General features: G+C 37.4%; 4 protein-coding genes across 12 annotated transcripts; 2 read left to right on the top strand and 2 right to left on the bottom strand.

Moving 5' to 3' along the window:
- Positions 1 to 10590: 10590 nt before the first annotated feature.
- cyp19a1a (cytochrome P450, family 19, subfamily A, polypeptide 1a) lies at positions 10591 to 17714 on the bottom strand. The gene is made up of 9 exons (XM_084409630.1): positions 17474 to 17714; positions 16409 to 16559; positions 15449 to 15603; positions 15091 to 15267; positions 13886 to 14000; positions 13579 to 13690; positions 13316 to 13478; positions 12403 to 12644; positions 10591 to 11573 (listed from the first exon to the last, which is right to left on the bottom strand). Exons 1-9 carry the CDS (start codon positions 17676 to 17678, stop codon positions 11340 to 11342), a joined length of 1554 nt encoding a protein of 517 aa, XP_084265756.1. The 5' UTR covers positions 17679 to 17714; the 3' UTR covers positions 10591 to 11339.
- A 6521-nt stretch (positions 17715 to 24235) lies between these two features.
- Positions 24236 to 28032, top strand: LOC311290175 (uncharacterized protein). Its single transcript, XM_084408499.1, has 7 exons — positions 24236 to 24414; positions 25625 to 25642; positions 25756 to 25806; positions 26135 to 26255; positions 26358 to 26510; positions 26608 to 26700; positions 27123 to 28032. The coding sequence occupies exons 2-7, from the start codon at positions 25629 to 25631 to the stop codon at positions 27192 to 27194; spliced, it is 504 nt and encodes a 167-aa protein (XP_084264625.1). The 5' UTR covers positions 24236 to 24414; positions 25625 to 25628; the 3' UTR covers positions 27195 to 28032.
- A 1928-nt stretch (positions 28033 to 29960) lies between these two features.
- On the top strand, positions 29961 to 36201 carry gldn (gliomedin). The gene is made up of 10 exons (XM_084409420.1): positions 29961 to 30628; positions 31245 to 31296; positions 31399 to 31425; positions 32199 to 32297; positions 33045 to 33155; positions 33339 to 33467; positions 34230 to 34295; positions 34389 to 34514; positions 34757 to 34907; positions 35235 to 36201. The coding sequence occupies exons 1-10, from the start codon at positions 30176 to 30178 to the stop codon at positions 35698 to 35700; spliced, it is 1680 nt and encodes a 559-aa protein (XP_084265546.1). The 5' UTR covers positions 29961 to 30175; the 3' UTR covers positions 35701 to 36201.
- Positions 36202 to 37509: 1308 nt separating this feature from the next.
- dmxl2 (Dmx-like 2) lies at positions 37510 to 109025 on the bottom strand. 9 transcript variants are annotated; one of them, XM_084408682.1, is made up of 46 exons: positions 108627 to 109025; positions 95547 to 95672; positions 92026 to 92097; positions 91674 to 91752; positions 91186 to 91333; positions 88936 to 89002; positions 85496 to 85668; positions 84148 to 84325; positions 83030 to 83204; positions 80928 to 81131; positions 80522 to 80784; positions 78829 to 79528; positions 77877 to 77998; positions 77669 to 77758; positions 77441 to 77552; positions 77248 to 77367; positions 76653 to 76883; positions 74431 to 76098; positions 72091 to 72201; positions 70868 to 71037; positions 69402 to 69499; positions 69120 to 69285; positions 67617 to 67881; positions 65857 to 66617; positions 64411 to 64701; positions 64111 to 64302; positions 63132 to 63208; positions 62835 to 62965; positions 61580 to 61828; positions 59498 to 59548; positions 51504 to 51697; positions 51246 to 51379; positions 50880 to 50965; positions 50576 to 50777; positions 50351 to 50468; positions 48208 to 48273; positions 47687 to 47773; positions 46383 to 46504; positions 46161 to 46299; positions 42589 to 42649; positions 42383 to 42510; positions 41620 to 41697; positions 41210 to 41301; positions 41025 to 41077; positions 40193 to 40410; positions 37510 to 39094 (listed from the first exon to the last, which is right to left on the bottom strand). In XM_084408682.1, exons 1-46 carry the CDS (start codon positions 108711 to 108713, stop codon positions 38885 to 38887), a joined length of 9165 nt encoding a protein of 3054 aa, XP_084264808.1. In that variant the 5' UTR covers positions 108714 to 109025; the 3' UTR covers positions 37510 to 38884. The 9 variants fall into 9 exon arrangements, with proteins under 9 accessions (XP_084264808.1, XP_084264809.1, XP_084264812.1 ...); XM_084408683.1 differs by having other exon boundaries at positions 62835 to 62962; XM_084408686.1 differs by lacking the exon at positions 59498 to 59548 and having other exon boundaries at positions 51504 to 51694; positions 62835 to 62962.
- Positions 109026 to 144179: the final 35154 nt, after the last annotated feature.

The following is a 144179-nucleotide window of genomic DNA, read 5'->3' as shown; positions in this document are numbered from 1 at the left end:
GAGGAATATACATTTCGGTAAGTTGTAGGCTACTGTATCTTTCAACAGTGTTCCTGTTTTTTTACTAAGCTAGTAGAGATGATCGGTTCACGTGCGCTAGGGATCTGTCACGTGACAGAAATTCACGTGAGACACACGCAAGTGAATCTCAGAATCTGTCACTTTTATGACGAAATTCAAACAATAAATACCGTTTTGGCGCAACATTTACAAGCGCCAAACCGGTATTTATTGTTTGAATTTCGTCATAAAAGTGACAGAATCTGAGAGCTGAGATTGTTTTATATCATAAAGTAACCTGCTCTGTCTAGTCTGTCGGTCTCCGTGTCCTCTTTGCTTCGCGATTTTTCTGTGCGTGAGAAAATGGATGTGTGGCGTGAGAGCGTGTGAAAAGTGTCAATTGCGTGTGTCTCACGGTGAATGCGTGAGAGTTGGCAGCTAAAGTCTCTCTGCATAGATTGACATGGAAAAGTTTTAAAACCATGTGCATCCATTACAATAGCAGGCCTACAATGTGTACCAGACAGTGTTATAAAAGTGTAGTATGAATGTGTGTTTTTTTTACAAATATTTAATAATTGCTAAACAATAAATTATGCAACATGGAAAACATCACTGCATATTGTTTAAAAAAATAGCAAGTAATATATTCTACAGCATGTATTGTCCAGTAAACATTGTCCATGGTTACTGCCTATGTGACACAGCTAACAACATTCATTAATTACCATTAATCCTGTACAGATAAATACAGTCTATTACACACACACACTTATGCAGCTGCCAGTGAGACAGAAAGAGATGAAACCACACTTTAATGGGAGTTAATTGCTGTCTAATTCACTCTGAGATTAAACCCTGGAGGGAACAGCATGGCTCAAGAAGTTACTGCCAAATACATTCCCTGAAACCCCACCATCAAAAATACAATTCAAAATCTGCAATGCCAGAACAATCCTGAGTTCAGGCGAACCACAAAACTGGCTCTAAAAGCCTCTGATTTTCTGGTAAATGGCGAATGAACGTGCATGTGAGTGTGCAACTCTTATTATATCTGATAGATTTCCCTGTTATAGAATTGCTTTTACAGGCCGTTTGGTTTAGGAAGCTCACGGTTCACTTTATATTCCTGTGTGCTATTTTCACGGCAGGGTTGTTTTCTTCATTGAGGCAAGAGAGCCAGTGCTACCTCAAAAAATTAGATGAGAAAATAATTGAGAGTACAATAACAAACCAATTATGACAAAATATGAGACTCAACTTAGATGCATCTGAGAACAATGTGACTAAAGTTTCTGAAGTGCCGTCAGTAGCTAGCCTATATTCCATCCACCTATTTTTATGCGAATTTTGGGATATTGCGTAAAAAAAATGTAGGTGGATCATTTTTTATCTGATAAGAAGATTTGCGCATAAACTGCGATACCGAATAAATCCCTCGATGGTCAACAAAACTCTCACATGACTTTGCCTCAACAGAGAATGTGATTGGATAACTGGACTAACCAGCGGACCAATTTCATTGCACAGCAACTCAAATGTTGTTTTGGTCATTCTGAAATGAGCCATACTCTGTCATCAAAATGGTTGGGTATAATTATAATCCAGAATTGTCTCACAGGATTGTGCATGAAGTGCTGAAGTGGAGCGACTGTGGTGTAGTTCGTATATAGGTTAGCTTTTTATTTCTGCTGATTGTATTTACTGTAGATCCATTTGTGTAAATTATTTTGATGAACAAAATGTGCAAGTATCATAAACTTTTGTTGATTACAGAGCTTTTTTTGTGTGATTTTTTTGTGAATCTCATTACAGAGTTAACAACTTGCCCACTTGGAAATCACCACTTCTGCTCACGCCTGAATCGGAGTGAACTTGAAATTACGATCTGTGAGCGAACATGGTTTTAGTGATCTTTCAACTTGCTTAAATGAAAGCTACGGCTGCAGTTTTTACTAGTTGATTAATGGTCTGAAAAGAAGATAAATAATAGTCAAACAACAGCAAGTAGTGAAAAATAAAAGCTATCTTAAGATAGAGAGAGAGAGAGAGAGAGAGAGAGAGAGAGAGAGAGAGAGAGAGAGAGAGAGAGAGAGAGAGAGAGAGAGAACAGAATGACAATGGAACAGGAGATTTAATAAACAAAGAGCAAGGACACTTGTACCACAATTTTAACAACACAGAACTGAAGAAATTGGGCTTGAATACGCTGGGGTAGCCTAAACGAGAAAACTAAATGACAAGACAAGGAAACTAGTAGGCTAATGCGTCCCAATTCGCCAACTTATACTAAGCCCTAAAAAGTATGTAAGTTTTTGTGAAGAAAAAATACATACTTTTGAGTGTGTAGCTAAAGAGTAGGCAATTTGGGGACATAATACTTCGTCATATTGCGTCTTAACAGACAGCTCTGTCCTATAGTTAAGTGCAAACTGTCACCGTTTAAACTGCCCTGGAGAAATTATAAACAATTTAGGCTATTATATAGCCACATTTTGACATATTTAAGTATTTTGAGAGTTTGACTAAATTACGTCACTAGCTGTATCATGGGAACTCATCTTGTCACAGTTAAAATCTTCCATATTCAATTTAATTTAATTTCCTACCATATCGGAGAGAAATGTAGGCTGTAGCACGTTGATCTGCCAGTCGTGAGTCTTTCATGCGGAAAACTCTCCTCATGTATTTGCAATTTGCATAATGATGCATTTCAAAGTTACAAACCTATCATTACAAAAGTTCACAATGCTGTTGCAGATTAAACATAATGTTGATAACACTGAATACATATATTTTCGTCATTAATTATAGCCTACCGATAATTAATCACTCGTCTCAAAAACCCCTTTATCTGAACCTCTACTTAACCGTTGGACTCGCACACCCGCCATGTTTGTAGTTTTTTTTAAACACTTTTTATCCGTGTTTGTAGTTCTAATCGAATCCTCCTGTCAAAGTCGCAATGGGTTGTGGGCAATATTAGCAGTGAGATTGTGCATGAATCTGCACACTTCGGATTCTAACCGTCTGTAGTTATTTCAACATCTACAATCTGGGAAACATTAATTCTAATTTCGAATACCATTTAGGACAGTAAGCGAACTGGGACGCAGCATAGGAGGAAACAGAAAAAGAACCGAACCAAACCAAATCACAATGAAACTAAGCTGAATAAAACATATGCTAATCCTAACATTTACTGTAATAAATAGGCCTATATTACAATTATTATTTTTAAGCAATGTAAAATATGTTTTAAAAAGTATAAATCTGATGAGATTTGATGTGTCTTTGTATTTAATAAATTATAATGTAGATCTATAGGCTAGATAAATGCTGTTTCATATGCCTTTAAGCTAGAAACATTAAATGGAACTGAAACATGACTTTATTTGACTAGAGTGCATTTCCTCATTTCATAATACACCACACCAGTGTGGTCCCAGAATATTTATGGATTTAATTTGAAGGCAAATTGCTTCTAAAGGTTTGTAAAGCTACTCTAATAAATAAATAATAATAATATGTAGGATGTTGTTCTGGGTTAGTTTCACACAGAAACAGAGGGCTCAGTATTTATAAGAGGCTTTCTAAAACCACAGAGTGTCTTGAGGATTTGATCTGTCTGACGCCAAAGCCAGATCTGAAGTGAAATGTAACTTTGATGTGATCTCAGAGCTGGAAAAATGCCCACGATGAATGAAAGAGCTAATGGTTTTCTATTTCCTTCTGTCTCTCTGTGCCAGTAATTTTAATAAGAGGAAAAGATTTTGCTTTGATTAAATACAAAGCGAATGTCCTTGTTTGTCTTTGCCACAGAAGACAAATATATCAGACTAACTTTACTTTACTAAATGAAAATACTTTTATGGTGCTTTTACATTCTTTTGGAGCTAAGCATCCTTCGTTGCCCTTGTTGTATGAACAAGAGCAGCCTGGATATTTAATAAATTCTCCTTTTGTGTTCCACAAATGAAAGAACAAAATTAGATTTTTTGGGGGGGTGGGGGGGTGAACTATTCTGCAGTCCAAACTTCTGTTTTACAAGAAACACTTGTAATGCTCAGACAAGTTTCGGTGATACAGGAATCATCCTGCTTTCATTTCTCAGTTTTCATAATGAAACAGAGGACGGAGATATTTCAGAAGACTCAAGGACTTGTGATATTCACCGATGCTGATGATCTCCATGGTAACCATTGCTAACATTTCAGCATCAGCATGCTTTATCATCAGTACAGCACTATATTAATACAAAGAAGAGTCAATGGAGGGCTCTGCAAAAATGCTTACAGTTGTCCAGCATCTAAGTGCAGTGTGTGCTCGAATATATGTGTGTTATAAAATACTGTCTCTCTGTGTAATCCATCTCTTTTACCTATACCCGAGGGCTTTTCTTCACACACTCGGCACGTTACATCGCCTGCCACACATCACATTACATCAATTACTGTCAGTACAACTGAAGATGTTTTCTCTTCCACAACAACTGCAACATTTCATGAAATGTTATTGTGTAAAGCAGTGTTTCCTAACCCTTTTCCTGGAGGCACACAAACATTATTTTAAAAACTGTCCTATTAAACACAGCAGCTAATCAACTCGTTAGTAGAGACTACAAGACCTAAAATGAATGACAAGGGAGTCATAATCAGACATCTAAGAAATGTGCACTGCAGGAACAGGTTTGGGCACCGAGCATCTTTGCCATACACCAACAAACAACAAAAATACAGTCAGGGGCTTTTCAAGCCTTTCATCAGTACTGGCACAGGCCCCCATTAAAAACAAGCCCCCAAATTATTTCTTTTTTGATCCTGTTATGGTTATATGGATAAAAATTGTCTTTATGAGTCATTCACAAGCTACACGCACAAATATCTGCTTAATCACTAACACAAGAAGACATTTCCATGTTTTGTATCCTAAATCAGGCACTATATATTTTTGTTGTCTGAAATGTTCAAATGTTGACTTATATCTTTCGCAATTTTATATAGTTTATACTCTTTATGTACATAAATGAACCGTGATGATATTTAGACAGGGTTCTGAACCATGTTTTGTTTTTAGGCAGCTGAAACTTTTTATTTTATTTTTTATTGGCTGCCTTAAATTTTTAAGTTCAATCAATTTGGATGTTTAAGTTATTTCAACTTAATTAAACTGACTTAAAAAATGAGTTGAAACTTGTGTAAATTATGACTTATTTTGATGAGTTGTAAAAACATATGTTGTCATAACTTATTGATTATATAATGTTTGACAGCGTGCCACTCGTCAACAGGGGCTGTCACAGTTGCTAAGCGACAAGAACAGTCCTGTTTAACAACAAAGCTCAGTCCGATCTTCGCGACTTTCGAAGGCGTGGCCTTTAAAGTCTGAGTCCTTTGAAACATGCAGCCTTATGGGACGCAGCCTATGTATTTTATATTTCTATGGAGCGGAACAATTCTTTCTACGCACACCCCAGATAGCAACATAGTGTTGGCCCAGATCCGGGCCCCATCTGGTACATGTGGATTCAACGCGTGGTACATTAGGATGCAATCTGAGGTCGTTCAACCTCTAATTACTGTCATATTTTGTTGAAGAGTGGATGGCAGCACTGTTTCCTTGTGCTTTGTAAGGCAGAAGTTATTATTTTTTTAGTGTAGTCAGATTTAGTTTTTCTGCTTATCTTATCAGAAAGTTTCTTCCTTTTAAACCAGATAATTCTGTTTTTCTTCTACTTCATTGTGATTGGTGTATGAGTGTGAAACTGATCTGGTCTGGTAGGATATCAGAGATAGCAGGACATTAGATTTTATCTCATTGCGAGATTTACTGCATTTCTCAAAATAACCTAGACTTTTCAAGACATTATCTCTCTTATATTTTTAGTTTATCTTGAATTGGCAAAAGAAAACATCCTTTTGATATTTGACATGCTGGTCAACAAAAGGTTAGAGTGTCCCAGATAATGAAAAGGAAAATCTAGATTTAAATGTAGGAATTCCTAGAAAGGTTCTCTTTGAATTCATGCTAGTTTCATATGGTTTTGAAAAACCTTTACACCATTCTCAAGACAAGTTTAAATTACTCTGAATGTATTAAAGTAATAACTTTATACTTTGACTACATGAGAGAGTACAAATCCTAATAATTATTTTCAAGTAAATACATACACAAAAACATAATGGTTTTGGTGGTTGTAACGTATGAAATTTTACAACCTGAACCAACCTTTTCTTGCATAAAAAGGTCAAATTATCCGACATTTTAAGAAACTCTACTGGCCTTTTACAGACGATCATTAGAGTCCTCTTTAAAATATAATTTTCTCATTCCTGCGTAATAATCAAGAAACTTTGCTGCCGTACCATGAGTGCAGCAGGCGTAATGATATGACGCAGCGCCTGAAAATAGTCCCCAGCTCAGTAACTTCCAACGTGACCGGGACTAAGTTTGTCCAGAGCCCGTCTACGGAGAGCCTGCCCACTCCCTATTAAGTCCTATTTTACCGAATTTTGGTTGTAGTTCCACCAGAGTTCCACTGGGGGCGAATGGGAGTCTATGGGGCTAGACGGCTAAATTTGTCTCTTTCACCCGATTGCCATTGAGAAATCTCAGATTTGATTGTAGGTTTTGCAAGTTCAACATGGGTTATAGGTCGAAAGTTGAATGAACGAGTACTTATGTCCTTTCGATTTCTTACAGGTTGAGTTGTTGTTGCCCATAACACGCTAACATTCTGCTAATGAACGCTGATTGGTCAGTGAAGGACTGATTACGACCAGAGATACCGCTTGATGGCATCGTGGAAAACGAAGCGGGACCAGAAACAAACAAAACAAAAACTCTTCTAGCACGTGTATTTACATGTGTCAGCTGTGTTGTCGATGCCTCGAGAGAAAAGAAAGTGCAGAGCGCGAAAGCACCAAAGTGACTGAAGGATTGCCGTAAAGCAGTATCTCTGGTCGTACGATGTGTATGACGTCATTGACACTTTAAAAGACTTTTTAAAGCAAATAAGTGACTCTAAAAAATCTAACACCCAGCAGTGTGTAATTTCTTTGCATCTCCTTTCGAATACAACATTCAAATTACTAGACAAAAAATTATATCCTGAGAAAAGTGGATTTTGAGCGGTATAGCTCCATAGACCTCCATTCATTCTGCACTCGTCCTGTTAGCGCCCTCATATGGGGCCAGAGTGGAACTGCAACCAGTTCAGAAGCCGGAAGTTTACTGAGAGTGAAACTTCTCGCCTTATTAGACATTCTCTGGTTTGTCTAACCTATTAGACCTATTTTCAGGCGCTGCGTCATATCATTACGCCTGCTGGACTCATGGTACGGCAGCAAAGTTTCTTGATTATTACGCAGGAAGGAGAGTATAGTTCCTAGCCATATCAGCCTAGAAAATCGCAACTTTTCCTTTTCCGTCGGTCTTAGTACACGATGTAACTACAGAAGAGTCAAGTTTTAAATAGGAAAAATATCGAAACTCTTTGGTCATTTTTTTGAGAGAGATGCTAATGGTCCTGTCCGATTCAATGATCTATGCTAAGCTATGCTAAAAGAGGTACCGCCAGACCCGGAGATCGGCTGAATGGATTCGAAAACGGTAAAACTCAACTGTGGGGAAGTATCCCTTTAAGTTTTTCAATATAAACAGTGATTAGTAACTCATTTTAATAATAAAAGATCCTTTAAATAGAACTTATCAGCTAATATAAATGATGTGCACATCAAAACTATGTGCATACCATGACCTGGAAGTGCCATATTTGAATGTACACAAACGCAAATGAGATTTGCAAGCTGGGACAGAGGGGAAAATATGAACACAGCAAATAAGCCATATTTTCTGCTTTTTTGCTGCTTTTATGTGCTATGTTTACCATTTTGTGGAGTACTGCAGCAACCATTCCCACCCAGACAGCAACATAGTGTCGGCCCAAATCCGGGACACATCTATACATGTGGATTCAATGCGCATCAGATGTGCGCCGGATCTGGGCCGACACTTTGTTGCTGTCTGGGCATTCACTTTTATTGTATGGAAAAGAGCAGTGTGAGCATTCTAAGAATACCTGTTAATAATTAGAGAACTGTTATGAAAATGATCAAATTTTACTTAAATGAAATGAGAAGAGGTAAACAGACCTGAGCTCTCTCTTTCTCTTTATTCATGTCTAGCTTTTGTGCAGCTCTGGAGGCATGAATATCTCAATGTGTCTGGTGATAAACATCTTCCTGTTTCCTGGTTAGAGAGCATTGACATGGAGATCTCTGGATCAGACAGGTGTGTGTTTTGTTTGAGTGTAACAATGTGTATTTGTCTACAGTATGGTCTGGTTGCCACGAACACAGCTGTGCAGGTTACCACGGCAATACCGAGACATGCGTCATATTCATTTCCGTGTTCATCTAAGGGTCGGCCAGTGATTCTCACAGAAAACAATAAGCAGTGCAGATCCGGTCTTTCTCTATGAATGCTGTGCCTTAAGCAGCCTGATTATGATAATAATACATCAAAACAACCAATTCACAACCAACTTATGAAATAATTCAATATGCATCCCAAGTACTCCAAGGTAATTTTACATCTGCACATGACATATTAAGCAGTGGTGTGTGTATGTGTGTGTGGTGTTCATGCTCTCTATGTGTTGGCTGACGGCTTTATGGGCCCCATATGGAAGAAATGGCCCCTAAAAGCTAATGGACCCTGAGACCCTTATGCTGCCTGCCAGCTAAACACAGGGGCTGAATGGGGTCTGTTGAACATCTGTTTTGAGTTGAACTAGTTTTGAGTTCATTGAACTCATTTAAAACTCGACAGCTCTGAATTCATCTAATCATCTAAATCAAACAGTTGTGAAGTTCATGGATGATTTATTTACAGTACATGCAGCGCTCACAGTGTCTATGGTGTGACAATGCCCTCTGCTGGTGAAAATTACATTATGACCGCATACACAAAATTCAGAGATAGGCTACTGGAGGTGTTTTAGCACACATGCAGCACAAATTTTATCATTTATCAAGTTATGAAAAATTCCCCCCTACAGGCAACACAAGTGTCTGTTTTGTACAATTTATCTACACACATAAATGTTATTTATATATTTTATTAATTATACAACATGTACTTCTTAAAATACTAATTTAAGTCTTCCTATATTCTGTTTTTAACTAACTATTAATTGGTTTAAAATTTGTATACCCCTGACTTAACTTTTATGGTAATGTACAAAAATACTGAAATATCGGTTTGGCTATCCAGCCAATATATTTATAGGCATGATATATGCATTTTCTATTTTATTTTCTGTCCTACAAAGGCAAAAGACTTTAACTCGCTAGACTGTGGAACTGAGAAAAATGACTAAAGATTTGACGCCAAAGATTTGAAATGACGCCAAATTCATTATAGGTAAGACACTGGTAATCTGGCAATTAGATGTTTTAGTAATGAAAATGATCTACATAAAAAAATCTTGAGCTCAAACTTGACTTTTGACCTCTATTTTAAAGTTACCGTACTCTGCCTTTGTTTTGTCAGCAAAAAGTGAGACGTCATGCCAAGGCAAAAGGCAGTAACTTCCACATTATCAATATTTGGTTGCTGATCACCATTTACAAAAATTATCTGTATAAAATCTAGTGATCATGGCATTTATTTTGTATGATTTACAAATACTTATATATAGCCATCTACTTATTGCTATCCTGTGCTTTGGTTGCATTCTTGATAGCATTATTAATACAGTAGACACGACAAAATACCTCCATAGCGGTGAAGATCGAGTATCTTCAGTTGGTACCGAGTGGCTAACTACCGAGGAAGTTTGTTTTGAAATGCGTTTATCTTGTACAAAATGCCACAAAGCCACACTTGTGGTGTTCCCAGTCAAAAATAACTGGCCTAAAGCATAGAAATCTCTCAGTATGCTATATTATCACCAAAAATGGGATTCAATCTTTTTGTCAACTTGTTTTCTTTCAATTATCTTTTTACTGATTGTAGGCCTCATTTTTGACCGGGAACCACAAGTGTGACTTTGTTCCATTTTGTACAAAATAAAAGCATTTAAAATCAAACTTCCTGGTTAAACATTAAAAGCACACTATTAGTCTGGCTATCACCAGACCAAGCTCAATCAAATCGCCGGCAGATCAGGCTGGGTTTACCCAGTCTACACAGTGCAAATTCTTTCCATATTTTGTTGAATATTGACACAAGTGATGCTTTTTTTCACTCAAAAGCTGAGGTGCATACAGGCTCAGTGGCCCACGATCAATCAGTTCCAGAAAGAAATACAATACAAATACAAAACCTTTAATAATTGAAAGAAAACAAAAAGATGACAAAAAGATTGAGTACAATATTTGGCGATAATATAGCATAAGGAGCGATTTACAAGCTATTTTTAAAAGGCTGGCCATTTTTGACGAGGAGCACAAAATGTGTTACAGGGTTTTCAACGCAGCAGAAGGTTTAAACGTTTTGCACTACCTTTCTTTAAACACGGTAATATTACATAAACTCTTTATAAAACAATTAATTACAATAACACCACTTGATAATACTTTTATTACACTTTATTAACAGTATAAAAAAAACAGTCTGAACCAGTAATTAACAGGATGAGACAATATCATACATTATTACGGAACCCCTAAAGGGACATGGTGAAGGAAAAATGTGTGATAGAAAGAAATATTTGCCTATATGTCGATGCTTTTACGTTCTACCACAAATGTTTCGCATTCCGAGAAACTTTGCGTTCGCTCGCAAAACTTTTGAGTTCATTACGAGAACACAAAGTTTCTCGAGTGAACGCAAAAGCATTTAGCCTCCCACCTTCAGGGGCTCCGTACATTATAACAATAATTACATTTACACTGCATACAAATTTAAACACAAGTATCTAAAAGACTGACAGCTAAAAGCAGTAGATAAATACATGGCACACTCTTTAAAAATAAAGGATCTATTGGCATCTATTGTTCCATGAGGAACTTTTAACATTCATTGAATTTTTCCAATATAAAATAGGTTGTTTATAATTAAAACCCAGACAGCAATATAGTGTTGGCCCAGATCCGGCCCACATCTGGTACGCGTGGAATCCACATGTACCAGATGTGGCCCGGATCTGGGCCAGCACTACGTTGCTGTCTGGGAAGGTTCTTTAGATTTTTTTAAATGTTCTTCAAACTAAGAAAAAAATGGTTCTTTTAAGAACTGTTCACTGAAAGGTTCATTTGGGGAACCAAAAGTGTTACTTCCATGCCATTGCCTATTTTGTAAGAGTGTTTTAGAGCACATATGACGGAGGTGAATCAGAGAGTGTTTCTCAGGATGAGCTGCACGCTGAGGCTTGACGGATCCTCCACCGGCTGCTGAGACAGGTTGTTGGTTTGCGGGATGCTTTCTACAGTACAGTCCTTCACAGGGCACACGGAGAAACGAGACAACAGCGTCACAAGAACGGACTTCATCATCACCATAGCGATGTGCTTTCCCACACACGACCGCGGGCCTGATCCGAACGGCTGGAAGAAACGACTCGGCACCTTTAGAGAGAGACAGAGAAAGGTATTACTTTGTTGGTGTTGACATGGTCACAACACATTATTTCGACTTTTTATGTATCTTAATGAACAAAATATTAAATTAAATTTATTAAGAAAATGTATATAATGCCTACTAATAATATATATATATATATATATATATATATATATATATATATATATATTAGTAGGCACGTTTTATGCAATAAAGTAAAAGCTTAGTGTGTTATAAATTATTGTAAAAAGTCCTTACACCTTTTAGAAAAAAATTTAATAAAAATTGGTAGCATCTATATTAAAGGTTTTTTTTATATTAATTATATTAACCTACAGTATACTTAGGTTACTACTTTTTACAGTATTAGTAATACTAGTCCAAATACTTAATAATTTTCCTTAATTTGTTATAATTTTACAATAGTAACAATAGCTTTTATATTTATGGAATTTTAGTAAAAAAAAAAAAAAGAAATTTGTAGATTTTATACAATTGCTGTATAAAATGATGTTAATGAAACATAATTGCATTAGTTTTTAAAGTAGTGAACATTGATTGTTACTATTTATTATATATTTTATGAATTTTCTATTATAAAATCAAAGTTAAATAGCATTTAAATACAATACTAGTGTTTGAGTCATAAAGAAAAAATATTTTAAAAATAATACAATTAACATGGGATCTCCATTAAACAGTCTCAGAATCATTCTTATTGATTTATTTATTTATTTGAATGATGGCTAATAGTTTAGCATGAAAAATGTTTGTGAGAGCTTTAAAGACCGAAAAATAAGACAAGAAAGAGATTTTATAATAATAAAGACTCACGTTCTTCTGGAAGTTGTCGAGACTGAACTCATTTGGTTTAGGGAAGAAATCGGACCGGTGCATTCGACCCACGTTTAATATGATGTTTGTTCCTTTCTTCACTCTGTAGCCCTCGATGACATCATCGTCCAGCGCCCGGCGCATAGTGAAGTCCACTACCGGGTGGAACCGGAGAGACTCGTTGATAAAACACTCCAGAATGTTTAACCTGGACAGATGTGAGTGCTGCAGGCTCCGACCAGCTACAAAACACAGTCACAACATCATGTTTAAATAAGCAGTTTGAAACAAACATTGACTACACAATCAAACATGAAGAATTCATCCAAAACTGAACATTCTGTCATTAATTTACTTATTTTCATGTCATTCCAAACTCTGATAATCCCTACTTTCATGATACTTTAACGTTGTCTTTAATGAAGTCTGTCACTAAATGGAAAAGAGTTACGAAAAGATTCTTCAACATATTTCTTTTTGTGCCACAGAATATATCTAGAAGGTTTGGAATGACATGGTGATGGTGAGTAAATTATTCCTTTAAAGAACTTAAATTACATTTAAGTTTCACTAGAAACATTACAATATATTTTAGTTTACCATAAATGCTTTTTAGTGTATTTGGCAGTACACAAAGGCAATAGAAGTAATTATGAAATTGCATCTTAATATTTAAGTCCTACCTCAAAAAAAAGTTCAGCTTATTGCATTTAATATAAACTGAAGCTATAACACATTTTCAGTTAATTGTAAATGACATGCAATTAAGTGTGAACACATTACATTCAGTTTGGAATTTTTGAATATTCTTATATATGTACTAATTAGTACTCTTTTTTTAAAAGTATGCTAGAGTATACTTTTCACATGGGATGAAAGACAACATGACTGTCTCTTGTGTGTGCGCTCAGACCTAAAACAGTTTCCATTTCCTGCAGGATCTTCAACTCGACGTCCGGATTCTGTTTGAGTAACAGCAACATGAAGAATAGACTGATAGAGAGAGTATCTGGAGCCGCGATCAACATCTCCAACACACACTGCCTGACGTTCTCAGCGCTCAGCTCTCCGTGGCTCTAAACACACATACGCACACACACAGGTCAGTCATTCTTATGCTTCAGAGGTGTGTGTGTGTGTGTGTGTGTGTGTGTGATACTGGCATGTCACATTCACCTGAGCGAATATCAACTCTGCTGTGAAGTCGAGCTGGTCGAGTTTTTCTGCATGTGTCAGCTGAACTTTCTTCTGCTCGATCAGAGCCGTGATGGCGTCCTGTAACTCCTGACTGAAACACGCACAAACACATAAATTCACTTTACAATTCAGTCCTAAAAGAAGGAACTTCAAAGCTGGATGCAGCATTTACGACACTGTTCCTTACATAAAAAGCACCATCTCATGGCTATCATATTCATATAGCATGGAATTGACATGCATTTACACACTTCTCCAAAACAAAATGGCACTATCATGAACTCACGCTTCTCTCTTGTGCTTCTTGTGCAGCCAGTCCAGTCTGAAGTACACATCAGGTTTGATTAATACTGTCTGCCAGGTGTCAAAATATTTATGAATCTTCTGAAGCAGATCACGCTCTACAACACAGCAGCAAAACTCAAGCAGTTAAATATGTTATTTAGTGAAAAGCAATATTAAAAAGCAATATTATGATCACAAACAATGCTCGTGCTTATACATGATCCCAGACAGCAACATAGTGTCGGCCCAGATCCGTGCCGCATCTGGTACATGTGGATTCAACGCGTACCAGATGTGGGCCGGATCTGGGCCCACACTATGTTTGCTGTCTGGGATTATGCCAATATACGCTGAACGTGATTTCACCACGTACAACATGTTCCTGGATTAACACATTTGTTCATTCAACATTCCAATCAACCAATCAGATTTAAGGGACAAGTTTACAGTTTATGTCAAGTTTAGGCTTACAACCAGGGTTAGGTGCTTCTACATCAGTGTTATTCACCATCATTTTCCTCTGATTTTAGGGATAAGTTGTGGGTAGGGTTAGGTTTAGGACAAAATTTTCAGACAAGAATGTTGCTCCAGGATCAACAAAATATGTCTTTTTTTGGCAAAATCACGGTGCCCGCCAAGATACATAGCATATAAAACCCAGACAGCAACATAGCGTCGGCCCAGATCCAGCCCACATCTGGTACGCATGGAATCCACATGTACCAGATGTGGCCCGGATCTGGCCCGACACTATGTTGCTGTCTGGGAAGCGTTTCACTTTATTTTGATGGTCCACTTTAGACATTCTACTAACTATAAGTAACTTGTCATCTAACTCTCATTAGAGTATTAGTAGACTGTAGTAGAATAAGTTGACATGTAGTTGGAAAGTTACTTATAATTAGTAGAATGCCTATAGTGGATCGTCTAAATAAAGTGTTACCTATAAAAGATTGGAGTAAGATTTCATTGTACGGACAAAAAAACTTTGAGACATTTTTCTAAATATCTTCTTTTGTGTTCTGAAGCAGATTAAATGTCATAGAGGTTTGGAACTACATGAGTGAGTAAATGATGACATGGGTGAACTATATCATTCTAAGTCAGACTTACAAATAAATGGCATGGCACCATATAACAAAAGGTTTAAGTTCCTATACCTTTTTGAGCTGTTGTGTGTTAGTGCAAGTGCTTCTCAGGACTGACCATTGAGAGGGACTCCTAGAAACAGTCTGTTGGAAATGTCCACCACAATGCACCGCAGTAAGTTGAGAATGTCCACTTGTCCCCGAGCATCCGTCAGGTGAGACAGATCATCCAGGTGTGTGGTTGTGGAAGTGGTGCATATCTCTAAAGTTCTCTGAAGCCCTGGACCTGTTAGAGCTGATACACACACATACACATGCTTAGCACAACACTGCTAAAATCCAGTGGAATGAAATTAGATATCTAAATTAATTGCAAAAGAGAAAAGATACAATTATATCTGTAACAAATTTGATCATGCAATTTAAATATTTGTATGCACATTTAATACCTTGCATATTACCAAAAGCATGCCCACCTTTAGCATAAAAGGTGCGGATTTTTTTCCAGAGCACCACATTTGAGTTGAATATGATTCCCTGTTCATGCATCCCAATACACTGCAGACCTAGTTTGCTCCCAAAGCGTGAGGTGTACAGAGATCTCCTCAACACATGACACACAGCAGATGACCTGTGACGCACACAGCATCAGAATAATACATTTATGCCACATTTGGGTTCATTTATACTGGAATATTGTGTGATTGGTGCTGGTATGATCTGTCCTTTGTGAAAGAGACATTTCATTGTTTTGAACGTGCAATTGTGTACTTCAAAACTTAAAAGTATGTTTAAAAAACTGTACCTGCAAATATTATAATATGAATGAAATAAAGTTAAAGAGAGTACACTTTTGTGACTATGTAATAATGTAAATTAAAAGTTTAACTTTAAAGTACATTTCAATCATTATGTTTTAATATTTTTTGTCATACTTTAAAATTGACTTATTATGTGTTGACTAACATGCTAAAGCACATGCAAAGTTCTTGATTATAATTTTAACTGTAGTGAGTTATTCGTTAAAAAGTCATTCATTTAAAGTTAATGTACTAAATTGCAACTTCATTAAAAATGTGTAATGATAAATATATTAAAATACATGACACGAGTTTCAATTGAAATTATATTATAGTATATTTAATGCTTGTCAGATGTACACTTTAACCATATTTCAAAGACAATAGAAGTAATTATGAAATTACATATAAAGAGTCCCACTTAACTAATTTAATTAACATAAATTTAAACTATAATATAATTAGTTTAACTGTAAATAACATCCAATTAAGTGTCTGAAAAGATTACAATCAGTTCACACTTAAGAATATTCTTTAAATGTAATATATATTATTACTGTACCTTTTTTTTTTTTTTAAAGGTATGCTAAAGTGTACTTCTTTTTCACAAGGTGTGATGTGTGTGTCAGGACTTACCTGCTCAAGATGAGAGTTTCCTCACCGTTGATCCAGACCCGCACAATGTCTCCATATTTGCTGTTGTAGTAGTTGCTGGCAGTCCCGATCCCAGACCAGATGAACCGACAGTAAGAGAGAAAAGGACCCAGACCCAGGAAGAAACAAGGACCTGAATAAAACACATTGCAGCAAACAAGTAATTAACATGATAACATGTGACATGATATAATTCATCTAAATCAATTTCATGCAACAGAGTTTTTATGACCCCATTATAACATAACAATATGTGGAAAATACACCATTGTTCAGTAAATAGTTAAATGTATTGCTAATTATTGTTTATAGTGGCATTTAGCAAAACAATGTAGCAATTAGGTGCATTAATATTAAATGTGCTCATAGGTGTCTGTTTATAGTCATTTTACATTTGCTACCCTGGACCACAAAACCAGTCACATGGGTAAATTTTTTTTTAAATTGAGAGTTAGGCCTATACATCATACGGAAGCTGAATAAATAAGCTTTCCATTGATGTATGGTTTGATAGGATTTGACCATATTTGGCCGAGAATTAACTATTTGTAAATCTGGAATCTGAGGGTGCAAAAAAAAAAAAAAGTTTAAAGTTGTCCATTTATCTTCGTGATTGTGCAGCATTCACTCACAAAAATAAATGTTTTATATATTTACCGTAGGAAATGTACAAAATATCTTCGTGGAACATGATCTTTACTTAATATCCTAATGATTTTTGGCATAAAAGAAAAAGCGATAATTTTGACCCATACAATGTATTGTTGGCTATTGCCACAAATATACCTGTGCGACTTGTGACTGGTTTTGTGATCCAGGGTCACATTTATTTATTCAATCAGAATTATACTTTACGTTACTATACTATTTACCCAAAACCTAAATAGCATTGTCACTAACAAATGATAAAAAGGCAAAACACCACATGATAGGAGATGTAACCATTTGAAACGCCTCTTTCCCACAAGCATCAGTTCAGAATGAAAATGAGTTCCAGATCATGCTGCAAAATAATAAAGGACAAAATTTCAAACAAACCCTACCGACCCGGCACATGCGATTCCTCTGGCCGATGGTGTCTGATGGCCAGCAGCAGGCAAAGTAACAGCAGCAGGAGTGTGGCCGTGGCTCCACACACATTGTCTTGAGCCCCTTCAGTGCCATTATGGGCCCCTTCGACCAGAAAGTCAACCGCAGCCTCGCCAAGACGCACCGGCTTCATTCCACAGGGCTGGAGCAGTTCAGCTGCCATAAGAACAGATGGGAAATTACAGCCTCTTCAAGTCTAAAGCGCCACAACTGCAGACATACACTTTTATATCTGAGCGGTTGCATGGGATTGGATCAGGATAATTCAAAAGTCAAAATAAAAACTCAGCGTAACCTTGTGTGATCCTCGTGTCCTTGCGGTTTGAGTTTCCAAAACATTATCATGACACTCGAACCCTCAGCTGTGCCAAACTCATCTCTGAATTTTCATTAAGACTTCAAAGACTTTAAGAGATACGAGACATCTGTGGCATGACCTTCAGTCATTCTACAGGCTACAAAAAGGGGCAAGCATACTTGAGGTTACTGACTCAAACAAACCCAATGCCCCTTTTCTTAGCAACCAAAGAGTATCAATGAATGGGCACTTTTGTTCAGGAAGCAACCACTTATACTGGTCATAACAAAAGATGAACGTTGAATGATCTTAACTTCATTAACTTTTTGTTGTCTTCAGACATAACAAAGTAACATCCATTCAAACAAACAGACATGGAAAAGGTGGAGCAACAGACATAGCATCAATGATTTAACAATCTGAAGGAAAAAAGTTGATATGGTCATTCCTTTATATAATCCAATATGTTGGAAGAAAAACATTGCCATGCATCAATGGTACTAGGTTTAGCTTTGTTAATTTGTGCTGCTGTACATTCACAAGTCACTATTCTAAAAATGTTTGCATACGTTCATTAACTTAATATTAACGCCTATTAACGCCTATTTATTAATTAATTTATTCATTCACCTGGCTCAGGGCTGGCCATGGTATTTAAAAACACAATGTAAAGCCTTACCAACCATTCATATTCGTTTTATCTTCAACAATCTCTTTTTATGGTTTTCATTATTCAATTTAAAACAAAAACAAATTGTTGCAGGGAACACAACAGCTATTTTGTGTCTTCAGTTTGCCCTCTTTGTGTGTCTTTATCAGATTCAGAGACATTGTGAATTCACTGAACGCCCACTTTAATTGCTAAAGAATTTATGGAAATAAGCTGACATCTTAGTCAGAGCAGATGCATGCAGCATTCTGGCATTTTCTTTGTAAAGGGAGGGAAACTTTAATCAATCCCCCACAGTTCATGATTCCTTCATTTACTTCTTAATTTTACACATTCAACTCTTCTTCACACATTGAACTTCTCATCTACAAACCCAAATGCATGTTGATTTAACCCTGCCCCATCTGCTGTATTGACTCTCATTTTCCTGATTCTTAGTTATGATGTAGAAGAATGCATGCAGGTTAATATTTAATGGCAGAAGCTTAATGGTTGAACTCCTGGTTAGTTAACTTGATGTTGCTGGTTAAGGCCCAAAGAGGGGTATTTGTGAACCATTGTAGCCTTGAGCAAAAACGTCAGTTTACTCCAGTGGACTGAAGCTGTAATGTTGGCACTTGGCACTCCTATTTAGAAACCATTGACTAAAAATCAATTAACTTACATTACAAGATTTTTATATTTTCTGAAGAAAATGTGAGTTCATCCATGCAAAACGTAAGAGCTCGCTAGAGTGTTCTGGGTGTAAGATATGCCCACGCTTAAGTTTCTATGGTCTTCTGGTCCCAAGATATAGCACTTTTCAAGTCTATGATTTTTTTTTCACAAAGCAATAGTAATATGCATCTCTTCTCATTGCCTTCATTATATATGACTGATAGTTATTAGTTATATTTGTTTGTGTAGTGTATCGAATTATGTGACTACATGGAGGTGTACAGGGGGAATTTCTGTAGATGTCAGAGTCTCAGGGTGGTCCTGGTAAAAACTCCGACCCTCTCATAAAGGAGGAGTCAACCCTTTTTGAATAGGCAACAACATCATACACTACGTATTTAGGGCTGGAATGTCTTTCTCGGAAAGAAACAAGAATTCTTTAATTCATTGGGGAACAAAGTGTCTGCACATTGAATGCCACGTCACTTAAATATGTTGTCATTTCAATACAGCCTTTGTGGTCCTTGAGTTTCGCAGTTCTTCAAATAAGTTGTTTGTCCTCTGTGGCAAAACTGGGCAGGAAGCCAAAAGGAAAGGAATTGTGGGTACTGTCAACCATACATTTATAGATCATTTATGTTGTTGGCTGGTGCTTTCTTACTAAGACATCCAAGAAACTGCTAATGATTGTGTTTGTGGTGAATATTAGTTACAAAAACTCAGTAAGTAGACCAACAGGTTAATTTTTCATGATTATGTCACACATGTCTGTAATGTCTTTCTTTATTGTCCATTCACTGAATTACTTCGGCAGCCCATCACCACACATGGCATCCTGAGGAGACTGTGTATTGATCTCTGGAAGGTTGTGTGTTCAGCTTAATGAAAGCAATGCTAGCCGCACGACTTATGTGGGAGGATATTTGTTCGGTTTCTCATGAGGAGTGCCAAGTGACAGAGAATAACAGCAATGTTTGAGACACAACGCACAGCGAGGGAAGCCAAACCACTTCCCATTACTGAAGACAGTCCAGTGTCCACTCAACTGACCCCTTTTGAGGTCTGAGGGGCTGTTATATAAAAGTCTTATATTGAAAGTATCTTTTTACAGTTTACATTGTTTAATAATTAATGTGCCGTCATTTTTTATGAAAATATCTAGCTTTTAATAAAAATGTAAATATTTTACATTGAAAGGAAAATATTAGTTAATGCCTACTTGTTTGTGTAAATAAAGAGCATCCTATCGTATGTAAAGTATGGTGTGCAACAAGACTCTGTTTTTGGCTCTTTGTAATTCTCTTTGTGCATGCTCTCTTTATGATATTAGGAATAATGGCATTAGTTTTTATTATTATACAGATGACATGCATCTTTACATCTTCTCCAGCTCCTTACCAAAACAATTACCTGTGTTAAGAACATTAAAAAATCTAAATTCCAATAAAATGAGAATACCGATCTTTGTACCAAATCCTTCAAAAAGTAAGCTGCTTTACTACAATCTGTGCCTAAATGGTCCAACAAACCACATTAGACCACATCAGTAGAGCATGTCAAACAGTTGAACTAGATGTGATCTGGGAATCACATCTAGATGTGCATGTCATGTTGAATTGGACATTTGAAAGCAATTTTGTCTCTAGTACAGCACAATTTAACTATATTGCCCTTAAGGAACATCCTCTCTATTCACGATGCTGTAAAGTCAGAAATAATATGTACCAATTATTTTAAAGACATAACTTGTTAAATATACAATTAGTTACTATAGGAGTCTCAAAATTATGTTTGAAAGATTTAGGGTACGTTTACACGACAGCGATGTACTAAAAACGGAAAGGTTTTTCCTTTGCATTTTTCGCCGGACAGACAACAACGTTGTCAGAACGATCCCCGTTCACACGGATGAGTTAAAAACGCTGTATTATGCATGCCAGGCCAGTTGTTGGCGATGTCACTTTGTAAAGAAACACGTCATGCGCGGCATGTCACTGTTTATACCAGAGAATGTCTAATAAGGCGAGAAGTTTCACTCTCAATACACTTCCGGCTTCTGAACTGGTTGCAGTTCCACTTTGATTCCATATGAGGGCGCTCACAGGACGAGTGCAGAATGAATGGAGGTCTATGGCAGTATACCCATCAAAATCCACTTTTCTCAGGATATAATTTTTTGTCTAGTAATTTGAATGTTGTATTCGAAAGGAGATGCAAAGAAATTACACATTGCTGGGTGTTAGATTTTTTAGAGTCACTTATTTGCTTTAAAAAGTCTTTTAAAGTGTCAATGACGTCATACACATCGTACGACCAGAGATACTGCTTTACGGCAATCCTTCAGTCACTCTGGTGCTTTCGCGCTCTGCACTTTCTTTTCTCTCGAGGCATCGACAACACAGCTGACACAGGTAAATACACGTGCTAGAAGAGTTTTTGTTTTGTTTGTTTCTGGTCCCGCTTCGGATGCCACGATGCCATCAAGTGGTATCTCTGGTCGTAATCAGTCCTTCACTGACCAATCAGCGTTCATTAGCAGAATGCTAGCGTGTTATGGGCAACAACAACTCAACCTGTAAGAAATCGAAAGGACATAAGTACTCGTTCATTCAACTTTCGACCTATAACCCATGTTGAACTTGCAAAACCTACTATCGAATCTGAGATTTCTCAACGGCAATCGGGTGAAAGAGACAAATTTAGCCGTCTAGCCCCATGGACTCCCATTCATTCTGCACTCATGGGCGATCGCCCCCAGTGGAACTCTGGTGGAACTACAACCAAAATTCGGTACAATAGGACTTAATAGGGAGTGGGCAGGCTCTCCGTAGACGGGCTCTGTTTATACGGAGACAATAAAATGGTATAATTTTCAAAAACTTGCACTGTTTCAAAAGTTTGTGTTTTCAGGCTCCAAAAACCAACACAGGCTCATTGGAATAATGTAGGCCTAACTGTGGCAACGTTTTTGCAAAACACAAAAGACATACCAAGACGGGTAAGTATCCCGTAAAAGACGAGTCACGTTAAAAGAGCTAAAAGGTTAAAAAACAAGCTAAAATGCAATGATTATGAATGATTGCGTTTTTATGTCACATTTGCTTTTGTTAACACTATCGGGTAGGTCAGGAGTGCAACTACCCAGTGTCAGAGGGGGTATGCAGCTACAATTTTATTTTTCTCTCATCACACTCTTTTTCTCTTTGTTTTTCTCTTGCCCTGTCTCTTCCCCTCCTAAATCTGAGCTTTGACTGATATAGGCTGATATAGGCTTTTCACGTTTGTCTGTCAGTGAAGAAAGTAAACATAGGGTCAACTGATACTGGTTGATTTATGAATCATTTCCTCAGAAGCATTCATTTACTGAAAGCTACTAGGAAATCTAGGTAACTAAGTTTATTAAATTCATTCACAAATATGTACACATTATTGATCGTATGCCTAATACAGGGCCGTAGACAGGGCTTTAAAATCAAAGAGGTCCTAAATTTGAGGTCGTTAGGGAGTTAGGCTACATTTTTTATTTCTCTGCTGTGTGCATTTCAGATGTTTGAAGGGCAAAAAAAGAAGAATAGCTTTAAAACCATGTTAGCGGGCAGTAGATTATTTGTCAATACCTGCTCTCTCCTAATTTACATCACTCTTTTTTATTTTCTCCCAGTCTCCTCCTCTTGCCCCGTCTCTTCCACTCCAAAAGCTGGAAAAGCTTTAATTTACTGAAGGCTACAAATTGTATTATATATTAATTCTCAATATGTACACATTCATTATAATTCTTGTGCCTAACATGATGAAAACGGCTTTGTCAATTTTTCTTTACCTCACAATGACAGTAATGTTAAACTAATTATTAACTTACATTAACGTTACATGCGTCACGTTATATAGGCCCATTTTCAGTTCAAAAAGGCGAAATTAGACAAAAGTTTATTAGTTTGCCTGATTATTTGTGTCATTCGCTTAATATTTATGACAACAAAAAACTGTCAAATATGAAATGTTTAGTTTAGCTACTTACATCTTATCTCGGACTTCAAAACTGAAGCGTCGAAACGCTCTGCTAAAATTCGCGCTCAGCAGCTTCTGTGAACATAAAGCCCGCCTACTTTGATTTGATTGGTCATCTCAAATATTGTGACATTGACAAGCTGTGACAGGCCAATGAGGCTCAGATGAACACACACACAAACCCTGACCTGTTAGTCCTCTAAAATGTTTTATAACATTGAGGAAAAAACGAAATGATTTAGAAACGCACAACAGCAGCTACATATAGAAAATACCAAAAAAAATAAAAATATATATATATATATATATTATTTTAATTTTTTTTACCATTGCTTTGGCGCCCCCACCATGGTGCTGCGCCCCTATGCGCCGCATATAGCGCATACCCACTTTTTGCGCCACTAGGGTAGATTAAGGGTTTAGTGTAGGTGTACACTATTTTAAAATGGAGCATTAAACTTTTAGCGCCACTCATACAAACTCCACCATAAAAAAACGGCATATTTACATTAATCTGTTCCGGAAAAAGACTAAACACGCTTTTAGCACCTCTTACAGTACATTTCACTTCGAAACTGTCACGAAACATGCACGACGCAACGTATTTCGCATTTTGCAAAAATGTTGCCACAGGTACGTATTTCTAATGAGCCTGTGTTGTCGTGTAAATGAACGGCCAAAACACATAAAAAGTTTTGGTTTCACTTTATTTTGATATTCCCTTTAACACATTCTGTTGACTATAAGTAACATTGCACCTACATCTCTACTAACTCTCATTGGAGTCTTTGAAGAGTGTTAACTGGTATGGTTAGGATAAGTTGACATGTAGCCTACTGTAGTTGCAAAGTTACTTATAGTCAGTAGAATGTCTGTTGGAGGAGCATCACAAGTTAGCAGATATTAAGCAGACAATCTACTAATGCTCTACTTAATCAACAGAATATTCAAAAGGGACAATCAAAATACACTCAAAAAAATGATTCAAGGCCTTCTTAGATATGACACATTTAAATTGTGTTCACTTTATTTAAATATATCTAATTAGGAATAATACGTATATATATTTAATAAGTCTAACGTAAAATGTATAAATAGTGTCATCTATGAGATTTTATTTAATTTGGTTAACTCAAATTAATTTGGCTTCGGAGCGCGCCATTTGCGCATGTGCAAGACAAGCTTAGAGAAGAACATGCTCAGAGTGTGGCCGCCATTTTATCGTCTGCCGCCGCAAGAAGGACTGCAACGTCGTATTCGTTATTGGTAAGTATTATCTTGTTTGAGTATTTGTAACAAAGAATTTACCTCACTGTAAGAGGATGTGTAACTTATATCTTAATTTTGAGTGAAATATGCATGCAACAGCAGTGAAAGTTATGCGAGGTGAATTGTTTTAAGTGTCCCTTCGATAGCTTAACTTACTCACACAACGTGCAAATTCTGTGTTAGACCAGTCTAACGATCCCGAATTTGACTGTAACTGTGCAAAATTGGTTCTTAACTTATTGGCTTGCTAGCTGGATTGATATATCCGTCATAAAATGAATTAGAGGCTTACGATCGCCGCGATTGTTTCGGCGCCGAATCTATTTTTAGCTGCGTCACTCACTCACGCTGAATTGGCCACAGTGCGTTTTTCTTGATCAAATTTGACCTGCCTAACATGAAAAATAAGACATTTCAGCATAAAATCATGAAGTGAGGTGTTCCGTGTTTCACAATCACCATAATGACATTAAGCGCTGTGGGGGGGAAAATACACGAAACCATCGTTTTTGTTCAAAGGCCTGTTTAAATAATTAACTATAAGGTAGAACGTATATCTCAATATTAAGATTACTTTTATCATGTAAACTACCTATTTACAACATCGTAGCTGAGCTGCCCATGGTAAATCAGAGCAAGTGACATACAGGGGTTAACCTAAGTTAACGTTACATCAGAACACCTGAAAAATCGGACAGAATGGACGATATAGTCGTCTGTTTTTGCATTAAACACGCTATTTGATTAACGCTATAAAACGCATATTTGTTGAAATTATCGATCTATGTATTCTGTGAACTCCCATTCATTTCTCAAAAAAAATAATAATAGGCATCTAACATTATCTATCTAACGTTATATATAATACATACGCACTTTGATGGCGTATAATATGCACGTACCCCACACCACTAAACCTACCAAAGGGTTTACAGTGCGTAAATAGGCTATGCATGTAAAAAGTCATTTTTGCGTATCAACTGCGGGATGAAACACAAAGCATGCTATAGATATGCATTTTCATGCGACTGGGTTAAATATTGCTGGTAGACAATTGTACCAAGTAAACATTTTAAATTATTTTAAAATCAATTTAATTACTTGAGAGAATTGTAAAGTGTCATATTAAGGGATTAGTTCACCTCAAAAAGCATATTTTCATATGAGTACTGGTTCCCACTCCTAATCAACATCTTCTCTTTCACAGATTTATGAATATGACCAGGTAAACAGCAACCTCCTAGTTATAGTAAGTCATATTCAAATATTCTGATTTAGGCTACTTGTGTCATTTGTTAAATATGGAATCTTATAATACTTTTTTATTCTTCTTTTTAGGATTGTGAATGTGGCAGTGCAAAGAATGTGTCCATCGAAACTAGCTAGCAGGTATTTGTTGCTGCAGCATTTAATGCAGACTCATCTGTGCTTTAGGGGCAGTTTTTGCTATCCATGTCCATACACAGATTGCCCATGCACGTTTAGTATATGGAGTAAGCTTCTTAATCACACGTACAAAATACATGCTAAACAGGAAACTCCAAAGCCAGAAGAATTAACAACATTCCAGTGTCATGTGTGTTCATGCAAGGAGCTAGCAACAGAAAGATTATTTTCAACACATAAATGGACATCTCAGGCATAATGAAACAGTTCAGTGTATGTTTGTAGGATGTGCATTTGAAAGTAACATTTACAGGACATTTAACACCCACAGATACCGGAAACACAATCCACATTCCACATTCATTAATAGACTTCAAACCCATTGTCGTCAGCCAATCCCCATGATAGAGGTGTTCAAGAATCAATGGCCAGCTCTTTTTCAGCAGAGAGAAGTAAGTAAACATGTTATGTAGTGTTTTATTTTAGTCGTTATTAGGTTCTTTTCGTAGTAAGAAATTGTTTTTGTGTTGTTCTTTTTTTTTTTCATTTTGAAGGTGAACACAGAGTTCATGCAGATCACTATGAAGCCACTGCAATCAATGTTCCTACAGCTGGACCACTTTTCAGATAAACTGATGCAGATCGTCAAGAGCAAAGGAGGAGTGAAGGGGCAAAAGATCAAAAACGCCCTGGCGATCACAGACTCTGTTAGTATAAATGCATGCAATGTCTTCTGTTTTGTCTAGTTATTGTACAGCTTTCTGCATTTGGCTAATTTCAGTCTTGATTTCCCCCCTGCTGTAGTGTGACAACATAAACATCAGGAGAGAGTGCACCCTGAAAGGCCTGATGATCTACCCGATTGAAGATCCAGACTCTTTCTTCAAGGAGTATGTGGTAAGTGATTTTTTTTTTTTATATATAACAACAATTCTGTTAATACTTTCATGTTTTATAAAAGAAGATATGATTGATTATTATTAAATGCTCAATTTTCATTTCACAATAAAATATGTATTAGTGGAATAATAATATTTTGTTTTATTCATTTTAATAAAATAATATTTTTAATAGTAATAATTTTGCAGGGGTAATAACTTTTTTCATTTCATGTGTATGCCTTTCATTGTTCATCTGAACACAATAGAATTTGTAGAAGTTTTCAGATGTGTATGTCTATGTCCATAAAATGGAAGTAAATAGCAGCCAACAATGTAATAGTAAAAGTGAAAAGTAGCAATGCAATTTGCCGATTACTTTTAAAATATAAAGGGTCAAATTCACCTGGGCTTAACCAAAGTGTTTTGTGTTTTGTCCAGGCCACTGAGGATGCAGAAAATAAAATCCCAAACACAGTCAAGGAGATTGTACAGAAGACATCGGAGTTGTGATCGAGGGCATTAAGGTTTTGAGCGACCTAGACTGCGTGATCCTGGCATTCATCATGCTGTTCGATCTCATTTATGCTCTTGATCTTAATTTTCCTGACAACCTCAAGTACACCTTCAAGTTTATCCAGAAAATCCTAATGAACTTGGATGGACATAGGCTGAATGCAAAAATCCAGCAACTTAAAATCAAGCTGTTTGCATAAGATGTGCACTTTTTTTGAGAACACAATGAGAATTATTTGAGAAAACGTTGTATATTGAGTCATTAACATACTTATGCACGCACACACACCACACATTTTTTTTTTTTTTTTAACACTCTTACATGCTTTTTCTTACATGCTTTTTGTGTGTATTTCTACTTAGTCGTTCTTGTCTTTAGGGATAGTTCACCCAAAAATGAAAATTCTGTCATTTACTGATCCTAGGGTTGTTCCAAACCTGTATAAATGTATTTGTTCTGTTGAACACAAAGGAAGATGTGTTAAAGAATATGGGAAACTTAACAGTTCTGGGCCACCATTGACTTTCATAGCTGTTGTTTTTTCTTCCTACTATGGAAGTCAATGGTGGCCCAGAACTGTTCAGTTTCCCATATTCTTTAACATATCTTCCTTTGTGTTCAACAGAACAAAGACATTTGTACATGTTTGGATAAAGGCTTTAATGTGTACTTGCATTTTTCTAAGTACTTTTCACATTAAATAACTATTGCACTATTGAGTTTGAGTTTGTCTCTTGTCTCTATGGGGTACAAAATAAGGATTTCCTAATTGATTTTTCAATGAAATGTTCTAATTTAAGTTTAAGAAGCATAAAACTAATTGTATAAATGTATCCATTTCATCTAAACTATTTGATCAAAATTGAGTTGGACCAACTCTTTTAAGTTGGTCAAAATTGAGTTGGACCAACTCATTTAAATTGGTCAAAATTGAGTTGGACCAACTCATTTAAGTTGGTCAAAATTGAGTTGGACCAACTCATTTAAGTTGGTCAAAATTTAGTTGGACCAACTCATTTAAGTTGCTCATAATTGAGTTTGACCAACTCATTTAAGTTGGTCAAAATTGAGTTGGACCAACTTAATTACATTTCATTGCATGAATGAGTTTTTTATAAGTTGGGGCTACACATATTTATTGGATGGAAATCCTGCCCTCAATTAAATTGAGTTTGTCCAATGAGTTATTTTTTTGAGTGTAAAGTGTTAGCAAAGTGTTCTGTTTTTCGTTGATAACGGTGTTGTGTAAACGGCTCCTTATTTACACAAACCTCACAAACTTTCTTAAATCCAGAGATTAGTTACTCCTCATAAATGCTCAGTGTAGAAGCAACAACTTAATTCTAATTTATATAAAACTATGAACCAAAAAATGTGTAGCAGCCAGCCAAAAAGACTATGTAAAGTATTTTTTTCATTTTAAGTATTAAAACATAATGCATTACCTTCAATTGCTGATAATAACTGCCTCATACTGTATATAAAACCTCTTTAAAGGGTTTGAATTATTTGAATGAGCAGTTGCCAATCAAAGAGTTGTCATAATTTCCAAATCATTGTGACTATTTGATGACCATATTTTAATTGCTATAAGTAAAATATAACACTCTTGTAAAATAACTTGTCTGACCAAGATTAGCTAATAACAGATTTAAGGTTAAAGGCAATTATTCTCACAAGCCAGACTTCTGGCAACTTGCAGAGAAGTTTGTCAGTGAAGTTGTACCCAAGAAACTACTTAAAAGAATGGCAGATAAACCTAACTGAACTGAAATGACCTCCACACTCCCTTCAGCGTAAGCACATGCTCAGCACAGTACAGACTCAACTCAGCACTGATACCTTGTTCCTGGCTTGCGTGATCACATAAAACCAACCAAGGAGCTTGTAGCCCAGCTTGTATGTTTTATTTGGCAATGACCTACAGCTGCAGGGCAGAGGACCACAAAACACAACAGACATCACGGCTTCACACAGCAGTGTACTGTATCAATGTTTATCAGAGGGAACTCTAATCATTTAATGCACAAATCTTCTGGTTGAGCATAACAGGACTTTATATATATATATTATTGTACAACCAATACTGGCAGTGCTTGCCATTTCCAATTGTAGCAAGTGCGGATGTATTCCACATTCGTTATATAACTACAGAAAGTGAAGACCGTCTCAGTGAGAGCGAGGTGCTAACTGATATCAGATCAAAACTAGAACTAAATCTACAGAAGTGGGTCATGCTGCGTGATATGGGCAATATAAGAATTGCACGCCAGACCTTAAACTCCAGAACCAGTCTGAGTTCCCTTAAGGGTCTCGGCTCCTTTAGCTTCTGACATTTACTCACTCTGACATGTTCATGAAATCACCTTGGAGCTGAATCACGTTTTTTTTTTTTTTGTCAGTAGTGTTTTGTCTATATTGTTCCATTGTCTCATATGGACATACTTTGTAGAGTTTGCCAGCTAAAATGTTTAGTACAATGTATATGTTCTGGTGTTAAAAGTTAAGCTGCCTTTGCCAAGAAAGCTTTGAATGGTTAAATAATAAACACTAGACATTTGGAGATATTTGGACACAGTCTTCATGGAATTTGAAATGTTTCAGGAAAGTGTTTACTGAAATCTTTCTGTGGCTCTCAGATTGTGTAGTTTTCTTCCACATCATTGGCTTTTGGTGTCGATTGTGGATTATGCTGGTCAGCCCACGGTCAGGCTAAAGAATGGACTCTACTGCATATAAATCAGGTGACTGCACAAGAGGGGGGTTCTTCTCCAGCGCATCAGGACGGCACAAAGCCCAGCAGCCCTCAGTCGCACATAGACTCGACTCGAAACAAGGACTCCAATTGTCTTATCGCATCCAAAGACTGCCTTTTTTTAGGGGAACATTCTGGACTTTCATAATTCAGCCTTATTTTTGAAAGTGTTTTGAAATTTTGCTTTGCAGTTTTTGAACACTTTTCAAATTTGAAGTCAGAATGCTGGATCCATTGGCAGAGCTGAGAAGAACCGGAGGCTTTAGGCAATGTGGAGGCCGGTTGTCCTGGCAGATACGTTGGGTCTTGTACAGCGTGTGCGTACTGACGGTGATGAACTGTGCCGGCCTGGTGTTTCTCCTGGTTCAGCAGAGAGAGTTGTGGGCTCATCTGACTGAGGTGGAGAGGCAGATGGTGGAGATCTCTCAGAGCTCGGTGGTGGAGTTCATGACACAGGTGAATGAAGATGAAGCAGAGACTCAATACTCCAGAAACAAACGCAGCCGGCAGCATCGAGGGACACGACCCTTCGAGGAGCACGAGGGGAGTGTGGGAGAGGAAGTCTTGGGAGATTTCCAGTATAATTATCAGCAGCAGACGCATGGGCCGGTTTACCAGCGCAAAACAGAAGAGCAGGATGGAATGATGATGATGATGACATACTCCATGGTGCCAGTAAGAAACTCATGCCGACATTATTTGTGTATATTATTTTCAAACATTTATCCCATATTGCTTTCCATTTTTAAAGGGGTTCTTTAGGTTCTTTATTTAACTGTGTCTAGTTTAATTGTATTATGTCTGAACTTCCTGATATATGGAAATGTTTCTTATAACAAATAATAATGACAGTTACTATATATACACAAATATTTAACATTTTATCATCCACTATAACAAAAACATCCGTAGGAAAACAGAAAAGCCTTTCTTTAACACAAAACAGTGCAACGCAATGCAATTCATAATTCAAAATACGGGTAAAACACCCGTGAAAAATCAGTAGCCTACGGAAAATTCTCTCATATTAACACAGTACATTGTGCCCTATTCATACAGACTCTTCGAGTTTAATGAAGAAATAATACATTATTTATCTGTTGTAGATAGCTTTTCATTAATATATATATATACAGCTTTGTCTTGTCTTCTATTCTATTCACAAATGAACTTGAGGTAAATGCTGTTTCGCTCTTTTAAATTGATGTTTTTATATTTGCTTCAGTTGTTACATGTTTCTTCTAGATCATAAAGACTTGACTACAAATATAATATATATTTTTTTAAACAGGTAAAGATTCTCCTGGACATTTGCAACAGTACTAAAGGAGTCTGCCTGACTGGTGAGCATAAGGAATTATATTGCGTCATTTTTATTTTCATGACTTATCTCCTGAATCTTTAGTCTTTAAGTCCACAGTTTGGTTTGTTTTTGGCATCTACAGGGCCACCAGGACCACCAGGAATTCCAGGTAGGAAATGAACTTCTAATGTTATTTATATGCACTGTTAAATCAAAAATTTGATCAAGAACATATGCTTGTCCGTTGCTTTAAATCATCAAAATAAGATAAGCAATTTTCAACTTTTTTCAAAGTTATACAAGATTCAGCAAATTTTTAAGCCAGTTTAATGTAATTTAAGTTGAAATAACTTAAAACGTCCAAGTTGATTGTAGGCCTACTTAAAAATTTAAGGCAGCAACTTTTTTTTCCATTTTTTCCCATTTTTTGTACAGTGGTTATATTCTACCAGAAAAAAAAAAAAAGAAAAAAAAAATACATATTACAACAGATATAACATTTTGCATAAATTAAAGGCAGTACAAAAATATCCCCATGATACATCTTTAAAATGTAATCTTTAAAATACATAGTTTTTTGGTTACGCTTTATTTCGTTAGTCCACTATTCTACTCTAGTAATTTTGACTACATGTCAATTAAATCTCATTAGAGTATTAGTTTCTCATTAGACTGTTAGTTTAGGGTTAGGTGTTAGGGTCCGGGTTAGTAGAATAAGTTGATATCTAGTTGCAAATTTACTTATAGTCAGTAGAATGTCTGTTAGGGGACCATCAAAATAAAGTGTTAGCAGACAGTCTACTAATACTCTACTAATATTCTAATGGGAGTTAGTTAACATGTTTCATGAGATTCATCTGGATACATCATTGAACCTACACATACGCATGTAGTATTCCAAATAATGTGTTCCTCAAATAATGTCATCTTTTGGAATTCTAGGCTTGCCGGGTGTGGATGGAATGTCGGGGTATAATGGAACAGATGGAATTCCAGGGTTGCCAGGAGAGCCTGGAGCACAGGGAAAACGAGGAAAACGAGGTCAGCTGTGCGCAAAAGAACATGGAAATCCATCATGCACATGAATGAATATAGTCAAAAAGGCCTTCTCAAAGAAAATGTACTCCTTTCAAAGCTCTTTTCGAAAATTTGGCAGCTTTTATCATCCTCTCAGGAAGAGGAGAGGGGAAATTTATCCTGCTTCAGTCACACAGCAGGATTCAAAGATACTTAGATATCTCCCACTGAATAAAGCAGAGCTCATGATAACAGCTGACTGACTCCTCTGTTCAAGAGCACAAGAGCCCACCGACTTTCTAGAAGTATCATTCAGCAAATCAATTAAGAAGGAACTGAATGAAATTCTTTGTAACGTGTTGGAGAGAATACTGGAAAATATTTGAATACAGTTTAACGATGATTCCATGTGTTAAGTTTCACTTAGCAAGTAGCAAGTGATTGTTTATTGACAATTCATGCATCAGAATACAGTTCAACACACACAGAGATCAGCACTGCTTACCTGGGCTCCGTTTCCCAAAAGCATCGTAAGCCTAAGTTGATCGTAGAGATCATTGGTGGCAATTATTCTACGATCAACTTAAGCTTATGATGCTTTTGGGAAACCCAGCCCTGGTTAGTTGGATGTTACAAGCTGTTTGGAACCAACAACCACCCAGAACACCCTAGCAACCACCAAGAACACCACCTAGCAACCAACCACCTAACCACTCACTTCAATTCATAAAATGTATATATATTTTTTTGCTTCTTTGTACTTGTATGCAGGTCCTCCTGGTGAGAATGGGGAGCCTGGTGAGAAGGGAGAACAAGGATATCCTGGACCCCCAGGACCCCCTGGAGAACAGGGCGAACCTTCAAATGATGTCATTGTAGAAGGTAAAGGCCAGTTCTATTTCTGTTTTTAAGCAATACGGTACAGTACAGCTAAAGACACGACGACATTTACAAAATGAGCAGCACTTTGAGTGTAATTTTTCTATAAGAACTCCTGCCATCTTTATAGATGTGCCTTTTTTGACAATGTTGGTGTGATAAGTGAGCTTCTGCTTTAATCTGCAGGTCCACCTGGTCCAGTGGGACCCCCTGGCCTCCCCGGGCCGCCCGGTCCTCCAGGTGCCCCCGGGCCTCAAGGGCCACCGAGACACAGGAGCCACAGGGCACATCTTCACACGGGGAAGGAGTCTGTGGGTGAGTGAGTTGGGTCTGAAAATGACTAAACTGGTGAATTGCGCATATTCATATTTCTAAAAGAGGGCATTTCACCTTTCACCATTATTTTATTTTAAATTATTAAAAAGATATATTTAAATTGAAATACATTTGCAAACTACAATTGTAAATAGTATTTGTGCTCCATCATTTTTCTTAAATTCTTGGATTACAGTATTTAAAAAAACTGTAATACATTTAAAAAAAAAGTATGATAACACTCTAGATTAGGGAACACACATTCACTATTAACTAGCAGCTAATTAGCATAGCATATTACAAGCTTATTGGCTGTTTATTAGTACTTATAAAGAACATATTTATGTCTTATTCTGCACGACCACATTCTAGATCCCTTAATCCTACACAACCACTACAACAACAACTACCTTACTTACTATCAATAATTTATTGAGGGAAAACGTACATTTTCAATAATCAGTTTACTCATTTTCTTTATGCGTTATAAGTCTTTTTTCCTTTTTGATTTTGGGGTGAAACCAATAACCAACCAGGACACCCTAGAAACAACCAAGAATGGCACCTAGCAACCAACCACCACTCACATTACTTCGGAAATTGTATCTTGACATTTATGTGATGTCACTTTAATGATACAATATATTTTGCCCTTTTGATTTTTGGGTGAAATTTGACCAAGGCATCCAAAATTGAATGACTCCACCCACCCATAAGATGCATGATAATATGTAATATATGTAATCTCTTTGTTTATTTTAGGTCACCTTAATTCAGTCCCAAATGATGATACTATCAGCCAGAAAATGGCATCATGGAAGATAAACGGTACCAACTACAGCAAATTATTAGATGTCCTACATTTTTACACTACTACGGCCTTTATTAAACTTTAGATCGGATTGTGTTTGTGTTTGGCAGACTGTGTTATAAAGTCGGTGCAGAACCCCAGACATCTGATGAAAATGAGTAGCACGTTTGGAGCGTGGATGATGGACACTGCCACTCACGATGATGAGAAGATTTGGGTAGCAGAACATTTCTCAGGTACTGAAGAAAGGACAAATACATAAACCCTGCATTTAAACTCTTGAAGAGCACGACCCCATTTACTTCCATTTGCAAGTTTTAACTGTAACCAGAAGGTTTTAATCTCTGGAAAAAAAAAAGGACGAGAAAATAATCTGACATTGTGCACTAAATGCTGTCAGAGAGCAGCCTTGTATTGGACCTTGAACATTCCTTTGTTGCTCATTTCAAGTTCACGAATGCAATTTTTTTTTTTACAGGTCGTATCATAAAGCAGTACAACAGCATCGCAGCGTTCCAGAACAGCAGCAGTGAATCCATTGATGTCCGGAAGTTTTTCCAAGGTTGCGGCCACACTGTACATAACGGCTCCATATTCTACCACATCGCTGGAACTTACAATATTGCTAAGTATGTTTGAAGACAGCATGGGCAGATTTCCTTGATAATATCATAGTGAACTTAGAAGTGCTTTAATTGAGCTTTCTTTGGTTGCACTCCTAGTCTATACAAACACAAAATAAGAAATATTGCAGAATGATCTAAGTGCTCTTTTCCATAATGAATATTCCCCATCTGCCATAACTCTCAAATCTCATATGCAATCGCAAGATCCAACAGTCAAAATGATCACTTTGAAGATTCCACCAAACCTCATCTTTTTGTGACGAGACAGAAGTATATCTGTAATTTGCAATCCTCTTATAACTCATCCTGTCAATTCTCCAATAATTTTAGGTTTGACCTCCACACCAAGATCTTACACATGCTGAGCATTGACAACGCTCTCTATCACAATCGGTCCTACCTCCTTCAGAACTCAAAGACGTATTTCAAATTGGTAGCGGATGAGAACGGTATGTGGATCATATTCGCCTCCAGCATTGACGACAACATCATGGTGGCGCGACTGGATGAGAAGACGTTCTCCATCACCACCTACATCAACACCACCTATCCCAGGACCAAGGGCGGTAATGCGTTTATCGCCTGCGGGATCCTCTACGTCACGGATTCTAAAGACACAAAGGTGACGTACGCCTTTGACCTCCTGAAAGAGAAACCTGTTAGTGTCAGTTTGGATCTGAGGGCACCTGGAGGGGTTCTGTCCATGATCTCATACAATCCCAGAGACAAACATCTCTACATATGGGACAGCAGTTACGTCAAGTCATACCAAGTTCAGTTCTTCTCAGATGAGTAATCAAAACTGAGGGTGTGTTCACACTTGGCAGGTTTGGTTCGATTAAAACGAACTCGAATGGTGCGGTTCATTTGAATGAGTGTGAACGCCATCCGAACCCTATTGAGCACCAAACAAGCAGACCAAGACCCCTCAAAATTTTCGGTCCGCTTGCAAAGAACTCGGTGCAGTTTGACTGAAATATGAACGCAACACAGACCAAAGACATCTAGACGAACCGAAAACATGATGTGATGTCACACAATGCATCCCTAAAACAGATGGAATGCTCAAAGATACCATTTTTCTCGTCATAGTCGCAATGTTGCCTATTACGGTTCGGGATAGCCGCCGTCTCCTTGCAGCAGATCTTCGTTTGTGTGTGACGGAGGAATTCCTCGTGTGGTTTTCAATCTTTTGCACATTTCATAAGCTCAGTTGGTAAAAATACCAAGATACTGTATGTACGCACATACAACTAGCGCATTTAGCCCATCATACAGTTTTGGGTGTCCGGTACACAAAATATAAATCATAAAATAACTATGAGAACTGAACTACAAGTGTGAACACACCCGTAATTGCAATACTATTTTTTATTATTTATAAGCAAATAATAATTAATGCTTCAGTTGGTACCCTTATTTTTTTTCTTGAGTGGATAATAGATCAAGAATAAATGACTATTCTAGTGATACCTGTAAGATGTTTATGTAAACTATTTGGACACTTAAGCCATGCTTAAAACTTGGTCTCATTGCATTAGAAATGTCAAACCAGCAAACAAGCTTGTAAAGTGAGCTTGCGTCTCTTTCTTTAAAATAAATCACACTTGGTTTGATAATTGTATCCTAATGTAATGATATTCAGGCATTTTAAAACGTGACTTAAGAATCCAAAATCATTTTGGGGCTACTATATTTATACAATTTTTGGAATAATTTTCACTTTTAAAAGTTGCATTTTCCTTCTTTTTGGCAAATATGCATTTTTAAGTGGCTATTTATTCATTCATGCAACACAAGCAGAACTCATTTTTGTGCAAATTGTTTGCAAAACCATTTGCAAACCATAAATTGAAAGGTTTTACAAAAAGTTTACACAGAAATGAATTCTCCTCGTTTCATGAATGAGACCAAACGAGTGTAAATAATAAATGGAATTTTTATGTGCGTACTATGAATTTAGTAATTTCTCATATATAACCCACTGCTGTGATATTTTATTTCAGAGCCTTACTTTAGGTAAGGATTTTCAAGTTGAAAAAGTCAACATGATACAGTCTGTACTTATTTCTTCCTTAAAATGTCCTAAAAAAAAAAAAAAAAAAAAAAAAACACCACCGGCAGACATTTTTTGAATGGGACATGGTCTGACCCTCCAAACCATCCTCACAAACCAAACGGTAGCGTGCCGTTTAGCATTTACCATTTTTACCATTATTTTGCTATTTTCTAGCGTTGCTTTAGTATTATTTTTATTTGCTTTATAGCCATTCTGACGTCAGTTGGAATGTCATTTCAGTGGTGGAGTAGGTTTGGAGTAAGATTACAAAAGACAAAAATGATATTGCTTTGGACATGCACTTATGGGAACCCTACATAAGATCAGGAACGTGCATTAAGTAAATAAGGTGTATTTGGATTTCATGTTGACTTCAAGTTGTGTTACACTGTTAGTATGTCTGAAACCAAATATATTTGCTAAATATTGTTTAATTTATATTGCATGCATATGTATCTACAAATGATTGGAAATCCTGAAATAAACCCTGAAATATGTTAATCTAAAAACGTGTTGAGTTGAAATAGTAAAAGTGAAATGGCTTAATTCAAATAAAAAGAATTTATTCAACTTACAAAGGTAAAACTTTGACCATGACAGAACTACCCGTTCCTTCGGAAATATCAACCAGTGTTTTTAGGGTTTGCATTTTTCACACACACAGACAGATCAGGCTGTTCAATAAATACACATCAGACCATCGGTTGAACATTTAAAATACGTACAGTTGACATGGTGCCCAGCAAATCAGACAGAAACACAAATGTGATTTTAATAAACACCACATACATCAAACCAAATATACGACTATTCCAGCAGTTAAGATAAAATCAAAAAAAATTATAATAAACTAAAAGCATTATTGTGTTTGTACAAGCTATTGTTGTAGATCAGTTTTATATTTATATATATTTATATATATATATTAATTCATTTAAAACTATTTTCACTTTTTACTACTCGGCCACACACAGCCAGACATTCATTTGTAAATAACAGTTTCCTCTAATAGCGCTTTTACCACTTGTAACGCAAGATTGTTATTGTTTCCCCAGATCTGAGTGCAAATATTTAGAATAGATAAAACATGAAAAAATAAATACGTAAATAAATAAAACACAAGTGTGTTGCACTTTGTCCCAGACATCTAAAACAAACCTTACATTCCTAAAGTTAAATATAAATACAAGCATTTGTAAAAGAACAAACAAAACAAAAAAGAGACATCAAGTAAAACAAGCAAACAAACGAACAAATACGTTGTGCAAAAACGAAACGTTGTCTGTTAAAAGTGAGAATTTCAGGGCTTGAAAGATGAAGAGGTGAAACGCGTCATTTCCAGGAGCAAGCATCGTCGTCGTCGTCTCGCATGTAATGCTTAGCTGTTTGGCTGCTACGGAAACAAGCGTGTCGACAGCAGCATGTGTGCGCGTGGAAGGAGAGGGTGTGTGTGTCTCTGGGGCCGGGCCACCAGGGTACTGTGCCATTTTACACTCCGCAAATACATTAGCAGCCAAGGAGAAAACGTACAGTAAAAACAAAATCCAACAACTGGACTTACACTGATAGCAGAAGCACAGTGCTGGTATTTTAGATGCTAAAATGGCCACAAAATGAAGACACACACATACACACTTAAAAATGGAGCTTTGAGCACTTTTACGGAGCACGATCAATAACCTGGGAATGGAGTGCGATGACTCAAACAGCTCATGCATACGGCTTTCCTACAAACACATCATCCGGATCCGTCTCCGGGAATTACAGTACCTCGTGCGTGTTTTCCAGCGTCTTTCGTGAGGGGCGGGGGTGGTAAAGAGATTCTGCAGCGCGAAGATATTTGTTACCGGTTTACGATTCACAGCTAAGGAAACGAAAGAGGTGCCGATGAAAGCGTTAGTGTTCTGCGGCAGCTCCGGTGTTAGAGGATCTGGAAAATACTGGCCGGAATGTTGTAGCGGTCGGGAAGGACCCTCATCTTCAGGGTCCCGTCGGCTCCGCAGGTGAAGATCCGGTTACCTGGGCAGGTTTCGATCTTCATCACCCCAGCGCCGATGTTTCGGAATATGGACTGCTTAGCGTGCTCGGTGCTGAAGGAGTGCATGAGACCGTGACCCGCCAACTTCCAGACCTGAACCAGAACAGGAAGACAATTATTATTAGTAGTGATGTCACATAACACATTAAAGTTTCCATGAGAATATACACTAAATAATAAAAACAACAGGTTAAGAAAACATATAAAGAATATGTAGAGGTTTAGCAAAATGTCATTTATTTCTTGCCAACTAAAAAGTTTATGGATATTGAATGGTTTTCCTGAGGTAAACGTAACACTACGTCACAGTGTTTACAAGCTGTTTTATTGACGCCTTTCAACGATCACCTGAAACATGATATATTTTGTTATGTTGTATGCATCTTTCAACATATCTTTTGATGTTCATTCATGTTTATTTTGTGCTATAACTAGTAGTAAAAAGTAAGAGATGATCAGTTCAAGTGCGTTCCGTACCGCCGCTTTGCTTGAGGCAGCAATAGCATTCTGTCATGGCACTTTAAATAGAAACAGTTCATTATAAACCTGACAGAATTTAAAGTTTAGACTTTGTTTCATATCAAAAGTAACAAAACACAAAGCTTATTGCGATTATTGGATGGAAGGCGCTATAAATAATGTTTCGTGAAGTTTATTTACGCGTGGACTGAAAACAGCATAGACTAAGAGATCTCGGTTCATCAAAATAAAGATATATTAAACAAATAAATCATATTGTCAACCCAGCCCTAGCATTCACACAGCTGACATGTTTACCTGTTGTAGCTTATCCGCTTTTTATCTGATTAAATGCCACCATTTCGGTCAATGGTTTCAGTCCTCCAAAAAAACTTTTTTTTAAATAAAAATTAGGGACACATTTAGAGAATCTACTGATAGGCAGCCATGAGTACTGCATGATAGTTTGTCATTTGTATAGAGATAAAAGGTAGGCTATTGCTTGCTAGTTTGCGGTTTTCATACACCCTGCTGAAGATGACAGATGCTGAGGAGGAGGAGATCTCAGCACTGACTTGGGGAGAAACGAAACGATCATTCAATTGGTCATTTGGCGATATTTTTTTGTTATCAATATCAAATGTGGCTGCTTTTTACACTTTTAGCCTAAATATCCACATTACGGCAACATGAGATGATTGAGGTAACGCGTGTCATTCTAGGGAAATATACCTTCATGTTCCCTTCGGCTGAGCCGGTGACGAAGAAGTCCTCAGTGGGATCCATGGCCAGTGCTTTGATGGCCGAATCATGTGCCTGGAATGTGTTGAGCAGCTGTCTCTGACGGATGTCAAAGATACAGACGAATCCCTTCCTGCCACCCGTGATGATCAGCTGCTGTTTAGGAGCATATTGAAGAACCGTTGCACCATTCTCATGGCACTGGAACGCTGAAAAAAAAAAAAATTCCCAGAATAAAACCAGGGCATCTGCAGAGTTTTTAAAATCAAATTGAAGACTATTTTTAAATTAGTACTGCATCTCAGATTCATAAGCAAATAGGCTGCGGTACACGGTCAATACAACTGCAAAAGAGGGCAACTGCAAGTTTAAAATACTCTAGACAGGTTTTATTCAACATTTATTGAAATTGGTTTATGTACCAATAAATCAATACATACAAAATAGAGGTCGATCGATATTTGATTTTGCTGATATGGTATTAATGTGCTTAAAGAAAGGCAATAAACAGTTCTTAGTGGGGCCCAGATAGAAACCACAAGAGTATATGTTGAATTAAATGCCAAATACAGTTTAATTGTGTTAGATCTATCTATCTATCTATCTATCTATCTATCTATCTATCTATCTATCTATCTATCTATCTATATATCTATATATATATATATATATATATGTAGAATACAATTAAACAGAATAAAAAAAAACACATTCAAATTTTTTTTTTAAACGTCTTCCCTCAAAAGTCTGTGAACTCTGTGAAAAGTCTGTGAAAGACTCAGACTCACAGACTCTTTCACTCTGTGAAAGTCTGTGAACTCACCATGTATCATAGAGTTACTTGGAGAGATCAGAGTGTCCCATAAACAAACATTCCTGTGGAGAAAGGGAAACATTTCCTTAAAACGTAATATACAGTCTATTTATATATATATATATATATATATATATATTTCTATTATATACAGTCTCTTTCAGTATGACATTAAGATAAATCATTTAACTGACCTGCCATCGTTGGACTGTCCCGCTGTGGCGATCAGACTGGAGGATGTAATGAAGGCAAAATCACAGCAGCTTTTACTGTGGCACTGCCAGCTCTGAGACAGACACACACAGATGATTATTACTTCACACATAAACTATCAAACCAATGACTATTTATTAGTAAAGTTAGTTTCGGGAAAAGTTCAGATGACGCATGCTTTGTTATTATACAGTATCTAATTCAAAGACACTGTTAAGTGTGGTCTTAATGTCACAATATGTGTATGCCTCTGTATAAAATATAGCCATTTATAAAATAAACTGATTCTAGACATTTACAAGGTAATTATTTAACACGTTGAAGGCAGACGTTAGATGTTAGTGACCGTCGGTGATAGAAGGCGTGTGTGATACAATGACAAGGCTCTTACCAAATACGGTTTGGGGTTTGCGGAGGTCTGATTGACTTGCCAGAGGCTCAAAAAGCCCTCACCATCTGCAACGCCACACTACACAGACAGAAAGAATGGAGGCATTTAAGAGTGCAGACAGTATTTTAAGCTGCATATTACATAATGATTCAAATGCAGTACAGAAGGAACAACAGGACGCCTTTTCCTCTCATTACATAACACCGCACAGACAATAATAAACACAGCACTGACATATTCACTCTATTCATTGAAAAAAATGAGCCTGGAAATTATGATACAATACATAAGTAATAGTTACCACCGGTCAATATTTTTGCTGTGCATTTTCAATAAATGTTGTGTAAAATAAGCATTTCAATTTATTACATTTATTATTGGTTATCAATAAATTGTATCATAAGTTTATATATTTAAAATTCTTAACATGCAATTGTTTTAATACATTTTTATTGTGCAATTATTTTTTTTAAAGTACTTATAATTACATATGTAATTTTTTATTAATTTATTATTAAGTAAGTTTTATTAATACGATTATTTAATAAGAAAAAAAAGAAAAAAAAGTAGAAGAATCGTTTTGGAATCGGATCGTGAGGTGCCTTAAGATTCCCACACCTACTATAAAATGTTTTATTGCTTGTTTTTGTTAAATAATACAGAAGAAAATAATCACATATTAAATCGCAATATTGTGCAAAAAAAAAATCGGAATTCGATTATTTTCCAAAATCGTTCAGCCCTATAATGGATGCTTCAATACCTTGTTGCCCTGTGAGTTGAAATAGAGGCGTGTGACCCGAGCGTTTCCGGCCTGTCTGAAACAGATCAGCTGCTGTGGACGATTCCACTCAAACATCCTCACACTGCCGTCCTGAGCTCCCGTCATATCTGCAAACATCACAAAGAAGTCAACTGGAGTTTCATCAAAACCCTACAGTGTTTGTGTGTGAAATAAGAGACACTTACAGTACTGATAGATGGGGTGAGACGTCATTCTCTTCACGTTATTCAGGTTTCTCTTCATGATCTGACAGAAATGACACACACAGTTAAACACACCAGAGATTCTCTCAAACACACACACACAATCCACAATTTATTCATATTTTACAGTACAATTCACAATACTATATAGTCTGATTTAGCAAAAGGATTTGTTTGCATAGTTCATTTCAAATGAACCATAAATGAATGAATAAATGACAGTGTCATTAGCATCTGCTACCATCCCTGTTCCATATCCCACCACAATACTCTTTGTGCAAGGCATTCAAAATGACTGTTTTTGTGTTAGATCTTTGTTAATAGTTTGTATGAATTACACATTCAAAATAACGCATTAAATTCTGATAACTGTTTGACTACTTGAACTGATCAGTAGCATGTAGGGCTTGCTACTACAGTTTGAAAGTAGTTTCCCCATGTTGATTGTGTCATCTTTATCAACTGTGAATGAGAACAGATTGGAGGCTGATGACGCAGGTCTGTACCTTGGGCCGCTCGGACTGTCTGCGGTTTACTCCACCACCTCCAAACGCTCTTATCAGCTCAATACAGACTCATCAAGAGCTCTGTTGAGACCACGACTCACTGTTTGTATGAGTCTGCTGACTCACAGCAGAACTGCTGATAACAGCCAAAAGAAAACACTCAGTAGCCGCTCTTCATCTGTGGTTGGAGATCTGTGGGAACGTGACCGGCATGAACCTGCTTCAGTGTGCGCGTATGTACAGTGGGGCCCAAAACCTGAGACGACTAGTAAAAATACTTGTTTTTCTAATATAATACAAACTTTTACATTACAAATTATATTCTTTGCTTAAAGCGTAACTCTCGCCAAAATGCAACCTAGGGTCTTTTTGTGAATCTACCCGAGGCAAACGTTCGTTTAAAAGCATAATTAGAATGGAAACGCCACTTTTAAGTTTGACCGTATTTTCGTTTTCGGTCAAATTGCCTTTTGAATGGGAGTGCTAGGGGCACGACTATGATAGCATCAAAATCGCTATTTTTAAAACACTAAGAAGGCTCGACACAACATGAAACTTTGCTCGAAGTATCACCAGGGGCTCTACACATGAACTCGAGCATTGAGAACATTGTGTACACAGAGTTTACATGAACTTATTTGAGTATTTGGTTTGCTTCATTTTGGTTTGCAGTACCGAAACCAGAGGATCATGTTCTCCAGCATGAATTAAGAACCTTTTGAAGAGCATCTTATGCTTCAGTACAAGCAAGAAAATTTGACCTTCTGCACAAGAGATGTCCACAGATGTACAAATGTCACAAATTTGCTTATGTGATTAGTAAACTAAAAATAGCTTAGAAATTTAATTTTTTCTTCATTTTCTATAATACAGTACCAGTCAAAAGTTTGGAAACGTTACTATTTTTAATGTTTTTGAAAGAAGTCTCTTATGCTCATCAAGCCTGCAGTTTAAAAAAAAGAAAAAGAAAAACAGTAATATTATGAAATATTATTACAATTTAAAATAATGGTTCTCTTTTTTAATATATTTTAAAATGTTATTTATTATTGTGATGCAAAGCTGAATTTTCATCAGCAAGTACTCCAGTCTTTGGTGTCTTATGATCCTTCAGAAATCATTCTAATATGATAATTTGATACGCAGTTATTATCAATGATGGAAACAGTTGTGCTGTTAAAAATATATTTTTTGGAATCCTTTTTTCAGGATTCATTGATGAGTAAAACGTTAACAGCATTTATTCATAAAAACAGCATTTATTCAAAATAAAAACATTTCTAACAATATAAATCGTTACCATCACCTTTTATCAATTTAACGCATTCTTGTTGAATTAAAGTACTAATTTCAAAAAAAAAAAAAAAAAAGTTATTGTTCCCAAACTTTTGAACGGTAGTGTATATTGTTACAAAAGATTTCTATTCTAAATAAATACAGTTCTTTTTTACTTTTTATTCATCAAATAATCCTGAAAAAAGTATCTTAGGTTATAAAAAAAATATTAAGCAGCACAACTGTTTCCAACATTGATCATAAATCAGCATATTAGAATGATTTCTGAAGGATCATAAGACACCAAAGACTGGAGTACTTGCTGATGAAAATTCAGCTTTGCATCACAAAAATAAATTACATTTTAAAGTATATATTAAAAAAAGGACCATTATTTTAAATTGTAAAAATATTTCATAATATTACTGTTTTTTTTTTTGGTTTTTTTTTTTTAACTGCAGGCTTGATGAGCATAAGAGACTTCTTTGAAAAACATTAAAAATAGTAACGTTTCCAAACTTTTGACTGGTACTGTATATTAATTTAAAATGTCTTTCGTTTTAAAGGGGCTAAGTAACCATTTTCATGTATTAATTGTTTTTTTATTGTCAATGCGTGAACAGCTTGTAACAAAACTCCCCCAGACCTTCCCTAACTCCCTAGGTTGCCAATGAAAGCCTGTAGACTGATTATGTTAAGAACTCGGGCCGGTTTTGCCGGGAAAATTAAAAGGATGTGACGTTTACGTGCGCTCCCGAGAGCCGTTTTCCGTTCTGTGATGCATAAAACGAATGCTTAATACAATATTCAGGATAATGCCGAAAGAGCCATTCTGTACTATAATGTCAATGTGTCATGCAAAGAAAATGGATTAATTCTACATCTAAAGTCTATAGTCTAAAATATATTGTAAAGTTACACTGTTATGAAAGTTTGATTGTAATGACCTCATCTGTTGACATGATGCTGGTGAATTTCAGAGCTCATGCAAACATATGATGATGATCATGCTTTCTTAACTGCAGTTTTCTCACCACTGTCATTGTTATTGAGAGGAAAGCACGAAGCACATATTTACATATTCTTCTAAACGTCGCTCTCAGCAGCATGGACGGCGGTAGGATGTTCGTTAATAGTATGTTGCTACAAAGGTAGTATATTGCTAAAATAGTAATAGTATATTAATATTAGTATATTGCTGCAAACTTCTTTTTACTTTGCGAAGAACTCCTTGAATTGTGTTCAGTCTCTTGTAGGTTACGTGTGCACTGTGCACAAGTGTGAACACGAAAAAATAAGTTGCTGGCTGCAATTCACTTAACGGCCACCAGTGTCAGCAATGACAAGGGGTTTCAGAATTCTACATACAGCCTCCTTAAATTTTTCTAAATCTTAAAATGCTCTTTTATTTACAGATTTAGTAAAAATATACTCAGTGAGATCTGAAACTTAACATAATAATGTTCCAATAAGTATTACAATTTTCTTTTTTTTTGTCAGAATTGTGTTTGTTTGTTAGCGTGTGCCAGCTTCCATGGATATTTCATAGCAAAAATCAAGTTAAAATGTAATAGTTATTTTCATTACAAATCGATGTAAGATTTTTCTGGTTAGAGAGGCCTGGGAAATAAAATTGGGTTTAAAGATTGATTTAGATAGTTGGGAAGAATGCCCTTGGAACATGCACGTTCAAAGGATCTTCATTTTCCATTCTCCAATTTGTTAACTTTCTTTAATGCAGTTTATTTACAGACAGGAAGCAGTCTAACATACCACACTGGCACCCATGCTGGTCTGCCCACTGCCCAACCAGGGCATGGAGGAGGACGCTGCCATCTGTTGGGGGGCAAAGGGACCGGCACTGGCCTGGGCGATGTTGGTGTGAGACGAGCGGTAATCCACATCATCAGAGCTATACAGAGAAAACAAGATGCTCATAGCAATCCTTTCAAATCTGTCAGCTGAATGTTCCATACACACAGACAGGTGACAAACCTGCGAGACTCCTTGTCAAATTCTTCTCCGATCCAGGTGTAAGGCTGAGCTGCGAGCAGCGTGGACACGTCCACTTCCTGGACATCATGAGTGGACGCCAGCACTATTTCATTAGTGTTAGCCTGAGATAAGAACACAAACACAAGTTAAATGGGATGTTAAAACATGATTTTTATATTGATCTTTTGAAAAAGAGTTTGTTGTAGCAAGCAGAAAAAAATAAAAAAATAAAAATACAGTACCTGTCAAAAGTTTGAAACTTTTTTTTTTAATGTTTTCGAAAGAAGTTTTTTTTATCAAAATGCAGTAAACATTAATATTGCAAAATATTATTACAAATGAATAAAATAACTGTTTTCTGTAACTGTAATTTATTCCTATGATGGAAACGACTCTGCAAAAAAGACGGTCCCCCTTCAGTCCCCCTTTGTACTTGCATTTAAATTAATCATTTGATATAATGCACTTATTGTGAACATATATGTTTTTTACATTGTACTTGGATTTAAAAAAAATATCTGCATGTAAGTACAGGTGTAATTTCTGTAATTACACCTTAACCCACCATTAAATCTAACCATACCACCAAACCTGCCCATAACCCCACCTTAACAGCAGCAAAATGGTTTTGCAATAAATTATGAACACAATAAGAACACTGCACATATTTTCTGATGTAAGTACATAGTAGTTAAAGACACCTAAAATAAAGTATGATCAAAGATTCAGCTTGTAGTAGTACACTGGAAAAACTCATGGAATATTGGAATATTATCATGGAAACCTAGTTGAGCAGCTCACAAAACAAAATACAAATCCGACATAAGACTTCATTCGGCACTCATTTATAGTGGAAACAAGGCTTTTTACTTCACTAGTGCCCCAATATCCCCGATAAGAAAAACAGTTGAGCAACACGCACATGCATTTGGAGTCCTCCACATGCGGTTTGAGTAATTAATTATGAACTAATCAACAATGAAAACTGTTTTCACAACAGTTAGCTTATTAACATATGGCTGCCCACATTTACATATCAACATCTATTAAGTATTCAGCAACTTGGTCTGCTCCGATCAACAGCTGCCAGTTAATAACAGTTGTGTTAAAGTTACATTAGCAAAAACAGTGTGATGACTTCTAAAAGTCTGAGAGAAAGCAGTCAAAAGTCACGAAAAAGTTAATTTCAACCTTTATTGTGTAGAAAACTAATATTAAAAGTGGAAAAACAAACAAAACAACAACTTCCAAATGTCTAGAACAGACTCGGTCTATAATAGAACTAGAGATCGAAATTTCCTAACCTTGTTAATGGCAAATGCCATGATGATGTCAGATTCTTTATGGATGATTTTGGCTTTGCCTCCAGGGTAACCCATATCAGCCTCCACCTGTAACATAACACACACACATATATATAAACACACACTCACATTAGTCTGTTCTGCTGCTCTGCTGTTTTTCTAATATTTTCCCAATCACATCCACACACACACACACACAGCAGCAGTAGCAGGAAGTTTGCTGACATGCAGATGAGACCATGTACACACCTCCACAGAAGGCAAAACATGAATTAATCGCTTGATCTTCAAAAAAGGTGTCTGAAGCAGAATCCGTCTGATAAACCACTTTCAGTGCCGTCGGTGGTTAGTGAGGAAGAGCAGTGCTGAGCCAGACGAGTTAGGGAACGTGAGGAAAGAGACGAACGTGTGTGTGTGTGTGTGTGTGTGTGTGTGAGGTCACAGAAGGTTAACAGAGGACAGAAGCTTAAAGCTTTAAGAGGGTTTCACAGAGAGACGAGTCCCATTCTGTGTCTCAGTACCTTGTTGGTTTTGCGAGCTCCAGTAATGCCGTTTTGTATGAGGTGGTCCACATGATCATCTAAAGACTACACAATACACACCACAACACACACAAACATTAACAAACACACACGGGGCACAGCACAAAAACACATGCACGAGTGATAGACAGATGGAGAAAAAACAAATGAAATAATAAAGAGCAAAATGAATCTCATTTGGAGCTTCGTCAGAAAGAGATGGTTTTGAGATAACATGCACATTCCCTCCAGTGTCTGTGTCAGTACTTACCCTCAACATATAAGATGGCTACTTTCTAAAGTTCTATATTTTCTTATTATACCACATGATAAACATCTTGATTTAAAAAAAAAAAAAAAAATCTCTTGAAGTTCCTCCATACCTTTAATGACAATTAAATCTCAGCAGTCATACATTTTGGTTTGGGACTCATACTTAAAAAAATAAAAAAATTGTCTTTAATGATTTTATGCAGGCCCCACCCTCTATATTACATAATTCTGGCAACAGCTGTATTTAACCCTCATTCTACAGGGTGATCTGCCACAGCCATATCACCCTGTAGCCCAAGACTGGTTTCCCACTGAAGCTAAGCAGGGCTGAGCCTGGTCAGTACCTGGATGGGAGACCTCCAGGGAAAACCAGGTTGCTGCTGGAAGAGGTGTTAGTGAGGCCAGTAGAGGTGCTCACCCTGTGGTCTGTGTGGGTCCTAAAGCCCCACTAAAGTGACGGGGACACTATACTGACAAAGAGCACCGTCCTTCGGATTGGACGTTAAACCGAGGTCCTGACTCTCTGTGGTCATTAAAAATCCCAGGATGTCCTTCGGAAAAAGAGTAGGGGTTTAACCCCGGCATCCTGGCCAAATTTGCCCATTGACCTCTATCCATCATGGCCTCCTAATCATCCCCATATACACTGATAGGCTTCATGGTCTCCTCTCCACCAATGAGCTGGTGTGTGGTGGACTATCTGGCCCAATATGGCTGCCGTCTCATCATTCAGGTGGATGCTGCACATTGGTGGTGGTTGAGGAGATTCCCCCTTCCATATGTAAAGTGCTTTGAGTACCCAGAAAAGTGCTATATAATTTTAACAAATTATTCTGGTCCTATCCATTCATTACCCAACTCCTAGATTGCCCCACCCCTTTTACTGTTGCAGTTTGCCATTATCTATTCAATTCCCTCACTCTGGTCCCACTTATTGCATTACATCTCATCTATCCCAGCACAATTTGTTGTCTAAAGGTTCACTGTTGTTCTACACATTTTCACAGGAGAAATCCAGTCATTTCAATTGGAATTCAATTGGACCTTTTTGGTCACAAAATTTCACTAATGTGACCACAACTTCAAGCCCTTTCATTGCATCACAATGGCTTCACTCCTCATCTTAACTCCTGCTTTATTCCCACAATTTCGCTACCTAACTCTGGCCCACCTCACTCCACTCACCATTCTTCACCTGGTTCCACCCCTTTAACTACCTCACTTAAAGTGATAGTTCACCAAAAATGAAAATTAGCCCATTATTTTTCTCTCCCTGAAGCCATTCTAGGGTATATGACATTCTTCTTTCAGACGAATACAATCAGAGTTATATAAAAAAATGTCCTGGCTCTTCCAAGCTTCATAATGGCAATAGATGGCTGTATGTCGTTGGAAGTCCATAAAAGCGCATGATTAATGATCTATTGAGCTAGTTATTTTAGTCGATAAAGTTTTAAATATGGATATTTTTCTTACACGAACGCATCGCTTCACTTCAGAAGGCCTTTATTAACCCCCGGAGAGTCGTTTCGAGCACTTTAATAATGAATAGATGTGCTTTGATGGACTTCCTAAGACATACAGCCATCCACTGCGTACACAACGTCACTGGTAGTTCCTATAGTGCTGGTTTAGATTAGTTCCTCCAAAAGGAGTTCCTAGAACTAAAATCACTCCTTATTCCTGCGGTGCGAACACGCCAAAATACGGGTACTTCCGCAAATAGTTCTAAGAACTATGAAAAAGTTCCTCTGTTGCTAAAGCCCCTTTAGTGTTTTGATATATCTCACTCTATGACTGGCCCTGCCCTTTTAAATATCCACTTATTTGTTTGTCAGTGTGTGGTCGCACCTCTGTGTTCTGTAGTTACCTCACTCTGCTTCCTTTTCTTAGTGAAGATGTATCGAATCAAAGTCTCCTGAAGCACCTCCTGTTTGACCAGGAAATGCCACAGGCGGCGAGCAGGGAAGGAGAGATGGTGCTTTGACCTAAAAAAAAAAAAAAAAAGCATGAACATTTGTTCACACATTTGCATAATTATTTAAATATTCTGTAATTCTTTGGTGTAATTGAGCGATTTGGCGCAAGTACTCACTTGAACGGTGTGTTCTCTGGCTCTAGCATGGCTTTGTGTCGAAGTATAGCTGGCCCGCCGCCTGCACTCAGGTCCGTCGGGTAGGTGTTGATGTAGTTTGGTGGAGGGCCGTCAAATTTGCTAATCTTATCCAGAAGAATCTGTTCCCAGTTTTCCAGGGTCTTCAGCACAGCATTGGCCAGCGGAGATGTCACTGGCAACTCTAAGACAACACAAGGGAGGCGCAGGAAATAGAAGTTAATGATTTAATTTACTTTCTGCCAGTTTGCATGTTAGTAAGAGTACGTTTCTACTACTCCAGTACCTGTAAAGTCCAGTCCTGTCAGGGGCAGGAACGTCTTGACATTGTTAAGGGCAAGTTTGACCATCACTAAGCGGATCAGAGACCAACTGCAAAAACACAAACAAACAATCATCTTTCAGTCAACAAACTGACAGGATATACACATCCTGAGCAGTGTCTTTAGCAGTGCTAATTTTCATGAATGAATGCAATTAATTTAGTCATTAACACATATTGTCATATTTCATTAATTTCTTTAGCCACTGTTTATCCGTGTGTTTTGTTCATTCATTTCAGTTTACAAAATGCATCACAGTGTTTAATTTAGTTTTACTTCTCCCTGTTACAGCCCTGCTTAACTCTCAGTTTGATGTGTTATAATCTCACCTGTAGGAGTTTGGATCAGAGTGTTCTGTCATCTGTGTGTCAGAGAGGAAGGCATCATCATCATCCTCATCGTCACTAGCACCGCTCTCATCTGAATCGTACAGCGCCCCGCTGTCAGAGAGAGGAAGGAAAGGCTGGAGGAAACACACAAAGAAAGCAATGAGACACTCTGACACATGCTTTCTAGATTCATAAACTGAATAAATACTAAAAAAAGAGATTTGCATCAGTGTAAATAATTAGTTGTCGTGGTCTCACTTTAGCCACAAAGTAATCCCACATGCTGAGCTCAGGTGGGATGAACTTCTCCTTATAGGTGGGCCGCTCTACAGGGACAGGAGGAGGTGTGGCTGGAGTCTCTTTAACGGGACGTCCAGGAACAAGCATGCGCATGTTAAACCTGCGTCGCTGTCGGTCCACGTCCTCAGCAGGAGGGGTCGGTGGAGGGACTGCTGAAGGACAGAGAAAAACAGAGAGTGAGAGGGCCATTCACTACCTACAGAATATAGCATGAAAAGGAGAAAGAGGTATGTTTGGAATGGCATACAACCTACTACTTCAGAAAGAAAGTAGCATGCAGTGTGTGTACTGTTCACAGTATGCACAGAATACCCGGATAACCTACTATATGCCCAAATGTGCAATACAACAGTACACAGAGAACAGAATACTGAATCTCACATAAAAATTCTGTCATAATTTACTCTACCTCAAGTTGTTTCAAACCTGTATGAATTTCTTTCTTCTGCTTAACACAAAAGAAGATATTTTATAGAATGTCGGTTACCAAACATTTGATGTACCCCATTGACTTCTATAATAGGAAATAAAACTACTATGGAAGTCAATGGGGTACATCAACTGTTTGGTTACCAACATTCTTCAAAATATCTTCTTTTGTGTTCAGTAGAAGAAGAAAAATCATGAAACAACTTGAGGTATTAGTAAATTATATACAAGTGAACTATTCCTTTAATGCAATGCACTCAAATTGACCTTCTGGGGAATTTGAAGCAATATCTACAGCAATTTTTAACTGCAATCTCTATCTTGACAAAATTTGATTAAAAAAATGCCAAATAATATAATTTTATTCCCAAGATGCCAGGGACTCACTGCTAGAGAGGTAAAAAAAAAAAAAAAAAAAAAAGTCAGGGTAATAGGCTAATGCACTCAATTTGAAATTGAAAACTGAAAGAGAAGACAGAGAAACTGAAGAATCCTATCTGAACACACACTGATTCTAAAATGAGAGCAGATGGTCATGATTAAACACATCTACTGTGGTTCATTACAGATGTTAGTCTTCACAGTAGGTCGTGCAGCTGGTTCATGGGTAATAAAGCTGAGAGGGTCCCTGTGATCTGACGGAGAGTACGAAGTGATATCAAACTGCTCACACACATACACACAACACAGCACACGATCAAGAAAACAAACCTTCCCTGTTATCCCGTTTCACTTCATCAAGTACAAATAAATATAACTAACACAATAACATATTTGATACTTTCAAATCGTACTTCTTTTAATGAAATACTGCAGTATTTATTATAAATGAATAATCCAAGCACATCCTTTTTTTAAATTCTTGTGCCCTTGTAATCTTTAAATCAAAATAACTTCCACTCACTCTTGCAATGACATCTCTTTGTCTCATCTCTTCATGTTTACAGGCACAAGGGCAGGACAACCTGTCACTCACATCATGAGATCACAGCAATGGCAAACCACAATGATCCAACAATCCAATCAATTCCCAATGGACAAAATCAAGTCCCGCCCAACAATTTTTCTTGTTCGAGAAGCTGTTTCACATACGTCACAATAGGGAAGAAAAGACTATGGTAGCTTTCAGCTTTACATGCCGACTAAAAGTACACTGTATGTTAAATACACATAACACAGAAACGGCTTTGAAAGAACTGCTGGCGAGTCACTGAGTTTTTTAATCTTTTATGATTGATTTGTTTATTTGTGGAATACACTATACTGGCATAAGTATTGGGACACCCCTCCAAATCATTGAATTCAGGTGTTCCAATCACTTCCATGGACCCAGTTGTATAAAATCAAGCACCTAGGCATGCAGACTACTACTACAAGCTTTTGGGAAAGAATGGGTCGCTCTCGGGAGCTCAGTGAATTCAAACGTGGTGCCGTGATAGGTTGCCAGCTGTGCAAGTCCATTCGTGAAATTTCCTCACTACTAAACATTCCACTGTTAGTGGTATTATAACAAAGTGGAAGCAATTGGGAACAACAGAAACTCACAGAGCGGGGTCAGCGCATGCTGACACTTTCTGCAGAGTCAATAGCTACAGACCTCCAAACTTCGTGTGGCCTCAGATTAGCTCAAGAACAGTGCATAGAGAGCTTCATGGAATGGGTTTCCACGGCCGAGCAGCTGCAACCTAGCCTTACATCACCAAGTGCAATGCAAAGCGTCGGATGCAGTGGTGTAAAGTATGCCGCCACTGGAGTCTAGATCAGTGGAGACGTGTTCTCGGGAGTCACAAATCACGGCTGTCTGGCAATCTGCAGACGAGTCTGGGTTTGGTGGTTGCCAGGAGAACGGTACTTGCCTGACTGCATTGCGCCAAGTGTAAAGTTTGGTGGAGGGGGGATTATGGTGTGGGGATGCTTCAGCATATCAAGAAATTTTGGACAATTTCATGCTCTCAACTTTGTGGGAACAGTTTGGGGATGGCCTCTTCCTGTTCCAACATGACTGCGCACCAGTGCACAAAGCAAGGCCCATAAAGACATGGATGAGCGAGTTTGGTGTGGAGAAAGTTGCCTGGCCTGAACAGAGTCCTGACCTCAACCCGATAGAACACCTTTGGGATGAATTAGAGCAGAGACTGCGAGCCAGGCCTTCTTGTTCAACATCAGTGACTGACCTCACAAATGCGCTTCTAGAAGAATGGTTAAAATTTCCCATAAACACACTCCTAAACATTCCGGAAAGCCTTCCCAGAAGAGTTGAAGCTGTTATAGCAGCAAAGGGTGGACCAACTGCATATTAAACACTACAGATTAAGAATGGGATGTCATCAAAGTTCATGTGCATGTAAAGTTCAGACATTCCAAAACTTTTGGCAACATAGTGTATGTTTATGTTCAAAAATCTATTTGGTGGAACCGAACACATGATGACAATAATTTGATTATTGTCCAAAAAAAAATTTGGATTTTTAAAAGTGAAAAACTGAAAAAGAACCAGTTTAGTCCCTAATAGTGATTAAAGGGACACTCCACCCATTTGCATTAAGCTTTGCATTGTTAGAAACCCAGTCATACTATTGAATGGTCGTGCAACACTCTCTCATTTTCCCCTGAGACGGGAGAAATCCGTTATTTACCTTTTACACTTCCTCCTACAATGACGCAAAAATCGTCATTTTGCGTCATTGTAGGAGGAAGTGTAAGAGGGGGGGATTTCTGTTGAGACTACAAGCACTAGTTCCTCATCTTTCCCAGGGGGCGGGACCCGCTCACGCTACAGACCTATTACAGATCAGTGGGTGGGACTTTACTCTCTGAAACTGAAAGCAATATCCTCCATCTTGTTTGAAGCTAAGCTAACAGGCGCTGTGGAGACAGATGTACAGTTATGACAATAGTGGAGGAGAGTGCTCAATATGATATAGAAGAAGAGGATTTCGGAAGTCTGATGCTTGAATCAGGTGTTTGTGGCTACCTTTACAAGCCGCATTATAGCGAAGAGCAGCCGAGGCAGAAGACCTGCCTGCCGCGGACGAGGAGCCCGGACTGGCTCGAGTTAGGGCGGACTGGTGGCGCCGGTGATCTCACTATGCAACTCATAGACTGTAAGATGCAACTACGAACACAGAGATAGAGTCCGTCTGCGGCAAAGAATTTCAACGATGACAATTTCTCCTGGACGAAATCTCTGAATCAGACGAGGACACGGACGTTTGTGTTGAGAACTATCCTAGTTTCGCACCGCATATGTTCTGACTGAACATCCAGGTACCATGCAATAATTCACCTTTTCGAAAGAAATACAAACGAGGAGTAATGAGTTCGCCAACTAACTAGACATTTTGTGTGAATGTGAAATGAATTTCAAGCTCTGGTGGTAGCTAGCCTTGTAGACGGAAGAGTGATTTCTCTTATAGGCAGATATGCGCTTTCTGGATTAGTGGGAGTGGCTTGCGGAGCTGTGCAATGTGGTGCATTGTGGGAGTTGTTGTCTTTCATACAAATGCGTCCTGAAGTTATTTTTTGTCTTTCCTCGGTCACGAAGGCACCAAATTCAAAATTTATTTTACATTTCGACTACATATATGACCCACTTTAAATAAAAAACAATGTTCAAATGGGTGGAATGCCCCTTTAAGATTGTGGGGTTTCATTTCACTTTGTATTATCATTGATGAGGAGGGGGATGTAACAAACCAAAGACAGAAACACACATAACTAAAAGCTTTCATTTTCAAACAGAGTTTTGAAATGCTGCTTACAGTATACATGAAGTCTAGTATCTCATCTCTTCAGGTCTCTGGTGTATAAAGACCCTCTCTATCTCTGTATTTATGCATCTTCTTTTGAGCTGAAAGGCATTTCATTAGCATTTAAAGCACATTTTGATTCTGACAGTGTGGAATGTTTATCTCAAATGTAAAGGAGGACACATCTGAAGAGAAGAATCGCCTCATAACATCATCCTTCAGAAGTCGTGTTCAAAGAGAAATTCCAGCAGTAAGAGTCTGTGAGTGTGAGTGGGGGTTTATTTTGGAACAGAGCTGATATGAAAAAACAGACAGATTATATTTACTGTGTTGATGATCAAAGGATCTGCTCTTTGAGCACTGCCAGAGAACACCTTGACAAAATGCCACGAGCTGACAAGTATGAAAACAAAACCCTTAAATCACTGTTTTTTTTGTATTATTTTTTTGTTTGTTTTATGAATGTGGTCCGTTATTGTGACACCTAAGGCACTTTCAAGTCAAGTTTAGAAATGCTAGATTTTGGAAATAACGACAACCAAAGGGACCATTTTCATCACTTTATAACATTTTCCATGAAATTTATTTAAAAGTTAGCCACTAAAATGTTAATTCCAGCAAAAAAAATAATAATCATTTAGATATTCCTTTTTCTTACTTTCTGGCCATTATAATTAAATAGTCGTTAATAGTGTAGCCTTAAGAGCTCTACATGTAAATGACATCTATTATGATTGGCTAACCTCTTTGTATGTGAAATGACAACGCCCTCACCAAGTTGCTCAATAGCCATTCTATGTTAATGTGGACGATCCTACTTAAATGTGCTCATGGTTGTGATGGTGTAAACCATGACGAATACCGAACAAACCATTTTTTGCAGCTTAATTTCAGTAGTCTGGATGGACTGGGGGAAAGCTTACAGTTATAACAGCAATAACATGTCTACCAGTGTTGTTATTGTTAACTAAAAATAAATTTGATTAAAAAAAATAGATAAAATTGAAATAAAAATCAATCAAAGCTATAGAAATAAATGAAATTACTACGTTTTTAAACTAAAACGAAAATTGAAAATATAAAAATAAAAGTGAAGCACAAAAAAGGCATAATGAGTCATGCAAGCATGGCTAGGAATATCAGACCAATTGCAACGAGTAATTAAAGACAGTTTTTTGATTAGGAAAAACGGCTTTAATTGCTTATCTCTTTCAGCCAATGGGTGGGTTGTTACCAAATTTCTGTTGTGTGGTTAGTGCAAGGTGACAATGACAAAGTTTGGTGTCAATATGTCAAAGCATTGCAAGGTTACAGCCTCAGAAACAGCTTGGCATTGTGCCATCAATTTCGTTAATTCAAGAACAGTTTGATCAATCAAAAATCAGTTAATAATTTTAATACATTTTTGTAGACATGGCCTCACAATGATCTGAGCTGATTTTTGTAAAAATCAGACCAATGGTCTAGCAGCAGTCTGAAAAAATAGGTTTTTAAGAAAATTAAAAATGATTATGGCATAAATGATATCATTGTTCTCAGTATGACTCAAGGAATCTATAAACTCCAGTTTCATTAAAGGTGCTGTATGTAACTTTTTCACTCTACTAAAGCATAAAAATACCATATGTTTGCAGATATTTAGGCTTGCTACGATAGTCGGTGTTGACCGTGTTACCGGTGTTCAGAAGCAACACCGCTTACATCACTTGGCACCACCACCCCCCACCGTCAATTTGCTTCTTTTTTTTTTCATTTAGTTCAGTTAGAGAACAGACGCTACAATTAAAAAACTTAACGTTCCTGCTTAATAAATCGTGAGCTGAACGAGTCGCAGCACAGATCAGCAGCAGGAGTCAGATTTCATTTATCACGAGGAACTGACTGATAAGGAGGAGGAATATTTGGTGTCAAAGTGAAATGTAAAAGCGCCTATTTAAGCGAATTTGTCATTGTACTGTATTGTTGTTGCGTTTTTCATTAAGAATAATAGGCAAAGGAACTCACCATTCAAGCAATTTGCCCCCGAAATGGCGCCAATTTGAAAGCGAAACTAAAATGCGCACGGCCGCACGGGCATTCATAACGGTGTGTGTCCACGGGTGCGGAGCGAGCAGAACAGAGCGAGCGTTTTCAGTTCATTCCTATACATAGTAATATGAATATTATTTGAATATTAATTGAAAACGCTCGCTCTGCTCCGCACCATTATGAATACCTGTGCGGAGGTGCGCATTTTAATTTCGCTTTCAAATTAGCGATTTAAAATCCCCTGCTTATTACTGGTGTTGTCACACGTCGATTAACCGGTGGGAAAATATCCTCACCGTCACATGCCTACAGATATTTAGGAAACATGCTGAGTTAACATTATAATTTCTCTGAAAAACACTTCTACAGCCAGTTATTTTACTTTGAAATGTGCGTTCTGTCTTGGTGATCTCGCCCACTGCCAGTTCACCCAATAGTATTTCGACACCCCGGGATGCCAGCTCGCAGGAAACACTGCGTACTGCAGCCAGCAAACAAACTGGGTCAGAGATTGCAGATTCTACCCAACCTAAAAAGCCTCGGTATTCATCTAAAAATCTCGATGAACGAGAGCATATTAAAATGCGGATAAATCAACTCATCAACTTAATCGTGAGTCTCCTCGACTTTCATTGTCAATTGCGCTTGTTCCTGTTGCGTGTCCTCAAACTGGCAACCCGCGTGAGCATCGAGTCTGAGGAGGAGGGGGCGGGGAATCAACGATCTCCGATATTTAGAGTTTGGATTGCAGTACCTAATTCGGCCACTAACTGTAATTCTTACAGACTGCACCTTTAAAACAGACAAAATTTTCAAAAGCTATTAACATTTTTGTAAATGTAATTTTTCAATTGTCATTTTTGAACACAAGGTGACACTTAATCAAAACGTTTCGAGTACTTTTTTATGCTCAAACAGCAACATTACAGACTAACTAAAAGCATAATAGGACCCCTTAAAAGTAAATATCAAAGACATCCATAAACCTCAAACTTATCACAGTCGACGGCGCGTTCATCAATCAAATCTTAATGAACCGACAGGAGCTTTTACACAGACAAGCATTTGAGTCATGCCCAGACCACACAATATTCAGCTCTGATGGAAGACAAGAGACTGAATCTGAAACCTTCACATGACACCTCATTTCTCAATCTCTGTAAATTAACGAAACACATGAAAACACAGCACACACACACACACACACGAGACATGCTTGTGTGCAGCACAGAGCGGTTGTTTCGCATTGTATGACGTGAAAGACAACTAGCTGCCCAGTCCGGTTCACACAGCAGGGGTTTGTAGAGAATGCTTTTGTGAGTATGAGCTACAGGTATGAGTTCAGTGACAGAATGCGGTTGTCACTTCTGTAAATAACTAAAGTGTGTGTGAATGCAACCATAAGTAGAAGACTCAAATACAATACTCACAACCATATTCTATTGATGTCTGAACATAGTATCTGTAAAAAAAATTATTTCAGTGCATTACTATTAGGAAGAGCACAGAAAATCCTGTTTTCCATGCGTAATCAGTTTGGTTCCTCTATTAAGGTCTCATCAGTTCAGACTGGGAAAGAACAGAACAAACTCTTTGAATGTTGACCTCAGACAGCTGGTGTGCACCTGAGCCTGAGGCACTCACCATATCCCTACACACACACACACACGTCCACATCTAGACTGGAGTTTAAAACAGGCTAAAAGGCTAAACAGTGAGACAGGTTGAGGGAGACAGTGTGTGTACCTGATTTATTGTCAGACTGGAGCTCTGCCTGCCTGTTTGACTCCACATTGGCTGTGATGGTCACACAAACACATACACACACACACACACACACACACACACACACACACACACACACACACACGAGATGATGAGATGAAAATGACACAAAAAAAGCAGAATATGCACACAAACACAAAAAGGCTGGATGAAAACACACACATAACAAACTAAATATAATAAAGTAACAAATAATGAAATATAATATATGAGAAAAAACAAACATCACCACAATCACACATAGCACCTCTCCACACACTAACAGGCTGACACACACGTCAGATTGGTACACATATTGGTAACATTTTAAAATAAGCTCCCATCAGTTAATGCATTAAAGGGTTAGTTCACCCTAAAATGTGTTGTCCTAATGCAGTATTTCCTTCTTTCTTTTTCGAACCACAAAAAAAAAAAAAAAAAAAAAAAAAACGAGCGAAATACCGGAGTGAACATGGCTGTGAACGACTTTTGCAGATTATGTGAAGTAAATCTACGCATCCACGGTACAATCAGCGTCTACGTCACGGCTCTCAGCCCGCCCTCTGTTCGTTGATTGGCCGGCTGTTTTCAGGCCGGAGGAAAACGGAAAGCTATTACGCTGTCTCAGACTGAGTACAGAAGCGAAATGAAATTGAGCGGAAGTAAGAAGTCTGACGTAGTCAGGCTAGGTGAATGATAGGGTTTGATGAAAAACAAACTTAAATTGAATGTATTTAACAAAAATCCTGATCTTGGCTGTTGGTCTTCTGTGCTCGACTGCACATTCATGTAATGAGACTATTAGAGCTGCAGTTCTTACTCACCCAGAAAAAGCACACAAGTTGTTGAGAAATCAAGACAAATAAAAACGCGACATGAAATGCAATCCATGTACTACTATCTTCTCTGAGGTGAATACATCTGTCGTGTTCGTCGCAGCAAGAAGTAATCGTGTTCACAATTGTCATTCTGACTGTCATCTGACAACCGTTGTTCGAGTGAAGAAAGTACAGATACTTTTGTGATTTCTAGGCATTGTATTTTACGTTGCATTTTTATTCATCTTTATTTGCAAGTTGGGCATGAATTGTGGCACTAATAGTCTCATGAACGTGCACAGAAGACCAACGGCCAAGGTCAGGATTTTCGTTAAAAAAAATACATACAATTTTACAGCAAACACTTGGAATATATAACGTGTCACGTTTTTTCCCCTCCCATTATATGGACAACCGCGTGAACTATTCCTATTCCTATTTCACAGTGAACTATTCCTTTAACTTACAATAACTAACAATGGGCAATATATTTGTTACTGTATTTAGTAATCTTTCTTAACGTTAGTTCATAAAAATACAACTGTTCATTGTTAGGTCATGTTAGTTCAGGTCCATTAAAAAATATTAACAGACAATATTAACTTTTGATTTTAATAATGTATAAGTAAACGTTAAAATTAACATGAGCTAAGATAAATAAATGCTTTAGAAGTAGTTTTCATTGTTAGTTCATGTTAACTAATGTAGTTAACTAATGTTTACAAACGGAAACTTGTTGTAAAATGTTACCAATCAATTATTCACTGGATTTTCATGTGCCGATTTATAAAAACTGGAACTGCATCATTCACATCTCATTTCCTGTTCGTGTGTGGATGAAGTTCCTCTGAGCTCTTACTCACAGCTCTCTGGCTGTGCTGTTTCCACGGTGAAGCTACCGTGGTTACCAGCATCAGTCTGAGGCGTAGTTTGGTGGACGGTCAGGGTAGGGGGATCAGAATCTGTGACCTTTACAACCTCTGACCCCTCGGACCCTGCTGCCTTGAGAGCAGCTGACAAGGGAGGAAATCTTATTATCAACTGGAGGACCCAGAGATAATTAAAAAAAATAATACAACAGTGCATGTCTGAACATACATTTTTTTAAACTCTAACAAAAAAATATTTTAAAATGCCACTAAACTTCTGACAAAAGCTGTATGTTAAATACCTATTGTGGACTTTTCTTACAGATGTGACGGGACACCACATCACCAAACACCTCTGGCAGGGGCAGAAAACTCACCTGGAGTTATTTCAGGTGGCCGCTTGGGTTTGACGATGAGTTTGGCTCCGCCCCCAAACACGGCAGCCCACATGCGGTTATTGAGGGGGTGAGCGGCCAGCCGGAAGAGCTCGTTTCCAGAGTGTGTGCCGAGACCATGAATCAGCAGACTGAGATACACGGCCACCACAGCCTCACATAACATGACGTTCAGATGCACGTGATCATCACCCTGAGCACACGCCAACAGACTGATCAGAGACGACACACCTGGGAAAGAGAAAACATACACATTGAGTGTCTAGTCACCCATCCGTCTATATATATATATATATATATATATATATATATATATATATATATGTATATATGTATATATATATATATATATATATGTATATATGTATGTATGTATGTATGTATGTATGTATGTATGTATGTAACTTTAATTCCAAAATAAACTAAACGAAAGTAAAGCGGCAGCCCCTCATGGACGACTGCTGCACAAACATAAACAAAACACAATGTAAAGTCCAGACCTGGTCCACTCATCCAATCCATCCATCCATCCTTTTTCTAACTATTCATTTTCTCCTCCACCTTTAAGTTCATCCATCTATTCATCGATCCAACATTATCTCCTCTATCTATCTTTTCATCCATCGATCTCTATATCAATCTGTCCATCCATCCAATCTCTCCACCATCTATCTGACCATTCATCCATCCAACCTCTCTTCCATCCATCCATGTTTTATCCAACCATTCTCTCTCTCTCTCTCTATATATATATATGTGTGTCTGTGTCATCTATCATCCATTCATTCATCAATTTGTCCCTCCATCTGTCTATCTGCTTACCCATCTAATATCTCCATCTTACCATTCATTTATCCACCATGTATCTGACTATCCATTTTTCCATCTATACACTTATTTATTATTATACTTTAACGTCCATAACGTGAAATAGGATATTTAGTGGTTAAAAATATAATATCCTATAATAAAAAATAAAAAAAAACACATTTTGATTTAATCAAAAGGTGGGCATTGTCTACCAACATAGAATCAGATCTGGATAACAGTTTGCATTGTGCCAATATTATTGGTTAATATTACCACCAGTCTGAACACCAGGGACTTTATTAAGAAAGTAAATAGGGTAAGTATCTTTACAGATGTTACTTTCCTCTCCACATAGAATGACACATCACTAGATAAGGATTCTATTTCTCCATATGTGTTCCATGCAGTGTGATCTGATGTTTGTTACCTGGCCACTGTGCAGGGGCAGAGGTGGGTGTTGCATGTTCCTCGATGCTCTCGGTGCGAAGTCTACGCCTGTCGCTCAGTAACAGCCCCTGATACACCATCCCAGTATACTGATTGGCCTCTGACTGGCTGCTGAATACACACACATCAGCAGAAGGGCATGAGTCAGTAACAGTGTGTGTAAGAGTTAACGGAATGGAACGCTGTTTATAGTAGTCAGACAATCAAAGCTGGTACAACATCTTCACAAGCGTTTTAAGGTGAATAACCAGTGAGTTTATCAGTAGTGTGTTTGTACCTGTAGCTGTGGCTGTCACACAGTGATTGGTAGATACAAGCCGATAGAGAAGCAGCGAGAGTGTGTAAAGCATTTACCTGAAATACACATGCACATATTAGTAGAAGCACACAGAGATTACGTCTACATTTATCCGGATACATTTGAAAAATGCGTTTTAGTTTCAAAACGCTCTCAGTCTACACTAGCATTTTTCCAAAAGTAGCTGAAACATGAAATAAAAGCTTGCTGAGATGATACAGAGAGACCATATGTAATAAGTTTCTCACGCTATTCAATATCCCAGAAGCCTATTTACTTGTGCATCCTAGTCACTCAACTGGTTTAAAAAGCAAACGGCCTGTTTTTCCGCAGGACAGCAATTGCAAGGAAATTTTCTGTCGTAATTATTTGTGCCATTGCTAAATTGCTATTGTTCACTTGTCCTTAATAATGATTGAAACCTATATTAGTTAGGCTAGTTGTTCTTCCTATCTTATATTTTTTTTAAACCATTCCTTGTGTAATTGTTCTTTAGGCTGCTGATTTTGTTCATGGTATTCAGATGCAAATATATGTTTAGCAAAAAGACAGAATAAATATTTTTTATATCTAAATGTTAAATTTTTTCTTTACCTTATTGGAAACGAAACTGAAAATCAATAAGAATTGGAATCAATAAGCAGAATCAGAATCGCTAAAATTCAAACAATACCCAATCTTGCAATCTATGGTTACAATATGTGTCGCATGACAAAAACATGCCTCATGGTTTTTCACCGTCCACACTACAATGCAAAAACGCCATTTTCAAATTGTATCCACTTGAAAGAGTGTCTTTAAATGCTGTTTTTGCGGGATATAAACACGGTCTCAGAGTGGACGGAAGGCCAAAACAGAGAGGAAAAAAAAAAAAAAATTCAAATGTATCCGGATTCATGTAGACGTAGTAACAGTCTTCATACAGTTTCTAATCTGTGTGTTTTTGTGTGTGTCTCACCCGGTCGTCCATTATGTCTGGGTGTGGCGGAGCCTCCATCTGGACAACGGTGTAGAGGATGTCATGTATGTGGTTTCCGAGGTGCAGGACTGGGTTGGCGATGACGGTTTTGGTGGGGGCGATGCTGGCCGACAGCAGGGGCAGAGTGGTGGGGAGGGGGAGCGGCGACTGAAGCTGCTTCACTGTCATTTCCTGAGGATACACAACCAGCCAGTTATATGGGAACACACTCAATCAACCAACCAGTTGCATTAGAGCACAATATAAATCAATCAACATGTTGAGAATGCAAGGACACACTTGTTGTGATTCCTGCAGCAGGAAGAGCAGTTCCATTCTGACAGACGTCACTCCTCCACCCTTGGCCCCATGCAGACTGCAGTAACTGAGGAAGACTCTGAGCAGAGCCTGATTCTTCCTCAGCCAGGCTTTCCTCCGCTCTGCATGCAGCTGCTTGGCTTGCAGACGCCGTCGCTCCATCTGGTGACGTTCATATGCGCCTGCTTCACCACGGATTAGTGAGTCTTCCAGGTCAAGAGATCCATCTCCACCCCATTTCTCCAGCTGACCTCCGGACGCTTTCCCCTCAACCTGACATATAAGAATATCGAAAAACAAATAAGACCAATCTATTGAATACATTTAATAATATTTTGCTGGAAATATACAATTAATCAACATCAAGAATTTTGATGTACTTTAAGCAATTCAGTTTCATAAACACTGTCAATACACTTGCTTCGTGTTCACCTGCATATTTTAATTGCTTCTTGAAGTTAACCTTCAGAAGATAATTTTAACCTCATGATTCATTTGTTTTGAACTGCTTGTTTCAAAGAATCACTCACAATATGATTCATCATTTGGGTTATCAGTGCACAGACTTTTTACCTTGGTATTTTATATTCTTTAAAATGTAAAGATGTATGCATTTAAACATTGCTGATTTTTACTTTATATTGTTACTTTACACATAAATCAATCAATTAATAAATTATTATTCCTTGTGTTCATTTACTGAAAATAAATGAATGTGGAAATTATTATATTGTATAATTTTTTTTTAAAAGCCAATAAAAAACCTGATGAAACGGATCTTTCCTTCCATATTGTGAATTACATCCAAGTGTAATTCACAATATGTCTTAATATGTTCTTAATAATTCACAATATGTCTTAATTCTTTCTTAAGATGGTGACATGGTTCTATGCATCAGTTGTTGATTGGATTTTGAGGTGTAGGCGTTGCACCCAAAGGTAATGGCAGATGAACGCAAGCTTTTAGGGGAGGGGTTTAAATGGTTATTGGTGAAATCCTGCATAGTACGTCACCATTTTTGAAGGAAAGTCTAGTTATGACATTGATTAAACATTAGACACATAAAAAAAAGAAAGGAAACATATGGATGGATAAATTGTTCACAATAAGATCTATAACATGCATTTAGAAAAAAGAAGATATATTTTCATTATAATAAATACTTATAATAAATATAAGTACTAAAAATTAATATGTACTGTACACTGAATTCTGTCAAAGAGCTGAATAGTATTGAGATTGACCACTCTCACGTTCACCACATGCATTGGATTTTGTGAAAGTGAAGAACCATTGTATTCAATTATCAGGCTCAGAGACAATCTCAATATCTCAATGTTGTTCATCTTTAGATTTTTGGTTCATCAAAATCCCAGTAAAGGTTTAATCTGAGATTAAAATTTTGCAAAGAGATGACGAGCACCAACCTTATAGTTGCAGATGTGGTGCACGGCCTCAATCTCTTTCTCAAGCCAGTTGTAGAGCTGAAAACGCAGTTTGCCACCATCCACCTCGTATCCTGTCGCCAGTGTCCGCAGCTCTGTCATGAGAATCTTCAAACAGGCTCGGAACTTGAGCTGTTCGGCGATCACGTCCACCTCCGACTCGGCCTTTGAGTCTTCACGCTGCAGGGCTGCTGATTTGGATGGCTTTTTGGCCTCTTCATCTACCTCTTCTGCCTTTTTCATGGTCAACCCACCATCTTCATCCTCATCATCTTCCTTATTATCTTCCCAGTCCAACTGTAGACTCTCATCCTCTATTTTAACCAATGGTTGACTCCAGTCCAGCCCGGAGTCGGCTCCCCAGGCCTGGCTGGGGATGGCAGGAGCTCCCCAGTCAAGTTCTAAAGCCTTTCCTCCATTCTCCTGTGGTTGGGCGGCACTGATGTTGGCCACAGATGAGCCCTTACTCAGAGAAGATGGTTTCTTAGTGACTTTGGGGATTTTGGATAAGACCTCAAGGGCCAGGAGAGGGCAGCCCACCTTAAAGTGAGCATTAGCGGTGGTGAAGAAGAGCTTTCGCTCTATCAAATTGATTTCGTCTGCACTGTTGCGTTCTGATGTTAGACCAACTGCAGTCACAAACCCCTCAGGTTTGGCGAAGTGCCGGCGAACGATCAGAGGGTGTGCGCGCAAGTAGTTATAGAAACTAAATACGACAGGATTGCATGATTTCACCAGCACATCTGAAAGAAAGAGAAATGGTTCTGTCTCAAATAGTCATTTGCAACATTTTTTTTAGTGTGCTGCTGACAGTCCGACAGTTAGCAAACTAAAGCACAGTATGTTAAACCTGGGTCGCTCCATCTTTAAAATATATCTCCCTTTAAAGCACTGCCTTTGACTAGTTGACCTTCCTACACCATCCCAAATCCGTTATTGAAAAGCTAACATACAGTAAACAGTGTACAGTTAGACTAAAATAGAGGAAGTGTTGTTTGCTTTGATTATTACTCTACATTTTTAAGTACTTATTGGTAGCTATCATATTGTTTTATTAACCCTATAAAGCATACTGTATCATATTTGATATGCAGATTTTAAAGGCCTCTAAATTATAAACATGATCAAAACTTCTACATGCTTTCTGTCATCTGATTGACAATGTATACTTTATTTTGGCAAGTAAAAGGCCTTTTACATAGAAATCATGACTTTTTTGTTAAGAACTCTTTGATTTTTAAGAAGTCACCTGTAAAAATCATGTTAAAATGAGAGTATCAAATATGATACAACAGGCTTTTGAGGAATTTTTATTTGTACATCTTTCAATCATCACTGTATTGCGTTGCATTATGTTTTTTACCCCACAATAAATACTAGAGCTTTGATCATAAAACTATAAAGTTTAGATATAGAGTGACAACTGATTTATATGCATTTATGTAAAAAGTCCACTATACTGTTATAAAGATCTGATTGATTTACATTAATATCTATTAGAATTTCATTATTATTTTTTGCCTAAATAAATATTAGCAATTACACCAAACTGCATATTTATGCTCAGTTTGGTGTTTTTTTCCTCCTTGAGTATGAGCTCCATATTATCATGTATTACACTATATGAGCCTTAAAGCCTGATGTATCAAATACAGTACTCTTTTCTCTTTATTTTTTTTGTCTACAGGATCGATAATCTGTAAAAAAATTCATTACATACGTCAGGCTTTACAGGGACTCACCAGGGTTCTCATTATCCTCTTTATGAATTTGTTCCAGCAGTGTGTCCAGGGCTCTGGTGTAGTCCTTCATGATCCAGTACGCAATGCTCCTCAGGAACGGGTCAGGGTGCAGTTTGGTACAGGAGAACCCGCTTCCATCTCTGTTGCAGCCGAGAACCTTCTCGTACAGGATGCCCTGACAGGTGGAGGAACTCTCGTAATCAGCCTCGTAAAGACGAGAAACAATCATCGCAAGCTGGATGTCCTCCATTTTCTCCAGACAAACCTGCCAGAGAGACGGATCAACTTGTCAACAACATGTCTCAATCATGTTTCATTTAAAAATCAAAAGTTTGGTGAAAGACAATGGTTACTTTTAAGATTTTTTGGTTCCCAATTCATGTAAAATGTCTTTAACTAGTACTATGTACTAACATTCCAATTTATCATTGATACAACGCACTTATTGCATACATGCATGTTTTCTCATTGCACTTACATCTATATATTACATTTTTACCTTTTTCTTACACCTTAACCCACCCTTAAACCCAACCATACCACCAAACCCATCCCTAACTTTACCCATCTCCAACCTCAATAGCAGCAAAAGGCTTTTGCAATACAAGTACAGTGCACCAAACAATTATTTACTTTTATTATAAATAGTACATAGTAGTTAAAGACCCCTAATATAAAGTGTGACCATTGTGACACTTCATTGACATCGTTATTGCATTGTGACATTATTTTAATCATAATTAATCATATTTTGACCTAAAATTCTCACTGCAATGTAAAAAAAAGACACAAATAATTAAATATTATTTAAAAGGGTAAAGCATTTATACACTATTGTTGTATTTGTAATGCCTTTAAAACGTCCTGATTAAAAAATGTCATTTTTTATTAAATGAACATCTAAAGAGAATCACAATAAAATAATAATAAAAATAACAACAATTTCTTTAAAGCTCAAATGTAAAATGTCCGGACACATTACAATATGGGAATTTGATGGGTAAACGTGCTTAACTGTCATGAAAATAATTACTTGTTTTCCTATTTTAAAATGGTAACAAAATATGACCCAGACATATTGATTAAGGAACATTAGTGATTTTACAGACCATTTTTCATTGATATGTTCAAAATATAAATAGATTATAGATAGACTAAAAACAGAAGCAAAGCTAATTTATATTCCTAATATAACTCCACATGTCCCATTTTTGCAACCTATGCAAGATTTCATGAGTGGTGCAATCATTGTTTTGACTGTTTGCTGTCAGACATCCAGCCCAAGGTAAACTAAAGTTGTCATGTGTCCATCAAGGGAGTTTATCAGTGATGTTTAGACTAAACCAAACCACTCAGGGCTGTTATATCACACTGCACTCTTCACAGACGACCACACACTCTATGATGTCACAAAACCAAAACAAAAGCAGTAGACTCCAACACACGGTTTCTACATTCTTCTAGAAGTGCATTTCGGCGCGATTAAAATAGGATGGTGCAGACCTCAATGGCGTCTTTCAGTGAGCCAGCGAGCAGGAAAAACGCAGCCGACTGCTCAAAGCGCTGTTTTCCCAGGAGAGAAAAGGCATTCTTTAAGGCTGCCTTCCTCCAGCGGTCCTCCTTGAAGTTATGGCTGAAAAACTGGGTCATCTTCTCATCGTGTTGAGACCTACACAGAAATCAATATATAAATAAACAAGCGGAAATTTCACAGCTGCATGCGGCTCTTTGCATCAAGAGAATAACAATGCATATGAGATGCATGAGTAAGTGAGTTTAAAGTACCTGAAGAGACCCCAGAGAACGGCCTTTTTCTTCGTGGCCAGATAGAAGAGAGCTGCATCTAGCGGATCATTATTCCTCTGAAATGCTGCTTTGGCTACCTAATGCAAAGTGAAGAGGCAGAGATTGTTTTTTAAATCATATTTATAAACCGTAATATCACCAATGCCATATATTAGAGATGTCAATTTATACAAAATCCCATGATCGACTGACTGACAATCGATTAATCGTTAGCTTTAATACTGCAATAAGCGTCTAATGCAGTGGTATATAACCAACATGACAGGGTGTGCAAATGCTGCTCAAAACGCCACGGTCCTCACCAAATGAAGGAGAAGGTTTTTTAGTCTAACTGAAGGGCTAGTTGGATTGTAAAATGAGTCGATGTGATTGATCATTTAATTAAATTACTTATTTAATAATCAAATATAACGACTAATACAACAGACAGTAGAGCGTTGGCGCTTGCAACGCCAAAGTCATGGGTTCGAGTCCCAGGGAAAGCAAGAACTGATAAGAATGTAAAATGTGTACTTTGAAATGCAATGCAAGTCGCTTTGGATAAAAGAAAAACAACTGAAATTTCAACTGAACTGAGCCAAAATGATTTGAACTGAAGTGTAAACATATTTAATTGCACTGATATCAACTAAATTGAATTTAACTGAATTAAAGAGAACTGCAATTTCCAAAGAACAAAACAAATTAACTGAAATTAATTGAAATTAGATTAACTGAACTGAAATTTCAACTGAATTAAAATGATCTGAACTGAAGTAAAAATGCATTGAACTGTACTATTAAAGGAAATGAATTTAACTGAATTATAGAGAAAATAAATTTCAAAAGAACTGAAATGAACTGCAATTAGATTAACCAAATTGCAGTGACATTTTATTGAACTGAATTAAATTGAAATACAATCAAATTAAACTGAACTGAAATTTCAAAAGTTAAACTAACTAAAGTGAAGCTAAAATAATTTGAAATGAAGTGAAAAACTGAACAGATATTAAAATGATTAGAAATGGAATCAAATTTGACCTGAACTTAAATGAAATTAGATGAACTGAATGCAAGCGAAATTTATATTGAATTAGAACAGAATGCAATTTAATGGAGAGTAAAAAATGTTTAAAAAAAAATTGCGGTAATCTCCTGTAGAAGGAAATGCAACTGAATCATCCTTTCTTGTTTCTGGAACAACATTCCTATCAGCCAATAATAGTCCTATAACTTTATATACATTACTGCTTTCCTGGAGACCTAATCATACAAATTATAAATGTCTCCCTTATCTGGCACATCCATTTCATGTCTTGATTTTGAAGACATCGAAAATGTGTACTGCTGGGGGCTTTCAGGAAGAGGATTGAGAATTACTGGTTTCTATAGAAATGTTGATCCAGAAACATCTTTTGTGTAAATAATGTTGTGTATGCGCAAGTGTGTTTGTGTGGTCTCACCTTCTCCACCATCCGCCTCAGCGTGTTAATGTTTCTGACCCACCATCCGACGCCCACCGCCCTGAGCTCAGACCACTGTGGATCTCCTCTCTGCATGGCAGGAATCATGTTCAACATCTCCTCCTCAGCTTCGGAGTGGAACGCCCACGCAAAGTGACAAGTGGACACTCCTGGATGCACAAACACAGTATAAAAAGCCTATTCACCCCAAGACCAAAACAAAGATATACATCAGGCTCCTTAACAACAGGTGAATGCTGAACGCAGCACTCAGGACAAGCAACCAAGTTAAAACTAATCTAAATTGGTCAGCATGACTCGGAATTTGAAAACCACAAGTAGTAGTTTTAGGGCTGTCAAGTTAAATCTTTAACATATGAGATTAATTAAATATTCTATATATCATATAATCTTTCTTTTCAACACTTTCATTCTCCACGTTCTCCTGATTTCTGAATATTGAAATATCCTAAACCAGCGAATATCAACCTTTTTGACTTCAAAGCCCCCCCATTGATGCATTCAAATATTGTTGTGGACAATCTAATATTTTAGATAGCAGCACATTACAGAAATAATCAAAAAAGAAAGGATTTTAAGGTAAAGTCTGCAAAATATTTCAGTTTTTTATGTGTGAGACAGGTAAGCAATGTTGCAATGTTTTTTTTTAAATTCATATATGCGTACATATAACAAGTGGGGGCTCGCCTGGGATTTGAACCCGGGACTTCTCACATATATATATTAAATATAGTTTCAAAAGATTATTTGCTCCACATCCATCTTCAGTGAGTCCATATTCCTTTACTGGTGTCAGTTAAATACAAGTGTTAAACATAGTTCAACAGTTACTGAACAGAATCAACATTGAATTGACTTGAGCTGAGTAAGGACACTATTGGCTTCTGGAAACCTGCTTTATAGCTCAATTAAATTTGTTTCATAATTAATGAACATAGATTGACACAGGTATTGAAATGAATTGAATCAAAACTGCACTAAATTGAGTTGAATTTTACAACATTAACAATTTTTTTTGTGCATTCATGTGAATCTGCTTTGAAACAATCTGTATTGTATGAAGCACTATATCAATGTGACTTGACTGCCTTCGCTAGAAAAGCTTTAGCGCCACCTTATCTGAGGAAACCACTTACCACTGCATGTGCAAATGTGAGTGTGATGTGTGTGTGTATATGTTTATGTAGGTGAGTGTGTGTTACCCTGATGCAGTAGCTGAATCCTGTAGAGAGGAGGCAGGGAGTTCAGCAGACAGGTGTGTAATCTCATGGCCAACAGGTAACGTAGACCACATTCATCTAGAGCTTCTCCACCTGCAGAAACACACATTTACTAAACCATAACCCTAAGAAACCTTGTTGCATTTTAAACTTCTGATTCCTTTTCTGCAAGGCGATTCCACTGCTTTGGACGTACAATCAAACCTTCTGTTTTGAAAGCGTGCCATGTGATCGTCACTCTCAGTCATTTAGGTCTATCATCAAAGAATGTTAATTAAGTTCAGAGCACACACAATCCTGAACATATTACAGACTTTGATCTGAATCACTTCATGATGACTTTGATCACACCTGATCCAATTAAACATTCAACAGCACAAAAAAAATCCAGCACATCAACACTCAGCGACTAGTCCTAATTAAAAACGCTTCCTCTAGGGGGAAATTGAGGCTTGAACTTTGTAGTTCATCAGCAACCCAATTTTATGTGAATTAAAACTAAACTATAAACACACACACACACGTGCCGTATGATTTATCCTACTGTCCCTGAACCTTTCTCCTTGCATTTTGGCTCTAGCAAGCACTGGAACACTGTGTTAAGTTTTAGTACTAAAGAGACTAAATAAAAAAAGATCTGAGCTATAGGTAACATGGATAAAGCCTGATAGGTTCAATGTTGACAATAAATAATAATATCAAGGTTTTTATAAAAAAGTTTTATTATGGTTCTCTTCATGTACTTGGTAAACCCCACTGACATATTAGACAGTTAGCCAACACAAGAAGTGTATCACATTCACAAGATACTCATGTATATTATTAGAGACAAATGTTTTAATCTAACTGTAAGGATTGTTAGTTTATTCATTTAATATTTAAATGTATTTACTTCAACATTTGAATATGGCAATATAACAATGATCTTAAACACAGTTTCTATTTTAAACTTTATGTTCTTTGATATGTGATATTTGTGGCTTATACTGCCAGTCAAAAGCGAAAGATGCTAATTGGCTGCCAGCTGGTGTACTGGATAAATCTTCCAGCAGAGGGTGACAACGGAACTAAGACCTTAGGACATAATGCTATGTATAAATTGTTAAAACTGCCAAAAAACATGAGTCTAAGAGTCACAGCACTTTTATACAACTAAAAAAGTTGAAAGATAGCTTCCAAATGGCTATATCTTTAGTTGTTTATCTGATAAATCTGCTAATCATGGGTTATTGAAAGAAGATACAACTACCCACAAGGATTGGATTCAGAATGTATGGCAATTACCATAATAGAGTGCTGCAGGGATATTTTTTTCTTGGGGTTAATTGTCGTTAACTGCTATCATTAATTCTAGAGACGAGGCTTCTAAATCGTGAATTTTTAGGGGCGTGATATTCAAATGACGATTGTTTTCAGCCGCCACATTTATCAACGTACGATGGGATTGGCAGCATACGAAGGTTTCATAAATCACACGTGAACCCTGTCGTAGGATGATTTCTGGGCTTGTTTCTACGTTAGATTGATAAATGAGGCCCACTTTTACTGTTTCAAAATTCATAAAAGTTGTCTTCAAGGTGTGTGAAGATTATCATGATTAAAAAAAACACGTGAGAATCATAAACTTTTGTTAGTCACAGAGCTTATATCCTGCAATAATCCAAAATCCTATTAGGATTTTGTTGAGGGAACCAGGGTGATGCTAACTTCCGTGTTGGCCAATAATACCCTCTACAAAATGACAGTAAATTGTAGTTAGTTATGAGAAAACGTGAATAGCTCAAGAGTAGAATCTGCAGGTTGATATCTTGGAAATCAAGTGGACATCCTGACATTATTACTGTTTGGCAAAGTTTAGCTTCAAATCTAATCAAACACACCTGAAAAATCAAACCAAAGTCCTCAGGGTTACTAGAATATTACAGGTGTATGTGTTTGATCAGGATTGGAGCCAAACTCTGCAGGGCAGTGCAGTTTCCCACCCCTGCTGTAGTGTTTAAAAGTAAAGCTTTTAATATTGAATTTTCACAAACAAGTATAAAGTAAGCCAATTGTAAGTTGATTCCTTTGAAAAGTGTAAACACTATGGTTCTGTGGAACTAGCAAAACAATGGTTTGTTCGAGCATCCAGAAAAGCCCCCCAAAAAAGCAACACTGGCTAGACCAATGACTCTGAGATGGGATTTGTTTGATTGGCCAATAAGAGATGTAGGGACTGTTTGGGAAACCTGTGGACCAGTCATTTTATTCTCAATTTAGTGACACTAGTGGCGCAGAAATTACATTCTTCAGTTTTAAAGTTGGTACGAAAAGTAAACTCACCAGCGTACTGCTTATCCGTGGGTCCTGCAACTTCAGCACTAGTGGTCGCCACAGTATCGGCAAGAGCCACAAGGAACATCTGCTCGAGGCGTGTGAGTCCTGGCAGGCTGGAGTGCATAAGATGTGAAGACAGCACCTGTGCGTGTTCAGGGCCAAAATATGTGGGTCCGTACTGTGAAAGGTTAATAACACGAGACTTCTTCTCCGTTTTCTCTGCAGCAAAGCTCACAAAATCATCGGTGGTGACAGCCGGCACCTGAAACAAATCCGAATACTGATCCTCTGACTGTTTCTGCATCTCATGTTCTGCCCCTTTTCCCACTTCCTCTCCTGCCTTATAAGATGTGTCCTGGTCTGCGGACAGCAGGGCATATAGCGGAAGCGGGGGGATGGAATTGATTTCAGTGTAATCTCGGCCACTGTCTCGGCCAGCAACGATAATGTCTTTCGCTGTGCTACCCGTCACGCTGATGGTTCGAGATAAGTGCCTCCTTGCACCACCTTCACCTGCCTCTACATCCCTCACCACTGCAACTTCTCCAGCAATGCACTTGACTAGGTGCGCCAAGATGGCCTTGGCTCGACGTACCCTTCCAAGGTCCATAAGCTCTAGCAGCTGGGATGGATGGTATTGCGGGAGAGTGGGCGACAATGCATGGGCTGCCTCAAACAAGCCGCCATCTTGAATTACCGCTGGGGGGCGGAAAGCATCTTCGATTCCCGCACTGCCCTCGAAGACACTCTTAGATCGCGCTCTGCCCTCATTTGAAACGGATATAGTGCGACCTCCAACACCCTCTGGGGATAAGATGCTGTTGTCCTCCCAGTCGCACGGTTTCTCATCCTGCCTCCACTGTGCGTAAACCTGCATCTCACAGTCCATGCCCACCACCAGGATGCCATCACGCACCCAGGATAGGGACACTGGCAGGGATGGGGTGCCGTCCACGGAAGAGACAACGTTTACAGATCTCAGCAGGACCCAACGAGAGCGAATTCCTTGTTTTATGCTTCCCCCTAGAGGCAGAGTGACTGCCATGCCATCCTTCACTCTTGTCTGCTCGGTGACAACCCCTGAGATACGACCATACATAAGGATGTTGGATCCTACCCCGACAGTCAGGATGTGGGACCCATCTTCTTTAGACAGCCAGTCCAGATGCACAAAGTGCTTGATATTGGGGCTGTCTTTGGTTATAAACAGATCCGACTTGCTATAGACAACCAAATTGCTATCGACACTAACACGTGGATCTAGGGTTTTCACGGGTTTGCTAAAATCATCAAGATGAATCGTCTGTTCTAGGACCCACTCCGAGCCGCCCGTCGACTCACACTCATAGATTGATACAAGCATGGAGAAGTCCTGAGACATATCACCTTCACTGCCAGGCAAAATCTGTTTGAACGACACTGCAAGTCTTCCTGTGTAGGAGCAACTGACAGCGACAGGTCGGCCCGCAACACACACAGAGCTGTCGTTGTCATCTTCCTCTTTCAAGAGGCTCCAGTGCTCCCACCGATATGAATGTGTGTCTTCGGGGCGTGGTGCTGATAAGTCCATGTCTACCCTACAGTGCCAGAACCTGACACGTCCATCAGAACAGGTGGTCACAATCAGGTATGGAGCCAAACAAACAGGGTAGATAGACGAGGAGCTCAAGTGGCCTTTGAAAAGAACAACAAGCACAGCAAAAATTTGAATAAAGCACAGTAAACGTAAAGTTTAATTAACTTCCATAATTCAGTGCAAATGTCCATTTCAAGGACTCCATTTTATGTTAATGGAAGTCCCAAAGTGCAATTTTGCATGGAAAGTATGTTGTTTTACAATAAATATTTTAAATGATTGACTGGAACTGAAAATGAATTAACTCTCTTGAGTTGTTTCATCACATATACATTGGATATCAAAATGTTTAGCTATAATCGCCAGGCCCTAGTGTTTATTAAACAAAGACCTCATGACGTTAAAAGAGGAAAATGTTGCACCCCTAAATAAATTATTAGTACTATTATTATTTTTTAACTAATGTATATTCTTACTTGAGATGAAAACATAGTGACAGAAAATATTTTATTCTACACAAGGGTACTTATTCACTTTACCCTGATAACCCCCCATTACCATATATCTCTGAATAGAACATTTATACAATGGCATCAATAAACCTGACCCAATTCTAGGCTGTTACAATGTATACATGAATATATGATCATACCAGCAGAGGGTGTAGCTCTGATAAGCTCCACTCCTGATGGCAGATCTAGCCGCTGACTGTAGACTAGTTTAGAGCTCAGGATGAGTTTGCTGGCTGACTGCAAGTTGGCGGAAGAGGAGGACCGGGGCAGCGGACTGTGACCCGGAGTGATATCAGGAGATGAGTCAGCATTGCTCTGACTCAAAGGAACCGTCAGCTGGTTTTGGAAAACGTGGTCATTTACTGGCTCTTCTGTAAGGACACACACACAAAAAAAAACTGTGAAATGTCACAATAATCAATAATAACACCGATTTTCAAAACACATGATATATAGAATGCATTTCAGATAAGAGTGAAAAGTGAAAATTAGAGACAGACAGATAAACAGAAAGCTATTTATACAGTACAATACGTACAGATGTACATTATTGATGTCCAATGGGTAAACTAAGGTATCATTTCATAGTAAACAATTTCCATCTCTGAAAAGCAAATTAGTCATTAGAGGAAGTATGAGTTCTCCACTCATGAGACTCCCTTCACAGTTTCCCCTCATAAGCTGTCTGCTCACAGCTGTGTCATCATTTCATAAATAACCTAACACCATACACACCCACACAAGCCTGCACCGAGCGCAGATGAAGATGCCACATCTGTAATACTGAGTTCCGATTTGCATCCTTCTCGATCACCACCAGGAAGAACTTCTCTGAGAAAGGAGGGGGCTGGTACTCTAGAACAAAGATAACCCAAATGAAATGTTCTGTAAAAATCAGACTTCAAAAGCTAAAGAATGATTTTTGTACCTTCTGCAGAGGGAAAGCTAGTAATGTTGAAATCTGGAATGTTTTCATGTGGTTTGTATCCTAAAATAAAATCCTCATGGAATACGTGGAGCAGCTGAGTGTTTGAGCCACACTAGGAGACAGCATATACACAACATGTCATTTTCGAATAGTAACAAATTAGTCACACAATGTCAATCTTACAAACAGAAACTTGCGTATGCACACACAAACAGATGTAGACCCCACCTGGTTGGTAATGACATCCAGCTCGATGATGCAGCCGGGTCGGGCAGTGGACTGCTGACTCACAATGTTGAACACTTCACCCACCAGTTTCTAAACACAATACCAACCATCAGAAATAACAATCAGATCAACTCAAATTACATTTATTATGCATTACTTGGCAGATAAGCACATTATTTTGATCAAATCTTGTCTTAGAAGCTCTTACAGAGGTCTCTGGGTCAGAGAGTTCATCCAGTAGTTTGCGGGCATCCACCACAGCCTGATACAGACGCAGGTTTTTACCATCAGACGCCACAAAGCACGCACTTGCTGAGTTACAGTACGTACCTGGCGAGAACACAAACATTTTTTATTAAGCCCAACAGAGCAGCAATGCAATAAATAACAACTATTTAAATGGCTGAAATGGCAATACTACACAGTTTCTGGGCAGCTGCTAGAGCACTGCTAGGTAGTGTTTTGGGTGGTTGTTGGGTCTTTTGCTGGGCAGTTTTTAAGGAGTTCTGGGTGGTTGCTAGGGCATTGCTAGACAGTTAATGGGTGGTTTCTAGGCTGTTTTTTTAGTTGATATGGCATACTGTAGCTAGGTAGATCAGGGAGTTCTGTGCGGATGATGGGGCATTGCCAGGTAGTTTCTAGGGTGTTTCTAGGTGTTGTAGTTCTAATTGTGTTATAGTGGCTAGGGCATTTCTACACAGTTTCTGGTGGTTGCTAGGATGTTGCCATGGTGATTTGTGTGGTGGCTATGGTAGGCAGTGTCTAGGATGTTCTGGGTAGTTGTCAGGGTGGTTCATAAGGTACTATGTATAGTTATAAGGGAATTGCTTGTGTGGTTATTTGGGTGCTACTAAGCAGTTACGAGAGTGTTCTGGATGGTTGCAAGGACATTATTAGGGTATTCTGCTTTATAATTTGTCAGACGAAAATTGATTCTTCTGATCATTTACAAAAGTAATACCATGCCTGTGATAAAAACAATTACAACTTTATGGAACATTAATGCCCATAGCACTGTGCAGACACAGATCAAAGTTTAGGGGTTTGTTTAAAACAATCTCCAGTAATCACTCCCTATGAACAATAGTAATGTATACCAAACAAAACTTTGATTTGAGTTTTGGAGGTTGGTATAAAAGCAGCTGTAGTGTTACACTCACCGAGCACTGAGCTAGGGATAAGTGTTGGCAGCCAGGCCACATTGGAGAATGCGGATGTGTGGAGAGAGTTGATTCTTGCGAGCTCGGACACCCCCCCAGTGCAGGACAGTGGGCCAATGTGATCGACTCTCCAGAGGATCAGCTCACTATAGATCGCGTTCGGGTCGTGGAACGTACGTGTGGCTGCATTTCGCAGTTGTTTACGAGGAACGCCTCTCATTGGCCTGGTGGGTTGTAGAGCCACGTCCCCAATCTGATCTCCATCAATACTTCCAGAGGACGGAGTTAACAGTGCGTTGTGATGTGATGATGTTAACAGCAAAGGAAGGACCGTGTGACAAGCCAAATCATTGAGATGGAAACGGTGTCCGCAGTAACGGAACTTGTGCGAAACTGTGAGGACGTTTGAAAAGGCAGACTTCTCTGCAAAGGTCACAGCCCATTGGTTGAGTGAGCCATCTACGTGTTTGGACACCATCATGACGGCAGGGCCGATGACAGCAGCAAGAGAGTGTCCGAGACCACCTAGCCCCGCAGACGCAGAGGCGCTCTGAGGAACCCGCCGCTCACTTCGCTTCTCCTCCAGAGCACTGCAGCTCTCTTGGTCCATAAACGTACATGCGTACATCATGATGTTCTTACTGAGGGAGTTAGCATCGCCCGTGGGGAACGCCACTGGGATACGAGAGGAGAACGACACCTGAAAGAGAAAACGAAAGGATTTTATTTAGTTTATCAGGGTAATTATTAGTGGTTGGCCAATATGAGTTTTTTAATGGGGTGGCTGGTATTTATGAACGAATACTTATTGACACCATACCTCATACTAATTGAATTTTTTTTTATTATTCATTGACAAGGTATGAAGATTTATAGTGGGAAAAAATACATATACTTTGGATAAGCACATGTAATATATGCATTCATTATAACCAGGGTTTGAAATGAACACCCGCTAACCCGCAAAATGCGGGTAAAAATGAACTTTGGGGGGTAACGCTGTCAAATCACTAGCCAATTTGGCGCGTTACTATGTTTACTCGCTTTGCTGGGGAAGTTCGTGTAAGCCAAATCTGCGAGGATTTAGCGCAAATACGCAACTCGTGAGTCATCCTCCTAATATATTAAATACAGCGTATTGCGCAGAATCTGCGCATTTCTGGGTTACTTGAACACACACGTCACTAAGCAACAAATAACGGCGCGCTTGTTCACTTGCATTGAAGTAATAGCGAATATTAAAAAGCATTTGGTTAACAGAAAAGGCATTGTTATTTTCCAACATCCTACATGTTCTTTGTACTGTATTGATCTGTCCACCTAAAACACATTTTTGGTTTAAAAAAAAACGTTGACACTCTTTAATGTGGCGTGAAAGAATGCTGTTGCTGCTTCAGTTCAAGCAGCAGCGCAGAGCACACGTGAACCGATCATCTCTTCCTCTATCACTAGTTATAGCACAAAATGAAGTGTAGTTATATTTCAAAAATGAATTGAAGTAGAAACAATTATATTGTTTTACTTTAAGTGACAGTTTTTATTTAAATGTTGATTATTAAATAAATGTGATTAATTAAATGTATTATGAAATAAACATTTTAGTAATTTTTTTTAATTTTATTTCAGTTTTGGTTAAAAAAAACTAACAAAACATATTTCCTTGCATCACTAGTCATAACCATGAGTGTCTTACCTGAACCTGTCTGAAGATGCCAGGTATGAACTCATCCAGGTACTTGACGTGCCAGACGAGGAAGGATCCGTCGTGTGGGTGAATGGTGAAGAGCATGTCTGGACTCTTGTTCCACTCTAGAATGAGGGTCTCGAGCTTCCGTTCCAGCAAAACGGAGGGCAGAGGAACACTGCTGCTTGAACCTGGAGAAGAGGCCTTGGTGCTTCCCTCCTGATCTCCCTCCTCATGTTCTGACGAACCCTTATCAGACATCTCATCAAGATCTAACAAAAACACAAAGATCACATAATACAATATAAACATGCAATAGTAACTAAGCTATGGTTAAAAACCCCCATGAATTTAGCCGACGTCTGTTAGCTTAAGGCTAATCTATATGCTAAAAGGTTTATTCATAAGACAGTACCGAAGTCAAACTTGGGAGCTCCCTCCTGCTCAAAGTCCTCAGTGGCTTGTTCCAGGTGCTGCTCGGAGAATTTGCGCAACTGCTGCATGAAAAGGTCCATGGAGGTGGTGAAGCTCAGATCTTTATTATTCAGCCAGTGAACCACAAACCCTCCGCTGACATCCTCGGAGAACAGGCCCGATCCAGCCAGCGCTGCAGGGATATCTAATGACAGAGAAAAAGATCAGCTGCTCTCCATGTGCATGTAAGCCAATAAAAAGTCTACTATATTTGATACGCAAAATTTTAAGGCCTCTAAATTACCAACATGATTAAAATGTTACTGAAAAACCTCTTGTATAGAATCTACTACATGCCTTCTGCCCTCTGATTAAGATTTGTTTTTAGCAAATAAAATGCCTTTTAGTTTTTAGGGTTTTTTAGTTTATGATTTGCACATGTTTTTAAGCCTTGCCAATTTAAATCTTTAAAGGAACACTCCACCGTTTTTTGAAATAGGGCTTATTCACCTTCTTTCCTACATTTAGATAGGTGGGCAAATGCATTTTTGTCTCAGTGCATGCATTGTTTTAGTTTGACAGGGTCGGCCCTAGCTTAGCTTAGCATAATGAATGGAATCCTTTGTTGCCAGATAGCATGTCATGAGTAAAAGTAATATATAAAATAAAAAAAACCCACCTACTTATTTCTTGTGGCCTGCGTATTCACAACAAGTACAAATAGTGATGCCGATTAACACTAGGCGATTTCCTATGCAGATATTGACTTGGGACTATATTAGGGGGAAACACAGGCGAAGCACTGCTACTTGGGTGCAGAGATATCACGCCCAAGTAGCAGTGCTTCGCCTGTGCATCGCCTGTGCTTCCCCCTAATATAGTCCTTAATATATAAGTCAATATCTGCCTAGGAAATCGCCTAGTGTTAATCTGCATCACTATTTGTACTTGTGAATACGCAGGCCACAAGAAGTAATTAGGTTTTTTTTTTTTTTTATATCACTTTTACTCAGGACATGCTAGCTGGCAACAAAGGATTCCATTCATTATGCTAGGCTAAGCTAGCGCTGACCCTGTCAAACTAAAACAATGCATGCACTGAGACAAAAATGCATTTGCCCACCTATCTAAATGTAGGAAAGAAGGTGAATAAGCCCTATTTCAAAAAACGGTGGAGTGTTCCTTTAAGTGCAAGAAGACAAAAGAGAACTCGATTCGGTACTCCCAGAAAGCCGAGTTCTCCTCCTCTTCTTCTTGTGCTTGAACAGACATATTGACACAAAATGATGTCAAAGTCTTGGCGAGCATGCACAGTAAACATGTAAACGCTTATGTCTTAAGTGAATGTATGAGAAATAAAACCTGTGTCAGTATATTGGATCCATGCATTCGGTCTTAAAGGGACAGCAGCCTAATGAACCTGCTGCCTCCCATGTCATTAATGTTAATCAAACAACAAAAGACAGAGAAATTCACTCACTGCCCTTTACTGAATAACTTTTGTAACTTTATTTATCAATATTTAATTTATACAGTGAAGACTATACAGTGTTATTTTGCATTTGATTACTTTATTCAATTTCTGTACCTGAAAATAACTGTTTATTTCATTTGTATGTTTGGTCTATTGCATTTATTTGTGCTATTGCTCATAATTTGATGATTTATTTTTATTTTATTACTGACTTGTCTTTAACAATATTTGAAATGTATATCTGTTAGGCTAGTTAGGCTAGTAGTTTTTGGTGTCATAACCTTCTTAAGTAACATGGGTAAAAAAAATAAAAATAAATTGGGCCTATTTTATTTTATTTATTTATTTATTTACTTACTTTTTGAGTCCTGTATGTATGGTATTACATATATATATATTTGTCAAAATGTTCAATAAATGTAAAAAAAAAAAAAAAAAAAAAAAAAAAGATTTTCGGACTATTATTTAATATGTCAGTCTTTACAGGGTTAAGCCGTTTGGTTTAAGAGGAAAGAGGAAATGTCCTCATAAACCATGTTTACTCTGTAATCTCCATGCAATTATACACAATTGTTTCTTCATAAACCATGAATACAAGCCCAAGTATGTGTGTGTGTGTGTATGTGCACCTGTGTTGGGATTGATGCTGGCAGAGATGTGGAAGTGGCAGAGTGCATTGGCGTGGTGCGAGATGTGGCGGTGGGTTTCGTGGGACCCCAGCTGGCTGGGCAGCAGCTCAGTGTGGGCCACCAGGGCGGATGATCTTCTGCGGCCCCTGCGCAGGTGCTTGAGGTGGTGGATAGACTGAACGGAGACAGACAATTTTTCACAATCACAATTCACGTACAGCAGGCCGATATGAAATTGAGTAGTATTCTCAGCTCCAGTAAACACATTCATCATGTGTGATTAAATTCATTCTGAAGATTTCCTCACAAAATGAGTGCAAAAAATGCAGATTCCATCTGGTCTACAAGATGGCACACGGAGACAGGTGAGTGTGTGTATGTATTTGTGTGTGTGTGTGTGTGTGTGTGTATGTGTTGAAGATGCAATATTAATTCAAATACATTAAAGGTGTCACAAACTCACACACTATTCTGTCTAGACTTCTCAAGCACCATTAAATTATTGCACAGTATTTCACCAAAAACTGAAAATTTCATCATTATTTCCTTCAAGTTGTTCCAAGCCCAGAAAACTTCCCCTCTGCCATAGCTTTGAAACAATTTGAAGCTAGGTAGTTTGAAATTACTATTGGTTGGTTTTATTTAACCTAATATAACACATAATATGGATTTGTTAAGACGTTAAGACTCTTGGCAGCAAAAAAATATTTAGGACACAACAAGTACTGATTGTTAGTGTTTGGTTTACATGGAGACAAAAGTGTACAGTTTTCACACATCCTACTGAAGATGACAACTGGAGGAGGAGATCTGTTGCAAATTTTTTTTTTAAATCATTCAATACTTCTGAATAACGGCAATATAATTAAATAAAATTACCTTTTTATCTAACCAGATATGATTTGATGCATTAACAATGCAAACCCAATCAACAATGTGATTGTTTTACCAAACTGCAGGTGTGTGTTGTACATATAATTAGCAAGGAGTAGTTCATTATCAAGTAAACCAGCTAACGTGCCAAGAGTGTTATTCTTTATTATGCATTGCCACTGATACTTCAGCCCCACATCATTTTATTATGTGTTGTTTGAGCATGTGCATTTCTGCATGCTGACCTCCAGAGCGTGCTGTATCTTGTCTTTCTGAGCGACGTTTGGCAGAGTGGTGCTGATACTGGTGCTGTTCTCTGAGATCTGCCCCCCCAACAGACTGTCCTCAGGCAAGAGGGTCTCACTCCACAGACGACAGATGCCATCCGCGCAGGACGTCAGCAGCACGTTACACACAGAGCCCCTACGACATACACACACAATGAGAAATGCACACTCATGGGTGGAATTCACAGTGTGAGTTAAGTGTGGGTGCCAACTAAAATCTCAGCAGTGTTTCCTGCACTACTAAATGTGCAGCGCCTCGGCGAAAGACATTATATTGTACTTGCTGGAGTCTGAACTAAATGAAATGATTAGTATCGCAATATTTTGCGTGGGGATACTGTATGGATGCACAGACGCAGTATCAATGTTTTCAGGGAGTGAATTTCTGCTTGCAATTGCGAGTATTGTGCATAATTTTACCCTAAGCTCTGCTCAGTCCATGTTTATGTGTTAATTAAATGTGTTAATTTGACACAGAAATGCAAGCCAGCTGGGAAATGCGATGCAACTAAATTTCCACTTGAGATTAGAAAGAATCGAAGAAGCTGTCTATATAATGCCATTTCTACACTGTATACAGTATGCTGTTAATGGCAAATGTATGTATTTACCTATAACAATAATATAAATATTACATTTCATAACTGAATACGGTCACCTTTGACTTGTTCATTAGGGTGTTAGTAAGGTCATTCTTTGTAAAACTACTTAAAACCCTATTTTTCTTTAAAAAACAAATACATAGAAATTGAGTGTGAAAAAAATTGATTTCTATTAAAAATATCTCAAAACTTTAAATATAACAAGGAAGGGATGAAGGAGATATGAAATGAACAGAATGAGAACTTTATCTTATTAGATAAAAATAGATGTGGACAGTTTTCCATTTCCATTGCATAAATTGCAATACATCGCAATATTTTATCACGATACTCAACATAACGCGAAATGTGTAAAACTGCATAATATTGTCTCGTGGCTCAAGTATCATGATTATATCGTATCGTAGGGCCTTTCCCTATATATAGGGAATATATATGTATATATATATATATATATATATATATATATATATATATATATATATATATATATATATATATATATATATAATTAACCACATTTGAAGTCATTGTAAAATAGTCAATAAATGTACAGCTGTGACTGCACATCAGTTAAATTCAACCCCCATACAAATATATCTACCATGGTAAAAACAATTAGCAGCGTATCTACTAGACACACTGCTAGCATTACCATTACACTCAAGCATCAGTGAAGGAGTCTGTGGGTGTGTTTGACATACTTGGGCATGTATTTACTGGTTTTCCTCCAGGAGAAGCCTGTGACCGTACGTGGATGGGCCAGATACACGAATGAGAAATGAACCGTTGAGACCTTTTTATCAGTCACGTCTGGCAACACCACTGCAGACTTCCATCCTGTGGTGGGATACCACACCTTCAGCAGGCAGTCATCCTGAGCGTGAGGGAGAGAAATGTTTTTTCCATCAGAAATGGAAATTACTTTTCTTCTTAAGGGTATGAATCAAACCAACATTAGGATCATTGAGTAACTAACAATAAGCCAAAAGTATACTTTTTTTTCTGTTTTTGGCTCTGGCTGGTGGACAGTCTGCACAACATAATTATCATCATCAGACCAAAGATGTCTACATACAGATACATTTTTGTGTCCGTTTGGACTACAGTGCATGTGCGAGTAATTCGTCCACTACATCAGTGAGATCCACAAATGTGTGAGACACGGGACGTATAGGCCGTAATTTCACCATGAAATCAAAATTGATTCAACAAAATTGAATTGATACAACATATTTTTTCTATGGAATGTTGCAGTATTAACAGGGTTCCCACACCTCGGTTAACTTCAAATTCAAGGACCTTTCAAGGACTTTCCAGTTCCAATACCCTCAAATTCAAGGACTTAATGTGGGGACCATAGACTGTAAAAAATATGGACAAAGCGTCTGTGACGTCACCCATAGACTTTCTGAAGAACGGGTTTGAAGCCGTTTATGGGAAAATCTTGGGAAATCCTAACCCCGCCCACCTTCTAACGCAGCGCGCGTCACTCAGCTCGCTCTGCTACTCCGGTTATCTCTGTGTATATTTTAGGCAACGAAATATGTTATAAAACACCATACTAACTCTTTTCGTTTTCATTTAAAGAAATCTTAAACATTATAGCCACACAAATGTGGTTCAGGCAACGCATATTGATTATATTCAACTGCACATAATGTTTGCCTATTTATGAAAAAACAAAATATAAAACACAAACCTGCCTCTTTTCATTTTAAATATAATATAAAAATATTAAACATTTTATGGTCCAGGCAATATGTGCATTTGTACTTAACAACAGATTTTGCAGTAAACAACATTACAGATCATCTTCGTTGTATTAAAATGACAAAACTCAACCCAGTCTCTTTTTGTTAAATTTCAGTTTTATCAATATTAGCCATTATAAAAGTATAAGTAAAAGGTATAAGAAGCTATACAAATAAAGCAAACAATTCAGTCAAACATACAAAGTCAGCGCTCTCTAACCATACATCGGTAAAGTTAAATAGCTTATAAAGTTATGAAACTTCCCCTCAGCCAAAACGATTGCCCAGGGAACAAATTATAGATTCACGAGACCAAAAATCGCCCATTAGATATACACAAGACGAATTATATCTCATGTTTAACCACTACAGAGACGCCAGAGTCCACGGCATTGGTGGCAAACCTCAGAACGACTAGCCGAGGAAAGGCTGCTCCAGGCGGGGTACATGAACGCCGAGCGCCCGGTCATCACTGGATCAACTGGATAAAATTTTCATAAATCTTTAAATAAACCACAGATTTGAGCTTTAAACAACTACATTCTCGCCTGAAAAACTCTTAAAACTACATTTCATGATACAGAAACAGTAGTATTATATGTCAACTGTATTAAAAAAATGGCGCTTCTTATGTTGTCATTCTCCGTGGCGCTGCCTTGTCAGCTGTCAATCAAGCTGTCAATCAAAGTTAACCACGCCCTTATTGTCATACATTTTATATCTAAATACGATCTAAACTAACGAGTTAGAAAAAAATTCACCCCCCTCACAGTTGTCAGGCACTCGGAAGCTATCGAAAAATACAATAAAAGTCCATGGGACCAACCTGTAAAAACATGAATTTATGCTGTGAAAACGGGCATTTTAACATGGGGGCTATGGAGATTTGCTCCCTTTTGGGACCTCCCTCTAGCGGATTTTCAATGTATTGCAGTTTTTCGCACTTCCGGGTAGGCTTCATTTTTCAGATGAGAATGTTGCCCCTTGGTGGGGACACATTTCAAGTGAGAGCAAGGTTACATCGTGTTACCTTGTAAGATACATTGTTACAGTTTTGCGCGCGTGAATGTCATGGCAACGCACAACAAAAAGTACCTCACGCGGGAAACACTTAACATAACGCATAAATGCGTGTAACTAACGTAGGCAAAAAAAAAAAAAAAAAAAAAAAAAAAAAAAAAAAGGGATTAATATGAAGGGAATAATATGGAATTTTTTACTGAAAACTTCTTGCACAAAATAAATTCAAGCACTTTCAAGGACCTGTATCTGTGTATGTATATTTTCAAAAACTTTCTAGGGCCTTGAAATCTTTTTTCCATATTCACAAACTTTCAAGGATTTCAAGGACCCGTGGGAATATATAAAGGAGAGGAAGGGAAATCAACGTGATAAGTATGTGTGTTTGCACTGTGCCTAGCGGGGATGTCTACTTTATCCCAAAAACATTTTCCCCATTTCCCATTCATTCCTATGGGGGTCAAATTGACACACGAGGGAAGGATTTGTTACTATTTTTACCACAAAAACTCCTTAAATCCAGTCACAATTTGTGTGTGTGTGTGTGTATTCCAGTTTCAAGTGTGACAAAACTGACAAGATCTTGTTCCACTCCGATGAATTTGGGTCAAAATGACCCGAGGAGAGGATGACGTTAAGTAGACATCCTACTTGCACTAACATTTTCCAGTAGCATTACAATAGCTCAGCTGTTTTAAAATGGTGTATCTTTACTAGAAAAACATAATTATTCCGACAGGCGTAGCATGTCACACTCTCCTTTATTCAGTTAATCTCAATTAGCAAAGACCAATTTAGGAAATCAGTTCATTTGGCAAGTATTAATGAACTGGTAAAAAACAAAAACAAAAAAACACCACATTTCTTAAGCAACATTTTTAGTGAACTTTTAGTGAAAGTTTTTGTTAAATCCTTGTTTCAGCATAGTTTATGGCATTTCATAATTTTAGTAGTATGTCAATTTATCTGTTCAAATGCGGTTTAATACTTACACCTTTTTTACTTGATATCCAGGATTCCATTCCAGATAAATACTGGTATGATAAAGATATTGCTCCCTTAAATTGCTTAAATATAGTTAGCTACATTTTGCTAATAGCTTGTAGTGTAGCTAACTACTAGTTTAAAAGTGTACCCTGATTGTAGTTTAACTAGTTGGAACCCATAGCTTCCAATGCTACTCATATAAATTAGCTTTCCAATACTGATAGGGCTCTACCTTTACAAAATAATGTCTTATTTTACACATTATAAGGGTAAAAATTTCTGTAAGGGGATACTGTCTTGGTTTTAAAAATAATAATTAGCATAATTTAAGAACAACTGAAGTCCACCATGGATCCACCATGGTATAGAACATGACGAGGTACCTTTCCAGCTGTGGCGAAGTATTCTCCATCTGGAGACCATTGAGTGATGTGAACGGCAGCAGCAGTCCTGAGACAAAAAACACATAAAGATGGAAGTAATTTACATGCACAAATTTCTGTGCACTTGGTGAGGCAAATATTAAAATGTCCTCTAAATTGGTGTGTGTTTTGAAGGCCCACATTAGACCTGCATGTTCATGTTCAGGGGCCGTAAACAAAGAACGTGTTTTATCATTCCACTGCACTACTTTTCCATTGTTATTCTCTGCAAACATGCGCTAAATGGACCTGCTTGACCGTTTGGCTCACGTCTCATGTCTTTTGCAGCATCTCCCAATGGCCCTGACTATAACCACACGTTTTTTAAATTGAAACTCTTAAGATAATAGCGGAATCCACACCACATCAATAATGATGATTTCACAGATTAGACAGAATAGATCAATTTTATGATTGGCTAGGCACTTGACATTTGAAATAAGTAACAGTGCTCCTGCCAAGTTACTAAATATGTACTGATATGTAAAGGTAGCCACCATATGCTAATAAGCTAATTGTTATGATTTTTCAAATCACGATGATTTCTCAATTTAGACAGGAGAAGAAACTTTTAAGTTAATATTTCAATAATTTAACACATTTGCATGTCCATGGTTCTCTGACGTATGTAGTTAAAAAAAAACAATTCCATCTTCCTTAGTGTTTAATTTTAATTGTTTTTATTTTTAAATTATTTATTTATTTTAAATTGACATTATGACTTAAAGGCAGGGTAGGTAGGTTTTTTCAAAAAAAACTTTTTCCCAAATTTGTTTAAACTGTCTTTATATACCAATACATAATTAAAATGTAAGTACTCTGAAAAAGAGAGTATAAAAATCCAGTGTCTGTAGTCCTCGCAGGGCTGCAATAAACACAGCTACTTATTTCCATTCGGAACGAATGAAATGATTGGCTGGGCGACTGTCACTCTCCCTCGCTACCATGGCTACCACCCCTGCTGCTACAGGAGCTGCCCACATGCGTGCACCCGTTTGAGTTGAGGAGGCGAAGAGGCACGGAAGCTAGGAAGAATCACAATTATGGCAGAGAAAGAGCAGTCAAAATTCCCAGTACCTGCATATACAGTCAGCGAAGGTAATGGGAAACCGTGCATCAATGCAACCTGTTTTCAGCTTTGCCTTATGTTACTAGCTCGTTACCGAATCAAACTCAATATATTTTAAACTTTACCAGTATCGATATGCAAGCTTGATAGTGAGTACTAACAGCCATGTTAGTTGTTTGCATTCATAATGATAAAGTTAGGTATTTTATTACATGTGATTCTGACATGATGTCACTACATGCACTGCGCTCCTCTCCGCTCGGCGCTGGCAAGGGGGGCGTTATCTAGCGAAGCCTGTGACGGGAGAGAGGATCGGGAGACGGGTCCCGATAAGGCCCAAGTAAGTGGGTCAAGTGCAAATGACAAACACCTGTGTCTTGTTTCAGTGATTGGCGTGGAGAGATCGCACATAAGGGACGGGGAAACCTCATTCATGGAGAGAGACACGTGGAGATCTGTGGGCTGATAATAGTGAGAGTGCGAGTGCGGGAAGCGCGAGGACGCGATCGCTGTTTACATTGGACTTTGCTCTTTGCTGCTACAGCGCTGTGTGCGCTACTTTTTTTTTTTTTATAAATAAACACGCCCACAGCTCCGCAAGCCGACCCTGTCCTCTTCCTTCCTTGAATTTAAATTTGAATTTTGTTACAGCGTCCTCCAACTGAGCGGTCAGCATCACGCGTTCATGTGTTTTGGGGGCGTGGCTTTGGAAGGAGCCCAGAAGGGAGGGGGTGGGACTGAATGGAATAAGTAGCTGTGTTTATTGCAGCCCTGCGAGGACTACAGACACTGGATTTTTATACTCTCTTTTTCAGAGTACTTACATTTTAATTATGTATTGGTATATAAAGACAGTTTAAACAAATTTGGGAAAAAGCTTTCGAAAAAACCTGCCTACCCCACCTTTAATTAATTATTAGCTTTTCATCAATTTATGAACCCCCTGCAGTCCCCTCACAAAAACCTCTTCCTACAGTTTGCCTACATAATCCTACATGACACTTTTATTTAAGAAGAGCAAAAGCATTCTTTTCCATCATGTGACCCTTTCAAAAATGTGCTTTAACGTTCAATAAATCAGACAAGCGTCATTAAAGAATTAGTATGCAGACAGAAGTGTGTATAAGTTATGGTGCACTCACTTGCACTGCCAGACACACTTCCAATCATTGAGTATGAGCTCATGAGCTCTGTCATCATTCAGCTGACATTCCTCTTCCTCGATCAGCGTGTCACTAGTAGGAGGAGCCCACAGCTGCAAACGCTCAGTCGCCGCCAAGATACGATTGCCTACACGACAAACAGATGTAATAATTACACATACATATTTGTGTAGTGTACCACCAATCAAAAGTTCGGACAAACCTTCTTGTTCTATAATATTGTTACACTTACACTTATCATTACTATTTTCCCCTCATTTTTCAATAATAGTGAAGTCAAAATGATAAAATAACACAAATGAAAGTATGGGAATTATGTATATAACAAACAATGTCTGCAAATATCTTCTCAATGTATTATTTAATTAGAGGGTCCAAACAGAGTAAAAAACAAATGCAAATGGCAAAAAGGGCATTAGTGAACATATTTAGTTCATCCATTAACAAAGTGTATATTTTACACCAACCTTGGGGGTCCCAGGCAAGATTGTAGGTTATAGCACTGAGGAAGAACTGACCAGTCTTTTGCCATTGGTAATTCAGTTGCTTTAAAAACACAACAACATAAAAGATCAGCTGCACTGAGTGCTTTATTAGGAAATAAATGTAACAAATATTCATTTAAAAAACAACTACATTACTGTTTACACAAAAATATTTAAATGTCATTAATATAAAATATCTTAGTAAAATCAGATTTAGAATCAGTAAAGTTCTCTCAGGAAAATATAGAAAGCATATATATATATTTGGGTATATCACTAAAGATTCATGATTATCATATAATCTATGATCAACTGTCCTCCAGTGGAAACTCACCTTGTGACGTTTGTTTGGGTTGGAAGCAATTGGTTCGAAAATACAAACAGTATTCCCGTAAGACGCAGCAATCTAAAAAAATTAATTGGCATTATTATACAAGAGCACCATTGGCAAAGATAAAAAAAAAAAAAAAAATTAAATTCACATCAAAAATCTAGTCAGTGCAGATAACTGGATGTATGTTCATTTATCCATGTTCATACTATGTCAGGAATGAGTTGTGGCATGTCAGATCCACAATAATGTCTATTCATCAATGACAGATGCCAGCGTCTATAGGGTGGATGAAGACAGACATATTAGTCCAGTCATTTTATGAAAAAAGGTTGAACAAATTGCAACAGAAGCAAACTCGACTGATTTTGTATCCTCAATATGTCCTGAGTAAGGAAAAAAAGCCCCGAAGAATCCCATTAGGGGAAAGTTTTGAAAAAGACCCAAATATAGCCTATTCATACGCCTATTCATTCTTTTTCTTACATGAATAGGGTAAAAAAATTAACCTTTAGATATCACCATGAAAATTACTGTGTTGATTACTTGCATAAAGACAAACAAAAAATGTATTACAAGTTTTTTTTTTTTATTGTTTGTTAACATGGACAAACGGTGCATAATCTAATTACGTATGTGCTAATGTAAATAAATACCACAAAAGATCTAAACATTGGGTATAGCCAGGTGAAAATGTATTGTTGAATCTTGTTGACACATAACAGTAAAATACTTGATGTTAAGGTCTGAATGAAACCCATTTAGGCTACCCATGAGCATTAATACATAGAGGCAGGAAGAAGTACTTTAAACCAGCCTTTATTAATTATTATTGCAGAGATGGGGTTTGGGGCTGGGTCCGGGGGACTGTTTCTGGTGATTCACTTTTTATTTTGCCTACCTTTTGTCTTCTGCATTCTCCTTACCATTGTCTCCTGTTCTTCCCTCAGACTCGTCCCCCAGAAACAGTCCGACGGACCCAGCCCCAAACCCCATCTCTTAAAAATTAATAAAGGCTGGTTTCTAAAGTACTTCTTCCTGCCTCTATGTATTAATGCTCATGGGTAGCCTAAATGGGTTCCATTCAGACCTTAACATTAAGTATTTTACTGTTATGTGTCAACAAGATTCAACAAGACATTTTCACCAGGCTATACCCTATGTTTAGATCTGTTGTGGTATTTATGCAAATTAGCACATACGTAATTAGATTATGCACCGTTTGTCCATGTTAAACCATTTAAAAAAACTTGCAATACATTTTTTGTTTGTCTTGATGCAAGTAATCAGCACAGTAATTTTCATGGTGATATCTAAAGGTTAAATGTTTTGCCCTATTCACGTGGGAAAAAGAATGAATAGGTGTATGAATAGGCTATATTTGGGTCTTTTTCGAAACTTTCCCCTAATGGTATTCTTCGGGGCTTTTTCATATTGAGGATAACAAAATCAGTTGAGTTTGCTTCTGTTGCAATTTGTTCAAGGTTGACCCCCATTTTGGCTTAAAATGACTGGACTATATAGTTTATGTTTTGTTACATTTCTCTCTTCTATTCCAGCTTTTACATCAATTTGCAAGTTGATTTCCCCAAACGTGTAAACGCTGCTCCTCACTGAAGCCTCACCTTCTTTCTTTGTGCATGCCTTTTGGGCGGGCATTATACTAATATTTCATATTGTGACATAGACGTTTGAGGAAGTAATAGGACTGGAGCATGGTCTGGTCTGAAGGAATAAAAATCCCTTTGTGGGAGACTATGAGCTTTATACTGTAACTTTGCAAATCGTATACATGCACAAACAGATAATGTACATTAAACACGAAAGGAAAAGGAAAACATTAAAATCATCATATGACCCATTTAAGTATTCCAACCAGCCTGACACAGCAATTAGCTTAAGTGAGTTTGGGGCGGAACTTTATTTTGTCCATCCAAGAACAGATGGTGAAAGTGCAACTCGTTTGGAGGACTGTACACTTCACATTTAATTACAGCAATTGATATATACAGTATGTACAACCAATGACTTTAAATATAGAAACACAGTAAACTCGTATTACTATGAATGGGATAAAGCGTAACGCGTAATATGGCGGAATAAGTCCCGCCTTCTAAATAAAAGAGCCAATCGCCGATTGGTGAAGTTATCGCATCACTGCAGCTGCCGTTAGAAGCTCCAGTTCATATAGAAACAGTCATGTTCTGAGACGCGCTTAGGACTGCGCATAAGCTTGATTCGAGAGTTTAGAAACAAAATTTATGAGACAGCTATTGTCAGATTTCATTGGAGATTTGAAATATGAAATTGAATCATGAGCTTGGTGAACAGTTTGGAAGAATTTGATGTTTCCCTATTCAAAGAGATCGGAGCTGCACTTGCATGCCCAAGAGACGTTTCAAAGATGGCCGCCAAGTAAAATGACTTGTCTTAAAGGGACTTTGGTACAACAACACTGCACTTAAATGAACAAGTCAACAACATTTACTCAAAATCCACTCAAAAATACAGGAAAACATAAACAGTTAATTATCCATTAACATGTTTGTTAGCAGATTTTGAAATACAAGGGAAAATATGGCCAAATCAACTAAACCTGATATTTTGGCTTAGTAATGTTTACTCTTGTCATCATCACTGATAATGTGCACTCAGTTTAAGTGTTTGGTACTGTACATTTTGCGTTTAAGTAATATTGGTTTGTACTATAATTTAAATGTGTTACAGAAGTATTTTTTTTTTAAACTTATATTTGAGGAATATTTTTCAAGATGTTGGTTGTATTTAAGTGTATTTGCAATGTCAGCTTCACATGCTATTATATGGCAGATCAAGATTCAATATTCAACAAACAATACAATAAAAACAAACATTTTATAAAATTCAACTTTGAATAAAGACCAAACTATTTTGTATAAATAACTCGATTAAAGATTCTTTAAATGTACTTGTGATAAAAAATAAAAATAGTAAAGGTTTTTCAAAATAAGTTCTTTAACTTATAAGTTCTGCATATATGACACATTGTATACAAATTCATCATGTTTGGATTTAATATTTTTTAAGAATATGCTGTAATATTCCACACTATTTTCAGGAATATGTACAGTAGTAATTAAAATAGTAAAAAAAAAAATTATACAGCAACACTGCTCATGTTAGTCATGTGACGGTATCACATTTTCATGTCGCGATAATTCCTGAAGCTTTTATCACGGTTTTATCACTATATTGAAATAAGTTGCAAAAAAAATTGTCATTACACTATAACAGGTTTAATAACTTTTTCTTGTAACCAAAAGACCTGAATATTTAAATACAATAAAGACTAAAATGTATAAAGTTTTTCAAAGTGCCTACGATAGCAATATTGTAAAGGTTTAATTATCGTGATATATCGTATTACCGAATACAGGCACATGATGGATTGCTTTTGTTATAGTATTCCTCATTTGTTCAGTGCTTTAGATTAAATGTCTTCTATAAGCATTAATGTAATGTCAAGAAATACAGTATGGTCTTACCCGGCCAAGCTGCTGAGAGCACTCCACACAGCCCACCTGGATGTTTCCATTCTGAGCTCCAGGAATAATCTGAACACACTCAAAATCACTTGCGAGGATCACGATATCACAGCCTGAGCCATATGCCTAAAGAAACAGAAATCATAAAGTTTGTCATTTTTCAAAACTTATTTAACACCTTACAATACAGGTTCCCAAAAGCCAAGCAAAACAACAGTCTTACTTCTTCAACAAGACATTCAAATCATTCAGATTATACTTGTACATGCATGCAATTGCATTTACAGTTTATTTGATCTGTGAGACCATTTCCTGTAAAGGCCCCGATATAGTCACAGCGAAGTCCTTTTTCATTCTTCACATTGGGTAAAAAGGAAGTTGGAAATACGTGAGTTATTGAACATCCGACATCACCCACGCTGCTGAAAGCGACGTTTAGATGAATGTGTTAATTATGTTCAGCGCGCTTTCGTATCAATAATAAAATAAACACACAACAAAAATGACAGCGATGAGAAAAAAGAAGTTAAGAAAGCATCTGATCATAGTGATGGATGTTTGCACGAGCTCTGCAATTCAGCACTCCACTTAAGTCACGTCACGTTTATTTTTATACCACATTACACAATAGATTGTTTAAAAGCAAACAGTTTTACAGTATTAAACATGAAAAGACAGTGTCAGCATCTCTTCCTATTAGAATTACAACTTCATTTTCTATAAAGTGGCTCTTCAGTGCGCTCATATTTTCACTCGCAGATGTCCAACCTCGAGGGACTGAACAAAAGAAATGGACCAGAAACATGTCCATGTCAGCCTCAGAGCCAGACCTACCTATTACATAATAGTTTGGCAAGCTGTTTCGAACTCCCGAAACAAACACAAAATTAACTTTTGATTTGGTTAGAGATGACGTCACACCAGTTCGTTCTTCGATTTCGCTTGAAGTAGCTTATATTGTCGCATTAAGACTACCAACAACGGAAGATTGAAATATGATTATATACAGTATCTGTCAAAATTTTGGAAACATAACATTTTTAAAATGTTTTTGAAAGAAGTCTCTTATGCTCACTAAGGCTGAATTTATTTATTTGAAAATGCAGTACAAACTGTAATATTGTGAAATATTATTACAATTTAAAAGAATTGTTTTCTATTTTAATACATTTAAAAATGTAATTTACTCCTGTGATGACAGCTGAATTTTCAGCATCATTACACCACTTCTTTAAAAAAAGAAAGAAAAAGAAATTAACTTTAAAACTAAAAGAAACATTTCCAACCTTTTGAAGGGTACTGTAAATGATGACAGAATTTCCTTTAGGCATGCATTGCATATTGAATGAAAAGCATTGATTATGTCTAATAAACAAAGGGGGACAAACATACTATTTCAGCTGAGGTCTCCAAGCTTGTATATACGGTAAAGAACTATACTTTTTTATTATTCAGCGAGGATGCATTTAATTAATCAAAAGTGACAGCAAAGAATTTTACATTGTTACAGCAAAACTAATGTTTTCAGCATTGATAATAATAAGAAACATTTTCCTGTCATTTTAATCTAAGAAATGCAACCTTGGTGAGCATAAGAGACATCTTTCAATAAAAAAATAAAAAAATAAAAAAATAGATCCATCCCCAAATGGCTGGGTGGAACCATAAAATTCCTTCCTTATTTTGTAGTTGTATTATTATTATTATGTCACTTTCAAAGTTCACTTTCAAGTTTTGACGTTTCTACATTGGTTGTGGTTCAAGTGAACCTGCTTTGGCAACACAAATGTAGCAATGCGTGTCATAACACAACTGAGAGAGAGAGAGAGAGAGAACCGAGTCAGAAGGGTCACAGTCACACACACATTTACATTCATAATTATACCATCTAAACACAATGTTTTGTGACAATTTAAAATGTTGTGGTAAAATTACAGGGTTAAACACCACCATGAGTGTAATGCTCTGCATAGAGTAGGGAAGTACAGATCCAGTACAGACACAGTGTCCTTCTCTCTAAACAGATGTGCCCATTTGATGATCTAAATATGCTTACTGATGCATGTCTTTTTTTCTGGGTTACAGTTCCTCCTGGAGTTGATCTACTGCACATGCTCAGTTCAGCATTTTTGGTTATGTTTGGAAAAGCACAGTACTACTCATACTGTTATTGCAGTCTGAAAAAGTGTTCTACGCATTAAATATCTGGATGATCTGCTACAAGTGCCAACAGCAGTGTTGTTTTAGTTTTATTGAGATATTGCAGTCTATAGTAATATTTTTCATTAGTTTTTATTTTTAATGTTCATTTTACTTAAAGTTTCAGTAATTCTGTTGTGTGTTTTTTGACATTTTTATTAGTGTTTGTTTTATTTAAATACACAGTTTTCATACATTTGTAGTTATTTTAGTACATTTAGTACAAAAAATATAAATGCAGTCTTGGCAACTAGCTGAAAAAAGAATTTTATAACTTTTTTATTGGTTTTAGTTAACTATAATAACCATGCAACATAGCACACTGCATTAAATACAGTGACCCACAATGCAATATGCTCGACATTCTTTGTCTAACGTGACAATGTTTACATTTTAATAAGGTTGAGTATCGTTTGAATTAGGAAAATAGGACCGTTTACCAATGTTTTAAAAAAATACCATAGCAAAAACAACTAATATAAATGTAAAGCATTATTAAAAATAAGTAAACAGTAATTAAAAAAGAACAAAAACAAATTAGCAATCGCACAAATATACAACTGAACGATCTGAAGATTTTCAGGTATTCAGGTACACATACTGTAAATCTAATGTAAAATAACACTGCACTTTATAAATAAAATACACATTACAAATACAGTTACAAAAGTTATTCAGTCAAGAACAACGAGTGAATTATCTTTTTGCCTTTTGCTGTTTGATAAACATTATTATAGAGATGGCAGCAAGAATATTAGGCTGCTGTCACTTTAAGAGCTGCATGGATCCATTATACTTCTATGCATTTTTTTTTTACTATTTACGTTCACTTAAAGAGGTCATGAACTGAGAAATCAAATTTTACCTTGAGCTTTTGACATAGTATAAGAGGTCATCATACTATAAGAACATCCTGTACATTTCAGTTGCAATTTCGGCACAGACTTTTACGATATGGACTCGACAGTAATGCAAGTATGCAAGTATGTGAAGTATAGTACATGTAAGTATGTTTCATGTATGTAACTGTTAATTCTAATGCCTGATCTGTGACCAGTGATTTCTGATATGTAATGATGCATGTACAGTCAGATATTCTTTATCTGTGTCTGTAAATCAAACCAGTGAGTAAACTGTTAACTTCACACCGTTTCTCTTAGTAGGCTGAAAATAATCTGTTATTTAAACTGTGATTAAATTATATATAGAACGCGATCAAAGAACGCTCCCTTTGCAATCGATAGAGCTGTCAATCAAACTGCGACTGCAACAAACAAACTCCCGTAATAATCAACAAATCTCTTATTTACATTGTGTTTGCACTACTAGTAATGATGAAGGCATTTGTTAGTGGGCAGAAATCGAGTTGCAAATTCATGTGATCAACATGCCTGTGATTGGCTACATCACTGCTCATCACTGCAACCTTTCATGCCACGATCTAAATATAATGCTATAATCAACTTTTCACGATTAGTTAACCTTGAGAGCATTCTAAAGTAAAAGTAATTACTTTAGAAGTAGTAAAAGCATTCTAAAAGTTTTCAAGAGAGTTAAACATTTAATACTTTCTTTTAAAAGCTATTTCACATTCAAAAGATGTTAGCTAATCACAGCAGTGAGCGTTTACACTGAAGTCTCACAGCAGACACGCTCCTTAAACCAGCTTAATCAGCAGCCATATCACCCAAGACTGGTTTCCCACTGAAGCTAAGCAGGGCTGAGCCTGGTCAGTACCTGGATGGGAGACATTCTGGGAAAACCAGGTTGCTGTTGGAAGAGGTGTTAGTGAGGCCAGTAGAGGTGCTCACCCTGTGGTCTGTGTGGGTCCTAACGCCCCAGTAAAGTGACGGGGACACTATACTGACAAAGAGCACCGTCCTTCGGATGAGACGTTAAATGACGGATGGTCATTAAAAATCCCAGGATGTCCTTCGGAAAAGACTAGGGGTTTAACCCCGGCATCCTGGCCAAATTTGCCCATTGGCCTCTATCCATCATAGCCTCCTAATCATCCCCATATACACTGATAGGCTTCAAGGTCTCCTCTCCACCAATAAGCTGGTGTGTGGTGGACTATCTGGCCCAATATGGCTGTCGTCGCATCATTCAGGTGGATGCTGCACATTGGTGGTGGTTGAGGAGATTCCCCCTTCCATGTAAAGCACTTTGAGTACCTAGAAAAGCGCTATATAAATGTATCAAATTATTATTATTAATATTAATTAAAACAGAGCATTCAAATCAGAGGGCTAAAATCAGGGTAGGAAAAATGCCTTTTATTGCTAAATTATGACCATTTTTTAATGTAGAAATCATACTAAGTGCACCACAGGAAACATTATAAAACAATGCAGTTCATAACCGACTATGTTTACGAGAACATTTTGACATATTTTTGAGTGTATTTGTCTGTTCAAGTGCAAAAAGAGAACTCAGTTCAGTATCGTCCACTATACAGTGGGTGCTACTCAATAATAAAATTGATGCTTCCTCGTTTCCTTGCTCCTCAGCCCTCCATCGTCTCACCTGGAAACCGATCAAAGAAAGCCATCTTGAAGGACAACTCAATTCTCTAATTGCACCGCGAGGAGGCGAGGAGTGAGGAAGCTTCCAGATGAGCCATGAGCCACAGCTGTATCCTATGCACAGAAGTCTTTCTTGTTGAGAAACCTGACCCATAAATTCTCTTTCCCCTTTACATCTGTCACAATAATTAGAATTTATGCTTTTCCTTTGCAGTTTGAATTAACCATACATCTCACATATTTCAACAGGGCATCTTGCGTTATTATTTATTAAGAATTTTTTAAATAACCAAACTTCACCAACATAAGGGCAGATCCTTTGAGCAAAGCAGATGATGCTTTGAAGTGACGCTCGAATGATCAAGAATATTCCAATATACATAAGCTTTCCTTCGATTCCTCCATCCTCATTTTATTTCCTTGCAACCTTCCCTCGCATCCTAAGAGGGGTGGAGCTGAGATGCGAGAAAAGGAAGCAAGGATGCACAAATTAGAAATTAGAAGCACCCAGTATAAGAGGCGGCCTTCTGTGCGCACGTTTTGGATGTGTGTGCAGCATACGGGTCTTCTTGCGTTTGAATGGTTTAAAGTCATATTAAAATCCACACAAAGGAATCGATAACAGGAATCAAAATTGTAATTTTATAACAAGTATCCAAAATCCTGACCTTAAATATCGGATTCCATTTTGGATTCCCAACCCTACTTTTTAAATCAACTGTTCAAAGGCGCAAACTGCTAAATAAAATTTTAGATGATAACGGGACGTACTCACTAACGTAACGAGGTCATGTGACCAAATTTGATTTACAAATAAAACTAGGCCTATGTGCACTATAATGTATATTCTATGCAGTAGTAAGCAGTACATAATTGGTACATTGTAAACACACATGCACACACACAGTTTGCCACAAGCCATTAATCAGTCCAGACTGAAAAGCCGAATGCTGCACCTGTTGTTCTGAGCAGTGTGTGTGTGTGTGTGCATGTGCTCATCCTCTCTATGACTTATTAATGGGAAGAGAGCACAGAGGTACTGAAAGCAAACAAGCTCAAAATTAGCTTTATATATTCCCATTATAGACACGACTGAGCAAACACACGCAGCAGTATGAGGTGTGTGTACAGAAAACAGAGAAACCCTTATAACATGAACATATAGCCTAATTCCATTTCACAAAACATTCTTAAGAATAAAATTCTTAACCACTTTTTTTCTTATAATTTTCTAAGAAAAAAAGATATGAATATTTTGTATTCCTTAGACAAAGATTGTTCTTAAGCCAAAATTTACGAAGTATATAGTGCTGCGACACTGCAGCTCGTGTCGTATGGAGCAGAGCAGAGTCTTTCAGTTTATAACTGTAGCGTCCGTTGTCCAACTGAACTAAATGGTAATTTATTTCTATAAAAAAAGCAAAATGACAGAGGGGGCGGTGCCATGCTGGGAAGTAATGTAATGGGTGTATGGCCGAACACAGTGTAACACCGCCTACCGCAGCAATCCTGCTAAAATAAACTAATCTCAACACAGTTGAATTTAACTCATTTGAACTTAATTTAAGCTCAAATCAGCTAGGCTGAACTCAAACTGACTGAACCAAAGACTATAGATATACAAAGACAGTTCACTCCTATTACTTATGAATGGGAGAAACTACAATTGCAATATGGCAGAATAAGTCCCGCCTTATAAGTAAAAGAGCCAATCACTGATTGATTTAGTAAGTCAATGCAGCTGCCATTAGAAGCTCCAGTTCCCATAGAAACCTGAGACTCGGTTATGACTGCATATGCGCATTGGCTCGTCTAGCCTGAAATGATTATTTTTTATTTAAGCATAAGAAACAAAATGTATGGGACAGTTCATGTCAGATTTCGTTGCTGATTTGAATGTTATTTAATTTTGAGTTCGGCAAGCAGGTTGAGAGATTTAAGGATTCCCCCACTCAAATAGATAGGACTCTGTCTTGGATGCCCGAAATAGCTGCCCGGAGGCGAAGCAAATATGGCCGCCGAGTGAACAGACTTTCCTTAAAACTTTAATAGAACTCAATTAGCTGATTACAAATGAATTGAACAGAATATAGTAGAAAACACTAGAAAAAACACTAGGACACAGAACCAAACCATGTAACAAATATGTGTACCTGTATCATTCCAGACAATGTGTGTGTGTTCAGTGCGGTAAAATATCATTCATGAGACACTATGAGACTGAACACAACTAGAGCAAGACATCATTCATCAATCTGAGAGGACATGATCCTCTGGGAGAAGACAAATCGACTCATCCTGCCCGATTCGGCTCTGCATGCCTGTCAGCATTCCTGATCCGACATGTGTGCAGTGATTGTAATACCCTTCAGAGCTCAAGACTAGTCCAACCGAACGCTTTAATCTCATAAAGGGCTATTCCACAGTACGTTAACAGCTACTGACAAACATTAGCAGCACTGTTTAAATACTAAAAGACCTTCATTTGTAAAGTATCAGCTTTAATACACCATATACTGAACTCAGATGGCTCAGTCAACAAACAAGAGCAGATCAACTAATAAGCAAACGTCATCTATTCAGCTTTACCATGTTTGAAATATGAAGCTTGTATTTTTGTAAAGCATTTAAAATGAATATTTCAGTTAAAAAAAAATCTACTTTTGTGGTGGGATTGCCTTTCTTCTTTTACACTACCAACAAAATTCCCGTAGTTACTATTTGCTCTTGGTACTTTATGGTGAAACAACCACTTGTCTCTTCCTGGTATCAACAAGACAGGTTTAATTGTATGCTTTACCGAAAGTAAAAGTGAAAGACTATATATAACTCTGTACAGACTGGTTTGGTAAGTGGTTATATCAACATAACCACTATAATAAGCACTTTGGTTTAAATTAAATATTAAATTAAATTGGTTCATCACATTAAGTCTTCAGAAGACTTGAATTAAACCGCTCAATTCATATAGCTGATGTTTAGCATGTCTTTATGAACTTTTTGAAGCTTTGGTTGCATGGACTATCAATGCAGAAATCTCTCACATTTTATTAAAAATATCTTAATTTGTGTTTCGAAGATGAACAAAAGTCCTATGGTTTTGGATGACATGAGGGGGAGTAAATAATGACAGAATATTCATTTTCAACTATCCCTTAAAAAATCCCATAGAAAACCACAGCACTGTTCATGCCAACATCTATACAAGCTGTTTGTCTAAAAAAAAGCTTGTTAATGCGTCATAAGCGCAGTGATAAACATCAGCTCATGTGTACTGGCAGACATGAGCCATATTTACATTTTTCAAACATCCAGCTCCAGAATAACATTTTAAAGCAAGTTCTACAGCGCCAGCACCTGATTTGGTAGCACTGAGGTGCCGAGGGGTATTATTAATGCATTACGTTTTGTCTATTGGAAATGCACATTTGACTAACTTAAAGGGGTCATCGGATGCACATTTTCCACAAGTTGGTATGATTCTTTAGGGTGTTCATGTAAAGTTTGTAACATACTTTGGTTAAAATTCCTCAATGGTTGTGTAAAACAACAGCTCTGTTCACAGCGACCCGTTTCGGTGCATGTCTCTTTAAATGGTAATGAGCAACTGCTCACCCCACCCCTCTCTTCCATGGGGGGGGGGGGGGGGGGGGGTGTCACACAAGACACATTAAGGCTGCGTTCCAGTCCACTTTTAGACACGCACTTGCGAACTTCCCTAAGCACTTCCCCTCGGGGGAATCCTGCCGCCATTTTGAAGTGCGTTCCACTTCGTGAAGTGGACGAGGGAAGTTTATATGGACAGACCCTCGTTCCCTCGATTTTGACCGATTTTGTCTACTTCATATGTACACTTCAGGCACCTATATGTCCCACAATGCAGTACGATTGTGACGTCACCACATATCTCGTCTAATCACCACCACAACAAACAACTCTATGATATATTAATTATAATTTTTTTTACATTTAAAACAACCCAAACACACCTATAAACATTTGGATGCTGCATTAAATTCTTAAAGGAAAAATGGCTGATCCATGGCTGATTCCAAGTGATCAAGGGCTTAGGGCGTTCCAATTCAGCCCATTGCAGTTTCCGCCAGTAGTGGGCACTCGTGCAACGTAAGCAATGACGTACATCTGAGAGAGCGAGACGGAGGGAAGTTAGCGAGTGAAGGGCATGACAATTTTGGACTGGAACGCAGCCAAAGTGCTGCCTAGGCGGACAGTATACTAATATGCTAATACGGGTAATATGCTAATACTGGGCAGTCCGTCAGCGGTCGTGGGCGGAGCACGAGCAATATGACATCATATTGCTCAGAAAATCCAAACGGCTTAATTATTGAGAGTGTTTAGACTTTTTGAGGATAAAAAAGGAGAGAATGGAATTTTTTCATTGTATGGTGGTTGTGTCCACACACTGCAAAGAAACATTTATATACAAACACCATATAAAAGTGAATTTTGCATCCGATGACCCCTTTAAAGGGTTAGTTCACCCAAAATTGAAAATTCTGTCAGTAATTACTCACCCTCATGTTGTTCCAACCCCGTAAGACCTTTGTTCATCTTCGGAACACAAATTAAGATATTTTTGATTAAATCTGAGAGCTGGCTCACTCCTCCATAGGCTTCTAGGTGACCGAAACTTGCTGGCCCAGAAAAGTTATTAAAGAGATCGTTAATATAGTCCAAGTGACTACAGTGGATCAATCTTAAGTATATCAAGCGACGAGAATACTTTTTGTGCGCAAAAATAACGACTTTATTCCACTATTCATTTCCTTCTCTCTGGGCCTCGAGTTAGTTCATGTAGTGTTTTAGCGCAGCGCGTCTGTGTTGTACGTCACAAAATAGCCATTTAGTCACAGTCTAGAGCCCTGATATCTGAATGTTGCAACTGTTGATGAAATCTTATTCCAGTGAGGTTTCAGCACTCAAATAAAACCCAAAGGCATAGAAATCCTCTAGTGCCATGATCCACCCTTTGCTCATGCTGGTTAATGATCCCAGCAGGCCTCAGGATGAGGCGTCTGCAGGAGTGGAAGTGTGTGTCAGCCTTGAGTATGGCGTGAGTGTAAGATATTCAGACACACACGCTGGGCTGCATTTTCATGCCATGTCTAATGACAACTGGCATTCCTACACAAACACACACTACTATCCACCATTCCACAAGCCCAAAACAAACCGCTCCTCCTTGCAAAACAGCAAAAGATAATGAAAAGATAAAATAGGTTCCTTCTTTGACACCCTGTGAGTTTGCCATATCATGTGCAAGCCTCACGCTGTGGTTGGTAAGCAGGAAGCCAAAGAGTTCAGAAGGCTTGACACCCAAAAAGTGAGACTGACAACTCTCACAAACCCAGTGCTGAGTCTTGTTATCTACTCAATGCTTTACTCCTCTGCTACGATAATACAATGTCTTCAAAATATTTTAATTTGGGAATATTTCTTGACAAAAACTGCCATCATGATTTATTAATTAAATTAATCACAATTAATGGAATACTAAAGTTTGGAATACTTAAGATTTTTCAAAGAAGTCTCTTATGCTCACCAAGGATGCCTTTATTTGATGAATAATGCAGTAAAAAACAATAATATAGTGAAATATTATAACAATTTAAAATGACTGTTTTGGTATTTTAATATATATTTAAAATGTAAGTTATTCCTGTGATAGAAGGATATTTGGCAGCCATTGCAGCCTTTTTTACACTAGCATTCCATACTTTTATTCAACAAGGCAAAAAGATTTATATTTCAAATAAATGCTCATTTGAATTTTATTCAACAAAAAAAATCATGATTTTTTTTTTTATCAATGTATGTACAGTTTCCAACTAATTAAGCAGCAATAAAGAACCATAATTAATAACTGAGCACCAAATCAGCATATTGGAATGGTTTCTGAAGGATCATGTGACATTGAAGACTGGAGTAATGATGCTGGAAATTCAGCTTTGATCACAGGAATAAATTATATTTCACAATATAAATGTATTCAAACAGAAATCAGTCCTTAAATATTGTAATAATATTTCACAATATTAGGCTAATGGTTTTACTGTATTTTTAAATCAAATAATTACAGCCTTGAGTATAAGAACATATTTTCAAAAACATTTAAAAAAAAAACTTAACCAGTGTGTATAAATAATTGATATTAATTCAATAAAGGTACATTTATCTTAGGTCATATAACTGCTAACCATCTCTAAACAAATGATTCTGACAAAGTTATGATAACTTTGAAAAGTATTAGTTTAAAAGTAAAAATATGAATTAATTGCACAATGTTTTCTCCAAATAGCATGTCAGACCACATGATATCAACTTCCTATTTAGACCAGTGTTTCTCAAAAAGGGGCCTTCAATCAGTAAACATCTGATAGAGCTACAAGATGAAATTCATATTATTTATTCAATTTATAAATTATTTATATTAAAACAATTTAACTCGAAATCAAAATGTAAACTGAAATCACAAAATAAATTGTGTTAATTTAATTAGGGATGCACGATATATCGGCTGATATATGTTAATTTTTGATGTTATCGTTATCGGCCAGATAAGAAAATTTGGCCAATATATTAAAGCGATTTTTTATTTTTTATTATTGCTTGAAATATGATTGGAATCACATTTAAAAAAAGGAAAATACATTTAAGGTCATATAGGCTACATAAAAGTATAATGAGAACATTATAATTGTGTGTTTGGGACATGGCTTTAAATGGTGAGACTTTTGTTTTTGTAATCAGGCTCTCAAAAATTAGGCTATATAAAAATTTGGATTTAGATTTATTGGCCAATATATAATCGGTTATCTGCTTTCAAATATAAAGAATTATCGGTTATCGTTATCGGACTAAATTTTCATACCGGTGCCCATCCCTAAATTTAATTTATCAATATTTCCAGTTTCTGTTCCTTAAAAAAAAAAAAAAAAAATTGTCATCATTATATTTTTGAATATTGCTTTGGACAAAAAGGGGCCTTTGAACAAAAAAGAAAAAAAGAAAAGAAAAAAGTTTCACACAACAGGAATTTCCCAGCACCTATATTGCCCAAACACAGCTATTGCGAAAGCTAATGACAATCGTTTCCCAGGAGATACTGATCTCCTGAACTGTCCAAACTGACCTAATCATGTGGAAGCATGTGTGTGTACTTTCTGATGGAGAAGCTGTGTTAAACCACAGAGATATGCTCAGATTGAATTGCAGGTTTCAGTTCTTGTATCTTCTCTCTGGAAGCCGCTGACTGACAAATCAAAAAGTCCACATCAGATCTGCACCTTTCCTTAAAAAGACATTTCAAACAACACAATCGTCTTCTGATCTACGCCATATTTGACAGCAGATATTGAGCAGCCAGTAATATTCCAGCACTGATCACTGCAGTCTTCACGATGAGCTCAAAAGATCGAAATGGCGAGATAGGAGTGCTGCCAAACAGCTTGCTGAATCACATTTCCGCATGTTTTATAGTTTTAATGCCAAACAAGCAAACAGCCTGATCGGGTTCCATCAAGCATCCTCCTATAAGCACCATAATATAGCTAATATAAACATGCAATGCATGTCATGCAATCATTCTCTTGTGCATATTTTTTGTGTGTGTGTCTAAGTTCACTACACATTTATGCAACATTTTTGTTGTACAAATGCAAATAAAGGCAATGAACTGAGTAAACATTCTTAATGCAGGACTAATTCATTGATAGTGCACATCATGCAGTGATTGCGTCTTTACATTAGAGTCGCCTGTCAACTGTACTCTCTGACGTCACTGTGTGCACAGCTGATGGGCTCAACATCCAGGCACAATGGCAGTGTCTCATAACCTACTAAGCAACCTGGACAACATCCATAGACAGCATTCTGGGCATCACAATCGTCCGATGCTGTCTAGGTACTAGGCGGCTGACTAACTAGGTTGTGCCAACGAATATCATCACCCTTTGCTGCTATGCATCATCATCATCATCATCATCATGAGTGAGCATTGCAACCAGATATAAACATGCATTGCATGTCATGCAATCGTGCATGTTAGAGTTTGCATAGATAGAGACACACTGCAGGTGTGCGTGTGTGTGTGTGTGTGTGCGTGTTACTGATCTGCAGGGACACACACCGCGGATAACCTTGAGGATGACAGATGGCACACTGAACTCATACACGCATCATGAGAATGATGAGGATGATGATGATGGTGATGATGATGATGATGGTGGTGGTGGTGGTGCCCACAGGCTGCATGCACACGCGTCACGCTTGATCATCGATCACGCACAAGCGTAAAATAACGCGCCGCGTAGGTTTATTTCTCACCCACCGTGAACGGGACGTCGTGGACGCTTCCCACGGAGTAGCAGCAGTCCCCTGGGTTAACGGCCCCCGTCAGCACCTGGTGCAGATGCATTTTTGTTGATCACGCTGACGTTAAATTATTTACAGCAGCGACGCTTCTCCGCCCGCTAGGTTTCTCTCCATCTAGACCGGGAATCCCATCCGCCCGCGTCCGGCCTGGCAGCCGCTCATTCGTCTCTAAACACCCCGTGCGTTTAAACACACACGGGCTCTGCTGAAATACGTGTCCCGCTGTCCACTTTCCCGCATAGAACGGTTAAAATCGCTCGTGTCGCGTAGCTGTCAACATTAAGGAGCGGATTATACGTTTCTCCTCCTCCCGCTGCTGCTGAAACTGGAGCGCGCGGCACGATCACCGCAGCGGCGCTCGTGCTCCTTGTGCGCGCGACCCCACGCCAGCGAGAGTATAGATGTACAACAACCAGAGGCTACAGAGTTTCATAAACATTAAACTTGAATTGGTAATGTTAGGATTTGTATACTAATAATAATAATAATAGTGATAATAATAATTGTTTGGATGGTTTCACATATTATATTAAAGAGAATAATAGAGAGAGTGAACATTGTGTTTATGGGCGTTTACTATTTTACAAGCATGAGACCGTTGAGGAAGACATTAAATTAACTCTCATTGTAGTGTGCCCATAAATAATTTTCACGTAAATGTTTAAAACTGTTTATACTCATTATATTGGAACAATTGCGGAAGAAACTCAAACGCTGTGAGTTCTACTGTGTCTACATCTAGGGCATTTAAAGCGCTTCCATGTTTTCGTGGCGCGCGCACGAGAGTGACGCGTCTGATGCACGCGGTCATTGATCGGTGAGCTGCGAGGGTGAGGAAAATTAAATGCGGGGGTGTTCGGTGGGTCCTGTTCAATACAGATCACACAGAGCTCAGGTAAATAATAAAGAAACTGAGTTATTATGTATGATTTCACACAGTCCAGGATGAATTAAGCCCATATTCACACTCAGCGCTACAATTGATCACGCACAGGGAATCCCAACACCCCTGCACGCGCCGGTTTGGTGTGTTCTGAAAACAGGTTACATGACATTCATAACATTACATGAAGTTCATAATGTTATATAACATTTGCACAATTGACAGTCATGGTATGACATTCATAACATGACAAGACAATAACATTAAATATAATATATAGAAAAAGGCATTCAGAATATTACAACATTGACTTATAGCATTCATAATAATTTTTGGCATAGCATGGCATTCTTTATATTAAATGACATTCATGATAATACCAGTCACAACATCATATGACATTTGTAACACTGTGACATCAAAACATGATAAAACAATAATATTAAATGAAACTCATAATAATGTGTCATTTATAAAACTCCACTTGGCTCAAATCATAGCAAACATTACATGACTTTCATAACAGTGCATGGCATTCATACATTCATAGCATGGCATTCATTACATGACATGGACTTTATGGCGTGATAAATTGCATGCATAATAATACATGCCATTTGTAATATTGCATGACATTCAAAACATGATGCAACATTAATAACATTAAATGACTCAGCATGATGAAATGTAGGCCTATAACGTTAACAGTCATGGCATGTTATTCTTAACGCTAAATGACATTGACAATGCCATTCACAACATTTGTAATATTACATGACATTCATCAACATTGACAGTCATGCCATAATATTATTGAAATCATCTTCATAATAACAAACTACAGGCCATTCACAACATTTCATGACATTTGTAACATTAAATTACATTCTCACTAATCCATGACATAACATTACATGACATTCACAATAATGCATGATATTAATAAGATTACTTGGTACACAACATTCACATAAACAAGACATTAAAAATAAGACTCTGCATGATACTGCATCCTTTGTCAATTATTTATTTAAGATTTTAAGATATGCCTGAGAACTATAACAATAAATGTGTCATTTTGAAGCTGATTTTCAATGCAACATCAGTGACTAATGGAAATGATCTGTGCATTGTGTAAATGTCCATATGCACCAACAGGAAAACACCTGCAGCGAAGAGAAGAGCTTGTCACACACATTTGCTCAGTCTGACTGATTCAGTGACCGGGGGGCTCATGATCATGTGGTCTGTGTGTCCCAGATAGTGTGTGCAGAGGTCACTCACGGACAAAACATCCTCTCCCGTGAATTCCACTTCACAAACAGCTACTATTGAAACCTTATCTGGGTTGAACATTGACTTGTGGGATGTGCTGGAAGTTTTGAATGAATCTTTGTCGTTTCAAGAATGTGGCTTAGCTTGATAGCGCATCACATGGGCATCGATTTTAATCACCACCGCAGAGTATTTATAATGTGTGAAGATGCCTCTTTTGCTGTCCTCCTGCATGTTTACAAGAAAGCTCATGCACACGAGTGTTATACAGTATCACCAGAATGACACTGAGAGGAAGTGACAGTCGTGCTATAGCCAACAGCAAAGATCACCCTTGGTTCCTTTGACACAGGGATTCCTACAAACACACATTTAGCCTCTAGTATCAGTATTTCAGTAGCCTCGCTATTTCGCCTCTCATTTTGAATTATATGCTTTATCCAATATCCATTGCTGGTAAATGCTATGTTGCACTCCAGGCTGTGTTTAAAAAAGCATAGTTTCTTCTTAAGACGAGTCTTCAGAGAGCTGCTGAGATGCAGAACATCACTTTACTATGGAACTTTCACAGTACTGTGTTTAAATGAATGGCTGACATCTGTGTGACTAACTACTTTATACCAAAAATACTTTTTTTTTTTTTAATGATCATATAAGAGACGTGCATGGAATAAATAGATTATGTTTAAAAACAATTGTTTAAAAACAAAAATACTTTTTTAATTTAACTATTTTTCCCTCAGTTTATGGGTCAAATTTGAGATGCACATTTTAGTTTGAATCTATTTAATTAAAAAAAAACAATCATTTAAAATATGATTCAAATAGAAATTAAATACACATATGATAAACATGAAACAATTTCATGAATTAAAATTCTATATTTATTTTATGTGGGGCTTAATGTTAAAAAAGGTGTCACCGTCAAGGTGGTCTAACCATGCAAAAATGTATTAAAAATATAGTGAAAAAACAGTTTCAACCCATACTGCAAATATATATTCAGTAGCCTATATAATAGGCTATATATGGGGAGACCGGGGACGGTTGTAACACTTTTTTCTTCAGCACCTAAAACTACCTTTTTTTTTTAGCTACACGTCTGAAACTTTTAGGCAAAGTACCCATATTTGTCTACTACAAATGGCAACAATTTAAATTTCTTCAAATATATCACAGACTTTGTGAGATGATCATGAATACAAGGTGGTCCTTTGTTACAACCTACCCCACTACTGGGGTAGGTTGTAACACATACTGGGGTAAGTTGTAACAGGTAGACAAAATGCACAAACACTAAGGGTTTTTATTAACAACATTTTTATTTTAAATGAATGGCTGCAACAATAAAATGTGTGAATATGGGGAGTGTATGTGCATATTTTGTGTGTTCTTCTCATCCCAGGTTTGTGGATGCCGTATGTTGAATTCCACCGCGAGTTGATAGGCAAACTGCATCTTGATTTAAGAATTTTTTGATATTTGGACTGGAAACAAGACAAAAATACTAAGTAAGAAAAACATTTTTTGCAGTGTATGTGTTGGTATTTATTTAACTTTGACCTGATTTTAAATATGTTGTTTATCATTCACAAATTAAATTGAGTTTGCATAAAAGGTCCAATACAAATTAAGGTCACTTTCAAAACACGTGTTACAACCTACCCCGCCACTGTCACTATTGTTTAACTAGCTGTATTAGCATTGTGCTTTGAAATTAGTAGGAGGTTGATACACCATTCTTTACTATAGAAACTACAGTTTGACCTGATATAACTCATACAACATTATCTACAACGGTAGAAGTACTAAACAAAATATTATCTTATGTTTTTTTTACGTTTGTTTACTTTTTTACCTAAGAATTTGATTTTCTGCTGTAGCTTCAGGAGAGATTGCAACGCAGACTTGAAAACCTCCGTGTGCGATCGTAAAGGAAGCCTGAGGAAACTGAAACTGTCACATAACTCATATCTTATCCCTGATTGGTGGAATTGGTAGTGTTACAACTAGCCCCGTGTTACAACCGTCCCCGGTCTCCCTACATTTTTTTTTTTTCTGGCAAAAATATATTTTAAATATATATTATAGAGAACAAATTAAGTTTTTCTTTAAATGCTACATATAGGCTAAATGTATTTTCTTGGTTTAAATACGGACGGAAAAACATATTTTAGATACTTTTAAATATATATATATATATAATGTCATGTAATGTTATGTCATGACTTAGTGAGAATGTAATTTAATGTTACAAATGTCATGAAATGTTGTGAATGGAATGTATAATGAATATAATTTAGTATTAAGAATAATGTGCCATGTCTGTTATAGTGTTATAGACCTAAATTTTATCATATATGATAAATCATTTAATGTTATGAATTTGGTTTAAAATATTAGTTTAAAACAATTTCACAAAAAGTCAGTGCGGTATAAAAGGTCAGAGGGCTTTCTTCGGGTATTATAAAGTCCATGATAATCATATTGTCTGAAAATAATATTGTCATTTGACAGGTACAAGTATTTTGTTGAAAACAAAGTATGAATACAAACATCAGATTTCTAAGAATCTTCTAAAAGTTTAGATTTTTACTAGATCTTTAAAAAACATAAAAAACAAAAAAAATTTGACCCTCATCTTTTAAAATGCAATCAGTTGGCAAAGAATGATTTCTACTTGAAGCTGTTATTATTCCTTTTCTAAACTCTCATGAGCTGAGCTCCTTTTTCTGCCAGCCGAGGTCATCTCACTAAAGGCATCTGTGAATGAACTTTGTCTAATATACTGTGATTAACTCTAGTCTGATTTAATCTCTTACAGTTGGTTTATGGCCACTCGTCTTCACTAAACTCACCTGATCTGACCTTAACACATCCTCAGGGATGTGGCAGTTGGGTGTGGTTTGTGCGTTCCTCTATAGTGGACTAGTTGTCGGGTTGATGAAAAGCCTATTGTGAAGCACATTTTAATGGTATTTGATGGCCTAGCTATCACACATCTGCTCTCAGTCTGTTTCTGAGCTTGGTTCCCACCACTCACTTCCCTCTGCAGGTCTATTCTGATGCTAACCCCAGTTTCAGACTTGACAACAGCTTTCAAAATAACTCAATTAACTAGTTGTTGGTCATTATTATTTTCCTTTGCCCGTGTGACATCTATCAGAAAAGTAAAGTAATTTCAGAGGAGGAGAGAGTTATTCAATTTTGATGACAGTTCTTAATATTTCCTCTTCAGAATATGATGCATTTATACATTTTTACACAAGACCAAGAACATTTATTGATAGAATGAATTTTTATTTCATGTTAACATTAGGTTCAGGGGATTGTGAATGCAGAGCATGCAGTATTCAGTCATGGAATAATAATCATGTCAGAACCAATTATTTCTCTTCTTCCCAAATAGGCCTACAGGTAGCCTAGTCATCGGCTCATTAATTTTAATATCGCTGTTTTTGTTTATTTGTTTCAATGTTTGAATGAGATTTTTGTGCATGTTTGATATTGAAATGTTTGAAGCTCTTGATGTCTGAATTCCTTTGTTTGAGTTGTACTGACATTGGGTAGGGTATTTTTATTTTATGCTTTTAATGTTAAAAGCTCAGGGAATGAGATAGGAATCGGTGTTGTGCCGAATTTTAACTCCCGCTGACCTGACATGGGCACGACCGCATGGAAGATGTGTTTGCTAGCGCCACCCAATGGACAGCACGGGGCGAACAGCGTGCACTTGGGCGGGGCTAAACATGTTACTCCGCCCACAATTGATCTCATTGGTTAGTGGCAAAGTGGTGCCTCAGCAGGTTTTCATTTCGCTGTTCTTCAGTGTTTAATTACAATATTCATTATGTTATTAATGAATGCTTATCAAAAGAGTTGAAAAATAAGATATTTTGAGACAGTTCTCATGTGTTTTCTTCGGTGCAGTACAGTAACTGTTTTTAAATAATGCTTTGCTTTGGCTTTGTCATCACAGAAACATTGCACAAATCCTTTCTCCTTGGCTTGGCTTGAATACTGTCAATGATATTACGATGATATACAATTGAATAAATAACTAAAAAAGCACTGGAGCATGTTCATTTGCAAGGTGGTTTGACACTGTGCATGGCTAAATCTACTGGGCCTTTCTCAGCACCAGTTGTGGTGCTATGGCAAGTTTATAGAGCTGATGTGTTAATTACTACTTGATTTTTAACCAATAAATGTATCTGTGTAAATGTGTTTAATGTTTACCATTTCAGTATTCACTGTGCCCTGTGACATAAGGCGCCTTTGATTTTACAGAGGTAAGTGAAAAAGGCAAACCCCCATATTTTTTAAAAGTATAACTCAAAAAGCTTTTAAAGCTTTAATGCTTAGCTTTTCTTCTCTTGAGCTTGAGAGAACCTTTTAATTACCGTATTTAACAGAATTATATTACATACTGGCACTACTTTTCATTACAGGTCTGAAAGAGTTCAAAATTCTGTTTTGTTTTTGGCTACAGGTGTTGTGAACTGGGAAAAATGGTACAAAACATCCAAGGCTCAATTGCAGGTGCTTTTTGATATCAACATTCAGACTGAAGGCAAAAGTGGCACAAATCTTTTTTTTTTTCATGAGAGAAGTCACGGACAATTATTGCTTGTCAGGTATGATTGAGTTCTCATTCATTCTATGGTATATCTGCAAACAGTAGTCCGAAATCTTAAAAATGCTGCCTTCAGAGGATGCATTGCAAGGTAGGAAGGCATCAAGCCATGTCCGAATCCACTGTTAGCTTCACTTCCTGTCTCCTGAGATCCCTTCATCTAATCGATTTTTGACGGCAGCATAGATGTATCCTTAGCTGTCTTTGATATCCCACAAACCTGTGTGTTCCATTCCCATGACAGCTAAAAAAACAAGAAAGATAGCATCTGAAAGTTTCGGATGGTGGTCAGTTTGTGCGTAAATGTACGTTTTTGACCAACGTTTTACACTTCTGATGTAATTTCTAGCGAGAAATTATTATTGTAGTAATAAAATATTCACTTAGTTTTCACCAAAGCTCCCTCTGTTTTGCTGTATATCATTAAACCGTTATGCTGCCTCAGAGAAAAAGTCTGTCTGAATTCAGTTTAGTGAGGTACCAGCACAAACGCTGCAGAGTCATTGCCTGATAGGGCAGCGAGGCTACAAGTCAGCCGCCTATGTTTTCGGACACAGCCAGTGAACAAAACTCCGAACAAAATTCAAAATTCAATTCATTGCTTATCAAGGCGAACGTGATCCAAATTAGCCGTTAAGCTTTCTCCAATGAGCCACCAACCCTTGTATCTCCCAATAATAAAATAAAACCATCTCTGGTGGGATACGTAAATAAAAAAATAAATTACCTTTGTAAGGAAAGCTATTCCACTCAAAGATGACTTATTTCTGTAAACTTTGTTTATGTACTATAATAAGATAGTATCAGAGCCCGTCTACGGAGAGCCTGCCCACTCCCTATTAAGCTCTATTGTACCGAATTTTGGTTGTAGTTCCACCAGAGTTCCACTGGGGGCGATCGCCATGAGTGCAAAATGAATGGGAGTCAATGGGGCTAGACAGCTAAATTAGTCTCTTTCACCCGATTGCCGTTGAGAAATCTCAGATCTGATTGTAGATTTTGCAAGTTCAACATGGGTTTTAGGTCGAAAGTTGAATGAACGAGTACTTATGTCCTTTTGATTTCTTACAGGTTGAGTTGTTGTTGCCCATAACACGCTAGCATTCTGCTAATGAACGCTGATTGGTCAGTGAAGGACTGATTACGACCAGAGATACCGCTTGATGGCATCGTGTCATCCGCAGCGGGACCAGAAACAAACAAAACAAAAACTCTTCTAGCACGTGTGTTTACCTGTGTCAGCTGTGTTGTCGATGCCTCGAGTGAAAAGAAAGTGCAGAGCGCGAACGCACCAGAGTGAGTGAAGGATTGCCGTAAAGCAGTATCTCTGGTCGTACATGTGTATGACGTCATTGACACTTTAAAAGACTGCAATGTGTAATTTATTTGCATCTCCTTTCGAATTCCACATTCAATTTACTAGACAAAAAATGATATCCTGAGAAAAGTGGATTTTTATTGGTATAGCGCCATAGACCTCCATTCATTCTGCACTCGTCATGTGAGCGCCCTCATATGGAATCAGAGAGGAACTGCAACCAGTTCAGAAGCCGGAAGTGTACTGAGAGTGAAAGTTCTCGCCATATTAGACATTCTCTGATAGTATGCAAAATGATGCAGTATTACCATAAAGAGGTCAAACAAACTATAAATCAAGTATACTTAAGGCCCGTTCACACCAGGGACAATCGAACTATAATGATAACTATAAAAAAAAAAAATGCTGCTAAAAATCATTCTAAATATAAAAGAACAGCTGAGTCCACACCCCAATTATAATGGTAACGGCACAGAGAAATTACATTGGAATCACTTTCAATACTAAACCACCAGTTTCAAGGCTTTAGCCTCAGACTAAAACGCAAGTTTGAGCTGTTTTAACCGAAAGCAACTTGCTCTGACATATCTTAAAATATGTCAGTGCCATTGTTTTGTATCAAGATGCACACCAGTAATGTTTTTTTAAGGCACATTTATAAAAGCTACTTAAATGTCCTAATTGAACTAAGGCCTAATCCTGCCTAATCTAAGCCCTGTCTGTGAAACCAAGCCAAAAAGCACTCAAAAACTGAAAGTATACTCTTATTTTTTAGTGTCAAAGCAGTATATTAATTGCACACTTGATTAAACCACTCTTTTGTAAGGGAAAGACAGAAATCTCTTAGTTTAATTAATCATATTTTCATTTGTATTTCGAAGATGAAGACAAATAAACATGAGGGTGAGAAATTGATGACAGAATTTTTTTTGGGTGAATCCTTTTTCTCATATTTTTCTGCTAAGAAATAGACCCCAGTAATCTCAACAATATTTCAACAAATTTGCCAAAATATCAAAGTGTGCAGTCACAAGAAGACATAAATCCTAACGATCCAAGGTATACATATTCATTTAATCTTACTCTTGGTCAACAAATGTGTGTTTGAGTGGAGTGAAAGGATATTTAGGAGAAATATCAGAGAGCATCCTGATGCTTAAATTAAAACACAACTCTGAGCATTAAACATTTCCCCTGCTAGTTGTGTTTGGACATGTTTATGGTTTATGGTTTTCTTTTATTGTGTGTTTACCTCGCTTCCATCCTCAGATCCCTCGTCCTGATCTTACCAGAGCCCCGGTTCGCCTTTCGCATTCCAGACGTGTTCTATATCACGTCCCTCTGTGTGTGTTTGCTGCCTATTGAGTTGTTTTCTAATTTAGAAGATTTATTTCCTGCCCTCTCACCTGCTCATCTGTCATAAACAGAACAAAACAGAATCATCCCTCCTCCCTGTGGTGAAATTAGATCAGTGCCGTTACCCAGGGACAGAAACGAGGATAACCCTGCTCTCATAACTCTCATCAAATCACAGGTCACATCCGCCTGATAAAGAAGAGCAATAATATGAGCACTTGCTCTTTCTCTTGCTTGCTTTTCGTTTTAGAAATGCTTCGGTGGAAATAGATTTACAGGCTAATTCGTACCCCTCAGTGTAAACTACTCAAGGGTGATAAACGCTGCTAGAGAGTACAATAAACTAGTTTGAACACTAACTGCTTGTTTTAGCTGTTATTTCCCATCAACCTGAATTATTTACAGGTTTTAATCAAACCTGCTGGTGCCACTGGATTAGAACCATATGTCTCTTCACAGACATACACTCACCTAAAGGATTATTAGGAACACCATACTTATACTGTGTTTGACCCCCTTTCGCCTTCAGAACTGCCTTAATTCTACGTGGCATTGATTCAACAAGGTGCTGAAAGCATTCTTTAGAAATGTTGGCCCATATTGATAGGATAGCATCTTGCAGTTGATGGAGATTTGTGGGATGCACATCCAGGGCACGAAGCTCCCGTTCTACCACATCCCAAAGATGCTCTATTGGGTTGAGTTCTGGTAACTCTGGGGGCCATTTTAGTACAGTGAACTCATTGTCATGTTCAAGAAACCAATTTGAAATGATTCGAGCTTTGTGACATGGTGCATTATCCTGCTGGAAGTAGCCATCAGAGGATGGGTGGTCATGGTCAGAAACAATGCTCAGGTAGGTCGTGGCATTTAAACGATGCCCAATTGGCACTAAGGGGCCTAAAGTGTGCCAAGAAAACATCCCCCACACCATTACACCACCTCCACCAGCCTGCACAGTGGTAACAAGGCATGATGGATCCATGTTCTCATTCTGTTTACGCCAAATTCTGACTCTACCATCTGAATATCTCAACAGAAATCGAGACTCATCAGACCAGGCAACATTTTTCCAGTCTTCAATTGTCCAATTTTGGTGAGCTCGTGCAAATTGTAGCCTCTTTTTCCTATTTGTAGTGGAGATGAGTGGTACCCGGTGGGGTCTTCTGCTGTTGTAGCCCATCCGCCTCATGGTTGTGCGTGTTGTGACTTCACAAATGCATACCTCGGTTGTAACGAGTGGTTATTTCAGTCAAAGTTGCTCTTCTATCAGCTTGAATCAGTCGGCCCATTCTCCTCTGACCTCTAGCATCAACAAGGCATTTTCGCCCACAGGACTGCCGCATACTGGATGTTTTTCCCTTTTCACACCATTCTTTGTAAACCCTAGAAATGGTTGTGCGTGAAAATCCCAGTAACCGAGCAGATTGTGAAATACTCAGACCGGCCCGTCTGGCACCAACAACCATGCCACGCTCAAAATTGCTTAAATCACCTTTCTTTCCCATTCTGACATTCAGTTTGGAGTTCAGGAGATTGTCTTGACCAGGACCACACCCCTAAATGCATTGAAGCAACTGCCATGTGATTGGTTGATTAGATAATTGCATTAATGAGAAATTGAACAGGTGTTCCTAATAATCCTTTAGGTGAGTGTACAAAGAGATACAATAATTAATTGCTCTGCTCCAAAACCTTAATCGTAGATGTGTATGTAAATGCTGTTACAAACATCAAAAAATGAATACATTCCATAATATATAATGTAAATATAAATTTAAACAGAATTTTTGCCAATAAAAAAAAAAGGCAATGTTGAATGTCTAATTTGTGGTGGATTTGGTTTGACCCACTCTGTGTTTGATTGAGTTGACTTATGTGTTGAACTGATCATCTGTTGATTGCTCATGCCTGTGTCTTGTATGAGTGTTCAGTAAAAAAGGATGCACAGCGCTCAGAGTCACAATCTCATGGTGTGTTATTAAATATAGTGATAAGACACAGATAAACATAAAAGGACACTAGAACATAACATGGTGTCAGAAGTGACAGTGGAGTGAGTACCGTGAACAGTTTTGTTGACACGAACTGATTAGCGCACCAGCCTAAATTTACATGTAACGGCAGATGAACATTGAACATTTCAAGCCACCTTCGCCACTAGTGCTAACGGGCAATAACGAAAAATTGTTAAAAAGTTAGCGGAAAATTGGCGTAGATGGGAGCAGCGTTTTCAGCTGTACATGACTGCGACGGCGGCGAGTGCCAAACAAGAGCAAGTTAAAATTGCTATTTTACCATTGGAGAAGAGGCATTGGATGAAGTGTATAATACACTCACCATCCATGAAGAATAGCATTCCGAGACTACTGCAGCCCACAAAAAAACGTTGTGTTTGAGAGGCATCAATTCTGGTCTCATCCCATGGCAGATGGCATTACGTGGACAGATTCATCACAGAGCTGAAATAAAAAAGCAAAGACTGTGAGTTTGGCCCAGGTGAGAATGACATGCTTAGAGACAAGCTGGTGTTTAGCATAACAAACCCTTCTCTCAAAGAAAGATTACTTTGTGAAAATGACTTGTCATTACACTGAGCTATTGAGATATGCAGGGCAACTGAGTTAGCCAAAACACAGATGTAGGCATTGCAAAATGCCGCTGCTGTCCAAGACTCTCAAGTAAATGCTATAGAAAAAGTGATACAACAGAGAAAACCTGGTGCAAGGAGCAAACGTTGTAAGAAACCAGCAACACAAAACTGTCACAGATGTGGAAAGAGTCATGAGCCACGGCAATGCCCAGCCTTCGGAGCAGTATGTCATAAGTGCGGCAAAGGTAACCACTTTGCCAAGGTATGCCACGCGGCTAGTCGCAACGATAGCAGAGTAAAGACAGTGCATAGCATAATGAATGAAATCGATTCCATGTACGCAAAAGTGCACGAGATGGAACAGATAAAGGACAGTGTTGCCTTTGGCTTGCTCAGTTGGGGATATTTTGGGGATATTTAATTTTATCAATCAATAAATTCCACTAGAAACAAACCTTGTTGTATTATTTTAATTTAATACTGTGAAGCTGCTTTGATACAATCTGTATTGTGAAAAGCGCTATACAAATATACTTGACTTGACTTGACAGTGCGTGGTACACAACAGCTACCATCCGTGGCATAGAGATAAGATTCAAACTAGACACAGGTGCAGAGGCAAATGTGCTACCTCTGTCCATTGACCAGAAGATCCCTGGTCCAGTTAAGCCACTGCCTACATCAACGGTGCTAGCATTTGGGGAAACGCGCTCCACCCCAAAAGGTGTTGTGTCACTGAAATGCAAGACCCACAAAGCCACAGCCACATTACAGTTCTATGTGTCCAATCAGTCAGACATGTCGATCCTGGGCAGAGCAGCACTTGAGGAGCCGCAGCTAGTGAAAAGGATTGAGCTGCTGGTAAAAAAGTCGGTGTCAACCAAAGAAAAGCTGGTCAAGATGCATTCATCAGTCTTCACTGGGTTAGGTGAGTTCCCAGGAGTCCATCATATACATGTTGACCTGACAGTCACACTGGTGATCCATGGATGCAGAAATATTCCACTGTCTGTTCGCGACAAGCTGAAAGAAACACTTCAAGATCTTGTGCATAGAGGTGTTATATCCTCTGTAACGGAGCCCACTGAATGGGTAAACAGCCTTGTTATCACAGAGAAGAAAAATGGTACACTGAGGGTATGTTTGGAATAAAGCCATAAAACGCCAGCACTTTTCCATTCCCACTCCTGAAGATGTGTGCAGTAACCTGTCTGGAAAGTCTATCTTCACCATTCTCGATGAAAAAGATGGTTACTGGCAAATCAAGTTGGACGAGCCGTCCTCAAAACTATGCACTTTCAACTCACCATGGGGCAGATATGTTTTTTGAGACTCCCATTCGGGATCAAGTCAGTGAGTGAGGTGTTCCAGCAGAAAAACTGCGAGACATTTGGTGCCATACAAGGAGTACACATCATTGCCAATGACATCAGAGCAAGAGCATGATGAAATCCTTAGTAAGGTCATTGAGAGAGCAAAAACAGCCAAGGTGAGATTTAACAGCGATAAGATCCAATTTAAGGTCAATACTGTGACATACATGGGACACATCATCACATCGGATGGCCTGCAACCTCATGATGTAAAAGTGAAGGCGATCATCAACATGCCACCCCCAGAGGAGTGCAACGTCACTCACAGCGCCTCTAAGACAATTGCTGAGGAAGGATGTTGTATGGCAGTGGAATCCACATCATAGCACTGCTTTCGTGAGCTTGAAGTCTGATCTCACACGATCACCTGTGCTAAGGTTCTATGATCACAAAAAAAAAAAACCACTAACAATACAGGCTGACTCATCGAAAGATGGCTTGGGAGCCTGTTTTCTGCAAGAGGGACACCCTGTGTGTTATGGATCAAGAGCACTCACTGACACTGAGCAAAGATATGCTTAAATAGAGAAAGAGCTACTCACCATAGTCTTTGCAAGCAAGAAAATCCCTCTACTGGCCTGGAATGGCACTAGACACAGCGATGATGGTGGACAAATGTGCGCCGTGCCAACAACTCCAGCCATTGCATCAAAAAGAGCCAGAGGTTGGAGCAGATATCTTCGAGCTGAGAGGTCAGTCTTATCTATTGCTAGTGGACTATTTGACAAAATATCCAGAGGTACTGAATTTACCCGACAAATCAGCCCACTCGGTAATACTAAAGATGAAATCAGTCTTTGCCAGACATGATATCCCGAAAGTATTAGTGAGTGACAACATACCATTTGCCAGCTATGAGATGAAGTCCTTTGCGGCATCATGGGACTTTAAGCTCACATTCTTCAGTCCAGGATACCCTCAGTCCAATGGACTTGCAGAGAAGGAGCGAGGATCTTTGATATTACTGTTATGTTAATGAAATCGTAGCCAGCTAACGTTAGCTAGGCTATATGTTTACTTCACCGACAGACAGGTGTCTTCACCCAGCTATGAACTGAGACTTGATAAGTCATATTCCATAACACTGACTTAGATTACAACTGACACAAGAATGCTATTGTAGAAATAAAACAAATATTACTGGTATAACATTGGCCAGCGAATTTTTACACAAGTTGCACAGACTGTATTATTAGTGTTGGGCAGGCGCTAACGTTACTTGTAGCTTAGCTAGTAACTTAGAAAGGGAGCACGAGAAAGAAGCTCTGGAAAACAGTCCTCTTTCAGGGGTTTTAGCTCATGCAAAGCTTTCGTGTGTGTGTGTGTGTGTGTGTGTGTGTTGGGAGGGGGGCTGCTAAATGTCAAGGGCTGAGAGGAGATGGATGCAGAAGAACGTGGTAGTACAATGTGTGTGACAGAGAGAGACAAATATAAAAAGCTTTAGTCCATTTTTTCACATGAATTTTCCAAGCAAAATAAAAAGTTGTGTAAGGAAGCACATCGTACTTTTAGAATCATCAACAACAACAACAACAACAACAACAACAAATACTACATCATACAGATCAATTTGTAAACATGTGATGTTCCAGACAACCTAGAAATGAAATTTGAAACATCCAACCAATTTTTTTTTTTTTTATATATATACAAGAAAAATATGAGTCTCAGATTCTTTGGCATTGCCACACAATTCACATAAGTTTCAATATTCAAATGGAAACGTTCAAGCAACTCCTTGACAGGGTAAATTCTACAATTTTATTGGATACCTCTCTAATTTTATTATTAATAAAAAACATATTTGTTATTGACCATACTCTTTTCCAGTTAATATTTTCATATTTAGTAGACCAAAACACCGTTGAGCAAGGCAAATTGTTTGTTTTTAAAATATTTCTAATGTATTTGTTTTATCTACTAATATATTAATATCCCCAATAAATATTGTATCACTACAAAAACTGGTTTGACGATCAACATTGAATCCAGGACTTCGTAATAGTGATACAACTCTGCCAGGGATTGCATCAAAAATAATAGCATATTCTTTTGGCCTCACAGGAATCATACATTTATTGAGAAATTCAGAATATGTTCAAAGTAAACCTTGTTCATGAAGCAACTGATTACCAGTAAGAATTCCATTGTCGTACCATGTCTGATTAAAGATTGACTTTTTTTTTTGTACAATATATCTTTGTTATTCCATATAAAGTATCGATGCGGTGAAAAGTTATGTTTATAGATTAATTGCCAAGCCAGCAGTGCCTGCTTATGAAAGTTTGCCAGTTTAACTGGCATTTTTTCAACTGAGAAATTAAATTTTTAATAAATTCGATTATCCATTTGATCTTAAACACATTATTGAGATCTGTAAAATTTAAAACTTTAAAAGTCTCTATTATTATTTCCGTAAATAGTGTATTTTCTTCCTCCAAATAAAATCATAAAGAATCTTATCTAATTCCCTGACAACATTATTTGGAACATCTGCTGACATAGGCTAGATATATAAACATACATTGAGATCCCTTCTGCTTTTGAAAGTAGAAAACGTCCATTTAGGGACAGATCTCTCATAAGCCCCATATTGAATCTGTTTTTAATTTTCTCAGTAATAGGCTCAAAATTCAACCGGCTTCTTTGATTCAAATCTTAACACACCATTATCCCATGTGTATGTGTTATTGTCCTTAATTGGTATCCCACAAATTTCTTTCAAAACACAATCTTTAAAGGAGAACTCTGCAACTCTAGCGAACTCTAGTCACTTCTTCGCTGATTTTCCCTTTTGTTGTCGCATGTTTTCCCCACAAGCTCCCCCTACAGCTGTGGGGGGGCATATATTTCACAACACAGTCGTAAAAAACTCACTTGCATCAGCCTCCTCCCCTCTCTACCGCTGCTCATGTGCGTTTGTTTTGATCAAGCGTGCCGCACAAGCCCTGAAAAGTGAAGCTAAAACATCTCGATCGCCCCCCGGTGACTGGTCCTAGTATAGGTCATAAGCCCCGCCTCCCCATGTTATTCAACGGGATGTGAGACTACTAAACAATTAAATTACACTTCAAATATCTTTTTTCCAAAGGTGGTTTCTTTCATTTGCTGTCGTTTTTATCACGCTGATGTAAGTTCAAGTGTCTGTTTCAAAAATAAGTTGGTTTTTAGTTAGTTACGTGATGCGGTGGTGTAACGTCATGATTGACAGCTGTGATTGACAGGTTCTCGAGCGAAGTAGTCACTGAAGCACCAACGGACATTTTTTTCGGGATCTTCGGGGGACTGAGGAGATTGTATTTACTTTATTTTAACAAGCCTCTTGTCGTACTGCAATCAATTTTTTAAAAAGTGTGCAGAATCCACTCTCCCTGAGTGCATTCCGCGAGAGTGAGGGCGGAGCGTTGATCTCGCGGCTTTACTTCCTGCTCACTACTGCGCAGGTCTGGTCCCGAGATCGCTACTGCGCAGACTCAAGTTCCAATATGTCAGCGCCATATCGGGACTCTGGCGCATAGACAGTAAAAGAAATGGACACAGCGACCCCATTGGAACTCAATTGAGACAAGTGAAGCCCATTTTTAGCGATTTCTTAGCACTTCCTTTCCTGACGCGCAGACTCAAACCGAGCAAAGCTTTACACGGACCACGTGAGCAACCCGTCTGTCTTCTAGTAGCTGTGCCAAGAGAAATCTGAATCATTCCCTTCCGAATCTTGCAGAGACGGAGAGTGTGAGTAGGAGCTGTCCATAAGCTTGGAGCAGGAGAAACTTTTGCTAGGTATTCTGATTAATTATATTGTCATTTTGCCTCCACGTCCCCCCGATTGCCCGCGAGCTTCTCCTCCCGTCCATACGGTAATCTCTCTACTGTGCGACAGAGAGTCGCGTGGTTATGACGCAATCGTTAGCCTACTTTTACAAAAACTGCTTCTACGGGGCCTTAACATAAGCTACAAGGTAATGGAGCATTTTATACATTGTCGTGTTTCTTTAGAAATAAATAATGGACAAATGAAGTCTTTAAACGCCTCAGATGTAAAGTTATTCGCTGTCAAAGTGACGCCAAAATGAATGGGAGTCAATGGGATGCTAACTGCAGGTGAAGTTCTGCTACAAGATGGCGGAACGCGGCCGACTTCAACTTCCGGTCGACTTCCTTCCCCCCTGCTCTGGCGGCTTCAGTTTTCATCAATGGAAGAGAGCGAAGGGGCGTCGTCCATCTTTTTTTACAGTCTGGTTTTGATCAGAGCAAGCCAACTGTATCGTGTGGAGCTATGTCTACCGAGGTGGGTAATCTGGTAATACATCATACATGCGTGGGTGTTTATGTCGAATTGCCGTAAAGCAATTTGTGTTTCGCGCTCGTTCTCGTTCTAGTTCTCGCTTCTCACGAGACTTCCAATTTCTATCTTGCCGGGACGGTAGTCCCCAAGTTGCAAGGTTGGTTTTCCGCCTGGGAACGCTGGGGGGAGTGGGAAAAGTCACCAATATCACCAGAACAGGTTGTTTAACCATCCAAATGATTTCTAGACAGTTTTATTAAGTTAAAAAAGTTACCAAGTTCTCCTTTAAGAGAGAATAAAGTGGACCTATTTTTATTCATCTTTAATCCAGAGATTGCAGAAAATGATCCAATACATTTAATAACTTCATCCAGGTCTTCACAGTTTTTTCATTTTAGTATCATCTGCTAATTGGCAAAGTTTAATCTCTTTTCCAAACTGAAATTCCTTGAAAACTTGCTTTTTTGATATGAGCAGCCATGACCTGAGTAACCAATGTGAAGAGAAAAGGTGAACATTCTTGTCTTATCCCAAGGCCCATATCAAATCTCTGACAGGTACCGTGAGATATTTGGACTGAACTATTCGAACCATTACAAAACGTACAAATTGCTTTTTGGCAAAAAATTACCAAAGCCAAAGAAATCAATAACTTTGAACATAAACAAAAGTTCAATAGTGTCAATGTAGAAATCAATAAATAATATAAAAGAATCATCTGGGATAAGGTGTCTATAATCATTTAAATCTAAAATTAGTCTAATATTATTTCCAATATAATGGCCTTTCAAAAAACCTGACTGCTCTTCATCAATTATTGTATTTAGATTTTTCTTAAGTCTTTTTGCAAAAGTTAAAGAAAAGATTTTAGTATCATTATTTAACAAACTAATTGATCTCCAAATTTCTAAGAGCAATTTATCTTTGTTAGGCTTGGGTATAAGTGTAATATATATATATATTTTTTTATAAAACTCCCCTGTCAAGCCATCATTCCCAGGAGAACTTCTTGTCAGCTGCCAAATTCATCCAAGGCCAAGAAAACCCCACAAAGTAAGATCTTTTATCAAGTGTTCTGGAGTGACAAACTGTTTGGGACTTTTTCTGGCTGTCTTTCTGTTTTTATTTCCACAGATAAGGTTCATTCACTGCACTGAGGGTGTCAGCTACGGCCCTACTCTTTTTCTGGCATACCTCATGATCCACCATCACATGATAGTTGATGATCTCATACAGGTAAGATACATCAAGCCCGACATAGACTTCCTGAAGCAGCTGGCAATCCTCAATGAGGAACTTGTGCACAATACAGCTACAAATATTGAAGGGAAAACAACAGCTGGATATACAAGCAGGCAGCCAAAATACTGCAAAAAATGTGCTCAGATTAGATTTTTAAATCTGCACAGATCAGATTCTTAAAAAGTGCAATAACTGCACCCCGAGCGTCCATGGCAGCACTCTGCTCATCCAGGCTCGATGGCACAGCAGATTACTTTTTATAACCATAGCACAGATTAAATAAAATAAAAAATAGATTAGATAAAAAAAATAAAAAGTAAATACAATGTATTACATGTAAATGCTCTATTTTGTTATTTTTAAACAGCACAGATAAAACAACAATCATGAGCAAAATAAGAACAATCATTCAATAAAAAATAAATAAATAAAAACTTAAACCTTTTCACATAAATTTTAATAAAACATTTTTCAATAAAAATTAGGGCCCTATACTAAGTTCATGTAGCCTACTCATACTACATGCTCCGTAAAAATGCTCCGATATACCAACAACCAATACCAGGCACCGTTTGTACACGTGTGTCCAAACAAAGAACACGGACTGGGGATAAAAAAGAATTATGTCAATGAAGTAAATGTATCTTATTAGTGTAATATTAAACGAAATATAGTAAGACATAGCTGAGGTGCGCGAGCTGATAAGAGAAAAACGCGCAGTGGATTGAGCACGCAGCGGCACAGACGCGCGAGCTGGTCGAGGCATCCCTTTTTACAGACGTCAGTGGAAAGTTTGTAGTTCAGTCGGTCGGATGTCAATGGCTAAGAAAGTAAAACGAGACATGTAGCTTATTATTTGCGTTAACTGACGAGAGAGAGAGAGAGAGAGAGAGAGAGAGAGAGAGAGAGAGAGAGAGACCAGTGTCTCAGCGCGCGAATACTGAATTTAATTGTCTTTCACGTCTTGCGCTTGTACTGACGAATTCAAGTGAACATAGACAGTAGCCTATATTTAATGGGGTCCGTGCGAACGTCTTAAAGGGGCAGCAGCTGCTGTGTTTTAATCAGTGGTGTAGTCTAGTTTTTTTTTTTTTGTATTGAGTATTACTGTGAATGTGATACAGTATGAGTATTACTGTGATACAGTATGAGTATCACTGAGTATACTATACTGTGATTCCAGAAAGCAATGTTTATGGTTTAAAATTAACACTAAGAAGCTAAACAAATTTTAAATGCTTGAAAATGAAGGCAGATAACAATTATAATTATTTTAGAGAGAGAGAGAGAGAGAGAATTCTTTGTATTTCTTTAACTTATAAAAAAGACAAACAAGCCTTAAAAACTATTAATACACTTAGCATCAATAACTATATAAGTGAAGAGAAAACACTGATTGATGATTACATTCATTCCTTCTATAAAGATTTATTATAGAAATATGATGGAAGCTGACATTGAGATTTCAGAATTAGACATTGCTATTAAACAAATGTCTAAAGGAAAGTCTCCAGGTATTGATAGCATTACAGTAGAACTATATAAAAAAAAAAATCTTTACTGAAATTAGAATCTTGAAGCACTAAAAGAGCGTATAGATAAAGCTGAATTATCGCCATCAATGAAGCATGGTTTAATAATTCTAGTTCCAAAGTCGAACAAGGATCAATTATATTTAGACAACAATTATCAGTGAAACACAATCAGCTTTTATCAAAGGGAGAAGTAGTATAATTATTTAATTCCTCATACAAGCTTACTTCTATTTCCAGACTTTTTCGAGGCGTTTGATACCCTCCAACACCCTTTTCCAAGTCTTAAGTATTTTTTTTTTTGGCTTTGGTCCAATGCTTGTTCTATAATGATATTTTTAGAAGTAACCAGAGATGGGCATAAATACATGGAAATGTATTTAAAATACAAATTCAAAATACTGTGTGGAAAAATTTATTTAAATACAAATACAAAATACTGTGTGAAAATTGTTATTTAAATACAAATACAGTATTTTGAAAATACACAAAATACATGTGAAATTGGCCATCCAGTGCAGGAGAGTATAAAATAGTATTTTGGGGCCAGTTGTTCAAAGGTAAACTGATTTTGGTTATCGGATTGGATCAAATCTTGTAAATGGGTTGTTCAAAAGGGAAAGAAGGAATCTGAAATCAGATTAGATCACGGAATCCAATCCTAGTTTTAATCTGGATCAAACCTTCAGTTTGTGTTGTTCAAAACTTGTCAGTATGATTTGGATAACTTTGATCCAAAAAAACAGGATCATCCTGACCCTAACTGGATTTGGATTTCAGGATCCAATGTGGATTTCAATGTGGATTTCAATGTGGATTCCAGGAAGAAAATGTAGTAAAACTTTAAAATTGGTCAAATAATACGTTTGTATCATTTAGTGTATATACTTTTCTTAATATTTTGCACTTGACTTGTGTAACCGTTTTAACAGTGATAAAGTAGATAAAGTAGACATAGGCTACCAATTAAGATATTCAGTATAGTATATAGTAAAGTAAAAAATAAATAAAAATGATCTTGTCCCCATGAAATAATCCCCCAAACAGATTTCAATAACAAACAAAAATGATATATTCCATTTTTCTGTCATTCATCACCGTATATTAAGTCATCATTAAGTCAAACAATCATCAGAGATGAAGAAGAACCCTGAACATTCTTTATTTTGTTAACCATTTAGCCATTAAAAAAAAAAAAACGTTTTCAAAATATCCACAATGTATTTGTTAATGTATATATGTGTTTTATTTGTTGTGGCTCAGATGAGGGGTCATAAAAGAAATTATGAATGGAAGTGGATGTTTATGTTATTTTTGTGTTTTATCTCAAAATAAGAAACACTTACAGTGACCCCATGTTTGCTCTTCTACCTGTTCTTTACATAGCTGGTAGCCCACATTGTGATATGTTGTCCCATTTAGAGCACTGGTAATCCGGATTTGGTAATCTTGAAAACTGTGTATCTGGATCAGGGTGATCCAGTCCAATGTTGCTTTGAAAAACTGGCATAAAAGTAAGACGGATTACCTGATCCTGAATAGGAAAAAATGGGATTTCCAAATCCGGATCATTTTGATCCAGATTAAATGTTTTGAACAACTGGCCCATGTATTTCAAATACGTATTTTAAATACATGTATCTGAAATACTGCCCATCTCTGCCGTAACTTAGATTCTTTACCCAGAATTCAAATTAAACGAGGAATCCGACAGGGGTGCCCTATTTCACCATTACTTTTTAATCTTGCAGTCGAATTAATGTCTCCATTCATAAAATTTGTTGTAGCTAGTCATAGACATTCATAGGACCTTAACTTGCCAATTTGCAGACGACACTCTCATATTTCTTAAAAATAAAGACGTGCTTCCATTAGTTATTGATAAAATATATATCTTTTCAAAGGCATCAGGTCTAACCCTAAAGTTTCAAAAGAATGAATGGCTATCCATAATTGTGATTTAGAAGAGGGCATTTCAGTGAAAAACGAGGTTAAGTACCGAGGGGTTATGATTACCAAAGATGTTGTTAATATAGAATATTCAAATTTGGACTCTAAAATAGAAAGTACACTGTAAAAAAAAAAATCGTAAAATAACGGTAAAAAGTCTGGCAGCAAAGTTGCCAACCACTTACCGTAAAATTAAGGTAAAATATCTTAATTCCAATAAAGTGCAAAAACTATAATTTTACAGAATTTTTCCTTGTTTGAATTAAGATATTTTACCTTAATTTTACGGTAAGTGGTTGGCAACTTTGCTGCCAGACTTTTTACCGTTATTTTACGATTTTTTTTTTTACAGTGTAAAACTTTTATTTTATGGATTTTTCCAATATTATAATGACCAAACACCTTTAATAAAGTTATGGCACTAAAAGTTCTACTGAGAAACACTGTTATTTTACAGGTATTTCCTAAATTATTACAATCAAACACCTTTAATAAAGTGACGGTACTAAAAGTTCTACTGAGAAACACTGTTATTTTACAGGTATTTCCTAAATTATTACAATCAAACTCCTTTAATAAAGTGACGGCACTAAAAGTTCTACTGAGAAACACTGTTATTTTACAGGTATTTCCTAAATTATTACAATCAAACACCTTTAATAAAGTGATGGCACTAAAAGTTCTACTGAGAAACACTGTTATTTTACAGGTATTTCCTAAATTATTACAATCAAACACCTTTAATAAAGTGACGGCACTAAAAGTTCTACTGAGAAACACTGTTATTTAACAGACCTTTCCTAAATTATAACGATCAAACACATTCAATAAATTGTCAAGACGTGCTCAAGAATGTAATAAAACAGTTTTATTTTAGAAGAAAAAAACTGTATAAAACTGATTAAAATCATCTCAAACTTTAATTTGCAGCACTTGCTTACATATAATTTAATAGTATTTAAACAATGTAAACTTGTAATCTAAATAAAATGGAATTATTCAGACCCCTGGGGTCACATAGTTCTGATATTAAATATTATATGGTCTTTACATTCAGAATCCACTATACAAGTTTATTAATAAGTTAAATCAAAACATACAACAAAAGTGTACCAGAAGTGACAGATACAGCAAATAAACAGCAATCCAGCAAACAGCCAGTAATCAGCTTGGTGCATCTGGGAAGAAAAAAACAAAAGGACACTGTCACACTATGATTTTCTCAAAATGATTTCAATTATTTTTGTTTCCTTTAAACAAGCTTAATACATTTTTATTTAAATTGTCTGTTTGTCTTCTGATTTGTCTGGTATCTAAAACTTATGTCCGATTGAAAAATGTGCATCACCAAAAGAAGGAACATGTAGATTCACAACAATTGACATTCTTTTCCAGAGGTATCACTGCAAGGTAAACGCCTAAAAATGCCAATTTGTATTACAAAATAAAACCAACAATATTTGTATTAACTGGAGGTGTTTTCAGACTGCTGTGATATGGGTAATGAGGGTCTTTCTCTCATTCTCCAGGGAATTAAATATATGATATGTGTTTAAAAAAAAAAAAAAATTCTCATTGTGTGAGATTATTAAAGTACTTGAGATAGTAGTTCACCCAAAAATGAAAATTCTGTCATCATTTACTCACCATCATGTCTTTTCAAACCTGAAATGTCTCTCTTTTGTCAAGCATTAAAATTAGATATTTTTGAAGAATGTTGGTAACCAAAAAATGCATAAAGGTTTGGAACAACATGAGGGTGAGTAAATTATTTGGGAGAATTTTCTTGTTTGCCTGACTGTGAACTATCCCTTCAGTTCATGTGTGCCAAACTCCTGGAGGGCCAGTGTCCTGCAGAGTGTAGCTCCAAACTGTTTCTGGTTATCCTGAGGATCTTGATTAGCTGGTTCAGGTCAGTTTAATTAGGGTTTGAGCTAAAATCTGCATGACAGTGGGCAAACTCCAATCAAAAGTGAGCATCCCTATGCCCTGGGGTTTTTAATATATGCTTAGTAAGGGGCCGTTTACACGACTCAGTTTCCAACTAAAATTGTCTCGGTCTAAACTACTGAAATGTGAATCTGTGAAAACGGTAAAGGCATGCATATGCGTATTATGTGTTTAGTCTATAGGTATGCGTGTGTGAATGCGAATGTGCACAGGCGTAGTCTTTCTTTACAGAGTGACATCACCAGTTACTTTGTGGCATGGATAAAACAGCGATTTAGACGTTTTCGCCGATCTGTGAGAAACGGGAATCGTTTTAATAACGTTATCATCTGTACAAAGAAAAACTTTTTTGTTTTTAGTACATCGTTGTTGTGTAAAGTACCTAAGTTTGTGTGTTCTTGACGTCTTTTCTTTGAACCCTGCAGGTAGTTACATTTAACGTAGCTATTAATAGTTTTACCTATGGAACTTTATATGAAATGTATGATGAAAATGTGTGTAATATAGCAAACCAAACAAACAACTCAAATTATTCTGTTAAATTGAATTCTTCCACCATATCTAGTTTTAAAATGAATCACTGGGACTGGCCATCCTAGGTCACATTACCATAAATATAAAATAAAATTACTATAAGATAAAATTACTTCAGTTAATTTACCATCGCATGTACCCTTTGCTAACGCATTTGTGGAAGGGGATTCTCCCCTCATTTACTCTCCCTTATGCCATCCGAAAGGTATATGATTTTCTTTCTTCAGACGAACACAAATTTTAGAATTTTTTTTAGAAAAATTATCCATCTCTTGTGTTCGTGTGTCGAATAATGCAAGTGAATAGACAACAAAATGCTTAAGGTCAAAAAAGTCCAAACACACATCCTGACAATAATCGAAGAGCATTGTAAAGCTCATATGATAGTGCAGAAAACTTCCTGTGTGAACAACACAGCAGGCTGTTTGTAGGCTGTATGTAGTTTCTGGAGCATGCACTTGCATTATATTGGCTTACAATAAATGGATCATTTTTCAAAAAATCTCTGTGGAAAGAAAGTCAGATATACATCTGGGATGGCACAAGGGAGAAAAAAAAGAGATAACTTTTTTTGTTTTATATACTGCAGTGGATACTTACTACTGAATGATGGGCTTGTTTCTCTGTTGGTGCTCCGTAAACATTGTTCCAATGCTTGATCTAAAAAATATTTTAAAAACAATAATAATAATTTTTAAAAGTGTGTTAATTATTACATGTGTGTTAACAGACTATTGATCAGGGTGACATAGGACAATTTTTTAATGTGTTCCTTAAGTGTTATATAAATCTGGAGAACCCCAGAGTTTTGCTATATTAACCAAATGGTAATAAAGTATTGTAATCAATCCACCATAAACACATGGTTTATAAACTTTTACTATGATAAAAACCAAGGTTAATTTAGCAAAGGACCCTGGGAACATGTCATTAAAAGAACAGCTCATCCAAAAAATAGAGTTCTCTCTTTATTTACTCCATGTTGTTCCAAAACTGTATGAATTTCTTTTGTAGAACCTTAATTAAGATATCTTGAGAAATGCCTTCATTGTTTTGTTTTCCCATACAATGGGTTCCAATGTTGTTTTATTCCCAACATTCTTGTGTTTCACATAAGTCATACAGGATTGAAAATACTTTCATTTTGAAAGGACATAAATGTTTGGGTCAGCCTGTGAACTCAAGAAGATAGATAAAATATTGTCTGGAGGGTTTGAACCAGTGTGCCTTTGAGCAGAGTTTACATGTTCAGTCTCTATTTCACGTGTATTTTAATATAACAATACTCACCGCATCTGAAGATCATGTGGCTGGATCATATTTATTCCCATAATTCCTGGATCATGAGGGAAACACACACATACACAGCAATATTAGCTATTTGTATATTAGCATTTTACTAACAAAGACATTTGCGAAAGCTTGCTAAATTTTACTCACAAACTTCAAAACATAATTATGATGACTGATCGGTAACGGTAGGCCTAACGTTATAACGTATCCCGCGATCAACAACTATTCAAAAGCCTAGTTTGCATATTCTTCTAGAGTCAAATAGTGTGGTTATAGTCCCTCTCCGTCTAAAGAGACAATGTTCTCAGTCATTGCAGTCAAAAACTATGCAGTTTTTTTTTTTTTACCTAAGTTAAGTTAACGTTAGCTGACAATATTTACACATGCTAGTAATAACATTAGCCTAATACATTGAAACATGTAGGCCTACTAATATCGATATAGCTCTAATCGCGTTTAGATTCTCAATTTAACACACTATATTTTGATGTAGCAGAATTGTTTTTATAAAATAAAAAGTTATTTAACGTACCTTCCGCAGATTGCAATATGTCCGTTACACGTTGTTAAAATGCGTTGTCCATATTCCTTGTTTGTTCTTCATTTACATCCCGCAACTCGCTCAAAATAGAAATGTACCAGTCCGATGTAAAATAATCCATGTTTTAAACAATATTTGCCACAGAACCGACGTATGCTAGTACTGAAGATCCCGAGCGAGCAGCACACGCACTGTCCACACTCCAACAGTACGTATTCAAACTTGACCAGTAAAAGGCGCGCATAGTTGTCATTGGCCAGATTCCTGGATGACAGTCTGAATAACCAATCATGTTCAAAACAACTCGGAGAGACAGCCAATAGTGTGGTAACATTGCAATTACAGGAAAAGATGACATGTTTTAAAAGAAAGATTATGAAAAAAAATATACACGTGCTATTTATTTAGCTGTATTTGTAGGCTGGCTGTTATATTTATTCAGTTGGTTAAATGGCGTTTTCATTGCAGTGTATAATTAAAAATTAAACTTAAAATAACTTATATAACAACATATATTTACCACTGCTCTGCTAAACAGCAATTTAACAGAGCAAACAGATTATATATTAAACAGAGCAAACACTATGTATTCATATAAAATTCTGTATGTAGACCTATATGAAAAACGAAGGGATTGGTATACTCTGGGTGACATTATTACATCCATGTGACCCATAATGACCCTTTTGCACTTTAACAAATGATTGACCTTTCCTTTAGAAACACTCTTATGCCTAATAATGTCTTGCTTTTCACCCTGTGTGGCACTGTTACCGTACACAACCTGTTGGTTTAGGGTTAATCCTCTGTCCAACACAACACTTTGCTAACATTGGCATAATTTGCAACATAAAGTTGCAACATATACCCCGGGTTTCACAGGCAAGGCTTAAGCCTGTAGTCCCAGACTAAAATGCACATCTCAGCTGTTTTGCCTGAAAGCAACTTGCACTGACTTATCTTAAAATATGTCAGTGCCATTGTTTTGTCTCAAGATGGTGTGTCAGTGAGAAACATTGAGGAATACCACAATACCTATACTGTAGCAGTGACATTGTCAGGCTTTTCTATTTACAATGAAGTAAGCTAATGCCTGCACAAAATATGAGCATTATAATATAACAATATGATATGTAATGATACAGTGGCTTCATAAATTCATTTAAAACATAAAAAAATAAATAGTAAAACCTCATGAATACAAACTTCCCAGGAGGACCTAAACGCACCATATGTTCCACCATGAACCCTGTTGGCCTGCTGTCTGACCAGCAAGCTCAATTTAACATTGATTGTGCAGTTTGCTTGTATCCAGAATTACAGAGTTTAAATGTAAAAATACACTTAAATCTAAAACTAATAACATTTACTTTAAAATGACAAGGAAATATGTTAAATTGTTAGTATGGATATAAACCTTTAATATAATGAGCTACATATTTAATTACACAATTTGATTGTAATTTTACACAACTTTGTATGTAATTTAAGAAAAAACAGAAAAATACTGTATAAGTAATACAGTAATTGTCATGTGAAAAAAATAAGAATCACTGTAATTTGTAATTAATGATATAATCCTTAAATTAACAGTCAATTAATTAATTTACAGATATTGTTTGTAATTTTACAGAGTTTTGAATATAATTAAAAAAAAAACAGAAAAATACTGTATAAATAATACAGTAAATGTCCTGTGAAAAAAATAAGAATCGCTGTAATTTGTAATTACTGATATAATCCTTAAATTAACAGGCAATTAATTAATTCACAGATATTGTTTGTAATTTTACAGAGTTTTGAATATAATTTAAAAAAACAGAAAAATACTGTATAAATAATACAGTAATTGTCCTGTGAAAAAAATAAGAATCACTGTAATTTGTAATTAATGATATAATCCTTAAATTAACAGTCAATTAATTAACTTACAGATATTCTTTGTAATTTTACAGAGTTTTGAATATAATTTAAAATAACAGAAAAATACTCTAAAAAAATACAAAAATTTAGAGTTTTTCTCTGTAAAATTAGGATTTTTTTTTACAGTGTATGAAAAAATCATTGGTTATCTCGAGACCATATGGTCCATACAAGCACAAATGCTGAAAAGTGAAGCCTAAGTGCCTCGATTGCTCCCCGGTGGCTGGTCCCAGTAAAAAAAATCCCCATAAAGCCTGCGGCCCGCCTCCCCATGAAGTCTAATGGACGCGATGGAAACTAAACAATCAAATTACACTTCAAATAATTTTTTTTTTCAAAGATAAGTGTTTAAGTTTAAGTATTCGTTTTTTAAAATAAGTTTGGTCTTAGTTAGTTATTTGATGCAATAAAAACGGGAATGTGATGTCGTGATTGACAGCTGTGATTGACAGCTTCTCTAAACGATTTAGTCACTGAGGCACCAACGGAAGTTTTGGGGGATTTTCGGGAGGAGATTGGAGCTTCAACTTTAATTCATACATGTCCATAACTGTTTATTTCACACAATAAATTTTGTATTAACCGTGTCTGTGGGAGTGAGGGCGGGACCTTGATATCGCGGCTTTACTTCCTGCTCACTACTGCGCAGAAGCAGGTCCCAAATTAGCGCAAGATGTCAGCGCCATGTTAGGACTTTGGCGGCTTCACTTTGCACCAATGGAAGAGAATGAAGGGGCGTCGTCCATCTTTTTTTTCAGTCTATGGGTCCATATGGTTAAAGAATATGATCATGGAGGCTTGAGAGCCATTGATTTTGAATCTCTTCATTCAAAATGATGGTTGAAAGAGTGTTTAATAAAATCACACTCGATATGGTACCATATTCCCAATAATAAAATAAAAAAATATTTGAATATTGGCCTTGAATTTGTGTTGAGATGTGGTCTTGATATCTGTAAAATTCCTTTGAAGTTATCTAATCTTCATAAATGTCACGGGTGGTTGCAGGAAGGCAGACGAGGATATATTTCCAAAACAAGGTTTAATGGTAATCAAACACAGGACAGCAGAACAAGGGTCCGTTCTTCGTACGTTGCTTAAAGGAACACTATGTAGCTTTTCAACCTTCATAATATATTTCCAAGACCCTTGTGGTGGTACATCGACTTACAGTAGGTTGAATGACATGTCTGCCATAGCCTAACATGGTCTGTATCGCTTTTACGGGCACTATGTAACTTCGGGGTTCGGGTAGTAACCCGAGCACAAAAAGAACTACAAAATTCGACTGCTTTACGGCATACGTCACTTCCCCCACCACTTCCTCAAATTTGGACTTGAGAGGCCAACCAGCGTTTGTTTTCGCCGGCTTTCGTGCGTATGTTTTTGTCATGGGCGCTGTTTACACCTGGCCACTTCATGCGTTTTCTCAGATCGGATAGCTATCCGATCGTGAAAAGACCAGGTGTAAATGCCCTCCGAAACGCATTCAAGACGGATTTGAATCCCATCGCTCAAACCACTTCAGGAGGAGGTCTGTGCCGCATTCCAGACGAAACTGGATAAGTGTAAATGCATCTGGTTGTTGAAACCACATATGTAAATTGTACTCCTCCCAAAAATGCTAAAAAAAAACGTGTGAGAGCCTGTTATAGGCTATATGTTATAGCCAGATATGACGACGCTACTGGAACACGCATCACCGCAGCTGAGCATCGATTCATCAAGACAACGTGCAAACTATCAACGTGCAAATCAAAGTGAAAGTAAGTCGCAGACGCTTAACACACAATCATCATCATTAAAAGTAAAGAAATGAAATGATCTTACCAGTGCTGTTGCTGCTCTCTCTTATTGCGGTCTTTGATTTTGAAATTTTAGCTGATGATAAATAATGCAGCTCATATCTGTTGCTTTCGGTGACGTGCACTCCATTAAATCTGCATATAGTGTGGGAATTGAAGATCGGATTTAAATCCGTTTCGCAAAAACACATTTATGTGACCAGGTGTAAATGGAATCGTTTTGATAAATCAGATAGCTATCCGATCTGAGAAAACGCATGAAGTGGCCAGTAAATAAATCTCGTATTTGTAAACTTGTTTGCATTCTATGTTGTATGTTGTTGCGCTTGCTTGTAGTATGTCATTTTTTTTACATACTGTTCATTCATCCATTGCTGATAATTAGACTAGTCCAATAATTTCCACAAATGTCTAGCTAGCTTTCGATTATCAGAGCTGTTAACAGACTTGCTAACAAACACTCGTTTCTCTTACGTGTTTTTTGCGTTATGTTTTATTGCCTAGCTTGCCTCACGAACTAGTTTGCCAGCTGAACTCAGGTGTTGTGACTGTGAGGTGTATTTATCACGTAGTCCTGAGGGATATCAGACGACGCTGTTGACGTTGATTCTTGCGATTATCATGAGAACAGTTTTCAATATCTCACATAATTATCAGGACATAAATAAGCCTAACGTAGAGGTTGTAAATAGAGTAAACGAGCACAATTTGCAAACTATTATGATAAATTGCAATAATCATGTCTTCGGAGTCTATCTGTGCCTGTTCCATGCCCGACGCAGGGAGGTACCGGTGTACAGGGTGGGAGGTGGGGGGGGTGGAGGGGTATTTACGACAGTGCAAGTATTCCACAGCGACTCTAGGGACATGAAATGAGACATCCAAGATGATATCATCGGCCTAATCATGATGTGGCTAATTAGGTTCTTCGAACACACCTGCCGGTTATGATTAGTATAGCTGGATTGAGTTATCTGAGATAATTGCGTGTTCATTTGCTGGTTTAAAAGGGGATATGTATCATTGCAACATTGATCAGCAATGCTGCTATTTGCTGCTCTCCATGGCCAAAGAGCGCGCTCAGTTTTTCTCCGCAGCAGAGCAAGAGTTATTGCTTGAAGGTTATGCTGAATTTTTAAGCTTAATTAAAACGCCAGGGAACACTTCAAAGTGTGCAAAAGCCAGGAGAGAGGGCTGGCAAAAAGTAGCAGACAAATGAAATGTGTAAGTGCTCACCATGCTATGGTTCTATCACTTATTACAGTATATATTCTTGTATTTTAATAATTTCATAATTGCTTAATGTCAGAGCCACCTCAGGACCCACTACAACATGGGAACAAGTAAAGTGAAGTACAAGAATATTCTTCAAAATGGTAATCTTTTCTACTTATACTGTTCTTAGTCTCGTTTACAAAAAACACTGTTAAATGATGTGTTTGTCTGTTTATAACAGCAACCAAGAAAAAGGCTGAGCAGAAAAAAACAGGTGGTGGTCCTGCACCCCCACGTTATACCCCGGCAGAAGAGCTGGCCCTTGGGTTAAATGTGAACCGACCCATTCACATTTAACATCCCTGGGCATCCCTGGGGGCAGCTCTTCCTTAGACAAAAAGCCAGGGACAGTAGCAGCAACACCTTCATTACTGGTAAATTAGTTTTAAATTCTCTTGCTACACTGTAAAATAATTTGTTGCTGCATTAAATTAAGTAGGACTATAATCCAAATGGCTGGTACAGTCATTTCATCTGTTAAATATTGAGTAGTGATCAATTGTTTTGACTTGTGAAGGTGAAAACTGCTGACCTTAATGTAAAAATAGTTATTGATCACATTTTTTCCTAGTGTAGGTCATTGTAATGCCATTGTGTTTTCCTCTTTTGTGCAGTTTTACACAATACACCAACACGTTTAACTGTTCCCAAGAAAATGGTGGCTGAAATATGTGCAGTAAGTGGATTTTTTCAAATTTTACATCAAAAGGGAAGAAAGTGCAACACTTTGTAATACCCATTTGTTTCCATTGCACAGGACAGTGAAAAAAACCCTCTCAGATGACTGTCCTTTGGAGGAAGTACTTGTAAGTGCATAAATAACTTTACTTCATTTATAGGTGTGTACATATTATTTCTGACTGCAATTTGAGTTGCAGGAGGAAAGGCCTACAGCACAAAGTGATACAGAGGTGGGCAGTGTAGTACTTTTCCTTTTTATTTTTGTTGCATGAGGCTTATGTGTTTTTTATTTTTATTTTTTTTATTTATCCGTACCCTATTGACGGAGTCTGCAACAGAAAATTGAGTATTTTGACCTGAAAAAACATAAATTAAGGGGAAAAATAGACCTTGACACCTTAAAGAAGAAAAAACTGGCACTAGAGATTGAGTTGCTTCAAAAGGAACTTCAGAGTAAGTGCTAATACAATATTTCACACAGAGTACAATTGCTGACCTTGCATAACAATATCTCTTATTGCAGGCAAAAGATGACTATCACTGGCTTTTCTTGACAAAGAATAATTGGAAAAAAAATCAAGGAACTAAGTATTATTGTCTTGTCTTTTATTAATTTAACTAGTGCATAATGCCCGTGCAAAATCAGTTTTTGTGTGTGTTTTTAGTAATTGTTGGTTTGGTGTGTTTGAGTGCTCATTGTTACAATTACACAGCAAAAGTTCAGTGAAATTATTTTTATTTGTGCATGGTAGAAAGCACACAGTGAACTGAAAAAGCTATGCTTGAGCAAACAGTTTGTGAAAAGGCAACTACAAATGATGGCCGTGAAAAAGACTGTGAACGCATTGAATAGGATATGTTTAGATGGTGAATAGCATAGGCTACTATTACACAGTAGCGATAACGTTAAGCGCACCAGAATGACATATAATATCCAGAAGTAAACAGCATAGCTGACTTATAGATTCAGTTAACATCCACAAATGAATAAGTCGATTCAGGAAGCAGTGCAAAGTGCCCGTGCAAAATCAGATTTTGTGAGCTGATCGGCATCAAAAAAAGTTTAGGAGATATTTCTTAGCGATGGCTGATTTCAACAGTTTCAATATGATAAAAAATTACTTTTATATTGATTCAATGGATTAATTGCATTTTGGAAAAAAAAAGTGTCATGAATTTATTGCATTTTTGGGAAAAAATAATCAGTTTTTATAAAAAAATCTTTGAAAATCAAAATCTGGATTTGAATTGTTTATGTTATTATAACCTAAAGATGCTATGTGAAAGTTTGAAACAGAAAATATGGTTTTCATCGTGTTTATATCAGAATGTTTATTTTTAAACCACAACCTTCTTGGGGCTTCTTTGAATGATACAACTCTCTAATGTCAGAATGTTTATTTTTAAACCACAACCTTCTAAGTTCTTCTTTTACTGATATTTTTAACAATATCTTTAGCATTTCTCATCCAAACAACGTCAAACTTGGCACTGCACTTACTCGTGCCCGTGGCAAGACACCTGTTGAATTTGAAATCCATCGGACTAACGGTTCGAGAGATGTGGTTAACAGACACACACACAGACAGACAGACAGACACACAGACACACAGACAGACAGATGTTTCTGTAATTTATAGATAATTTAATGAAGTTTTTTTTTTTGTTGTAAAAAAAATAAAATAAATTTAGGTTGGTCCAAGTGCACTGGCTGGAGGTCATCATCAGGGGCTGCACCTCCACCACATGGGTCCTCTTTCTGATGGTGGCAATGTTGTGGAGTATGGCACATGCAGCAAATGTCACAGGCCCTGTCAGGTGCAACCCTCAGACTTTTCAGACACTGAAATCTTCCCTTTAGTTGCCCAAAGGTCATTTCAATGCGTGCCCTTGTCCTGGCTAGAGCTGCATTGAAACGGGTTTGTGGTCCGGGGTTTGGGTCAGGGAATGGCGTCATGAAATACTGCCTGCAGGCATAGCCCCTGTCACCAAGCAGGATCCCGTCGTAAGCACCTGTATAGCCGTTTTGTTAGGCTCAGAATAAATTTATGTAATACAGTGAGCTTGATATTAAATTTTTTCCCTTACCACGTTCAAATAATGTGCATAAATGTGACTCTCTGAAAATTCTGTCATGCACAGATCCTGGCCATTTTGCTTCCACATTTGTAACATAGGACATGGGGTCACACACCATCTAAGATATTTTTAGTCAGTAAACTGCATACTTTTTGATCAAATTCCTTTTTCCTTTTTTTTTTATATATTACTAATCTGCAATATTAAGAATTGTAATAGTAACTTACCTGCACGTTTACACTGTGAAATCCCTTTCGGTTCACAAAATTGGGGCCTGGTGGGGCCTTGATGGAGACGCGTGTACAGTCTATGGCACCAATCACGTTAGGGAAGCCTGAAGAACAAATACTGTAAGTCCTACTTTTTGGCATGGTCATGGTTGCATTTGATGGCGTCTCTTGATGGAGAATCTCAAATTGAATTTGATGGAGAGGTGTTCTCTTCACGGATGAATCCCGTTTTTCACTGTACAGGGCAGATGGCAGACAGCGTGTATGGCGTTGTGTGGGTGAGCGGTTTGCTGATGTCAACGTTGTGGATTGAGTTGGCCCATGGTGGCGGTGAGGTTATGGTATGGGCAGGCGTGTGTTATGGACAACGAACACAGGTGCGTTTTATTGATGGCATTTTGAATGCACAGAGATACCGTGACGAGATCCTGAGGCCCATTGTTGTGCCATTCATCCACGACCATCACCTCATGTTGCAGCATAATAATGCACGGCCCCATGTTCCAAGGATCTGTACACAATTCCTGGAAGCTGAAAACATCCCAGTTTAGAGTGGCCTTTTATTGTGGCCAGCCTAAGGCACACCTGTGCAATAATCATGCTGTCTAATCAGCAACTTGATATGCCACACCTGTGAGGTGGATGGATTATCTCGGCAAAGGAGAAGTGCTCACTAACACAGATTTAGACAGATTTGTGAACAATATTTGAGAGAAATAGGCCTTTTGTGTACATAGAAAAAGTCTTAGATCTTG

The sequence above is a fragment of the Rutilus rutilus genome (assembly GCF_951802725.1).
Source record: "Rutilus rutilus genome assembly, chromosome: 5".
NCBI lineage: Eukaryota > Metazoa > Chordata > Actinopteri > Cypriniformes > Leuciscidae > Rutilus > Rutilus rutilus.
This window is presented reverse-complemented; position numbering and strand designations above follow the sequence as displayed.

What these genes read in the sequence shown, in the direction of transcription:
- cyp19a1a (XM_084409630.1), bottom strand. Translation starts at nt 17,678, where the DNA reads ATGGCAGCTGAACTGCTCCAGCCCTGTGGAATGAAGCCGGTGCGTCTT. An exon ending in CCGCACCTTTTATGCTAAAG is followed by an intron (nt 15,268 to 15,448) that starts GTGGGCATGCTT and finishes TGTGTGTATCAG; the next exon opens with CTCTAACAGGTCCAGGGCTT. An exon ending in TCGACAACTTCCAGAAGAAC is followed by an intron (nt 11,574 to 12,402) that starts GTGAGTCTTTAT and finishes CTCTCTCTAAAG; the next exon opens with GTGCCGAGTCGTTTCTTCCA.
- LOC311290175 (XM_084408499.1), top strand. An exon ending in CCATCGAAACTAGCTAGCAG is followed by an intron (nt 25,807 to 26,134) that starts GTATTTGTTGCT and finishes TAACACCCACAG; the next exon opens with ATACCGGAAACACAATCCAC. An exon ending in CTTTCTTCAAGGAGTATGTG is followed by an intron (nt 26,701 to 27,122) that starts GTAAGTGATTTT and finishes TGTTTTGTCCAG; the next exon opens with GCCACTGAGGATGCAGAAAA.
- gldn (XM_084409420.1), top strand. Translation starts at nt 30,176, where the DNA reads ATGCTGGATCCATTGGCAGAGCTGAGAAGAACCGGAGGCTTTAGGCAA. An exon ending in AGGACCACCAGGAATTCCAG is followed by an intron (nt 31,426 to 32,198) that starts GTAGGAAATGAA and finishes TTGGAATTCTAG; the next exon opens with GCTTGCCGGGTGTGGATGGA. An exon ending in GGGAAAACGAGGAAAACGAG is followed by an intron (nt 32,298 to 33,044) that starts GTCAGCTGTGCG and finishes ACTTGTATGCAG; the next exon opens with GTCCTCCTGGTGAGAATGGG.
- dmxl2 (XM_084408682.1), bottom strand. Translation starts at nt 108,713, where the DNA reads ATGCATCTGCACCAGGTGCTGACGGGGGCCGTTAACCCAGGGGACTGC. An exon ending in GCTCTCAGCAGCTTGGCCGG is followed by an intron (nt 92,098 to 95,546) that starts GTAAGACCATAC and finishes TAATTTTTTTAG; the next exon opens with ATTGCTGCGTCTTACGGGAA. An exon ending in GTTCTCTGGGGTCTCTTCAG is followed by an intron (nt 69,286 to 69,401) that starts GTACTTTAAACT and finishes ATTTCTGTGTAG; the next exon opens with GTCTCAACACGATGAGAAGA.